Source organism: Procambarus clarkii, chromosome 4 (genome assembly GCF_040958095.1).
Source record: "Procambarus clarkii isolate CNS0578487 chromosome 4, FALCON_Pclarkii_2.0, whole genome shotgun sequence".
Classification (NCBI taxonomy): Eukaryota; Metazoa; Arthropoda; class Malacostraca; order Decapoda; family Cambaridae; genus Procambarus; species Procambarus clarkii.
In genome coordinates this window covers 57,635,796-57,760,942 of record NC_091153.1, presented here as the reverse complement: position 1 = coordinate 57,760,942, position 125,147 = coordinate 57,635,796, and the positions used below count along the sequence as shown (strand labels likewise).

The window sequence follows — 125,147 nt, the reverse complement described above, 5'->3', positions numbered from 1 at the left end:
GTCCAGGATGCCATTTGTGTCCCCTCAAATTGCCTCCCTTATCTCCACCTTGGGATCGTGTCAGTGTCCATGTGTGTCTTGATTCTGTGTGTGTCTTGAGTCCGTGTGTGTCTTGATTCTGTGTGTCTTGAGTCCGTGTGTGTCTTGATTCTGTGTGTGTCTTGAGTCCGTGTATTGATTCCGTGTGTCCGTGTCCGTTAGAGTCTATGAGTGTCCGTATCCGTGTCCGTGTCCGTGTCATTATCCCTGGGGTATTGAGTCCAGGATGCCATTTGTGTCCCCTCAAATTGCCTCCCTTATCTCCACCTTGTGATCGTGTCAGTGTCCATGTGTGTCTTGATTCCGTGTGTGTCTTGAGTCCGCGTGTGTCTTGAGTCCGTGTGTGTCTTGAGTCCGTGTGTGTCTTGAGTCCGTGTGTGTCTTGATTCCGCGTGTGTCCTGAGTCCGTGTGTGTCTTGAGTCCGTGTGTGTCTTGAGTCCGTGTGTCTTGAGTCCGCGTGTGTCTTGAGTCCGTGTGTGTGTCTTGATTCCGCGTGTCTTGAGTCCGTGTGTGTCTTGAGTCCGTGTGTGTCTTGAGTCCGTGTGTGTCTTGAGTCCGCGTGTGTCTTGAGTCCGTGTGTGTGTCTTGATTCCGCGTGTGTCTTGAGTCCGCGTGTGTCTTGATTCCGTGTGTGTCTTGAGTCCGCGTGTGTCTTGAGTCCTGTGTGTCCGGGTGTCTTTGGGGTTTTGGGTCCAGGAAGCTATTTGTGTCGACCCAAATTGCCTCCCTTCTCCCCACCTGAAATCCAGGTGAATTGAAAGACCTGCCCGAGGTCAGTGGATCCAGGTATCCGTCCGTGGGCCCCCGGATTTCAACCCTTTCCCACATTCCAAGGGGTCAGTCAATCAATCTTCAGCTACCAGAGAATCTATCGAAACTGATGCTCCTACAGGAGGGGACACACAGATAAATCTGTGCCCTGTACTTGCAACCGTTCCGACAGGCTCGAACGCAGGTCTATCCGGATTAAGAACATGTTCTATCCGACTAGGCCACGCTGGAGTTGCCTTCTGTATCAAATTTTGCACTTGTATTTATATCTCGTAGTAAGGTTAGTTAGTGTCTATTTATCAACATTTGCAATGATTGACATGTGAAGTTGTGAGTTTGTGTTGACAGATAGAAATTCATAACAGCTTATTCGATGAGGTTGCAGTCCAGTGAGGCAGTTTCATGAATGAATATTGGAGAATTTAGGCAAACTGACGTGTGTGTGTGTGTGTGTGTGTGTGTGTGTGTGTGTGTGTGTGTGTGTGTGTGTGTGTGTGTGTGTGTGTGTGTGTGTGTGTGTGTGTGTGTGTGTGTGTATATATATATGTGTGTGTGTGCGCGCGCGCACGAATGTCGCGCTCTGAAATATGTACCTATGATTATTAGAGTATACCATTCGAGAAAAAATGTCTAACTATTTATCGGTCCATTCTCTCTCTCTGTGCCGGCCTTCCTGCTAAAACTTGTCCACTCATTATGCTGTTGAATATCTATCTCCAATGGTCATTTACCGTTAATTAATATATTATTAAGCAGATAAAGTCCTTTACAAATCTCTTCACCTTTTAAAGCACCTATCTTTCTTCTAACATGAATCACTATAACTCATATACTTTCATCAGTTCCAAACACTTTTCTTATTCCTTCCTAAACATCTTTCCTTATATAACCTGTCTCCACAAATTAATATCTTAATGATTAACTGGCAACTCCATGCCTTTCCCTCCCCCCACACTCAGACCCCCCCTCTGCTGCTCCCTCGGCCCCCACCCCCCTCCCAACACCCTACCCCCCAATGAGGCCCCAAATATAACTAACCCTATATCCAATGACCAGAGACCACCCCCCCCTCCCACCGACACCCGCCCAACAGAGAAAATGGCCGCCACAACGTTATACTTACCCAGCCGAACCGTTCGTTCGCGTATGTACTATTTATTGTTGAAAAAACTTAGAATAAAACAAACCGGATTTTCATTCCCTAGTAAACACATATATATATGTATACAAAACGAGGCCTAGATTAGCACATATTAGGTATTGGATTGCTTGTTTACCATTCACAAACTCATTTGGACACACACACACACCACACTAAATATTAAATAATACATACCTTTAAACACACACACACACACACACACACACACACACACACACACACACACACACACACACACACACACACACACACACACACACACACACACACACACACACACACACACACACACACACACACACACACACACACACACACACACACATATATACAAACATACATACAGTCTCGACAGTCAAATTGCAGAAACTGTCACAATTATGACAAGGATCACTCATATTGGATATATACACACACAGATAAATTCACGTGGATAAGTCACTCCAATTACACGTATGTACACACACAGATAACATATTTCAGTGAGTGTGGCCCATAGTATACATTAATACTCACACATGCCATCCCATTCACTATTAATTGGTGTACATATTCATTCACACACATGTTTATGTGTCTCTTTCTTATAAAATACACACACACTGAAAGGAATCTTTGAGAACATTATATACCACATATGTCAGACCAATCCCCAAGTATGCAGCTCCAGCATGGAGTCCACATCTAGTCAAGCATAAGACTAAACTGGAAAAGGTTCAAAGGTTTGCCACCAGACTAGAACCCGAGCTAAGAGGTATGAGCTACGAGGAAAGACTACGGGAATTAAACCTCACTTCGTTGGAAGACAGAAGAGTTAAGGGGGACATGATCACCACATTCAAGATTCTCAAGGGAATCGATAGGGTAGATGAAGGTAGGCTATTTAACACAAGGGGCACACGTACTAGGGGACACACGTGGAAACTGAGTGCCCAAATGAGCCACAGAGATATTAGAAAGAACTTTTTTAGTGTCAGAGTAGTTGACAAATGGAATGCATTAGGAAGTGATGTGGTGGAGGCTGACTCCATACTCAATTTCAAGTGTAGATATGATAGAGCCCAATAGGCTCAGGAACCAGTACTCCTGTTGATTGACGGTTGAGAGGCGGGACCAAAGAGCCAGAGCTCAACCCCCGCAAGCACAATAAGGTGAGTACAATTAGGTGAGTACACACAAACTCATTGTTAATTTTCCCTGGAACACAACCCGACAAACCGTTTAACAACCAGGTACCCATTCACTGCTTCGTGAAGAGAATCGTTAAGTTAAGGATTGGTGCCTAGTCAATCCGCTCTTCCCCTGCCAGCCGGGATATGAACCCAGGCGAAATCGCTTGAGAAGCGCGAGGTGAGTGCCTTACCACTGATCCACAGGGACTGCCCAAATATGAATGCCATCAGCAGCACTAGCAGTTGGTGTTACCAGGCAGGTTACCCATCCAATTACTAACCAAATTGAAAGTTGCTTAACTTGGCTAATGGGACGAGAAGCAGTGTCCTTTAAGTGGTAGTATGGCCGTTGTTATTGTATACAAGTGGTAACCAATAACTTGTGAGTGAGTGAGTGAGTGATGATAATGGTAACTGCGGCGGAGGATACTCACACATACCAGCCAATTCTCCATTAATGATAGTTCTTATAGTCAAACAAACCAACCAAAAGTGGACTATAGCACCAACATGGAAATGTTTGGATGCCATTGATCTCGCACAAATCGCTTATAAATGCCACCCGCCGCTATTTATAAAACCTAAACATCCTCTTCAAAGCACGAATGACTACTCTTAGGCCTTGGATTATGTTCTCTTAGGCTTCATTGAGTCAATACATATAACTTCTTTGAGTCGGGGGACAGGCAGACAGGCAGTCTATATATACATGTTAGGCTTATAAAGTGGTCTCCAACACCCACCCCACAAGGTTAAACTAACCCTCACTCACCAGGATGCTAGTAGCTCACTAACTCCTGGATACCTATTTACTGCTAGGTGAACAGGTGCATTGGGTGATAGGAAACGCTACCAACAATTACAGCCCTGCCCAACCGCGATTCGAACCCTGGAATCCCTTATTGAGAGTCGAAAGGAACACATCATTCATGTTACATATATGTGTACTCACCTATTTGTGCCAGGAGGATCGAGCATTAATCTTAGAGTCTGCCTTTAAGCCGTCGGTTGTTTATAGTAATAACTCTTGGCCTATTTCCTAACTTAACCTAGCCTAACCTATTCCCTACCCTAACCTATAACCTACCACAATCTAAAACCAAACCTAATATAACCTAACCTAATCTAAACCTAACCTAGCCTACACCTAAACCCAATCTACCTAACTTACCTAACTAAGCTAACCTAACCAAACCTAACCTAACTAACCTAACCTAACTAACCTAACCTAACCTAACTAACCTAACCTAACTAATCTAACCTAACCTAACTAACGTAACCTAACCTAACCTAACCTAACCTATCCAAACCTAACCTAACCTAACTAACCTAACCTAAACCTAACTAACCTAACCTAAACCTAACCAAACCTAACCTAACTAACCTAACCTAACCTAACCTAACCTAACCAAACCTAACCTAACTAACCTAACCTAACCTAACTAACCTAACCTAAACCTAACCAAACCTAACCTAACTAACTTAACCAAACTTAACCTAACCTAACCAAACTTAACCTAATCTAACCAAACTTAACTTAACCTAACCTAACCAACACCCACCTCACAAGATCGAACACCTAAACTGACCCTGACTGACCCTCACTAGGATGCAACCCTACATGAAGCTCACAACTCCTGGATACGTGTTTACTGCTAGGAGAACAGAGCATTAGGTGATAGGAAACGCTACCAATAGTTTCAGTCCTGCCTGGCCGGGTTTCGATCCAGGAATCCCCGATCGTTAGTCTAGAAGGAACACATACATGTTTCATATTTCTGTGTACTCACCTATTTGTACTTGCAGGACTGAGCACCAGTTTTTGAACGCTGACAATATAGCCGCCGGTTGTTTAAAGCAATGACTCCTGGTCTATTTTCCTGTCATATCAACTTTTAAAATTATGAATGGAGTTTGCATCTACAACTGTGGGTTTTTGTAAGTTTGTTCTCACCTAGTTGTATTCACCTAGTTGTGTTTGCTAGGTTTGATATTCAGATCTTTGGTCCCACCTCTCAACCATCAATCTCAAGTAGTTTTCCAGAAGTTATGTAACTCATAACTCTCAGCTCTGTTGGAAAAAAGGCTGGGGCTGCATATTCAATTATTTGTCTCGCATAGGTTGAAAAAAAGGTTCATTCTTCTTTACACGTTAGAAATGTTACTTTGAAAATGTTCTATCCAAGTCGGATAGAACATGTTCTAAATCCGGATAGACCTGCGTTCGAGCCTGTCGAAACGGTTGCAATTACAGGACACATATTGTCCTCTCCTGTAGCAGCATCAGGTTCGATAGATTCTCTGGACAGCCGATGGCATGACCTTCTGGCAGTTCTCACGTTGACAAATTTAAAACTGTTTTTTTTTAAAAAAAAAAACGCCACATTCCTTAGATGTTTAAATTTTTTATCTCTGTCCGTGTATGTGTCTTGAGTTGAGTTTTGATTCCTTGTGTTTCTTGATTCCTTGTTTTCTTGATTCCGTGTGTGTCTTGATTCCGTTTGTCTTGATTCCTCGTGTTTCTTGATTCCGTGTGTGCCTTGATTCCTTGTGTGTCTTGATTCCTTGTGTTTCTTGATTCAGTGTGTGTCTTGATTCGTGTGTGTCTTGATTCCGTGTGTGTCTTGATTCCGTGTGTGTCTTGATTCCGTCTGTGCCTTGATTCCTTGTGTTTCTTGATTCCGTGTGTGTCTTGATTCCTTGTGTTTCTTGATTCCGTGTGTGTCTTGATTCCGTGTGTGTCTTGATTCCGTGTGTGTCTTGATTCCGTCTGTGCCTTGGTTCCTTGTGTTTCTTGATTCCGTGTGTGTCTTGATTCCTTGTGTTTCTTGATTCCGTGTGTGTCTTGATTCCGTTTGTGTCTTGATTCCTTGTGTTTCTTGATTCCGTGTGTGTCTTGATTCCGTTTGTGTCTTGATTCCTTGTGTTTCTTGATTCCGTGTGTGTCTTGATTCCGTCTGTGCCTTGATTCCTTGTGTTTCTTGATTCCGTGTGTGTCTTGATTCCGTTTGTGTCTTGGTTCCTTGTGTTTCTTGATTCCGTCTGTGCCTTGATTCCGTGTGTTTCTTGATTCCGTGTGTGTCTTGATTCCTTGTGTTTCTTGATTCCGTGTGTGTCTTGATTCCTTGTGTTTCTTGATTCCGTGTGTTTCTTGATTCCGTGTGTGTCTTGATTCCGTGTGTGTCTTGATTCCGTGTGTGTCTTGATTCCGTGTGTGTCCTGATTCCTTGTGTTTCTTGATTCCTTGTGTTTCTTGATTCCGTGTTTGTCTTGATTCCGTCTGTGCCTTGATTCCTTATGTGTCTTGATTTCGTGTGTGTCTCCTGAGTGTGTCTTGTTACCGCGTGTGTCTTGATTCCGTATGTTCCCGTGTCCGTCAGAGTCTTAGGTTAGGTTAGGTTAGTTAGGGTCCGTGTCAGTGTCTATGTCATTGTCCCTGGGGTTTTGAGTCCAGGATGCCATTTGTGTCCCCTCAAATTGCCTCCCTTATCTCCACCTTGGGATCGTGTCAGTGTCCATGTGTGTCTTGATTCTGTGTGTGTCTTGAGTCCGTGTGTGTCTTGATTCTGTGTGTGTCTTGAGTCCGTGTGTGTCTTGATTCTGTGTGTGTCTTGAGTCCGTGTATTGATTCCGTGTGTCCGTGTCCGTTAGAGTCTATGAGTGTCCGTATCCGTGTCCGTGTCCGTGTCATTATCCCTGGGGTATTGAGTCCAGGATGCCATTTGTGTCCCCTCAAATTGCCTCCCTTATCTCCACCTTGGGATCGTGTCAGTGTCCATGTGTGTCTTGATTCCGTGTGTGTCTTGAGTCCGCGTGTGTCTTGAGTCCGTGTGTGTCTTGAGTCCGTGTGTGTCTTGAGTCCGTGTGTGTCTTGATTCCGCGTGTGTCTTGAGTCCGTGTGTGTCTTGAGTCCGTGTGTGTCTTGAGTCCGTGTGTGTCTTGAGTCCGCGTGTGTCTTGAGTCCGTGTGTGTGTCTTGATTCCGCGTGTCTTGAGTCCGTGTGTGTCTTGAGTCCGTGTGTGTCTTGAGTCCGTGTGTGTCTTGATCCGTGTGTGTCTTGAGTCCGCGTGTGTCTTGAGTCCTGTGTGTCCGGGTGTCTTTGGGGTTTTGGGTCCAGGAAGCTATTTGTGTCGACCCAAATTGCCTCCCTTCTCCCCACCTGAAATCCAGGTGAATTGAAAGACCTGCCCGAGGTCAGTGGATCCAGGTATCCGTCCGTGGGCCCCCGGATTTCAACCCTTTCCCACATTCCAAGGGGTCAGTCAATCAATCTTCAGCTACCAGAGAATCTATCGAAACTGATGCTCCTACAGGAGGGGACACACAGATAAATCTGTGCCCTGTACTTGCAACCGTTCCGACAGGCTCGAACGCAGGTCTATCCGGATTAAGAACATGTTCTATCCGACTAGGCCACGCTGGAGTTGCCTTCTGTATCAAATTTTGCACTTGTATTTATATCTCGTAGTAAGGTTAGTTAGTGTCTATTTATCAACATTTGCAATGATTGACATGTGAAGTTGTGAGTTTGTGTTGACAGATAGAAATTCATAACAGCTTATTCGATGAGGTTGCAGTCCAGTGAGGCAGTTTCATGAATGAATATTGGAGAATTTAGGCAAACTGACGTGTGTGTGTGTGTGTGTGTGTGTGTGTGTGTGTGTGTGTGTGTGTGTGTGTGTGTGTGTGTGTGTGTGTGTGTGTGTGTGTGTGTGTGTGTGTGTGTGTGTGTGTATATATATGTGTGTGTGCGCGCGCGCACGAATGTCGCGCTCTGAAATATGTACCTATGATTATTAGAGTATACCATTCGAGAAAAAATGTCTAACTATTTATCGGTCCATTCTCTCTCTCTGTGCCGGCCTTCCTGCTAAAACTTGTCCACTCATTATGCTGTTGAATATCTATCTCCAATGGTCATTTACCGTTAATTAATATATTATTAAGCAGATAAAGTCCTTTACAAATCTCTTCACCTTTTAAAGCACCTATCTTTCTTCTAACATGAATCACTATAACTCATATACTTTCATCAGTTCCAAACACTTTTCTTATTCCTTCCTAAACATCTTTCCTTATATAACCTGTCTCCACAAATTAATATCTTAATGATTAACTGGCAACTCCATGCCTTTCCCTCCCCCCCACACTCAGACCCCCCCCTCTGCTGCTCCCTCGGCCCCCACCCCCCTCCCAACACCCTACCCCCCAATGAGGCCCCAAATATAACTAACCCTATATCACAATGACCAGAGACCACCCCCCCCCTCCCACCGACACCCGCCCAACAGAGAAAATGGCCGCCACAACGTTATACTTACCCAGCCGAACCGTTCGTTCGCGTATGTACTATTTATTGTTGAAAAAACTTAGAATAAAACAAACCGGATTTTCATTCCCTAGTAAACACATATATATATGTATACAAAACGAGGCCTAGATTAGCACATATTAGGTATTGGATTGCTTGTTTACCATTCACAAACTCATTTGGACACACACACACACCACACTAAATATTAAATAATACATACCTTTAAACACACACACACACACACACACACACACACACACACACACACACACACACACACACACACACACACACACACTAAATATTAAATAATACATACCTTTAAACACACACACACACACACATACACACACACACACACACACACACACACACACACACACACACACACACACACACACACACACACACACACACACACACATATATACAAACATACATACAGTCTCGACAGTCAAATTGCAGAAACTGTCACAATTATGACAAGGATCACTCATATTGGATATATACACACACAGATAAATTCACGTGGATAAGTCACTCCAATTACACGTATGAACACACACAGATAACATATTTCAGTGAGTGTGGCCCATAGTATACATTAATACTCACACATGCCAGCCCATTCACTATTAATTGGTGTACATATTCATTCACACACATGTTTATGTGTCTCTTTCTTATAAAATACACACACACTGAAAGGAATCTTTGAGAACATTATATACCACATATGTCAGACCAATCCCCAAGTATGCAGCTCCAGCATGGAGTCCACATCTAGTCAAGCATAAGACTAAACTGGAAAAGGTTCAAAGGTTTGCCACCAGACTAGAACCCGAGCTAAGAGGTATGAGCTACGAGGAAAGACTACGGGAATTAAACCTCACTTCGTTGGAAGACAGAAGAGTTAAGGGGGACATGATCACCACATTCAAGATTCTCAAGGGAATCGATAGGGTAGATGAAGGTAGGCTATTTAACACAAGGGGCACACGTACTAGGGGACACACGTGGAAACTGAGTGCCCAAATGAGCCACAGAGATATTAGAAAGAACTTTTTTAGTGTCAGAGTAGTTGACAAATGGAATGCATTAGGAAGTGATGTGGTGGAGGCTGACTCCATACTCAGTTTCAAGTGTAGATATGATAGAGCCCAATAGGCTCAGGAACCAGTACTCCTGTTGATTGACGGTTGAGAGGCGGGACCAAAGAGCCAGAGCTCAACCCCCGCAAGCACAATAAGGTGAGTACAATTAGGTGAGTACACACAAACTCATTGTTAATTTTCCCTGGAACACAACCCGACAAACCGTTTAACAACCAGGTACCCATTCACTGCTTCGTGAAGAGAATCGTTAAGTTAAGGATTGGTGCCTAGTCAATCCGCTCTTCCCCTGCCAGCCGGGATATGAACCCAGGCGAAATCGCTTGAGAAGCGCGAGGTGAGTGCCTTACCACTGATCCACAGGGACTGCCCAAATATGAATGCCATCAGCAGCACTAGCAGTTGGTGTTACCAGGCAGGTTACCCATCCAATTACTAACCAAATTGAAAGTTGCTTAACTTGGCTAATGGGACGAGAAGCAGTGTCCTTTAAGTGGTAGTATGGCCGTTGTTATTGTATACAAGTGGTAACCAATAACTTGTGAGTGAGTGAGTGAGTGATGATAATGGTAACTGCGGCGGAGGATACTCACACATACCAGCCAATTCTCCATTAATGATAGTTCTTATAGTCAAACAAACCAACCAAAAGTGGACTATAGCACCAACATGGAAATGTTTGGATGCCATTGATCTCGCACAAATCGCTTATAAATGCCACCCGCCGCTATTTATAAAACCTAAACAATCCTCTTCTAAGCACGAATGACTACTCTTAGGCCTTGGATTATGTTCTCTTAGGCTTCATTGAGTCAATACATATAACTTCTTTGAGTCGGGGGACAGGCAGACAGGCAGTCTATATATACATGTTAGGCTTATAAAGTGGTCTCCAACACCCATCCCACAAGGTTAAACTAACCCTCACTCACCAGGATGCTAGTAGCTCACTAACTCCTGGATACCTATTTACTGCTAGGTGAACAGGTGCATTGGGTGATAGGAAACGCTACCAACAATTACAGCCCTGCCCAACCGCGATTCGAACCCTGGAATCCCTTATTGAGAGTCGAGAAGGAACACATCATTCATGTTACATATATGTGTACTCACCTATTTGTGCCAGGAGGATCGAGCATTAATCTTAGAGTCTGCCTTTAAGCCGTCGGTTGTTTATAGTAATAACTCTTGGCCTATTTCCTAACTTAACCTAGCCTAACCTATTCCCTACCCTAACCTATAACCTACCACAATCTAAAACCAAACCTAATATAACCTAACCTAATCTAAACCTAACCTAGCCTACACCTAAACCCAATCTACCTAACTTACCTAACTAAGCTAACCTAACCAAACCTAACCTAACTAACCTAACCTAACTAACCTAACCTAACCTAACTAACCTAACCTAACTAATCTAACCTAACCTAACTAACGTAACCTAACCTAACCTAACCTAACCAACCTAACCTAACTAACCTAACCTAACCTAACCTAACCTAACCTAACTAACCTAACCTAAACCTAACCAAACCTAACCTAACTAACCTAACCTAACCTAACCTAACCTAACCTAACCAAACCTAACCTAACTAACTAACCTAACCTAACTAACCTAACTAAACCTAACCAAACCTAACCTAACTAACTTAACCAAACTTAACCTAACCTAACCAAACTTAACCTAATCTAACCAAACTTAACTTAACCTAACCTAACCAACACCCACCTCACAAGATCGAACACCTAAACTGACCCTGACTGACCCTCACTAGGATGCAACCCTACATGAAGCTCACAACTCCTGGATACGTGTTTACTGCTAGGAGAACAGAGCATTAGGTGATAGGAAACGCTACCAATAGTTTCAGTCCTGCCTGGCCGGGTTTCGATCCAGGAATCCCCGATCGTTAGTCTAGAAGGAACACATACATGTTTCATATTTCTGTGTACTCACCTATTTGTACTTGCAGGACTGAGCACCAGTTTTTGAACGCTGACAATATAGCCGCCGGTTGTTTAAAGCAATGACTCCTGGTCTATTTTCCTGTCATATCAACTTTTAAAATTATGAATGGAGTTTGCATCTACAACTGTGGGTTTTTGTAAGTTTGTTCTCACCTAGTTGTATTCACCTAGTTGTGTTTGCTAGGTTTGATATTCAGATCTTTGGTCCCACCTCTCAACCATCAATCTCAAGTAGTTTTCCAGAAGTTATGTAACTCATAACTCTCAGCTCTGTTGGAAAAAAGGCTGGGGCTGCATATTCAATTATTTGTCTCGCATAGGTTGAAAAAAAGGTTCATTCTTCTTTACACGTTAGAAATGTTACTTGAACATGTTCTATCCAAGTCGGATAGAACATGTTCTAAATCCGGATAGACCTGCGTTCGAGCCTGTCGAAACGGTTGCAATTACAGGACACATATTGTCCTCTCTTAGCAGCATCAGGTTCGATAGATTCTCTGGACAGCCGATGATTGACCTTCTGGCAGTTCTCACGTTGACAAATTTAAAACTGTTTTTTTGATTAAAAAAAAACGCCACATTCCTTAGATGTTTAAATTTTTTATCTCTGTCCGTGTATGTGTCTTGAGTTGAGTTTTGATTCCTTGTGTTTCTTGATTCCTGTGATTCTTGATTCCGTGTGTGCTTGATTCCTTGTGTGTCTTGATTCCTTGTGTTTCTTGATTCCTGTGTGTCTTGATTCCTTGTGTTTCTTGATTCAGTGTGTGTCTTGATTCCGTCTGTGCTTGATTCCTTGTGTTTCTTGATTCCGTGTGTGTCTTGATTCCGTGTGTTTCTTGATTCCGTGTGTGTCTTGATTCCGTGTGTTTCTTGATTCCGTGTGTGCTTGATTCCTTGTGTGTCTTGATTCCTTGTGTTTCTTGATTCAATGTGTGCCTTGATTCCTGTGTGTCTTGATTCCTTGTGTTTCTTGATTCAGTGTGTGTCTTGATTCCTTGTGTTTCTTGATTCCGTGTGTGCTTGATTCCTTGTGTGTCTTGATTCCTTGTGTTTCTTGATTCCGTGTGTGTCTTGATTCCTTGTGTTTCTTGATTCCGTGTGTGTCTTGATTCCGTGTGTGTCTTGATTCCGTCTGTGCCTTGATTCCTTGTGTTTCTTGATTCCGTGTGTGTCTTGATTCCTTGTGTTTCTTGATCCGTGTGTGTCTTGATTCCGTGTGTCTTGATTCCGTGTGTGTCTTGATTCCGTCTGTGCCTTGATTCCTTGTGTTTCTTGATTCCGTGTGTGTCTTGATTCCTTGTGTTTCTTGATTCCGTGTGTGTCTTGATTCCGTTTGTGTCTTGATTCCTTGTGTTTCTTGATTCCGTGTGTGTCTTGATTCCGTTTGTGTCTTGATTCCTTGTGTTTCTTGATTCCGTGTGTGTCTTGATTCCGTCTGTGCCTTGATTCCTTGTGTTTCTTGATTCCGTGTGTGTCTTGATTCCGTTTGTGTCTTGGTTCCTTGTGTTTCTTGATTCCGTCTGTGCCTTGATTCCGTGTGTTTCTTGATTCCGTGTGTGTCTTGATTCCTTGTGTTTCTTGATTCCGTGTGTGTCTTGATTCCTTGTGTTTCTTGATTCCGTGTGTTTCTTGATTCCGTGTGTGTCTTGATTCCGTGTGTGTCTTGATTCCGTGTGTGTCTTGATTCCGTGTGTGTCCTGATTCCTTGTGTTTCTTGATTCCTTGTGTTTCTTGATTCCGTGTTTGTCTTGATTCCGTCTGTGCCTTGATTCCTTATGTGTCTTGATTTCGTGTGTGTCTCCTGAGTGTGTCTTGTTACCGCGTGTGTCTTGATTCCGTATGTTCCCGTGTCCGTCAGAGTCTTAGGTTAGTCTTAGGTTAGGTTAGGTTAGGTTAGTTAGGGTCCGTGTCAGTGTCTATGTCATTGTCCCTGGGGTTTTGAGTCCAGGATGCCATTTGTGTCCCCTCAAATTGCCTCCCTTATCTCCACCTTGGGATCGTGTCAGTGTCCATGTGTGTCTTGATTCTGTGTGTGTCTTGAGTCCGTGTGTGTCTTGATTCTGTGTGTGTCTTGAGTCCGTGTGTGTCTTGATTCTGTGTGTGTCTTGAGTCCGTGTGTGTCTTGATTCTGTGTGTGTCTTGAGTCCGTGTATTGATTCCGTGTGTCCGTGTCCGTTAGAGTCTATGAGTGTCCGTATCCGTGTCCGTGTCCGTGTCATTATCCCTGGGGTATTGAGTCCAGGATGCCATTTGTGTCCCCTCAAATTGCCTCCCTTATCTCCACCTTGGGATCGTGTCAGTGTGTGTCTTGAGTCCGCGTGTGTCTTGAGTCCGCGTGTGTCTTGAGTCCGTGTGTGTCTTGAGTCCGTGTGTGTCTTGAGTCCGTGTGTGTCTTGATTCCGCGTGTGTCTTGAGTCCGTGTGTGTCTTGAGTCCGTGTGTGTCTTGAGTCCGTGTGTGTCTTGAGTCCGCGTGTGTCTTGAGTCCGTGTGTGTGTCTTGATTCCGCGTGTGTCTTGAGTCTGTGTGTGTGTCTTGAGTCCGTGTGTGTCTTGAGTCCGTGTGTGTCTTGAGTCCGCGTGTGTCTTGAGTCCGTGTGTGTGTCTTGATTCCGCGTGTGTCTTGAGTCCGCGTGTGTCTTGATTCCGTGTGTGTCTTGAGTCCGCGTGTGTCTTGAGTCCTGTGTGTCCGGGTGTCTTTGGGGTTTTGGGTCCAGGAAGCTATTTGTGTCGACCCAAATTGCCTCCCTTCTCCCCACCTGAAATCCAGGTGAATTGAAAGACCTGCCCGAGGTCAGTGGATCCAGGTATCCGTCCGTGGGCCCCCGGATTTCAACCCTTTCCCACATTCCAAGGGGTCAGTCAATCAATCTTCAGCTATCCAGAGAATCTATCGAAACTGATGCTCCTACAGGAGGGGACACACAGATAAATCTGTGCCCTGTACTTGCAACCGTTCCGACAGGCTCGAACGCAGGTCTATCCGGATTAAGAACATGTTCTATCCGACTAGGCCACGCTGGAGTTGCCTTCTGTATCAAATTTTGCACTTGTATTTATATCTCGTAGTAAGGTTAGTTAGTGTCTATTTATCAACATTTGCAATGATTGACATGTGAAGTTGTGAGTTTGTGTTGACAGATAGAAATTCATAACAGCTTATTCGATGAGGTTGCAGTCCAGTGAGGCAGTTTCATGAATGAATATTGGAGAATTTAGGCAAACTGACGTGTGTGTGTGTGTGTGTGTGTGTGTGTGTGTGTATATATGTGTGTGTGCGCGCGCGCGCACGAATGTCGCGCTCTGAAATATGTACCTATGATTATTAGAGTATACCATTCGAGAAAAAATGTCTAACTATTTATCGGTCCATTCTCTCTCTCTGTGCCGGCCTTCCTGCTAAAACTTGTCCACTCATTATGCTGTTGAATATCTATCTCCAATGGTCATTTACCGTTAATTAATATATTATTAAGCAGATAAAGTCCTGTACAAATCTCTTCACCTTTTAAAGCACCTATCTTTCTTCTAACATGAATCACTATAACTCATATACTTTCATCAGTTCCAAACACTTTTCTTATTCCTTCCTAAACATCTTCCCTTATATAACCTGTCTCCACAAATTAATATCTTAATGATTAACTGGCAACCACCCCCTCCCAACACCCTACCCCCCAACCGAGGCCCCAAATATAACTAACCCTATACCACAATGACCAGAGACCACCCCCCCCCTCCCCCCGACACCCGCCCAACAGAGAAAATGGCCGCCACAACGTTATACTTACCCAGCCGAACCGTTCGTTCGCGTATGTACTATTTATTGTTGAAAAAACTTAGAATAAAACAAACCGGATTTTCATTCCCTAGTAAACACATATATATGTATACAAAACGAGGCCTAGATTAGCACATATTAGGTATTGGATTGCTTGTTTACCATTCACAAACTCATTTGGACACACACACACACCACACTAAATATTAAATAATACATACCTTTAAACACACACACACACACACACATACACACACACACACACACACACATACACACACACACACACACCACACACACACACACACACACACACACACCACACACACACACAAACACACACACACACACACACACACACACCACACACACATATACAAACATACATACAGTCTCGACAGTCAAATTGCAGAAACTGTCACAATTATGACAAGGATCACTCATATTGGATATATACACACACAGATAAATTCACGTGGATAAGTCACTCCAATTACACGTATGTACACACACAGACAACATATTTCAGTGAGTGTGGCCCATAGTATACATTAATACTCACACATGCCAGCCCATTCACTATTAATTGGTGTACATATTCATTCACACACATGTTTATGTGTCTCTTTCTTATAAAATACACACACACTGAAAGGAATCTTTCAGAACATTATATACCACATATGTCAGACCAATCCTGGAGTATGCTGGCTCCAGCATGGAGTCCATATCTAGTCAAGCATAAGACTAAACTGGAAAAGGTTCAAAGGTTTGCCACCAGACTAGTACCCGAGCTGAGAGGTATGAGCTACGAGGAGAGACTACGGGAATTGAACCTCACTTCGTTGGAAGACAGAAGAGTTAGGGGGGACATGATCACCACATTCAAGATTCTCAAGGTAATCGACAGGGTTGATAAAGATAGGCTATTTAACACAAGGGGCACACGCACTAGGGGACACAGGTGGAAACTGAGTGCCCAAATGAGCCACAGAGATATTAGAAAGAACTTTTTTAGTGTGAGAGTGGTTGACAAATGGAATGCATTAGGAAGCAATGTGGTGGAGGCTGACTCCATACACAGTTTCAAGTGTAGATATGATAGAGCCCAATAGGCTCAGGAACCTGTACACCTGTTGATTGACGGTTGAGAGGCGGGACCAAAGAGCCAGAGCTCAACCCCCGCAAGCACAACTAGGTGAGTACAACTAGGTGAGTACACACAAACACACACACACACACACACACACACACACAGAACCCATGCTCCATTCTTCTCTCAGCCCTCTGCCCTCAATATCCCTCTCCCCCCCCAACCTCTCAACCTCTAGCTGACTCACAGTCTCACCCTATTTCTCAACCCCCCTATGCCATTCAGACTCTCCCTAACTTTCAGACCCATTATGCCCTTTCTACCCACCTAGATGCCCAGACCCCATACGCCTACCAGGCACTCCCAGGCACCCCCCTAGCATCCCCCCAGACACCCTCACGGCTTTCACTCGCCTCCCAGACACCCCCACAGCCTTCACTCGCCCCCCAGACACCCCCCAGTACCCCCCAGACCCCCGGCGAAAGGAGGAACTCTGGCACCAGAGATTCCAAGAAGAGTCTCAAGGTTTGGTACACCAATACTGATGAGGTATCCAATAAAGCAGAAGAGATAAAAGAAAGAGTAAGTGAGGCAGACCCAGACATAGTGGCAATAGTGGAAACTAAAATAAATGGCATGATCTCGGACGCAATCTTTCCAGAGGGGGTACCAGGTGATAAGAAAAGAAAGGACACAGAGACAGGGAGGAGGAGTTGCACTCCTAATAAAGCGGAAATGGAAGTTTGATGAGCTGGAAAATCCGGGTACCAATGAAACCACGAACTCCATATATGGAACTCTGGCAGTGGATGGGAAGAAGATTGTAATCTTGTTACTCTACAATCCCCCACCAAACAGTAGAAGGCCCAGGCAGGAGTACGAGGACAGCAACGAGGCGTGTATAGATGAACTGCAGAGGGCAGCAACTATAGCGCATAGAATGAGAGCGAAGCTGCTGGTCATGGGGGACCTAAATCATGGAGAGATAGATTGGGAAACGAAGAATCCCCATGGCGGGGAGGAGACCTGGAGAGCGAAGCTAGTAGACATTATTGACAGGAATTTCCTAACACAGCATGTGAAGGAAGACACTAGGGAAAGAGGAGGGGATACGCCCAGCCTATTAGACCTCGTTTTCACCCAGAATGTAGAAGACATTGAGCATTTAGAACATGAAATACCACTAGGAGCCAGTGACCATTGTGTCCTAGTCTTTGACTACATGATGGAGCTTAAAATTGTGACCAAAGGACAAGAGGTCCGAGTAAGGAGACTTGATTACAGAAGAGGGGACTACAGAAGGGTAAGGGACTACTTGGGAGAAGTGCAGTGGGAGGAAGAAATTAGAGGAAAAACAGTGCAAGATATGATGAACCAAGTCATATGAAAATGCAAGGAGGCTGAAAAGAGATTAATTCCAACAGTAAAGGAAAAAAGCAGAAGGGAATATTATAACCCATGGTTTATTAGACAGTGTCAGGAAGCAAAAGTGAGAAGCAGGAGGACTTGGAGGAAGTACAGAAGACAAAGGACAGAGGACAACAGGATTAGATGTAACAGAGCTAGGAACGATTACATTAACATAAGACGAGTGTCAGAAAGAAATTATGAGAATGATATTGCAATCAAAGCGAAAAAGCAACCTAAATTACTACATAGCCATATAAGAAGGAAGATGTCGGTAAATGACCAAGTGACAAGACTGAGGAAAACAGAAGGGGCATATACAGAAAGCGACATGGAAATCTGTGAGGTACTGAATGCAAGTTCCCATGGAGTGTTCACAACCGAGCCTGAGCAGCTCCCATTGTTAGAAGAGATTACCCTAGATGAAAGACTATCAGATATAGAGGTGACAGCAGAGGAGGTAATGAAACAGTTGAAAGCACTGGATGCAACTAAAGCGGTTGGACCAGACAAAGTATCACCGTGGATACTAAAAGAGGCAGCACAGACTCTCGGCGTGCCTCTGGCAATGATCTCTAATGAGTCACTTAGGTCGGGAGAATTGCCCAGTTGCTGGAAGGAGGCAAATGTCGTACTGATTTTCAAGAAAGGTGATAGAGAGGAGGCACTTAACTACAGACCAGTATCACTGACAAGCATCCCCTGCAAAATACTTGAAAGAATATTTAGGCTAAGACTTGTTGAGCACCTGGAGAGCATTGGGTTTGTAAACAAGCACCAACATGGGTTCTGGACAGGGAAATCATACCTAACAAAACTTTTAGAATTCTATGACAAAGTAACAAGGATAAGGCTGGGCAGGCTGCATATTTCTTGACTGCCAAAAGGCCTTTGATACAGTACCGCACATGAGACTGCTTTACAAACTTGAGAGGCAGGCAGGAGTAAGCGAAAAGGCCCTCGCATGGGTAAGGAACTACCTAACAGGAAGGAGCCAGAGGGTAATGGTAAGGGGGCGAGAAGTCGGACTGGCGAACAGTAACGAGTGGAGTACCTCAAGGATCGGTGCTGGGCCCAATCCTCTTTCTAATTTATGAAAATGATATGTTTACAGGAGTGGAATCATACATGTCAATGTTTGCGGATGACGCAAAATTAATGAGAAGAGTTGTGACAGATGAGCATTGTACGATCCTCCAAGAGGACTTAAACAGGTTGCAGAGATGGTCAGGGAAATGGCTACTGGAGTTCAACACCAGTAAATGTAAAGTTATGGAAATGGGATCAGGTGATAGACGACCAAAATGACAGTACACTATGAAGGGGAACTGCCTACCTGTAACAATTCGAGAAAGAGACCTGGGAGTGGATGTGACACCTAATCTAACTCCTGAGGCACATATAAATAGGATAACGACAGCAGCGTACTCTACACTGGCGAAAATTAGAACTTCATTCAGAAACCTAAGTGAGGAGGCTTTTAGGGTGTTTTACACTGCCTACGTGAGACCCGTCTTAGAGTATCCCGCGCCATCATGGAGTCCCCACCTGAAGAAACACATAAGGAAACTGGAGAAGGTTCAGAGGGTTGCGACGAGGCTTGTCCCAGAGTTACGAGGGATAGGATATGAAGAGCGTCTGCAGGAACTGAACCTTACGACACTAGAGAAAAGAAGGGAGAGAGGAGATATGATAGGAACATATAAAATACTCAGGGGAATTTACAAAGTGGAAATAGATGAAATGTTCACACGTAATAATAACAGAACGAGGGGACATGGGTGGAAACTGGAAACTCAGATGAGTCACAGAGATGTTAGGAAGTTTTCTTTTAGCGTGAGAGTAGTGGAAAAATGGAATGCATTTGGGGAACAGGTTGTGGAAGCAAACTCTATTCATAATTTTAAAATTAGGTATGATAGGGAAATGGAACAGGAGTCATTGCTGTAAACAACCGATGGCTAGAAAGGCGGGATCCGAGAGCCAAGCTCGATCCTGCAAACACAAATAGGTGAGTACACACACACACACACACATACTTTTTAAAGAAATTTTTAGTGTCAGAGTGGTTGACAAATGGAATGCATTAGGAAGCAATGTGGTGGAGGCTGACTCCATACACAGTTTCAAGTGTAGATATGATAGAGACCAATAGGCTCAGGAACCTGTACACCTGTTGATTGACGGTTGAGAGGCGGGACCAAAGAGCCAGAGCTCAACCCCGGCAAGCACAACTAGGTGAGTACACACACACACACACACACACACACACATACACATACACACACACACACACACACACACACACACACACACACACACACACACACACACACACACACACACACACACACACACACACACACACACACACACACACACACACACACACACACACAGAGGGGAATTCCACAACTTCTTTCAGTGACCATCTGTAGAGGGTGGACGTAGTACTCCCTTACATTTATGTGACTCATTTGCGCTGGCCATCTCCAGGCTAAGTCATCGCCTTACAATCAAGGATCGCGGGTTCGATCCCAGCGGCAGGACAACAAGTATCTCGGTAACGTTTCCTTTCACTTGATGCCTCTGTTCACCTAGCAGTAAAGAGGTACTAGATGATTGAGTGATAAAGATTAAGCCACCCAAGAGGTGGCACGGGCATGAATAGCCCGAAAAAGGTACTAAGGAGTTAGACAGCTTTTATGGATAACACGCTGGAGATAATCAGTAATCAGATGTCCTATGATAAAAATATATTGTTGGTCATTATATTAGACAGCCGGCCGTTGCAAAGCCGGGATTCAGGAGCTAAGAGTTCAATCCTGCAGGCACAAATAAGTGCATACAAATAGGTGAATACACAGATACAGAGACGCATATACTCACGTCCCAGAGTGTACTTTATGCACCTACAACTTACCCTAATTTATCGGAACCAGTCAATCCAGACGGATAAAATGTATCCATGAATTAAGGTCATAGATATGTGAAACAATTCCAGGTGGTCGGCTCAGGTGTGGGAGTCGACAAGGCGGAATTAACGGAGGCATTTATTAACCTTTTTTCTATTTTATTTCTATCACTCAGTTTCTAGGTGGAAACTGAGTGCCCAAATGAGACACTGAGATATTAGAAAGAACTTTTTTAGTGTCAGAGTGGTTGACAAATGGAATTCATTAGGAAGTAATGTGGTGGAGGCTGACTCCATACACAGTTTTAAGTGTAGATATGATAGAGCCCAATAGGCTCAGGAACCTGTACACCTGTTGATTGACGGTTGAGAGGCGGGACCAAAGAGCCAGAGCTTAACCCCCGCAAGCACAACTTGGTGAGTACACACACACACACACACACACAAATGGAGGGGACTATGTTAATTGACGGTTGAGAGGCGGGACCAAAGAGCCAGAGCTCAACCCCCGCAAACACAACTAGGTGAGTGCAACAAGGTGAGTACACAGACACACATAAACAGACACACGTGGTTTTCATTGAATCGATTCTCCGTTGAGGAGAGGTGTTAACACCTGTTTAGAGTTACCCCCATTGAGGGGACGTGTGAGGTAGCCCTTGAGTGGACGTGTTTGAGATAGCCCTTGAGTGGACGTGTTTGAGGTAGCCCTTGAGGGGCCGTGTTTGACATAGCACTTGAGGGGACGTAGTAAGAGGAATCGTGCTGAATGAAACAAAGACTTCGTGGAAAATACTTCATTATATACCTGCTACAAAAATAGCACTTTGTTGGAAAATATGTCACAGTTCCTACAGCAAGACACACTACACGTTGGCGCCACCACGCCTGTGTCATGGGGGAGCCAGTGCTCTAAACTCTCAGTATGTATATATATATATATATATATATATGTCGTACCTAGTAGCCAGAACTCACTTCTCAGCCTACTATTCATGGCCCGATTTGCCTAATAAGCCAAGTTTTCCTGAATTAATATATTTACTATAATTTTTTTCTTATGAAATGATAAAGCAACCCTTTTCTCTATGTATGAGGTCAATTTTTTTTTATTGGAGTTAAAATTAACGTAGATATATGACCGAACCTAACCAACCCTACCTAACCTAACCTAACCTATATTTATAGGTAAGGTTAGGTTAGGTAGCCAAAAAAAGCTAGGTTAGGTTAGGTTAGGTAGGTTAGGTAGACGAAAAAACATTAATTCATGAAAACTTGGCTTATTAGGCAAATCGGGCCTTGAATAGTAGGCTGAGAAGTGCGTTCTGGCTATTAGGTACGACATATATATATATATATATATATATATATATATATATATATATATATATATATATATATATATATATATATATATATATATATATATATATATATGTCGTACCTAGTAGCCAGAACGCACTTCTCGGCCTACTATGCAAGGCCCGATTTGCCTAATAGGCCGAGTAATTTTCTTTATTTACAATAAATTGTTTCCAATTAGCTCATTGGAATTATTATTATTATATTATATTGTGAACATAATTTATTGACTTAGTTTTGTTAGTTTGGGTTAGGTTAAGATAGGTTAGGTTAGGTTAGGTTAGGTTAGGTAAGGTTGGTTAGGTTCAGTCATATAACTATGTTAGTTTTACCTCAAATTTAAATAAATTAACTTATACATAATGAAATGGATAGATTTATCATTTCATAAGGAAAGAAATTAGAAAATTATATAAATTCAGGAAAACTTGGCCTATTAGGCAAATCGAGTCTGGCATAGTAGTCCGAGTACGACGTTCTGGCTACTAGGTACAACATATATATATATATATATATATATATATATATATATATATATATATATATATATATATATATATATATATATATATATATATATATATATATATGTGTAGTACCTAGTAGCCAGAACGCACTTCTCAGCCTACTATGCAAGGCCCGATTTGCCTAATAAGCCAAGTTTTCCTGAATTAATATATTTTCTCAAATTTTTTTCTTATGAAATGATAAAGCTACACATTTCCTTATGTATGAGGTAAATTTTTTTATTGGAGTTAAAATTAACGTAGATATAAGACCGAACCTAACCAACCCTACCTAACCTAACCTATCTTTATAGGTTAGGTTAGCTTAGGTAACCGAAAAAGTTAGGTTAGGTTAGGTTAGGTAGGTTAGATAGTAGAAAAACAATTAATTCATGAAATCTTGGCTTATTAGGCAAATCGGGCCTTGCATAGTAGGCTGAGAGGTGCGTTCTGGCTACTAGGTACGATATATATATATATATATATATATATATATATATATATATATATATATATATATATATATATATATATATATATATATATATATATATATACGAGCCCGGCGCCAGTACGGTGATCAAGGCTACAAACACACACACTAAAGTTAATGCGACATCATGGGTGGGAAATATGACAGTTTCTAGCATTGATTATACCTAAATATTTTACATATACACACATTTTCATATATATATATATATATATATATATATATATATATATATATATATATATATATATATATATATGTCGTACCTAGTAGCCAGAACTCACTTCTCAGCCTACTATTCAAGGCCCGATTTGCCTAATAAGCCAAGTTTTCCTGAATTAATATATTTACTATAATTTTTTTCTTATGAAATGATAAAGCAACCCTTTTCTCTATGTATGAGGTCAATTTTTTTTTATTGGAGTTAAAATTAACGTAGATATATGACCGAACCTAACCAACCCTACCTAACCTAACCTAACCTATATTTATAGGTAAGGTTAGGTTAGGTAGCCAAAAAAAGCTAGGTTAGGTTAGGTTAGGTAGGTTAGGTAGACGAAAAAACATTAATTCATGAAAACTTGGCTTATTAGGCAAATCGGGCCTTGAATAGTAGGCTGAGAAGTGCGTTCTGGCTATTAGGTACGACATATATATATATATATATATATATATATATATATATATATACATATTTATATATATATATATATATATGTGTGTGTGTGTGTGTGTGTGTGTGTGTGTGTGTGTGTGTGTGTGTGTGTGTGTGTGTGTGTGTGTGTGTGTGTGTGTGTGTGTGTGTGTGTGTGTGTATGTGTGTAAGTATTTATATATTGCAAATACAAATAAACATACACACATACCGTAAATACTCAGGAATAAGAGGCTCTCCTACTTAAGCTTTAGAACCCCAGCGTACTCGCTGACTGATTCAGTGTTGCAATACGCTGGTAACATCTCATATATTTCAGAATACTTGCAGGTAACTCCGTCTCGGAGGGAAGATAGTGTACACATCCTTGGCCAGCTGGGACATTAATATCGCTTGCATACAAACATAATCATTGATTATAGGACGAGCGGTATGTTTATGTTCAAAGGCTCCTGTATGATGTGATTATATCTGATTATATCTGTGATTAATGTGTGATTATATCTGAGTTACCCAAGCTCTCGCGTCTGTATATATTACTAATATGGTGATTGAGGCAATTTTGTGAATATTAAACACTACATATTAAGCACTATTCCATGCTGGGGGCGTTTAAATGTCGCAAAAAAATGTTACAGTAAAATGTTGAAATGTAATTTCTGAAACGTGACAACAAATAAAATCACATATATATATGTTTTGGTAATTTGAACAAATAAAAGGCTTCAGTACCTTATTTATATGGAATAATTAGGCATACAAGGAACATTTCCCTACAGTATTTCCGCTCTAAATCACATTATTTTTGTTGTTTTGCTTCGCAAGCTAATATTCTTGTAAATTGCAACCGCTAATGTTAACATCCTGCTCTACTGCTCATGAAAGTGCGATTTATATTTGTATATATATATATATATATATATATATATATGTCGTACCTAATAGCCAGAACGCACTTCTATGCCTACTATTCAAGGCCCGATTTGCCTAATAAGCCAAGTTTTCATGAATTAATATATTTTCTCTAATTTTTTTCTTATGAAATGATAAAGCTACCCATTTCATTATGTATGAGGTCAATTTTTTTTTATTGGAGTTAAAAATAACGTAGATATATGACCGAACCTAACCAACCCTACCTAACCTAACCTAACCTATCTTTATAGGTAAGGTTAGGTTAGGTAGCCGAAAAAGGTAGGTTAGGTTAGGTTAGGTAGGTTAGGTAGTCGAAAAACAATTAATTCATGAAAACTTGGCTTATTAGGCAAATCGGGCCTTGAATAGTAGGCATAGAAGTGCGTTCTGGCTATTAGGTACGACATATATATATATATATATATATATATATATATATATATATATATATATATATATATATATATATATATATATATATATATATATATTAGTATATTTTGGTAGCAGTCTTTCCTGTAGACATATATTATTAAATATGACCGAAAAAGTAAGATTTATAATTCTAACACGAATTTTCTCAATCTTTCGTTCATTTCTTTTCACTGTTGGAGGTAAATCAAAAATCAATTCTCCAAAATTCATTTTTATTTCTAGTCTGACGCGACACGAGCGCGTTTCGTAAAACTTTACATTTTCAAAGACTTTAGTTCACAAATACACAACTGAATAGAACTTACGCATCTCCGATTTTATATCTACATTTGAGTGAGGTGGAAGGGGTGATGTGGCATTAACACAAGACAGAACAAGAGGTGGCATTAATAGGGTATTAATTTCATCAACACAAGACAGAACAAGAGGTGGTATTAATAGGGTATTAATTTCATCAACACAAGACAGAACACGAAACAATGGGTATTGAATAGAAGTGTTTGTAGAAAGCCTATTGGTCCATATTTCTTGATGCTTCTATATTGGAGCGGAGTCTAGAGGTGGGTAGAATATAGTTGTGCAATAATTGGCTGTTGATTGCTGGTGTTGACTTCTTGATGTGTAGTGCCTCGCAAACGTCAAGCCGCCTGCTATCGCTATATCTATCGATGATTTCTGTGTTGTTTACTAGGATTTCTCTGGCTATGGTTTGGTTGTGGGAAGAGATTATATGTTCCTTAATGGAGCCCTGTTGCTTATGCATCGTTAAATGCCTAGAAAGAGATGTTGTTGTCTTGCCTATATACTGGGTTTTTTGGAGCTTACAGTCCCCAAGAGGGCGTTTAAAGGCATAGACGACGTTAGTCTCTTTTAAAGCGTTCTGTTTTGTGTCTGGAGAGTTTCTCATGAGTAGGCTGGCCGTTTTTCTGGTTTTATAGTAAATCGTCAGTTGTATCCTCTGATTTTTGTCTGTAGGGATAACGTTTCTATTAACAATATCTTTCAGGACCCTTTCCTCCGTTTTATGAGCTGTGGAAAAGAAGTTCCTGTAAAATAGTCTAATAGGGGGTATAGGTGTTGTGTTAGTTGTCTCTTCAGAGGTTGCATGGCTTTTCACTTTCCTTCTTATGATGTCTTCGACGAAACCATTGGAGAAGCCGTTATTGACTAGGACCTGCCTTACCCTGCAGAGTTCTTCGTCGACTTGCTTCCATTCTGAGCTGTGGCTGAGAGCACGGTCGACATATGCGTTAACAACACTCCTCTTGTACCTGTCTGGGCACTCTACACTAAGGAAACGAACATAGGAATGTACCTAAATGCCAACAGCGACTGCCCAGACAGGTACAAGAGGAGTGTTGTTAACGCATATGTCGACCGTGCTCTCAGCCACAGCTCAGAATGGAAGCAAGTCGACGAAGAACTCTGCAGGGTAAGGCAGGTCCTAGTCAATAACGGCTTCTCCAATGGTTTCGTCGAAGACATCATAAGACGGAAAGTGAAAAGCCATGCAACCTCTGAAGAGACAACTAACACAACACCTATACCCCCTATTAGACTATTTTACAGGAACTTCTTTTCCACAGCTCATAAAACGGAGGAAAGGGTCCTGAAAGATATTGTTAATAGAAACGTTATCCCTACAGACAAAAATCAGAGGATACAACTGACGATTTACTATAAAACCAGAAAAACGGCCAGCCTACTCATGAGAAACTCTCCAGACACAAAACAGAACGCTTTAAAAGAGACTAACATCGTCTATGCCTTTAAATGCCCTCTTGGGGACTGTAAGCTCCAAAAAACCCAGTATATAGGCAAGACAACAACATCTCTTTCTAGGCGTTTAACGATGCATAAGCAACAGGGCTCCATTAAGGAACATATAATCTCTTCCCATAACCAAACCATCGCCAGAGAAATCCTAGTAAACAAAACAGAAATCATCAATAGATACAGCGATAGCAGGCGGCTTGACGTTTGCGAGGCACTACACATCAAGAAGTCAACACCAGCAATCAACAGCCAATTATTGCACAACTATATTCTACCCACCTCTAGACTCCGCTCCAATATAGAAGCATCAAGAAATATGGACCAATAGGCTTTCTACAAACACTTCTATTCAATACCCATTGTTTCGTGTTCTGTCTTGTGTTGATGAAATTAATACCCTATTAATACCACCTCTTGTTCTGTCTTGTGTTGATGAAATTAATACCCTATTAATGCCACCTCTTGTTCTGTCTTGTGTTAATGCCACATCACCCCTTCCACCTCACTCAAATGTAGATATAAAATCGGAGATGCGTAAGTTCTATTCAGTTGTGTATTTGTGAATTAAAGTCTTTGAAAATGTAATAAGTTTTACGAAACGCGCTCGTGTCGCGTCAGACTAGAAATAAAAATGAATTTTGGAGAATTGATTTTTGATTTACCTCCAACAGTGAAAAGAAATGTACGAAAGATTGAGAAAATTCGTGTTAGAATTATTAATCTTACTTTTTCGGTCATATTTAATAATATATATATATATATATATATATATATATATATATATATATATATATATATATATATATATATATATATATATATATATATATATATATATATATATATATATATATATATATATATATATATATATATATATATATGTATATTATTCACAAATAACATAAAATGTTGTTACATGCGCCTGTGTTTGTGTTTGTTTGTTTTAACAATTATTTAACTGCATAATACAAAGTTAAGAAAGTCGAGAAATTATTAAATAATTCCACTCACACTGACGTATCTAAACATTTGGTGATGAGTGTATGCTGCCAGGAGCACTTCATCACAGGAGGAGCACTTCATCACAGGATGAGCACTTCACCACAGGATGAGCACTTCATCACAGGAGGAGCACTTCATCACAGGATGAGCACTTCATCACAGGGGGAGCACTTCATCACAGGATGAGCACTTCATCACAGGAGGAGCACTTCATCACAGGAGGAGCACTTCATCACAGGAGGAGCAATTCATCACAGGAAGAGCACTTCATCACAGGATGAGCACTTCATCACAGGAGGAGCACTTCATCACAGGATGAGCACTTCATCACAGGAGGAGCACTTCATCACAGGAGGAGCACTTCATCACAGGAGGAGCACTTCATCACAGGAGGAGCACTTCATCACAGGAGGAGCACTTCATCACAGGAGGAGCACTTCATCACAGGAGGAGCACTTCATCACAGGATGAGCACTTCATCACAGGATGAGCACTTCTTCACAGGATGAGCACTTCATCACAGGAGGAGCACTTCATCACAGGAGGAGCACTTCATCACAGGATGAGCACTTCTTCACAGGATGAGCACTTCATCACAGGAGGAGCACTTCATCACAGGAGGAGCACTTCATCACAGGACGAGCACTTCATCACAGGATGAGCACTTCATCACAGGAGGAGCACTTCATCACAGGAGGAGCACTTCATCACAGGATGAACACTTCATCACAGGAGGAGCACTTCAACACAGGATGAGCACTTCATCACAGGATGAGCACTTCATCACAGGAGGAGCACTTCATCAATGGATGAGCACTTCATCACAGGAGGAGCACTTCATCACAGGAGGAGCACTTCATCACAGGATGAACACTTCATCACAGGAGGAGCACTTCATCACAGGTGGATCACTTCATCACAGGATGAACACTTCATCACAGGAGGAGCACTTCATCACAGGATGAGCACTTCATCACAGGATGAGCACTTCATCACAGGAGGAGCACTTCATCAATGGATGAGCACTTCATCACAGGAGGAGCACTTCATCACAGGATGAGCACTTCATCACAGGATGAGCACTTCATCACAGGAGGAGCACTTCATCACAGGAGGAGCACTTCATCAATGGATGAGCACTTCATCACAGGAGGAGCACTTCATCACAGGAGGAGCACTTCATCAATGGATGAGCACTTCATCACAGGAGGAGCACTTCATCACAGGAGGAGCACTTCATCACAGGAGGAGCACTTCATCACAGGATGAGCACTTCATCACAGGATGAGCACTTCATCACAGGAGGAGCACTTCATCACAGGATGAGCACTTCATCACAGGATGAGCACTTCATCACAGGAGGAGCACTTCATCACAGGAGGAGCACTTCATCACAGGATGAGCACTTCATCACAGGATGAGCACTTCATCACAGGAGGAGCACTTCAACACAGGATGAGCACTTCATCACAGAAGGAGCACTTCATCACAGGAGGAGCACTTCATCACAGGAGGAGCACTTCATCACAGGAGGAGAGCCTATAGTAACCTTGCGCTGGTGGGCAAATATGAGCCAATACAGTATTGTCACTTTGTTTCTTACAACTAAATGCGCAATTGAAGTCCAATCAACGTAGTTTTCTATATTGTGTATAACGCGTGCATGGAACAATGTACAGCGCTACTTTATACACCGATAAGTCATGTATACACGTAATCAAAAGTATAAGTGCTGTAGTTAACCATTAACCTCGTGGATTGGTGTAACTCTTGATGACGATGCAGAGATGAGAGAGTTGTGATGGACTTAAAAAACAACAAAAAATCTGATTTAATTGGTGGTTGCGGGAAGATGGGTTTTCAGGGGTGGTGGTTGTGCACTGACCTCACGTGACCTCACCTGCCCTGACCTCACCTGTCCTGACCTCAACTGTCTAGACCTCATGTTACGGTGCCCTCTCCTATTTCTTTCGTTTGCCGGCTTAAAGAGTCATATCAGCTCTCCCTACTGATTCTCTGAGGTTCAGGGAGTCTATTGACATATGTGGCGACCAGACCGGCTGCTAGTTAAAGGAAGGAAGTTACATTATAAGTTGTAAATAAGGGGAAATTGGCGCCCTGATATAAAATGAAAGAGTATCCCCTAATGCAGATATGACCTTTTGGAAGGGACACTAGCCGATCGCGGATTGGCCGACTTAGGTCGCGGGCGACCAATCAGGGCCCGCCATGACGTCACCGAGTGCCCCGGGCGGCGCCAACGTGAGAGTTGATCCGACCATTGAAGCGACAGGACGCGCCTCGGTCTGCTCTCAAGGATTAGAGGCTCTACAAGCCTTTCTTAGTGGATTAGTGCTGGCTATTGCAGCCCATCGGATATATTGGAGACCCCGCGCTTCTGGGAAGCAAAAAGGAACCAAGTTTATTGAGCGAAAGAGTGCCAAACTTGGAAAATATTCGGCGACGACGCTGGGCGGCGACGCTGGACGTTGGGGTGCCTGGAAAGGTGTGGCGGGCAAGCCTAGCTGTGACCGGGTCACATCCACTGAGGGTTTTGGAAGGACGACACCGTGCCTAGGACAAGGAGCAACGCCTTATGGAAGGGGCGAGTGTGGGAAAGATAGTGATTAGCTCAGCGCCCATCGATGAACCAGGATTGGGGTAGCTGAATCTCAGGGATTGGAACGGCGACGACGCGAAGGCTCCACGACACCTGAGGACCTGTGGAACGTTCTTGGATCGTCGAGGATCGACTCAGGAAGCGTGGGAACCTCACACCATTGAGGGACAGGCGTCGTGAGCCAGGAATGTAAGGTAGATCATTTTCCCTCCCATTACCCCTTGTGTGAGTAGGCTAGTTAGGCCACAATATTTACTTATGTATGTGGCAACAGGACATTAATACTTTAGTAGTAGAATAGGCTGCAAGGCAGCTTGTGTCCAGGACTGTCAGAGGGGACAGTGTGTATGGATGGCAAGACAGTGAAGGAGAGGCGCCGACGTGGTGAAGAGGCCCTCCTGTGAGAGAGTGTGGGACTCCTGTCTTTCTGCCCAGTTGAAGGAGTGTTGGAGGTCGTGGAAGAAGAGGCTGACGATCTCCAGACTTATTATCCTTATTTCCATATTCATGTATTACTTGTGATTGTGTGTGTGTTCATGTAATTTGCATCAGTAAATTCACACATTTTATCACTGTGTTTAAGTGTGCCTCCATTTATAATATTTCTCTATGAGCATACACAAAGGTTATCATAGTACCAACTAGGGAACACTACGTTCTCTATAGACGTTCTTATTGCCTGGAGAGTGGTAAAGACAGCACAGACTTACCTAAAAGTGTACCCTTAGCCATCCGATCAGTATCAGTGCCTGAATGGTGGCAACTATAAACGTGGCGGCTAGAGAGAGGTAAAGCCACACAGACCTTCCTGGGAGAGTACCCTGGGCCAACAGTCTAGTAGCAGATCTATGGGAGTAGCAATCTTCTGGCTACAAACAATATATAATACACCCACTGAACTGTATTGCTGGGGTGCAGATATAATAACCCAGCTGGCGACCTTGTTAAGAAGAAGATAGAGAACAGGCGGGAAAAGAGTCTGTAACCTTTTTGTCTGGCAGGCAAGACTCAGGGAGGTTATTGTTATAAGGTCAGCCTGAGTCTTCCTTCACTCCTCCACGGGTCTAGGCCGGAACTGTTGACAACAGTTTCCCCGTGTTTGACTGAAGGGCTTCCAGGGTGAATCAGTGGCACCCCCTTTTGTGGTGGAAGCAAAGACCTGCGGAGGTGGGCATTGTTGGTCCTCTCCTGTGTGACCAAGGAGACTCCGGCGAATCCAGGGAGTCGGAGGGGCTGAGTATTTGGGCCTTTTGAGCCCCTAGCAGCCGAGTGCTAGCAGAGCCCCGGCCCACCCCCCACGTGACAGAGAACTGGCGACCTTGCCAGGATTCGAACCCCGGTAGCCAAGAACTGGGAAACTTCGCCAGGAAGCGTGGATCAAGCTACAGTGTGGCCCAAATTTCAAGACAAGTGTTGCCAGGGTGCTAATACAGTGTGGCCAGTGAATTCAGTGGTACTGTTACTCAACCAGCTAAGGGACTGAAACGGTGAAATTAGTGCCTACTAACTTGTCTGTTCTGTCGTGTATGCTCGTTGATATAGAGATGGAGGAGGACAAAGTAAAGAAATTTATTGACACAAGGGACGAGAGAATTTTGGAGGAGTGTACCAAGGCCCAGCTCCAACAAGTGGCAAACCACTTTGGGATCAGACTGAGGACGACTTAGGTAGCGGAGCGAAGGATAGAGATCATGGCACAGCTCACAGCTCGAGAGGAGGCGACGGGAGAGGAGCCATCTCAAGAGGGGCCGTCCCGAGGAGAGCCGTCGCAAGGTGAACCGTCCCGACTAGAGCCACCCCAAGCGCCTACCAGTGTGGAAAGAATTCACAGTGAACATGGGAGCAGTGGAAGGTCCAGCTGTAGTAAGAGGAGCCTGCAACTGGAAATAATGAAGATGCAACTGGAAGCCCAGCTGCGACGAGAGGAAAGAGAAGCGCAAATGCAGCGAGAGGAACGTGCAGCTGAGCTGCAGCGTGAGGAGCGAGAAGCTCGGCTGCAGCGGGAAGAAGGAGAGAGACAACTGCGACTGGAGGAGATAAAGGCAAAGAAAGAAGTCGAATTGCGTCGCGTTGAACGTGGTCTGCCCTTACTACCTGCACGGCGGGATGACCTCAAGGTAAGGGAACGTGACTTACCTACGTTCGAACCACAAGAAGCTGAGGCGTTCTTCGAACACTTTGAACAGATAGCAACTCTGAAGGAGTGGCCAGAAGATGATTGGGCTGCTCTGGTCCAGGGCAGGTTGACTGGTGAGGCCCAGGAAGCCTATAACATGCTGGACCTAGAGGAGTGTACTAGTTACGACGCAATTAAGAATGTGGTGCTCCACTCATTCTGGCTGACTCCGGAGATGTACCGGAAGTGGTTCAGAGAGTGTACAAGAGCGTTGGGAAAGACTTACGCCGAGACCGCCAGGGATATGGAAAGGAAATTCCTACGATGGTTGAAGGCGGAGGAAGCGGAGTCGGCAGATGATATCAAACGACTGGTAGTGATGGAGAAGTTTATGTCGGTGCTCCATCCTGAGTTGCAAGTAAGGGTGAGAGAAGCAGGTATTAAGGACCTGAAGGCTGCAGCGGACCGAGCCGACATGCTGGAGGAGGCACTACATCTCAGGAGGGAGGGGCCGCCCAGACACTCGCCTTACCCCAGGTCGGGAGGGAACTTTAGGAGTTCAGGAGGAGCGAGGACGGGTGGGGACTCTCCCAAGAGTAGTGTACCCAATGAGGTAACCCAGTTCAAGAGCTCAAGAGACGCGGGAAGGAAGCCCCAAGCTGTGAGCAGTGGACCTAGCTCGGGAGCAAGTGCTGCAGTCCCGGACACGACGACAGGGAGTCCAAGGAGGACCCAGGGAACGTCTGCAAGTGTTACTGCCAGGGGGACTAGCGAGTGGCCGCCCAGGGAAGGCAGCCGATGTTTCAACTGCGGTGTGAGAGGACATTATGCCCGCGAGTGTGAGGAGCACCAAAGGAATATAGGACTAATGTTGGAAGAGGAGAGAGTGTTTGTTCGCACCCCATATTATAGTGGACCCAACGTGAATGGTTGGGAAATGAAGTTGGGTGAACATCCCTTCGTTTTCAGGGCCAACGTGAAGTTTGGAAAGTCAGACCCAGTGGAGGTTGCCGTTCTTCGAGATACGGGTGCTGACATAAGTATGGTATCCAGGTGTATTCTCCCCAAGGAATTTAATGATTCACCTGTGGGAGTGGTGAGGATACGCAGTGTGGGGGAGGAATACAGGTTGCCACTTCACGAAGTACAGCTGATTGCCGACTGCGGAGTCGAGAAAGCTATAGTAGCTGTAGCCCCTAAGTTACCCCTAGAGCATGTACAGATGGTGCTGGGTAATGACCTCGGAGGAGGCAGGATACAACCCGATTGGGCCAGGAGTGCCTATGTTGCAAGCAGCGGTACAACCCTGCCAGGTGAGGTATCGGTCATTCCAGATGGTAGTGAGGAAGCCGACTTCGCCAGGGGAAACGTCGCCAGAGACGACGACAACGAGGGCGAGAGTGCAGAGAGGTCGTCGGAGGTTGTGGAAAACCCCGACGGGGACCTCCGACTAAGCCTGATGATGCGTGTGGAGGAGTGGCGAGGAGCAGCTGTACAAACGCCTGGGGTGGTGAAGAGGCTGCAGACCGCACTCCTTCCACACAGAAACGTGAATAAAGTAAGCTCAGTGGATGAGCGAACGGCAGTGAGGGGCAGAGTGGAGGAGCCACGACGCAGTGCACCCTATGCCGGCCAGATGAATAGTGGTAGATGCCAGATGAACCACCGTGGTGAGGTGAGCCACAGGGAGGTGGATGAGCCCAACCACGAACCGAATAAGACGTCTGCAGGGAAGAGAATCTCATGGAGGAGTGAAGATGTTCGTCGGGAACGAAGGAGCGAATGGTATAGGAAAGGCAATACGAAGAAAGCAGGGAATAGGTACACCCAGGGTAGGCGCCAGCCTAACCAGAGGGGCATTCGGCCATCGCAAAAGCCTAGTGTGGAAGAGGGGAAGCTGCTGGATGGAGTACAGGTGACAAGTGCCACTGTGAGAAGACAACGCACCTATGGGAGAAGAGGAACCGAGAAGAGAGAAGATTGGCGAAGAGGAGATCATGAGAGGAAACGTGGAGTACCTGTAGGACGCAGTGGAAGTGCAAGACTATCTCGGAGTGCACGACGCGGTGGAGGCGCTGCGGGCACTGAATCTTACAGTGGTAACGAGCAGTGGGAGTACACTCGTGGCCACGGAGAGAGGATTTCTAGTAGGTGTTCAGGGAACACCCATCACACCCGTTCCTTTGCGAGGTGGAGATATAATGAGGCAAGTGACAGGCAAGGTGGTACGAGCCACGTCACCAACTGGAGGAGTGACACTTCAGGAACGGAGGGAGCAAGAGTATAGGTTGCCCTCTTGAGTGCTGCTCTTCCGATATGACTCTTATTTTAAGGGGAGGGGTATGTTACGGTGCCCTCTCCTATTTCTTTCGTTTGCCGGCTTAAAGAGTCATATCAGCTCTCCCTACTGATTCTCTGAGGTTCAGGGAGTCTATTGACATATGTGGCGACCAGACCGGCTGCCAGTTAAAGGAAGGAAGTTACATTATAAGTTGTAAATAAGGGGAAATTGGCGCCCTGATATAAAATGAAAGAGTATCCCCTAATGCAGATATGACCTTTTTGGAAGGGACACTAGCCGATCCCGGATTGGCCGACTTAGGTCGCGGGCGACCAATCAGGGCCCGCTATGACGTCACCGAGTGCCCCGGGCGGCGCCAACGTGAGAGTTGATCCGACCTTGGAAGCGACAGGACGCGCCTTGGTCTGCTCTCAAGGATTAGAGGCTCTACAAGCCTTTCTTAGTGGATTAGTGCTGGCTATTGCAGCCCATCGGATATATTGGAGACCCCGCGCTTCTGGGAAGCAAAAAGGAACCAAGTTTATTGAGCGAAAGAGTGCCAAACTTGGAAAATATTCGGCGACGACGCTGGGCGGCGACGCTGGACGTTGGGGGGCCTGGAAAGGTGTGGCGGGCAAGCCTAGCTGTGACCGGGTCACATCCACTGAGGGTCTTGGAAGGACGACACCGTGCCTAGGACAAGGAGCAACGCCTCGTGGAAGGGGCGAGTGTGGGAAAGATAGTGATTAGCTCAGCGCCCATCAATGAACCATGATTGGGGTAGCTGAATCTCAGGGATTGGAACGGCGACGACGCGAAGGCTCCACGACACCTGAGGACCTGTGGAACGTTTTTGGATCGTCGAGGATCGACTCAGGAAGCGTGGGAACCTCACACCATCGAGGGACAGGCGTCGTGAGCCAGGAATGTAAGGTAGATCATTTTCCCTCCCATTACCCCTTGTGTGAGTAGGCTAGTTAGGCCACAATATTTACTTATGTATGTGGCAACAGGACATTAATACTTTAGTAGTAGAATAGGCTGCAAGGCAGCTTGTGTCCAGGACTGTCAGAGGGGACAGTGTGTATGGATGGCAAGACAGTGAAGGAGAGGCGCCGACGTGGTGAAGAGGCCCTCCTGTGAGAGAGTGTGGGACTTCTGTCTTTCTGCCCAGTTGAAGGAGTGTTGGAGGTCGTGGAAGAAGAGGCTGACAATCTCCAGACTTATTATCCTTTTTTCCATATTCATGTATTACTTGTGATTGTGTGTGTGTTCATGTAATTTGCATCAGTAAATTCACACATTTTATCACTGTGTTTAAGTGTGCCTTCATTTATAATATTTCTCTATGAGCATACACAAAGGTTATCATAGTACCAACTAGGGAACACTACATTCTCTATAGACGTTCTTATTGCCTGGAGAGTGGTAAAGACAGCACAGACTTACCTAAAAGTGTACCCTTAGCCATCCGATCAGTATCAATGCCTGAATGGTGGCAACTATAAACGTGGCGGCTAGAGAGAGGTAAAGCCACACAGACCTTCCTGGGAGAGTACCCTGGGCCAACAGTCTAGTAGCAGATCTATGGGAGTAGCAATCTTCTGGCTACAAACAATATATAATACACCCACTGAACTGCATTGCTGGGGTGCAGATATAATAACCCAGCTGGCGACCTTGTTAAGAAGAAGATAGAGAACAGGCGGGAAAAGAGTCTGTAACGTTTTTGTCTGGCAGGCAAGACTCAGGGAGGTTATTGTTATAAGGTCAGCCTGAGTCTTCCTTCACTCCTCCACGGGTCTAGGCTGGAACTGTTGATAACAGTTTCCCCGTGTTTGACTGAAGGGCTTCCAGGGTGAATCAGTGGCACCCCCTTTTGTGGTGGAAGCAAAGACCTGCGGAGGTGGGCATTGTTGGTCCTCTCTTGTGTGACCAAGGAGACTCCGGCGAATCCAGGGAGTCGGAGGGGCTGGGTATTTGGGCCTTTTGAGCCCCTAGCAGCCGAGTGCTAGCAGAGCCCCGGCCCACCCCCCACGTGACACTCACCTGTCCTGACCTCACCTGTCCTGACCTCACCTGTCCTGACCCTACCTGTCCTGACCTCACCTGTCCTGACCTCACCTGTCCTGACCTATCCTGTCCTGACCTCACCTGCCCTGACCTCACCTGCCCTGACCTCACCTGCCCTGACCTCACCTGTCCTGGCCTCACCTGTCCTGACCCCACCTGCCCTGACCTCACCTGTCCTGACCTCACCTGTCCTGACCCCACCTGTCCTGACCTCACCTGTCCTGACCTCACCTGTCCTGACCCCACCTGTCCTGACCTCACCTGTCCTGACCTCACCTGTCCTGACCTCACCTGTCCTGACCTCACCTGTCCTGACCTCACCAGTCCTGACCTCACCTGTCCTGACCTCACCTGCCTTGCCCTGCGGTCTGCTACCTTCCCGGTGTGCTTACAATGTCTCGTCTTACGAACCTATGCTGCGCCTCTCTCACATGCTTTGCATCGTAACCCAATTTCTACTTTGCCAATTATGAGAATTATTTAACCCATATCGCCCTATTTTCGCAAGGTACTGTTGTTTAAACTACGGAACTGTTTCGCTATCTTTCGTGTTTTTGATGTGGCTTTTCCATCGAGTTTCATCTTTACTATTTGTGACTTTCCTTGCTTTGTTAACTTCATATTTTGCCAAATCTATTTTTGCCACGTAATTTTTAGCCACGTCAATTTTTGTCATTTCAATTCATTGCCACGTGTATTTTTTCTGCCACATTAATTTTTTTGCCACGGTTGTTGTTCCATCCGTCCCATTTAGGCCTCTCCGGGGTTTTAATTTGACCCAATTTTATAACTTCCTATTTTTGCCTTATAAATATCTTTACATTAGTATTTCTGCCATGAGTGTCGACACCTATGATTATTAGTCTCCTTCAAGGATACATACCTCTAGTTCTCTGGGAATATATACATACCTATGCATATCGATCTCCTTCCTACAAACAGACATGCCTGTAGCTGTGAAGAAAACGTGACTGCAACTGAAGCTTGGATACAGGTGCAGTATGGGCACGTGTATAGTGATGGGGCATGCTAGTAGTAACTAGGAGCGCATATGCTAGTAGTAACTAGGAGCGCATATGCTAGTAGTAACTAGGAGCGCATATGCTAGTAGTAACTAGGAGCGCATATGCTAGTAGTAACTAGGAGCGCATATGCTAGTAACTGTATCTAGCAAAAGAATCTGTCGTTATCATAGATTATTTGTGCTTGTATCTAAGCCAGTGGACACAGCCTCCAGGAGTGGTGTGGGTTCGACGTCTTATCAACGTTTATGACTTTGATTCGGCTTTGAATTGGTGTTGTTCTTGGATATCGTGTCCACTGGGTAGCAAATATTCGCGTTAATGTAAGGCTACGTACTTCCACCCCCCCCCCCCCCTCGCCTCAATGGGCATGCAACGTTGATGTAACATTTAGTTAATGTCCACTACATCGGTTAAACATTGATCCAACGTCAATTAAACGTTGATCCGACCTTGATTAATCGTTAATCCGACATTGATTAACCGTTAAACGTTAATCCGACGTTGATTAGTCGTTAATCTGACATTGATTAATCGTTAATCCAACATTGATTAACCGTTAAACGTTAATCTGACGTTAATTAAACGTTTGTTAAACGTTAATCCGATGTCGATTAGACTTCGATTAGATGTTAATCTGTCGTTGATTAAATTAATCCAACCGTTGATCTCCAAACCACACATCAGAACATTTAGAAACGATGACGTTATTGTGACGCATAATCCGACGTAGATTGAACGTTAATCCAGCGTTTATACAACGCTGATTAGACGTTACTTGAGCATATGTTTAGCCGCTGCCGGATATAGCAAGTAAAGATATATACTCGTGTAATTGGCCAGACTCCAAACCCAGGACCAGCACGCATACCAACCATTACCAAGAACACATGTACCCGTATAACCAGCAATATTACTCCATTGTGGACCACAGGAGTTCATACGTTCAGATAATCACCGCTTGGTAATCCCCTGTAACTACTGAAGGTACGCGCGGGCATTCATGTAATTACCCAAGAAAGGTATCTGCGTTGAATCCCGGCCAGTGGGGTCAGTATCCAAAAGTACCGTTGATTGATTCAGCGTTTCTCTTGGATTTGGTGCCGACTCTGAAATCCTGGCTTCCACTGTGTAGGAAGTATACATACATACATATGTATCGTGGGGCGAATGCAGAGTGTTAACGGACTAGCTAACTGCTTACCTCTGACCAACATGGATATGTTTCTCTTACCAACGTGATCACATGCTCTGTTAACAAGGTCATGTGTTACAATGTGACAATGGACATGTGACAATGTACCTCTAACTGTACACACACACACACACACACACACACACACACACACACACACACACACACACACACACACACACACACACACACACACACACACACACAGGGGTCTGGGGGTCTCGTAGCCTGGTGGATAGCGCGCAGGACTCGTAATTCTGTGGCGCGGGTTCGATTCCCGCACGAGGCAGAAACAAATGGGCAAAGTTTCTTTCACCCTAAGTGCCCCTGTTACCTAGCAGTAAATAGGTACCTGGGAGTTAGTCAGCTGTCACGGGCTGCTTCCTGGGGTGTGTGTGTGGTGTGGAAAAAAAAAGAAAAAAAAAAGTAGTTAGTAAAAAAGTAGTTGATTGACAGTTGAGAGGCGGGCCGAAAGAGCAAAGCTCAACCCCCGCAAAAACACAACTAGTAAACACACACACACACACACACACACACACACACACACACACACACACACACACACACACACCTTTACGAACCTATGATGCGCCTCTCTCACATGCTTTGCATCGTAACCCAATTTCTACTTTGCCAATTATGAGATTTTTTTTTAACCCATATCGCCCTATTTTCGCAAGGTTCTTTTATTTAAACTACGGAACTGTTTCGCTATTTATCGTATTTTTGATGTGACTTTTCAAAAGTCGGAGCCGGTGGCCGAGCGGACAACATGCTGGGCACGTGATCCTGTGGTCCCGGGTTCGATCCCGGGCGCCGGCGATAAACGATGGGCAGAGTTTCTTTCACCCTATACCCCTGTTACCTAGCAGTAAATAGGTACCTGGGAGTTAGTCAGCTGTCACCGGCTCCTTCCTGGGGTGTGTGTGTGTGGTGTGGAAAAAAGTAGTAGTAGAAACAGTTGACTGACAGTTGCGAGGCGGGCCGTAAGAGCAGAGCTCAACCCCTGCAAGCACAACTAGGTGAACACACACACACACACTCGCTCTCTCTCTCGTTTGTTTTCCCATTGTTAGGCCTAGGATTGTTTACGTTGATTGTGTTTTGGGCCTTTTGGCAATTATTTGTGTTTGTGGTGTGTGAAACCCGTCCTCGCACTAGGCTAGTTAAAGCAGCGGCCGTCATCCCCAGACAAGCCGTCCACACATTAGACTGGTTAAAGCAGCGGCCGTCCTCCCCAGACAAGCCGTCCTCACACTAGGCTGGTTAAAGCAGCGGCCGTCATCCCCAGACAAGCCGTTCTCACACTAGGCTGGTTAAAGCAGCGGCCGTCATCCCCAGACAAGCCGTTCTCACACTAGGCTGTTTAAAGCAGCGGCCGTCATCCCCAGACAAGCCGTTCTCACACTAGGCTGGTTAAAGCAGCGGCCGTCATCCCCAGACAAGCCGTTCTCACACTAGGCTGTTTAAAGCAGCGGCCGTTATCCCCAGACAAGCCGTTCTCACACTAGGCTGTTTAAAGCAGCGGCCGTCATCCCCAGACAAGCCGTCCTCACACTAGGCTGTTTAAAGCAGCGGCCGTCATCCCCAGACAAGCCGTTCTCACACTAGGCTGTTTAAAGCAGCGGCCGTCCTCCCTAGACGCAGTCATCAATGTTAAGATACTGTGTATTAAAATTTGGTTTGTTCTCATATATAAATTAATAATATTATACATAAAACCTCAATGTATAGTTAGGAGTAGGTTAGGTATTTAGGTTATGTTGGCGATTATTTGTATTTGAAGTACGTGAGTGAAGCATTTATAGAATTGTGGTTCGAACAGAGGGCGTGAGCGAAGCACTTGTTCCAGAAGTGTTCGGTCGTCTCATCAGTTGTGAGTCGTGTGTAAACCATTTTTCATTCACATGCAGGCGATGAGTCACAATAACGTGGCCAGAGAATGTTGACCAGACCACACACTAGAAGGTGAAGAGACGACGACGTTTCGGTCCGTCCTGGACCATTCACAATCGACTTGAGAATGGTCCAGGACGGACCGAAAAGTCGTCGTCCCTTCACCTTCTAGTGTGTGGTCTGGTCAACAAAACACTTGTCATTCATAAGCGGGGGGGGGGGGGGGGGAGGAGTTGACTGCAAGATTAAAGAGCATTTGGCCTTTGTTGATAAGGACGCGATGCAACGCAGGCTAAAGCTTCGTTAATCCAGCCGCCAAACCCCACATGTTTATGAACAAATAAGACTTGACATACGACTCACAACTGACGGCGTATGTATTTGTCTCGAGCAGCGCCTAGTTCATGTCTTCTGCTCGACTCGTATCTCTCTAAACAGCCCGTCCTCCAAACAAAGATCCAAAAGTGATTCCATGCACCCGCCAAACCCCCTGCTTATGAATGAAAAGCGGTTTACACACGACTCACAACTGCTGACGTTCGAACATATCCGGAACAAGTGCTTCACTGACGAATTTTGTTCGAATCACAACGCTATAAATGCTTCACCCACGTACTACAAATACAAATATTCACCAACAGAACCTAAACACCTAACCTAACCTAACCTAACCTATACCAATATATACACAATATGCTAATATATTATAATATTAATTTATACATGCGAAAATTCCCGTTTTGAATGAACAGCATGTTAAAATTTATGAATGCGTCTGTGGGGTTGACCGCTGAATGTAATGGACTTGAGTCGAGGACGGGTTGCTCTAAATGCTTCATCCGCGTCCTGTAAATACCAATAATTGCCAACAGAACCTAACCGCATAAGTTAAATTAAGCTTAAATATTCAACATTTTCTAGTATATAATAATATTAACTTATATATGAGAAAGATCAGATTATGAATGCACAGTAAGTTATAATTTATGAATGCCTCTTTGGGGAGGATGACAGGCTGGCCGAGCCTAACTAGACGACACGTTGCGGGCATACTGTTGAAATAATTTTTCATTCCTAAACCTGCGGTTTAACGCCTGGTATAACGAGCATGGGAGTTGCGTGGTGACCACCGGCCAGGTCGGACACTCCTGAGGTCTCTCCGCACTGGCTAGTGTTTACGTTGGGTGATTGCTTGTTTGCCCTGCTGGTGGTGGTTTGCCACTGACAGGATGACGTTTGCCTTCGCCATGGGGTCATCTCGCCCTCCAGTGCAGAGGACATTGTCGGCTGGTCTAGCGTTTACGGTGCCGGTGGACCATCCATTGGTTGGTGTCGCCCTGGTGGACGTGCTTCATGTGCAGCTGTCGGACCTGGTGGGCGTCCAGCTGCTTCAGGGCAACCGTGCTGTGGTAAAGTTCCGCCTCCAGGCTGCCTTTCAGGTGTTTCTCGAGCGTTGTGAGGGGCGTGTTTACCCACTCCCTGATTCGGCTGGCTCAGTTAAGGTGGTGAATCTTAGTGTCACCTTGACGTCTGTGGCGGTGCATGGTGCCCCCTTCGAATTTCAGGACGACTTTTTAACCTCCTGTTTTGAGCGATTTGGGACCGTGTTAAGTGTTCGTTGGAACAAGGTCGTTGCCGGGCACTGTGTTGGTATGCTTGACGGCTCCCGCACCCTGACGATGTCGCTGAAGTGTAGTGTACCGTCGTCGATGTCCGTGTTGGGTTACACGCTCCGCTGCTTGTACCGGGGTCAACCGCGCACCTGTTATCGGTGTGGTCACGAGGGTCACCTGGCTGCGGCGTGCGACGTGGGTGCAACTGGTAGGGTGCATGTTTTTCGTGCAGAGGATTTCCCGCCCTTGTTACGTTCGGACGGTTCTGAGGATGGAGTAGGTGCTGTGCCTGAGGCGCCTGATTGCCTGTCTGCTGCTCCGCCTGTTGGGGCGAGTTCTACGGCGACACGTCAGGTGACTGCTATGGCCCCTGGGGTTGTTGAGCCGGTGTGTGTGGGTGTCGGGCCGTCGCCTGAGCTGCGTGTAGTGAAGGATGTCTCGGTGGAGGTCCATGTCCCGCCCCCGCCTGTGGATGTGATACCGGCTCCCGGGGACGCGGGTTCTGCTGTTTTAGAGGGGGTGCTTCGGCAGGGGGAGGTGCCTGCCGTGTCTGTGTGTGTTGGTGAGTGTAGTTCTGCTCTTTCCGTCCCTTTGCAGAAGCGTGCGCGTCGGTGTTCTGAGGCTGTTTCCCTGGATGATGTGGACAGTGTGGGTGATGTGGCCTCTGTGGACTCTTCGGACGGTGCGGGTGTGGCCTGTGTGGATGTAAAGATGGTGGCCGTGCCTGCGGCGGGGCCTGCTGGGCGTGGTGTGGTGAGGCCTGTCTCGAAGCGTTCACGGCGGGCTCGGAGTGTGTCTCCCCTTCGTGGTGTGCCTTGGGAGGAGGTGGGGGAGTATGGTAATCTGGCGCCCCCCGCCGAGAATGGTGGTGCTGTGAGGGGCTCCGACGTTGCTACCTGTGCCTCTCCTCCTCCGTCTCCTGCTGTTGGATCTCCGCAGTGGGGGGTTGTCCCTGCTGATCGGGACCTCGTCGTGATGTTGCGGAAAGATGTGCGCCAGAGGGCCTCGGCTCCTGTGCCCGGTGGTGGGGTCGGTGCCGCGCCTGCGTCCCCTGCTGTATCCCCTCCTTCCTTGCTCCAGTCTGGGGATTGCCTAGTCCCGTCTGCTGGGGTCGTGCCCTGTGAGGGTCCGGAGTTGGGCCCTTATCGGGATGCCCGGGTGCTTCCGATCCCGTGGTGCTCGTCCACTATCTGGGTGTCGCGGGTGAAGGAGTTTGTGTATAGGGTGCCGGATAGGATGTCTCAGCCGAGGGCGCCGCCTGGTGGCCGGCTGCCCGCTGACCTGCGGGTGATATGGGAAGCGTACTGCTTGCGCTTTCCGATACACAAGTTTCCGGAGAAGTATTAGTTCCCGTCTTGCGCACGCTGCTAAGCCGTGCATGGATCAGCTGCCACCGTGATCACGACGCCCCGCCCCCCGGTGCGGGGAGTCTCCCTCTAACGTTCGCCTCTGTTTTCGTCGCCACTCCTCTCTCTACGGCCCATCACATCTACCGCTTTTGACTTTCTTCTCCTCCTGACCGTCAACGCGTCTCCTTACATCTGTCCTGGTGCAGTCATCGGGAGGGTTACCCCTTCATGCAAACTGCGCCTATTCTCAAGAAGAAGATAACGAGCATTTGGCCATTGTTTATGAGGCCGGGCTGATGCTTGCTGATCCCACCACCAAACACCTGTTTATAACTTAAATTATCTGAGTACGCGCTTCACAGCTGATGACGTTGTTGTTGTTGTTGTTCTCGGACTTGTTCCGCCAGCCCATCCTCAGACTAAGTCCAGTCTAGCCCAGCCTGACCTCAGACCAAGTCCAGTCTAGCCCAGCCCGTCCTAAGACCAAGTCCAGTCTAGCCCAGCCCGTCCTCAGACCAATTCCAGTCAATCCCAGCCCGTCCTAAGACCAAGTCCAGTCTAGCCCAGCCCGTCCTAAAACCAAGTCCAGTCTAGCCCAGCCCGTCCTCAGACCAAGTCCAGTCTAGCCCAGCCCGTCCTCAGACCAAGTCCATTCCATCCAGCGGTCGACCCTAAAGACACATTCATCATTTTTTAACATTCTGTTCATTCACAAATGGAATTTTCTCAAATATAAATTAATATTATTATATATTAGAATATTGTGCATTTATAGGAATCGGTTTAATTAGGTGTTTAGGTTTTTTGGCGATTATTTGTGTGTGTAGTACGTGGGTGAAGTATTTACAGCGTTGTGGTTCGAACAAAAGTCGTCAGGGAAGAACTTGTTCCGGAAGTGTTCGGGTATCAACACTTGTGAGTCGTGTGTAAACTGTTTTTCATTCATAAACAGTGGGTTTGGCGGGATGCATGGAATGGACTTTGGGTCTTGGTTTATGAGGACGAGCTGTCTCCGCTCACGCCCTCTGTTGGAACTGTACTTCTCTAAATGCTTCACCCACGTCCAGCCCGTCCTGAACAACGAAGGTCAAATGCTCGTTAATCATGCCGCTAAACTCCGTGTTCATGAACGAAAAATGGTTTACACACGACTCACAACTGATGACGTTAAAACATTTTTCGAACAGTGCTGAGCCGAACACCTCTGTTCGAACCACAACGCTGTAAATGCTTCACCCACGTACTAAAAACGCAAATAATCGCCAACAAGAACCTAAACGCCTAACTTAACCAACGCCTAACTATACATAGAACTTTTATAAATAATAACATTATTTTATTGATTAAAACAAGCCTATTTTAATACACAGTAGTTTAAAGTTGATCGATGGGTCTTGGGGTACGGCTGCGGTTTTAACGAGCCTGGCCTGAGGACAGGTTGCAGTCAGTCAACGCTGTTTGCTTGATCGAGGTGAAGTGAAGTGGGCTCTCAGTGAGCTGTGTGTGTGTGTGTGTTATTAACTCCCATATTAATACCCAGTGGAATGTAAGAGCTTCCTTATGGGCTATTCATGCCCGTGCCACCTCCTGGCTTAATCTTCATCAATCAACAAGAGATTCCGTCCGAAAGACTACCGTAGATACGTGAGTGTGGTTACACTGTTTGCGTATATATTTCGTAATTACTAACAAGCCATTAATGGGGGCGTTGTGTGTGTGCCACGTTTTAAGGAAATCACCGCACATGTGCGTGTTAGGCCAGGGGCCAGATTCACGAAGCAGTTACGCAAGCACTTACGAACCTGTAAATCTTTTTTCAATCTTTGGCGGCTTTCTTTACAATTATTAAACAGTTAATGAGGTCCGAAGCACCAGGAGTCTGTTTATAACAATAACAACAGTTGACTGGCAAGTTTTCATGCTTGTAAACTGTTTAACAAATGTAACCAAAGATATACACGTTCGTAAGTACTTGCGTAACTGCTTCGTGAATCTGGCCGCAGGGGCCAGGACTGACGTAAGCTCGCTGGAAGCATTCTAACAAAGGTACTCCGTAACAGCTTGATGGAACCGTTGCTTGGACATCTCCGAAGTGAAAGGTTAGTGCTGAAGGTCATCTGGAAACACAAAACGAAACTGTCTTTATTTTCCGCTTGTTACAACTTGTAATAAAGATGTTACATCTTGGCTTAACGTGTTTATGACGTATTAGAACGTTGTTACAACTTGCTATATTGGTTGTTATAACTGGTTAGGAGGTGTTAAAGCTTGTTCGAACGTTGTACCAACGTCGTAATTTCGATGTGTGTTTGGCGGGATATATATATATATATATATATATATATATATATATATATATATATATATATATATATATATATATATATATATATATATATATATATATATATATATATTTTATATATATATTTTATATATATATTTTATATATATATTTTATATATATATTTTATATATATATTTTATATATATATATATATATATATATATATATATATATATATATATTATATATATATATTATATATATATATATATATATATATATATATATATATATTATATATATATATATATATATTATATATATATATATATATATTATATATATATATATATATATTATATATATATATATATATATATATATATATATATATATATATATATATATATATATATATATATATATATATATATAATATACTTTTTAACAACTTTAAACTATTGTGTATTTGATGGTTCAGCCTCATGGTCGATGTATGCGTTCAGTTTTGAGGCTTGGGCACTAGTTTGTTTTTATAGTGAGTCGTGGATACCTGATCAACCAGGCTGTGATTCATACGTTAGGTGGCGAGCAGCCGCGTCTAACAGCCTGGTTGACCAGTTCAGCAACGAGGAGGCCTGGTCGATGACCGGACCGCGGGGACGTTGAGCACTGAAATCATCGCAAGGTAACGGGAAGGTAACCACAAGGTAACCACAAGGTAACGGCAAGGTAACTACAAGGTAACCACAAGGTAACGGCAAGGTAACCACAAGGTAACCACAAGGTAACTGCAAGGTAACCACAAGGTAACGGCAAGGTAACCACAAGGTAACCACAAGGTAACCACAAGGTAACCACAAGTTAACCACAAGGTAACCACAAGGTAACCACAAGGTAACCACAAGGTAACCACAAGGTAAGGTGGAATCTCCGCCACATTGCTTCCTTCACAAGGTTCTACATCGTTTAAGTCGCATATTTTCTCTTCGGTTTCAGGAACTGTTCTGACACTCGTATTGGTGTTTTTATTTGTGTTTGTATATTCATACATTGTTTTTTCTTAATACAATTTTGTCATTGTTAGCGTCATACAATTCTGTGGCCAGATTCACAAAGTAGTTACGCAAGCACTTACGAACCTGTACATCTTTTTTCAATTTTTTGCAGCTTTGATTACAATTATTAAACAGTTAATGAGTTCCGAAGCACCAGGAGGCTGTTTATAACAATAACAACAGTTGATTGGGACGTTTTCATGCTTGTAAACTGTTTAATAAATGTAACCAAAGCCGTCAATGATTGAGGAAAGATGAACACGTTCGTAAGTACTTGCGTAAGTGCTTCGTGAATCTGACCTCTGGCTCTTAACTTCAATTTCATTTTTCCGGAAGTGAATAACAGCTGCTGGCAGGTGCGTTACAACGGTGTTTTGCCGCCACATTTTGTATTTTGCACGTCTCGCACACGGCCACTAGCAGGGATCACGCGGGGGTGTGATCAGATGGGAGGTGAACACACAACCCATCCTGAGACCAAGTCTATTCCATCCAGCGGTCGACCCCAGAGACGCATTCATCAATTTTAACATGCTGTTCATTCAAAATAGGAATTTTCTCAAACGTAAATTAATATTGATATATATTAGCATACTGTGCATATTTAAGCATTGGGTAGGTTAGGTGTTTAGGTTCTGTTGGCGATTATTTGTATTTGTAGTACGTGGGTGAAGCATTTACAGCGTTGTGGTTCGAACAAAAGTCGTCAGCGAAGCACTTGTTCCGGAAGTGTTTGAACGTCATCAGTTGTGAGTCGTGCAGCCCGTCCTCCAAACAAAGATCCAAAAGTGATTCCATGCACCCACCAAACCCCCTGTTTATGAATGAAAAGCGGTTTACACACGACTCACAACTGCTGACGTTCGAACATATCCGGAACAAGTGCTTCACTGACGAATTTTGTTCGAATCACAACGCTATAAATGCTTCATCCACGTACTACAAATACAAATAATCGCCAACAGAACCTAAACACCTAACCTAACCTATCTTATGCCTATATATACACAATATGCTAATATATTATAATATTAATTTATACATGAGAAAATTCCCGTTTTGAATGAACTGCATTTTAAAATTTATGAATGCGTCTGTGGGGTTGAGTGCTGAATGTAATGGACTTGAGTCGAGGACGGGATGGAGTCGTGTGTAAACCGTTTTTCATTCATAAACAGTGGGTTTGGCGGGTGCATGGAATGGACTTTAACGTTTGTTCGGAGGACGGGTTGGAGCACGAGGTGAGGACTCGCCTTGTGCTCCACCCAACTAGAGCAAGCGTCGCTCACACACCCGCTAAATAGTGTGTAGAAGTGTTAATATTGCCACCAAGCTCAAGATTGCTCAGCTTCTTATATTATGCTAAATGTATTTACCTAAATCTGTTTCACTTTCCATCGATTGATGGAGCCACAGCTCACATAGCTGTACCATTACTCCCGACCCTTGTGTGTGTGTGTGTGTGTGTGTGTGTGTGTGTGTGTGTGTGTGTGTGTGTGTGTGTGTGTGTGTGTGTGTGTGTGTGTGTGTGTGTGTGTGCGCGTGCGTGCGTGCGTGCGTGCGTGCTGAGGATTGATGCTATTATTCTCTCGCCATTGACACCGTCTTTCATTTTTATCCTCATGCAGCCAGTCAGTGCTATTGTATGTAATTTATCCAGTCACGAAATCTTTCCAGATATCCAATATCGCACATTATTCTCTGTCCTTACGCGCACGCTTCCAATCTAACCTTTACTAAACGTTAGTATACAAATATAAATTCATCACGTCAGGTGAGAATATTTTATAAAGGCCTCCATGTCTTGGCCTTGCAACATTTTTACACTTGAGAAGTCTTATGTAAAACTTATAAACTAGTCTGTGAAGCACAGTGTATAATATCTCACATCTTGCCTTCCTCATGTATAATAAACATAGACATGAGTTTAAACAATCCATGAGTTGATACAGTACTCTTTTTTTTAATTTGAGGTCTCTTAATGCCACCGTCGCCACTGAACGTATTATGAGGATAATTTAGGCCTCGGGTTTTGATTATTTGGATTAAAATTGTAAGGAATACAATTCTGTGGGGGATTTTGTCGGCTCCAACAAGTTTTTGTCTGATCCTTAATATTACAAGGCAAAATGTTTTGCACTTATCAGGTACTGGTGTTGGAAAAGGAATTTTAATTTAAAATTTCGACTGAATTTTAATTTTAAATTTCGACTGAATTTTAATTTTAAATTTCGACTGAATTTTAATTTTAAATTTCGACTGAATTTTAATTTTAAATTTCGACGGCAAATACTGACGCGAAAGCCAAATACTAATATATATGTTCTACGTCTGCTTCATCATAAACCAAGTCACTTTACTTTGCTAATATAAGAACAATACAGTCTGGGAATTGTTTTGTCTCTCTTGTGAGGCTGAAGCTCATTCTGGATTTGCTTTGCTGTTAACTTCCGCACGTTAAGAGCGGGATTGGTAATTATGTTCGTCGAGAGGAATGATTCTGGTTACTCTTGCCCGTAACGCAACAGCAGTCTGCACCATTATGGTGAGTACTGTTTTAAGCGACGATGTGCGAGCGAGCGTTTGCTTCTATCAACGCAAGGCAACATATTATTCAGCACAGCGGAATCACAACAGCGGAATATATCCATGATGAGATCTTTCGGGGCAATGTAATGGGCTTGAACTCGCGTTCCTGGGTGACCACGACGGGAGATGTGCCCGCAGCTCGCTTTTATATAAAAAGCGTCCAATATGTAGCGCTTATACCCTAATCAGACGCGTATGAACCTATAGGTATACAATGATTAAGATGCCTATTAGTCACAGTGTCTGTCACAGTGTGTTTTTATTTCACAAAAAACACGGAAATTCGAGACTCTGGTCGATTGTGTTTGAATGAATTGCGGTGCATTAAGTGTGAGGACAGGTTGATATCATTGGAGACTATGGGTATCGTAGGTACGATATTGCTGTTCTGGCTATCACTAGGTTATAATGGTCAGCGTGGTTATCAGTCACTGTTGACAACTGGCATCCCGCTGACATTGTTGTCATTGTTGTGACATGTCACGTTGCCTGGCACATTGTTCATTATCCCTGGCACTGTTGCTCTAGTGCCTGCTGGGTGTTGCCCACAGTACTCTCCTCATCCAGGTGCCATCAGTGAGATCAATTTTAATTGAAATCAATTGATTATGCTCCCCCCCCCCCCATATTCATTGTGTGGGCGGCCGTTGAGCATATGTGGTAAGACACTCGCTTGGCGTTACGCTAGCGCTTTGTCCTGGGTTCGTATCCTGGCCGGGGAGGATTTACTGGGCTTCAATCCTTAACTGTAGCCTCTGTTCACCCTACAGTAAAATGGGTACCTGGTTGTTAAACGATTTGGCGGGTCGTATTCCAGGGAACATGGGGTTAAGAACTTGCCCGAAACGCTATGCTTGCTAGTGGCTGTACAAGAATGATTACAGAGCCGCTGAAACTACTCAAGGCTACCCCATGAACAAAATGTAAAACCTGAAAGCCTATGACTAGCCCCCACAGGCCGCACTCATCACCTGGACTTTGCAACACCAGCTAAAATGCTACATTACTGTTGTTGTTAGTCAACTTGGCATAAAGTTTTCCGGACTGGATGGATCTGTTGAAAATTAAGGAGCTTTTCAGGATTTTGTCACAATACAATTTTTTTTAGTGGGCATTGTGTCTGTATTTGCCCTCATGGCTTTGGCTGTGTGGCTGTTTTTGTCCTCGTGGCTGTTTTTGTACTCGTGGCTGTTTTGGTTTTGTTAGGTTTAGTTAGGTTACGTCAGGTTTGGTTACCTTTGCTAAGGTTTGGCTATTTTAGATTTGGTTAAGTTTTGGTTACGTTATGGTTAGGTTTGGCTGAGTTAAGTTAGGTTTGGTTACGTTTGCTTGAGCGCTGCTGGCTGACATTTTCTTCATCATTCTATCCAATTTCTGTATCCAATACGGGAACGGATGTCGTATTCGCATCTTAAGAAAACCGACGCGGTAGATCGTACAGTCTGAATTGCATACAGCTGCGACGTCGCATATATACGACGTCGTAACTCTGCGCGTCTTTCATGCCTGCTACGGATACATTATTTTTCTTGTTGTGACCGCTGTATCAGGAGGTCGTTATATCCATAATAGTAGTAGCGGGCATATATCAGTTTCAGGAGACTGTGGACTTGCGCTTTGGAGTGGCCTCTCCAGGGCGCATAGCCTGGGCAGGTTGATATGGGGGAGAAGCTGTCACCCATGCAGCAGGTCCCCCTTTCTCCGTAATACTGCATAGTATTACTGAAGACGGCGCCGGCGCCTGCAGCACCAGTTAGTTGGGAAAGCTAAGCTGATGATGAGAAAATGTCAAGGCAGCTTAATGGGTTCGAACCCCGGACACGAGAAATGTGGCATTTCTCGTTAACATAAAGCATGTGTAATCTTATATATGATAAGTTGCATAATAATTATCAAACACCTGACGCGACAAATGCAACCTATTCTCCTGTTTATATAGTACATTTTGTAACTATCTGGACCATTGTACATATTGACGTGATAGACTATTAGATATTTGGTACTAAATTTCGTACTATTCACTTTATTATGGCCCGAAAAAAAAGCTAAAACCCGAACTTAAATATTCCTATGCATATATATATATATATATATATATATATATATATATATATATATATATATATATGCGAACAAGCCTGAATGGTCCCCAGGACTATATGCGAATGAAAACTCACACCCCAGAAGTGACTCGAACCCATACTCCCAGGAGCAACTCCTGAGTTTTCATTCGCATATAGTCCTGGGGACCATTCAGGCTTGTTCGCATTTGTGTTCCTCACGTGTGCCCCAAAGAATGAGGTGATTTGGTGAAATGCTATGCCCAAGATTACCATCCGAGTTGCCGTCGGGGAAGTGGCTCAAATAGCCTCGGCTATCACTTCCTTTTGACGGCCGTGATGGTCAAGTGGATTAAGGCGCCCTGTAGTTACCAGTTGCGTTGCTCCTGGGAGTATGGGTTCGAGTCACTTCTGGGGTGTGAGTTTTCATTCATATATATACATATATATATATATATATATATATATATATATATAGTGTGTGTGTACAATATTATAGGCTTTAGCGTATATTAGGCCTAGGATGGTTAAGTTAGGATTAGCAACCTAAATACAAAACCTTTTTCAGTTTGTCCAAATTCAATAGTACCAAATTCTACATTGTGATAGTTTATCACGTCAAAATATGTACGACGGTCCACAGCGTTACTATAAGTACTATCTAAGCAGGAGGACGGGCAGTGAGTCTAGGAACGATGCCACGAAAACCAACCTTTATCCTTCAATGGTACTTGGCTTGGTGTGGCTTCCAGGCTTGGTGTGGCTTACCAGGCTTGGTGGGGCTTAACAGGCTTGGTGTGGCTTACCAGGCTTGGTGGGGCTTAACAGGCTTGGTGTGGCTTACGAGGCTTGGTGGGGCTTAACAGGCTTGGTGTTGCTTACCAGGCTTGGTGGGGCTTAACAGGCTTGGTGTGGCTTACCAGGCTTGGTGGGGCTTAACAGGCTTGGTGTGGCTTACCAGGCTTGGTGTGGCTTACTAGGTTTAGTGGGGCTTAACAGGCTTGGTGTGGCTTACCAGGCTTGGTGGGGCTTAACAGGCTTGGTGTGGCTTACGAGGCTTGGTGGGGCTTAACAGGCTTGGTGTGGCTTACCAGGCTTGGTGGGGCTTAACAGGCTTGGTGTGGCTTACCAGGCTTGGTGGGGCTTAACAGGCTTGGTGTGGCTTACCAGGCTTGGTGTGGCTTACTAGGTTTAGTGGGGCTTAACAGGCTTGGTGTGGCTTACCAGGCTTGGTGTGGCTTACTAGGTTTAGTGGGACTTACCAGGCTTGGTGTGGCTTACTAGGTTTAGTGGGGCTTAACAGGCTTGGTGTGGCTTACCTGGCTTGGTGTGGCTTACCAGGCTTGGTGGGGCTTACCAGGCTTGGTGTGGCTTACCAGGCTTGGTGGGGCTTAACAGGCTTGGTGGGCTTACCAGGCTTGGTGTGGCTTACCAGGCTTGGTGTGGCTTACTAGGCTTGGTGTGGCTTACCAGGCTTGGTGAGGCTTACCAGGCTTGGTGTGGCTTACCAGGTTCGGTGTGGCTTATCAGGCTCGGTGACGCTTACCAGGCTTGGTGTGGCTTACCAGGTTCGGTGTGGCTTACCAGGCTTGGTGTGGCTTACCAGGCTTGGTGGGGCTTAACAGGCTTGGTGGGCTTACCAGGCTTGGTGTGGCTTACCAGGCTTGGTGTGGCTTACTAGGCTTGGTGTGGCTTACCAGGCTTGGTGTGGCTTACCAGGCTTGGTGTGGCTTACTAGGCTTGGTGTGGCTTACCAGGCTTGGTGTGGTTTACCAGGCTTGGTGTGGCTTACCAGGCTCGGTGGGGCTTACCAGGCTTGGTGGGGCTTCGCCTACATTTACTGGGATTCTGCTGGGTTAGTTTGGACTCACCAGGGTCCGCTTGTCTTCGCCTGTGTTCACTGCTACTCACCAAGATGGGTAGGGGGGGCAGGTAACTCTCTTGAGGCAACAAAGCCCTTCTGTGTTAACCTTAGAATACTTTGGACTGCCTGGATTACCTGCCATCTTTAACGATAATATGTTTCTTCGTCTTGAGAAGAACCAATGTTCCCGCCCTCCTGTTGGTCTCCTGGTGCGCGCTCTCGCCCAAATGTGCCGTTGTGATGGGTCGCATTTCTCACTACAACATTACATTATTTACCTTCATGTACCTACACCAAGTAAATACTTTACAGTATTATGTTCTCCAATTAAGAAAATGTCGGTTGGCTATGTTAGAACTAGAGCTTAGTTGGTCTCACACTCCCACACCTGTTGCCCGGATATAGCGGTAAAGAACAAAGGTGTAGCGAGTGTTGGGGAAATGATAAACAAATTCTGATCCGTTTCTATAAAAATCAATTAATCTAAAATAGTGCTCAGAAAGGATTCGAGTGCGACCTTTGGGTCTTGGAATGTATATCAGGACTTGTTGAGGCAGTGGGGGATGCTGGCGGGTGCCTGGAGATCTTGTGCCCGTCTCAGCTTCTCCATGTTCTCCAGCAGGAGGGTGTTGGAGGGCTCCTGCCCGTGCGCCGTCAGGTAGTGTCTCCAGGCGCGCGTGTAGTCGCCCTGGCGGGGGAAGAGAGAGAGGAGCAGCATTAGGATTTACGCTTGGGAATGCTAATGATTTTTGTTTTCCCTGTTTCTTATAAGTGATGGTAGAGACGATGCCTACAACCTCACTGTGCGACGGAGGAGACTAGTGAAGATAAGTTCTTTATTGGTCTAGGAACCACAAACACGAGAATGATCTAGCCAGGTGCAGTGTAAGTAGTATTTACTAGATACACAAATGTTTAGTGTTTGGTTATTTAATAGTTGTAAGACTGATAATAATTTGATATCTTCATAATATTTATACTTTCTCTAATGCTTCTCAAGACGTACATAATTTACTCTCTTACAGCCTATACATTCCAAAATTTTTAATTGAAATATAAGTTCATGACTGGAGCGTTGCCCAATAGCTTTGGAATTGATTAAATAGGGCGAGCCGTGACTAGTGTGTGCTAGTGATGGATGGGAGTGGCCTGGGGAGCCAGGCATACCTCTCGGTGCCTCAGTGGCTGAGAGCGTAAGGTGTTCCCCTTGGCGCCTTAACCCCTGTTACGTACTCCTAGCAGAATACGTATATAAATTTGAAATAGCATTTTTGTTTCCATTATATCATTGCCTGTATATGTACACACATTGTGTTTTAGTAAATTATCGTGTGGTGTGGCAGCGTCAGTGGACAGGAGCACGGTTGCCTTTGCACACGTCTATTACCTGATTGATACGGGAAAGCTGGACCTGTTCAGTTTGAGAGTTCCAGATGTCACTTTTATTTAGTTAGGAAATTGTTTATATACTGTAATTAAACAGGTGGCATTATACTTATATATTTTGTAAGCAACTATTATCTGTAATTTGCATTCTTGTGTGTTTTGAGAACAAGTGGTTGTTCAATTAGTTTTAAATATTAAAAAGTCCTTAGTTCCATCCCTCATCCTGGGATGAGGCAGACGGGAGGTGAGAATGTGGGTAGCGCCAGAGCGAGAGTCAGTAGCTTCGGGGAACCAGGAGGAGTAACATGTGGGAGATAAGTCTGTTACTTCTTGTTGTGCCATAGTTATTATATTATATTAAGAGTAATGACAATACTTTCGTTTGTTGTATAAGTTACTTTACCATCTGTGTTTTTATATTATACTGTCTTGAATATATATCTATATAATATTTTGTATCTATTCTTCAGTCCTAAAGGAAGAGTTTTATTTATGTGCTCATTACTTATCAAGGGGTTATACTGGTGACGCGCTTTAGAGAGCAGCAGTGGTATCCCTAGACGTAATTAAAGCTTGGCTGCTGTAGGGTCACGAGCCGTAACGAACGATAGGTAACAACCCCAGCGCAGGTGAATGTAAAGAACCCACAGTACAGTAAATGAACTCTAGAGAGAACCTTGAAGGTTCATCAGTTCGGCCATAAGTCATCATGTCATCATATCACAAACGACTCCTTATACGGTGGCATAAAAGTAATAACCTGAGAAGCGGGTTTAATGAGGCATAGCATTACTAAAGCTTACTTTGAGTCACGTTAAACAAACAGACTCTATACCACACCTTACTGCCAATATGGAGATATAAACAGTGTTAAGGGAGCCAGTGGTGGGAAGAAAGTTTGACATGAACATTATTACGAGTTGAAGAGGGAAGTGGAACAGACCTTAGCGTGGTAGAGGGCCCCCAGGTTGATGTGCGGGTGGGTGAGCGTCGGTTCCAACTCCACTGCTAGCAGGTAACTCTGCGAGAACATAATATAGTGTACATGTACCCTGGTGTAGTATTTCCTCTTCCAGTATGTGTCACTTCTTGACGTATTTCATTATTAACTTATTATTACCGTCGGATACCTTTATACAATTTTGGTAACTGTGAGAAACTGCTGCAGGGTCCTAATAATGCTCACGGTATGAAAGATCTCACCTGGGCGGCCTCATCTACGTTATGTCTGTCGTTGAGGAGGTCTCCATAGTGGGCGTGGAGACGGGCGCAGAGGTAGGGCAGCCTCGAGCAGTTGTGGGCGGCTTGTTGGGCGAGAGTGAAAGCGTCTTCAGTGCGGTTGGTGTGGGTGTAGAGGAGGGAGAGGTGGAAGAGCGCCTCCTGGTGGCCGGGGGACTGGTCGAGCACCTTCTGCAGCAGCTCTTCGCTCTCCAGGTAGCTCCTCTGCTGAAGCTTCACCCGCGCCTGCGTCAGGAGAGAGGAGGTAGCGAGAATCAGGGGCCAGATTCACGAAGCAGTTACGCAAGCACTTACGAACCTGTACATCTTTTCTCAATCTTCGGAGGCTTTGTTTACAATTATTAAGCAGTTAATGAGCTCCGAAGCACCAGGAGGCTGTTTATAACAATAACAACAGTTGATTGGGAAGTTTTCATGCTTGTAAACTGTTTAATAAATGTATCCAAAGATGTCAAAGATTGAGGAAAGATGTACACGTTCGTAAGTACTTGCGTATCTGCTTCGTGAATCTGGCCCCAGGATGACAAGCACTGGTCGCCATGCACCACCAAGGGGCTCACATCTACGTATAATCCGTCGGTAACTTTAGTTTAAAGTTTACGCGCCAGTATCCGCCTCCACGTTTTATTGTGTAACAACGCAAGACATTTATTTTGTCAGGAAACAGGCTCGGGGCCATAAAAGTTTGATGAGATTGACAGGTATGACGGCGAGTCAGGCCAAACGTGACCTCCTGTCAAGGCCACACGTGACCTGTCAAGGCCACACGTAGCTTTCTGTCATAACTCACAAGCGGAGATGACAGAATTATGCCTCTGACTGAAGAAAAAGACTTCGCGTAATATGACATATTTGTGTGACAGAATGTTTGTTTATATAGACGTGCTCACCTAGATGTGCTCACCTAGATGTGCTCACCTAGATGTGCTCACCTAGATGTGCTCACCTAGATGTGCTCACATTGCTGTGCTCACCTAGATGTGCTCACATTGCTGTGCTCACATGGATGTGAACATATCAAGGTGAACACAATCCTAACCCTCGTCCATTGAACATTGTTTTAGTTCAGTGCTTTGATTCAGTTGCACACGCATCCGTAGGTAATTGAGTTAAATAAATACAGAACTTTGTGGCTAAATACAGGTGGGTACAAGACCATGGCAGAGTGCCATGGTGGGAGTGGCTGGGAGCCAATAGGAAGGCGTGTAGGCGTGTAGGCACCTGTTCCTATATACTCGGGAAGCGCCTGATTTCACAATTCACAATCCGTGCGCGTTACCCGAGGCGCTCCGTGTTTACACAACATTTGCAAGATTTACAACCAATATTAAGCAAACGTTTAAGGTTTCCTTTGAAAATCTTTATTTTGGGAAGTTTAAATATTGTATGTTATTGGAGCTTGAAATACGATAGAGAAGTGTTCAGATTATTAACAAGAAAAACAAATTAAAGACCAGCCAGTTACGTGCTTAAAAATAGCATTTTTAATTATTAAACTTGCATTTAATGCATTCATAGCCTCTCGGTATCGAGTCTTCTTCAGAGAAAACCACGAACTAATTTTTATTTAAAAAGGTTAATACCGTATTTGCTGGCGAATACGACGCACGTTTTTCAACCATCTGACGAATCTATTGTATGTACACGATTGTATTTACAACGAATATATATATTGTATTTACATGATCAAAAAAATCACTCGTTCCCTCCAGCCAAACTCTCCACCTGAACATCACTTTTTAATAAATGTTTAAAACCTACTACATTTTATTTCCCATGAAACATTCTTGCAAAATGAGTTAATCTTACGCGCCGGCAGACACGGTACTTCCCAGCTGGTTTTGAAAGCTGAAATTCTAGCCACAATTCAGGGGTGATGGTGGAGAAGGTCAGAGGTGGGTCTTTATACTCGCGGCGGGGTCACGCTCGCGGCGGGGTCACGCTCGCGGCGGGGTCACGCTCGCGGCGGGCTGACGCTCGCGGCGGGCTGACGCTCGCGGCGGGGTCACGCTCGCGGCGGGCTGACGCTCGCGGCGGGGTCACGCTCGCGGCGGGCTGACGCTCGCGGCGGGCTGACGCTCGCGGCGGGCTGACGCTCGCGGCGGGCTGACGCTCGCGGCAGGGTCACGCTCGCTGGAATTACACGGTCGTTTTGCGTCATGCTTGGTGGGAATTGCTTTCATTTTGACCAAATATGACGTCTAAAGAATTCACTAAGGTTAAGCGTAACACGAATATGCTATCATGTGAGAGTGGACACGAAAATGAAAGAGAGAAGCAGAGACAAAGAGACACACACACACGCACGCGCGCACACACACACGCATGCGCGCACACACACACGCGCGCGCGCACACACACACACGCGCGCGCACACACGAGCGCACACGCACGCACATTTTTTCCCCCCGGTCTAGGCGTAAACAGATGGGCAGAGTTTCTTTCACCCTGGTGCCCCCGTTCCCTTAGCGGTAAATAGGTACCTGGCAATTAGACAGCTGCTACGGGCCGCTTCCTCTGTGTGTGTGTGTGTGCGTGTGTGTGTGTGTGTTTACTAGTTGTGTTTACTAGTTGTGTTTTTGCGGGGGTTGAGCTTTGCTCTTTTGGCCCGCCTCTCAACTGTCAATCAACTGTTTACTAACTACTTTTTTTTTTTTTTTTTTTTTTTTCTCTTCACACCACACACACACACACACACCAGGAAGCAGCCCGTGACAGCTGACTAACTCCCAGGTACCTATTTACTGCTAGGTAACAGGGGCACTTAGGGTGAAAGAAACTTTGCCCATTTGTTTCTGCCTCGTGCGGGAATCGAACCCGCGCCACAGAATTACGAGTCCTGCGCGCTATCCACCAGGCTACGAGGCCCCCAGGTGTGTGTGTGTGTGTGTGTGTGTGTGTGTGTGTGTGTGTGTGTGTGGATGTGTAAGAGAGAAATATATGTAATAGACATAATAGAGGAAAAATATATAGGTTAGAAAAGCGGGGTTCAAGACCTAATAGCTCGATTCTGCAGGCACAAATAGTAAATACAAATCAAAACTACCCACCAGTGGGTGAAGCAGAAGGCGGGATCACTCACCAGGTACACGGTGGAGGAGAGCATGTGGGGATGGCGGGTGAGGACGCTGGTGAAGGTAGATTCCGCCTCCTCCAGGCGACCAGTGTTGAGATACAGTTTTCCTAGACTCTCCTCGATCTCCGCCTCCCAGGCCACCGCTAGCGCCCTGTACAAGGCCCCACCACCATCATCATCCAGGGGTGAGAGAAAGGTAGAGACGTAGAGACTGGTAGAGTGGGAGGTGGTAGTAGTAGTGGTGGTATTGTGGAGATCAGCAGTCGCTGCTCTGCTAGTTATTCTTTGGCGATTATAGTTGTGAGATGAAGGTAATCAGTGCGGGTTTTGAACGTGTTGCCTGATTGACTGCGGGTTGGAGGTAAGTCTGTTTCTCTGTGAACACATTGAGAGAGATTGAGGGAGAAGCGGCGGAGACAGACTGTCTTTCCAGGACGGGCGAAAGACGCGAGAGGCAGGGTCATCTCCCTAACATTTAAATGGAACAGTGAATAGGAGAGAACTTCACCCTGTCCCAATAGTTTGTATCTCCCTTCCTCCCTTCCCTACAGTCTGTATCTCCCTTCCTCCCTTCCCTACAGTCTGTATCTCCCTTCCTCCCTTCCCTATAGTCTGTATCTCCCTTCCTCCCTTCCCTACAGTCTGTATCTCCCTACCTCTCTTCCCTATAGTCTGTATCTCCCTTCCTCCCTTCCCTACAGTCTGTATCTCCCTACCTCTCTTCCCTATAGTCTGTATCTCCCTACCACCCTTCCCTACAGTCTGTATCTCCCTTCCCTACAGTCTGTAACTCCCTACCACCCTTCCCTACAGTCTGTATCTCCCTTCCCTACAGTCTGTAACTCCCTACCACCCTTCCCTACAGTCTGTATCTCCCTTCCCTACAGTCTGTAACTCCCTACCACCCTTCCCTACAGTCTGTATCTCCCTTCCCTACAGTCTGTATCTCCCTTCCCTACAGTCTGTATCTCCCTACCACCCTTCCCTACAGTCTGTATCTCCCTACCACCCTTCCCTACAGTCTGTATCTCCCTACCACCCTTCCCTACAGTCTGTATCTCCCTACCACCCTTCCCTACAGTCTGTATCTCCCTCCCTTCCCTACAGTCTGTATCTCCCTACCTCCCTTCCCTACAGTCTGTATCTCCCTTCCTCCCTTCCCTACAGTCTGTATCTCCCTACCTCCTTTCCCTACAGTCTGTATCTCCCTTCCTCCCTTCCCTACAGTCTGTATCTCCCTTCCCTACAGTCTGTATCTCCCTACCTCCCTTCCCTACAGTCTGTATCTCCCTTCCTCCCTTCCCTACAGTCTGTATCTCCCTTCCTCCCTTCCCTACAGTCTGTATCTCCCTACCTCCCTTCCCTACAGTCTGTATCTCCCTTCCTCCCTTCCCTACAGTCTGTATCTTCCTAATTTTCTTCCCTACAGTCTGTATCTCCCTTCCTCCCTTCCCTACAGTCTGTATCTCCCTTCCTCCCTTCCCTACAGTCTGTATCTCCCTACCTCCCTTCCCTACAGTCTGTATCTCCCTTCCCTACAGTCTGTATCTCCCTTCCTCCCTTCCCTACAGTCTGTATCTCCCTACCACCCTTCCCTACAATCTGTATCTCCCTTCCTCCCTTCCCTACAGTCTGTATCTCCCTTCCCTACAGTCTGTATCTCCCTACCTCCCTTCCCTACAGTCTGTATCTCCCTTCCCTACAGTCTGTATCTCCCTTCCCTACAGTCTGTATCTCCCTACCTCCCTTCCCTACAGTCTGTATCTCCCTTCCTCCCTTCCCTACAGTCTGTGTCTCCCTACCTCCTTTCCCTACAGTCTGTATCTCCCTACCTCCTTTCCCTAGAGTCTGTATCTCCCTCCCTCCCTTCCCTACAGTCTGTATCTCCCTACCTCCTTTCCCAACAGTCTGTATCTCCCTACCTCCTTTCCCTACAGTCTGTATCTCCCTACCCCCCTTCCCTACCGTCTGTATTTCCCTACCTCCCTTCCCTACAGTCTGTATCTCCCTTCCACCCTTCCCCTACAGTCTGTATCCCTCTACTTCTCTTCCCTACAGTCTGTATCTCCCTACCTCCCTTCCCTACAGTCTGTATCTCCCTTCCTCCCTTCCCTACAGTCTGTATGTCCCTCCCTTACCTATAGCCTGCATTTCCTTCTCTTCCTGCTGATGGGATGTATCATTGTTTAAACATAATGTTCACTGTTCAAGAATGGCTTCCATGTAAGTTTGTGTTCAGTGTTACGTAAGGAACTGAGGTCCTTAATGTGGAGACATGTTTTCAGGCTAAGCCAGTTTCCCTGGCGTGGCCCCCATCATAAATTGGCTAGAGAAATGATTTAGAAACTGTTTGTAGATTGATAGATTGATAGATTGCTTGTAGAGAATTAGTCAAAATATTAACCCAACCGGCACGTATGAAGCGACAATGTTTTGAAGTGTCGTGGAGACGAATAGACAAATAAGTTACGACTTATCAAGTCGTAACTTGATAAGTCGTATTTACCTTCGTATCATATGTGTGGGTTGGGATTTTTTTGTCTCTCTCGTTTTAATATATTGATTCATATATATATGTCGTATCTAGTAGCCAGAACGCACTTCTCAGCCTACTATGCAAGGCCCGATTTGCCTAATAAGCCAAGTTTTCCTGAATTAATATATTTTCTCTAATTTTTTTCTTCTGAAATGATAAAGCTACCCATTTCATTATGTATGAGGTCAATTTTTTTTATTGGAGTTAAAATTAACGTAGATATATGACCGAACCTAACCAACCCTACCTAACCTAACCTAACCTATCTTTATAAGTTAGGTTAGGTTAGGTAGCCGAAAAAGTCAGGTTAGGTTAGGTTAGGTAGGTTAGGTAGTCGAAAAACAATTAATTCATGAAAACTTGGCTTATTAGGCAAATCAGGCCTTGCATAGTAGGCTGAGAAGTGCGTTCTGGCTACTAGGTACGACATATATATATATATATATATATATATATATATATATATATATATATATATATATATATATATATATATATATATATATATATATATATATATATATATATAATATATAATATATAATATATTTTAGACCTACTATAGCTCACTAAAAGTAATACTGAAATAAAGAAAGGGATGAGAAGGGCGTGCGGGCGTACCTCTTGTAAAGCATCTCGGCCTGATTGTTGTTGTGTAGAGTGAGCATGAGTGTGGCGGTGTTGACCAGCGCCACGGTGTGCTCCGGGTCCAGCCTCAGGGCCGCCTCGTAGTGCCGCAGTGTCGCTTCCCGACGACCTGAAACACGGACATGATGTGGCTCTCAGTGCCACCTTGTGCCACTCATCACACAAGTGTGGTATAATGTGTGTATTATGGGGCCTTCGACCTGTTACTCACTTGGGTCTGTTACTCACTTGGGTCTGTTACTCACTTGGGTCTGTTACTCACTTGGGTCTGTTACTCACCTGGGTCTGTTACTCGCCTGGGTCTGTAACTCGCCTGGGTCTGTTACTCACTTGGGTCTGTTACTCACTTGGGTCTGTTACTCACTTGGGTCTGTTGCTCACTTGGGTCTGTTACTCACCTGGGTCTGTTACTCGCCTGGGTCTGTTACTCGCCTGGGTCTGTTACTCACTTGGGTCTGTTACTCACCTGGAAAGTTATTTGTGAATAGGGGTATGGCTGGCGCAGGCGCACTTTGAACTATGCTCCTAAGCGATGTTCTCTTTTTGTTCTAGACACTTAAGAGAGAGAGATTGTACGCGCCTGAGAGGATCGCAGACGGCGAACGTCTTAGTAGGTCTAAGATGTTGATCATGAAGTCCTCGCCCGGCTGATGTGTCGATCCTGCCCCGTAGACATTCAATCCCGTAATCTGACAATTTGGCTGAGTCTCTCTCTCTCTCTCTCTCTCTCTCTCTCTCTCTCTCTCTCTCTCTCTCTCTCTCTCTCTCTCTCTCTCTCTCTCTCTCTCTCTCTCTCTCTCTCTCTCTCTCTCTCCCATGATAATCTTGCAGCAATTTTGGGAGAATGAGATTTACCCGAGACTCGTTTTTATTTAATTTCTGAAGCAAAATGAAGATTCCTATTTTGCGAGGCGTGTACGAGTCTTAAGTGGCTCGGATATTGCCCCAGCGTCTTTAAGAGTCCCTCCGTGAATGGCACGATGGTAGCATATATAATGGATACCTTACTGTATAAATATTGAAGAAAAAACTAACATTGTAAAGGTGGAAGTGGGTAAATATTTCGACCCCCTTTTACCCTTATCTTATTCTACTAATTTGTTCAAATTTATCATGCTGAAAGATGTGCATAACTTGATAGTTTCATGCATAAATAAGTAAGAAAATAATAGAACAACTCCGTTATTTTCAGTTATTATGTTATGGTACATTATTATGTGTTAATATGGTTCACTATTTTCGGTTAATATGGTTCGTGTTATAAAAGTGTATATACGCGAGCCTCGTATTGGAGGAGCTTGTAATAACCAGTTTATATCGGCGGGAGATAGTCATTATGTATCAGTCATAATAACGTAGTAGTTCTTAAGCAATCTTAAGAGAGAATGTGACTTCTGGAGGAGGTTGACGTCACACGCTCCTTCGTGTGACCTACACCACACAACTGGGGAGTGAACCGAACTCATATACGACGTCATTTTTAGCTAAATAATATTATATATATATATATATATATATATATATATATATATATATATATATATATATATATATATATATATAATATGTATTTGTTTCATGGTGACCTAGTCTATTTTTTGAAGCCAGATTAGATATGTAAGGGTTTAGCTAAATATTCAGCGTTAAAGAAGGGTTTAGTTCTTCCCCAAGCTTCTTGAGGTAAATCGGTGTACTATTTGCCTTTTTGCGAACATTTTTGCGGTGGTTTTTGGCCTTAAATCCTTGCTAATCATGAGATCTTTTTTCGCATTTGCAATGTTTCAATATCAACACTATCCAGCAGATATCTGGTAACTCTATCATCATTGCAGATGATGAGTCACAATAACGTTGCTGAAGATTAGATATCTTGATAATTCTCCAGGACGGACTTTATAAGTTCTTATTCTTTTCATATTTTTGGCTTGAGTGTGTGTGTCACTACCTAGTCTCGGACCCCTGCATTTATCAACATTTTTTTAACCTTCTAAAGTTATTTCTTTCCTAACTTTTGTATTGTCTGCAAATATTGCTGTTCACTCCTGAACTTTAATCGTTTATATGTACAGTAAAGAATAGGGGGTCTAGGATAAGGCCTTGTGGCATTCCACTTATAACTATTTCCCATTGTGACTGAACTCCATTTATACAAATCTTTTGTTTTGCTTTCAAATAATCGCGCCCTTATCCAGCTTAGCATAGTTCTTCAGTACCACGAGTTTCTTCCAGTCACTCGTGAGGCCCAGTATCAAAACCTTCGCTGAAGTCAAGGTACACAACGTGATAATTGGTACCACTGTAAACTGCCTCAAATATGCTGGAATATAATAAATGGAAATTCATGGAACATGAATTTCCCTTCACAGCCCTTTGTAAAGCCATGTTGAGACTCCCTTATCAATCTGTGTTTCACAAGTTGTACGTGAATATCTTTTCCGATTATGGATTCAAGCAGTTTTCCCACAATATACGTTTAGCTAATTGGTCGATAATCCGATGGAAGTGATACTTTCCCCCTTCCTGAAGACTGGTCCTACATTGACAACCCTCCGCGATTCCGTAGAGTTTAATGTCATTAAATATGAATGTCAAGGTCTCACTCAGCTCTTGTATGATCGTGGGACCCAGGCAAATTTTTCGTCTGAGCCTGGGGATTGGTTTGGCTTTCATTTGTCTATGTGAAATTACTTCCTCCTTATTAATGACAATACAGTTCATGTGACCTTCCTTACCTCCTACATAGATTGGCCCAGTTGTTATCAAGTTCCTCTCTAACAAGTACAGAAACATAGGACTTAGAGTGCTACTTATTTCAGTATCATTATCAGTTACATGACCTAACTTATTTTCCCCAAGGACCAGCCTTCTCTTTAGTCTTTGGCGTATCTGAAAGAAACCTTTGACATAGTTTAATTCCTTTTCCACTCAAAAATAGAAGAATTTTTCAGACGGACTCGTTTTAATTTTAAATAAAGACTAAATATTAGAAAACAAATATCAGTCTGGGAGCCAGTCGGCCGAGCGGACCGCACGCTGGACTTGTGATCCTGTGGTCCCGGGTTCGATCCCGGGCACCGGCGAGAAACAATAGGCAGAATTTCTTTCACCCTATGCCCCTGTTACCTAGCAGTAAATAGGTACCTGGGTGTTAGTCAGCTGTCACGGGCTGCTTCCTAGGGGTGGAGGCTTGGTCGCGGACCGGGCCGCGGGGACACTAAAAACCCGGAAATCATCTCAAGATAACCTCAAGATAACGGGCTCCCAGATTCCAGACAGCTTGAGCAGCTCGTTCATGATTCAGGATCACCTGTTTCCCGTGGACACCGAGGACACCGAGCATCTAACTTTCAGATTCAAACCAATGCCTCTTCCAGGAGAGGAAAATGGTTAATCTCATTCCAGTTTCCAGAGGAGCGTATCCGTCATGACGTGAGCCGCTCGTTCCAGCTTCATCAGTGTCTTTCACTGCGCAAATTTGATCGGAATATTTGGTCGTCTGGTCGCTGCATAGTGTGAATGTCGTCTGGTCGCTACACGGGGTGAATATCGTCTGGTCGCTACACGGGGTGAATGTCGTCTGGTCGCTACACGGTGTGAATGTCGTCTGGTCGCTACACGGGGTGAGTGTTGTCTGGTCGCTACACGGGGTGAATGTCGTCTGGTCGCTACACGGTGTGAATGTCGTCTGGTCGCTACACGGTGTGAATGTCGTCTGGTCGCTACACGGGGTGAATGTCGTCTGGTCGCTACACGGGGTGAATATCGTCTGGTCGCTACACGGGGTGAATGTCGTCTGGTCGCTACACGGTGTGAATGTCGTCTGGTCGCTACACGGGGTGAATATCGTCTGGTCGCTACACGGTGTGAATGTCGTCTGGTCGCTACACGGTGTGAATGTCGTCTGGTCGCTACACGGGGTGAATGTCGTCTGGTCGCTACACGGGGTGAATGTCGTCTGGTCGCTACACGGGGTGAATATCGTCTGGTCGCTACACGGTGTGAATGTTGTCTGGTCGCTACACGGGGTGAATGTCGTCTGGTCGCTACACGGGGTGAATGTCGTCTGGTCGCTACACGGTGTGAATGTCGTCTGGTCGCTACACGGGCTGAATGTCGTCTGGTCGCTGCACGGGGTGAGTGTCGTCTGGTCGCTACACGGGGTGAGTGTCGTCTGGTCACTACACGGGGTGAGTGTCGTCTGGTCGCTACACGGGGTGAGTGTCGTCTGGTCGCTACACGGGCTGAATGTCGTCTGGTCACTACACGGGGTGAGTGTCGTCTGGTCGCTTCACGGGGTGAGTGTCGTCTGGTCGCTACATGGGGTGAGTGTCGTCTGGTCGCTACACGGGGTGAGTGTCGTCTGGTCGCTACACGGGGTGAGTGTCGTCTGGTCGCTACACGGGGTGAATGTCGTCTGGTCGCTACACGGGGTGTATGTCGTCTGGTCGCTACACGGGGTGAGTGTCGTCTGGTCGCTACACGGGGTGAATGTCGTCTGGTCGCTACACGGGGTGTATGTCGTCTGGTCGCTACACGGGGTGAGTGTCGTCTGGTCGCTACACGGGGTGAATGCAGTTCCTTCTATCAATTTGCCGCTCCGGAACAAATGTAACTGTTCTTCTTAACAAGAATCATGCTAACCCAACCAACCCACCTACCCCTATCGCGGCCGCTGCAAGGACAACGTGAATATTAGGATGCTTTAATGTTCATTAACACGTTGTATTTTGAACGGATCGGTTGATTTCATAAGGCATAAGACGTATTGGGGGAGAGGAATGGTTGGTAAATGAACCTTTTACCCAAGATGAGCCACTAAATCCCTTCACTTTCCCCCCCCCCCTCTACCCCTCAACTTTACCTTTCCTTCCCGTTTACCCTCACCTTGCCCCTCTTCCCTTCACCTTCCCCCTTACCTTCCAAATGTGGGAATAATCATACGTCACCAGAGCTTTCATTAACGGTCCTTTGACTAGTTGATCCTCTCCTCCACAAGTGCCAGTCTCCGCCGCCTTGACGGTCTTCCCGTTGATGGGATTAAGCAGGCAGTGTGTAGCCTCCCTACCTCTTGACTCGCCATTACCAGGGAAACTGATATATGACTATTAGGATTGACTCTCAAAACAGAACGAGTGCACGTGGAGCAATTGGTGAGTAGGGGAAAATGCGACAAAACATGCTTCTTTCTCTCTCTCTTCCGCTCCTAACCATCCATTCTCCCCCCCCCCCACTCCTTTCCCACCGCACGTTCTAGCCAATACCCATCCTACTCAAAGCCCCTAATGAATGACCGTGAGACACAGGGCATCGGAAGGCTTCAGTGATACAGAGTCTGTTCCAGTCCTTGGACTCAGGATGGAAATCGGAGGAAACGTCAGTTAAATTTGTTATATATCACTGAGGAGTTAAAGACTGTAGATGTTAGTGGTTTGATACCTGGGAAACCTGCCATTACCAGTGTGTGTGTGTGTGTATCGCCTCGGGGCATGCGACTTGCAGGCTTAAGAATTTCATTCAGTTAAATGCAGACAGTGTGTTTTCTTTATAAATAAAATATATACAAATTTAAATAGATATATAAGAGTATGTAAACCAAAAAAGAGATGCATACTGTGTTCTGTGTCAGTTGTTGGTCTGAAGGTACTTCAGGCCATACGAATATAGGAAAACCAAAATTGAGAAAATAGAAGATTTTACAGTTATTGCCGAAAACTGTGATGGGTTTAAACCCGAAATGTATGAATATATTGAAAATATTTTTAATTTCTGTTATACTTATTCTGCAAGAACACTGGCTTAAACTTAGTGAATATGAAAACTTTATTAAATTTGTAGATGGACTAGTTACAGTGCCAGCCCTGAAATGTCGGATTTCAGGGCGAGGCACGTGGGTCTTCCATGTCAAGTCCAGGAAGACCCTACGGCGGTACTGCCATCCCGTGGCATAGCAACATGCTGGGTAAAGTATGTTGTTTATGCCATACCAGGGCGCGTTACTGCTGGACTTGTGTTCTACAAGTATCTCACCGGCATTATCAACGGTGGAGATGTGCACGATGCTAACCTCAAGGTGACAGGTGACCTGACCTCAAGGTGGCAGGTGACTTAACCTCAAGGTGACAGGTGACTTAACCTCAAGGTTGTAACACGGGGTAGGGTTTCTCTCTACATATCTTTCCTTCTTTGCCCTCTACCCGTATTCTTACTTTTTATTCTCTACCAAGGGACTCCAAAACTTTTACCAAAGCCAACTCCACGCCACGTGGTCCTAAGACGATTGACCGACTTAGGATTCTACAACCCGTATGACGTGACCTAGGCTATGAGCAAAACCCTAGAGTCGCCTCCGCCGCCACCACCAGACCAGTAACACAGAGCAATGATCGAGGTCTGGATCGATCACGCTAATTAATCAACCTTGGGGCTTGACCCCCACTATAACCGATGACCTTGAGAGTTCTTAAGTGTGGAATTAATTAGACGGGAATGATGAATTCCGATTCGATGTTAGAATCGGCGCCCAATACAACTCTGCCTCGTGTGGACCACGTGACCAGGACAAGTTCACATAACTTGAACCTACACATGGAAATAATAAAAATGCAAATTAATAACTAATTAATTTATTAAAAGAAACTAAGACAAAATCTAAATATGTTCACTCCCTGTCACTTTAACACTCCCTACTTGACCTGAATGCAATGAGTTGACTAGTCCTATACATAACAATAGCAACTATACCTCTATGTTTTACCAGCTAAAGATGTTGGGCTGGTCTTGGGGAGAGGTAAGATGGTTGGCCTCTCCCAGTTGATCTTGTCTCCACACTGATCTCTTCCTCGTCTGGTCTACCCCAGACTAGAGCATTGTATCCTTCCGCCTAGTCAAAGTTCTACCCAGTTACTAGCAAGGTTTAAGTTATAACAATTAACCTCTGTTGTACTTAATTGATCCAGACTGGTTGAATTATTTTACTGAAATTAAATTACACAAACATCTAACGGCAGAGCTGTTCCCGATCCCCAAAATGGTTAATTGAACTTTGAGAAATAGTAGACATGTCAACCCTGATGACCTATGACCGCCGGTCACTCCGCCTTACAAGTTAGATCTGATTCGTGACGTCACTGATGGTGACTTAAACTCAATAATTAGAATACTCTTGATATTGTACCCAGTACTATTATACAATACAATTTTAATACAAAATGAATAAAGGCTAATTTCTCTAAATTACTGAATAATATAGGATGATTCATTATACGCAGCTTATGAACAAAGCGTCGGTTATTTTCACCGCGAATTCCCCTGGGGTCAGGTCCCCAGGTCACCACGCGGGCTCAGGTTCCCGTTCTCTTTTGTCGATAAACCACTCTGGATAATTCTTACAACAGCCTAGTTTGTTACAACCCCCCCCCCGCACAAGCACTTAGTAAACCTTGTTAATTTGTTAAAAAATCAGGAGGTTTAGTATCCAAACCCAGAATTCAACTCATGCCACAAACAAAAGCTAACCTAACTAATAAAATTTGACAAATAATAGTCCAACATCATAATAAATATGTTCACATTTCATAAGTTTCTCAGCTGTCAACTGACAGCAATCCTCTAACATCAAGAAACATACATCCTATCCTTACTGACATAGCTGAATAACATGTCCCTACTCTACCATCAAAGACTAGCTATTAAACTCCCTTGGCTCTTCACTAGCCAAGTCCATGTGTCCTCTAGAGCCGGCCACACCGTGCTCAAACAAACATTAAAGTTATATCTTCAGACTGAACTTTCAGTCATCCGGGAGCGTACTACAGAACTATCAGGTACACATCCGTGTACTAACCACTCCCCATCAATGTCAACCTTGACATGTTAAGGAACACACCTAATGTTTATTACATGTATCTAAAAATATAAAAAAAAAATTCCTCTACTATATCACAGGTTTCAGCTGACTGTACAGCCAAGTGTTCTCACTCACTAGAAGTGTCAATGTTTATATTGGTCCGCCTCTCCTGTGTTCAAACATTCTGCAAAAAATAGCACAACATAATTTTCCATAACCGTTTGTTCTGGGCTGAGACAATTACACAGGGGCTTCGATTTTGATTACTGATCAATTTATAGAGTTAAATTTTCATATATTATACCAGAATTATTTTAAATCTGTTTTTCAACATTTAAAAAGGATTGTGATTCTAACTCTGTTTTTCAACATTTAAACAAAAGTGTCCAGATGTTCTTTACACAGATGTTCAGAGCCACTTTGTTGTTTGTATCAATTGTTCATATTGAGTAATCGAGAAAAAAAAAATCGATGCTGCTGGATGCTGAATGTAGTCGCTGACGATGACGGTGTCGATCTTGCTTCTCCCCATGTGTAGACATCAATACCTGGTCCTCTTGTACTCCCATCCAGTACTCCTGAATGACGACAGAGTGTAGTAGAGCTGAGTGCCAAGTGACAGCTGTAGAATACTGTTACTTCGGCCATTAATCTTGCTCTCGACAGTCCACACGCCTTCATATCAATCACAGTTCACACGGCAGTCTTGATGTTAAACTTGACGGCGCAGATGACCACAGCCGAGCAGGACTGGATGTACCAACGGTGTCTCTTAGCAGGAGTGGTGTCAGAAGGTCGTAGAGGCGGGTTGCTTGTTTGCAGAACAGGTGAATCTCGTCTTCCATCATTGCTCACGTCATCTCAGGCGTTTCTTGATGTCACCAGGTTACTAGGCCGTAAACACCAACTGTGTATACCCTCGTACCGCCGACTTTAGGCCAAAGGAAACAATTTTGCGACCTTCTATTGGCGAGTCCCGGTACTCTGTAGGGAAACCGTGCCTTCCACCTGTGACCGCCTTACTTCTGCTTTCTTGTTACTTCAGATGACGTAATCATTAATCTTCCGGCGAAATTCTTGAGTACTGCTACGTGCTTTCCATTTCTTGACCTCTCCTCCAACACTGCTCGAATGGCTGCAGTCTTGATGACGCAGCAGGTGGGTAGTGGTGATCTCGAGACAGCTACCCCGGCGTTGTATGGCACCTCCGGTGACTGCTATAATGTGGACAGCTCGCTGGCCCTGACAACCTCGTTAGTGACGTGAGGCGTCGGCCGGGTGACTCTTGGACAGTCACTTATCCCCAAAGTAACTGATGTATGGGTTACTGGGTCTGGTGGGGGGAGGGCTTTGTGTAACGTGCCTCCCCCCTCGGTCTTTACAGACAAGGGTTCACGTGTGGCTGGAACAACTGGGTCGGTGTACCAATCAGACCTGGGAACAGGCAGACACAACACAGCGGAAGCATAGATATACTCTGGGTTTGGTGGGGGTGGAACCCAAGAGCACGGTAAAAGTTGCTACCTGAGTCAAGTATAGACATAGTACACCTCATTGCCTTTACAGGAAAATCTAATGAATACTAAATTATACTAACCAAGGAAGTTACTTTACTGTACAGCGCGAGATCTCGTCACCATAGGGTGGCGAGACTGCACCTGACTACTAATGAGCGATGACGAGGATCATCCTCATCTTCTGACTCGTCGGTGAAGCCATGAGTCAGCACTGCTGAGTCAGGAACTAGACCCGCTGAAGGCAGTTCTAATTCCTCTCTAGCATGATAATGTTTCAATTTATTCACATGAATTGTCCTTTCCACCTGGTCCTCGAACACTCCTTTTATAACAAGATTAACCGGCCCCGCCCTTTTAATTACTCTATATGGTCCTCGCCACCTCGGAGCTAGTTTCCTGCTCTGATTGGCGGGCGCAGCCTCATTCACTCTCAATACGAGGCTTCCTTCCGTCAACTCAAGAGGGCGCACTTTCTTGTCATAAAAATGAGCATACCGAGTCCGTGCCTTCTTGGACGCTTCAGCTGCAATATTCCATGCATTTCTCATTTTACCAAGGACCTCTGAAGGATAGTCCTCCCCGTATGCAACATTATGTCTGTTAAGCAGACCTGAGGGGAAATTGCATGAATTACCAGTAAACAAATGAAGTGGTTGGGTGTTAATTGATTGGTGGATGGCAGTATTCAAGGCGAACTGAACATAGGGTAGGTGTTCATCCCAGGTGTTTGCATCATGTTCAGCAAGGATTGCAAGCATATCCTTGACTGAACGATTAGTCTGTTCCGTCATTCCGTTTGCTTGTGGGTGGTAGGCCGTTGTAAAAGCCGAAGTTGTCTCTAAAATCTTACAAACTTCTCTAAATATATTCCCATTGAACTCTTGACCCCGGTCAGAGACTAAAACTTTAGGAGGTCCGAATACAGTAACGAACCTATGCAAGAACGCATCTGCAACCGTACGAGAATCCTTCTGAGGTAATGCAACTAGTGTAGTGTATCTAGACAGATGGTCAACTAGCACCAACACATATCTGTTACCTGAATGACTGTGGTGTAAATCAATCAGATCGGCCCCGACACGATCTAACGGTTCGCGAATTTCAGGGAATTCCTGAAGTGGGGCTTGTACCTTAAGGGTAACTTTCCTCCTCTGGCAACGAGGGCACGACTTCACGAAATTGATTACCTCAGAAAGTAATCCTGGAAAATAAAATAGAGACTTTGCTTTTAAGTGCGTTTTAAAGATCCCCGGATGCCCTGCAATTTTTGAAGCATGCGCAAGCTTTAACGCTGATGACCGCAACGCGTCCGGAATAACTAGCTGAAATACTGCCCTATCATTCTGGCTATTAACATAATACAGGACGCCCTGTTTCATTTCAAAATCATGAATAGGTAAATTCTTTTTCTTTTTCGGGTATTTTCCTCCCTCTAAATACTCAATAATCTCTTTCCATCTCGGCTCGTTCATCTGGTATTCTCTCATTTTATCCGATGGAATGGTTTCAATATTTTCATTAATCTGAACTGCCGCTATATTTCTACTTAGCGTGTCTGGCACAACATGTGCTGGACCAGGCTTGTACAAGATCTGGAATGAGTGGGCCGAAAGTTCGTGAGACCAGCGTGACATTCGTGGGCATTTCGTTCGCTTTTTAAATATGTGTGTTAATGCTCGATGGTCTGTGTAGATTACAAAATGCCGCTGAAATAGGTAAGGCTCGAAATACCTAACTGATTCTACTACTGCCAGTGCCTCCCGATCCGTAGCTGAATAACGAACTTCAGGTCCTTTGACCTTCCTACTGAAATAGGCTACTGGATGGGGTAAATTATCTGCGTCTCGCTGAATTAAGCACCCGCCTATAGCAATACCGCTGGCGTCAGTGTGCACTTCCCACTCTTTCTCAAAATCAGGGATAGCCAATACCGGTGTCGTGATTAGTTGGTGTTTCAGTTTGCGATAGGCCTCGTCATGTTCAGATTTCCACACAAACTTCGCATTTTTCTTTGTCAGATCAGTCAGGGGTGCTGAAATGCCAGCGAAACCTTCAATATGACGACGAAAATATCCGGCCGCCCCCAAAAACCTACGCACGTCCTTTGCTGTCCTTGGAGTAGGCATGTCAGCAATGGCGCGGCAAGAATCTGGGTCAGGTCAGATACCGTCTGGGCACACCTGGAACCCCAGATATTTGAATTTCTGAGCCGCCAGGGTGCACTTCTGAACATTCAGCCTGAAACCTGCCTGATCTAACAACTTCAAAGTCTCAGTCAAGTCCTGTAGGTGTTCCTCAAACGTCCTGGAATATATCACAACATCATCCAGGTACACTAAGGAATGCCTACCCAGTACCGGACTAAGGATAAAGTTGATGGCCCTCTGAAACGACGAAGGCGCTGTCTTTAAACCAAACGGCATCCTACGGAATTGATAAGTGTGCCTATCATCCGAGAATGCTGTTTTTTCCCTATCCTGTTCTGTCACCGGAATCGCCCAATACGCCGATTTTGCGTCAAGAGTTGAGAAATACTTAGCAGCACCAAATTGATCTATTATCTCCTGTATTCGGGGCAACGGATACACATCACCCTTAGTTAGTTCGTTCACCTTCCGGTAGTCTACACAGAAACGATAACTACCGTCCGGTTTCCGAACTAGCACAACAGGAGAGAGCCACGGTGACGTACTAGGCTCTATCACGCCCTGTCTCAACATTTTCTGGCACTCCTCCCTGATAATGTTCTTTGCCTGTTCTGGCAACCTCCACTGTCTTGTGTACACAGGCAAATGGTCACCAATTGGAATGGTGTGCTCAATCTTATCAAGGAGACCAATCTGGTCATCCTCTGTCGCAAACAATTTCGGGAATTTTCGTAAAACTCCTCTCAGTGCCTTCCTATCCGCCTGTGTAACATGTTGCAAATCAAGTCCTGATATTAATTTTTCTACTTCCTCTACATTCTGTGCAACATTTCTCGTCTCGTATTGTACTTTGGATGGTGTTTTAGTGTTCAACATATTCAGTGCACTACATTGTGCAGTGACGGCTGGCGTCTCAGCTGACACATGGTGAAAGATTTCTGTGTCCTCCACCATGGTTCCCTGAGATACCCTATCACCTGCCCTGAAGCGAAAAGTCTTATGTGAAAGATTGACAACTGGAATGAGTGCACCTTTATCGAGCACTACAACTAAGTGATGAGGAATTAATAAACTATCACATCTCCCAGCCACCTGAAGGGTGGTACCTGGTTGTATGTGACGTCCCACGGCTACTTTAATAAATTTAACAGAATGTGGTGGGCAACTCTGTTTGGTCAATGCATGCAATGCGCATGACCTCTTAACTGTGTCTGGAAGAAACTTAAAAATCAATTTTGGATAGTGCGCATTATATTTCAGCTTCCTCTTAATTGAAGCTACAACTGGGGGATGGTCGATCATCTCCACTGGGTAGGAAGTCTGTCCCAACTGCAACCTGCAGTTCCTAGCCCCTTTTTGAGCAGACAAGGAATAATCAAATCGCGACAGAAAATCAGTTCCCATTAAGATGTGACCAGGAAAATCAAGGTTCTCTACGATCGTCCATGTGTGAGGCTGCAATTCCCCATCAATCTCAAAATTAACTGTACCTTGACCTACGATCTCAATCTTTTCCCCATTGACCGCTGTTAATGTCTTTGCGCAACGTTGAAGACGTGCATACTTAAAATTGCTGAAGGCTGACTTTTTAATTACCGTTGCCTGGCTTCCTGTATCAACAAAAGCTGTCAATCTCACACCTTCCACTTTCACCTCAAAAGTAGGCCTACCTTCACTAGGAGCCTGCTTTCATGCTTTCGTAGGAGTGACTTCGCAATCCCTCTGTATATGCCCGCACTTCCAGCAGGAGTAACACCTCCGCGGATCTCTGTTGGTACCCCGCACAGGGTGGCTCGAACTTGCAGCTGAGGGCTACTTCCCGCCTGATGAACCCGCGCCACAGTTCCTCGGCTTGGCTCCCTCGCCTTTAATTAACGCCTCTACGTATGGCGACAACTGAGTGCCCGGCGTCTCCGTGCGCATCTGCCTGTCCAAGGCTGTGGCGGCCTGGGGTTGGGGTTGAGGTATGGTGTGGGTGGCCTGGGGTTGGGGTGTGGATGGAGGTTGGGGTTGAGGTATGGTGCGGGTGGCCTGGGGTTGGGGTGTGGATGGAGGTTGGGGTTGAGGTATGGTGTGGGTGGCCTCGGGTTGGGGTGTGGATTGAGGTTGGGGTTGAGGTATGGTGTGGGTGGCCTCGGGTTGGGGTGTGGATTGAGGTTGGGGTTGAGGTATGGTGTGGGTGGCCTCGGGTTGGGATGGGTATGGGGTGGCCTGGGGTTGGAATGGGTATGGGTACAGGTATGGGGTGGCCTGGGGTTGGAATGGGTATGGGTATGGGGTGGCCTGGGGTTGGAATGGGTATGGGTATGGGGTGGCCTGGGGTTGGAATGGGTATGGGTATGGGGTGGCCTGGGGTTGGAATGGGTATGGAGTGGCCTGGGGTTGGGGGAAGGGTTGGTATGGGAACTGAGGATGGGGTTGGTATGGGAATTGAGGATGGGGTTGGTACGGGAATTGAGGATGGGGTTGGTACGGGAATTGAGGATGGGGTTGGGGTTGTTGTAGTGGTGGATGAGGTGTACCTGAGCGGTCCCCAGTGGTGTCGGAAGAGATGCTGTCCTCTACACTTCCACTCCCACTGGTCCCTACTGACTGGTCACTATCTGGGTTAAACATTTTCTGTGATTCCTGGTGTGCCACGTCTCTTCTAAACTACCCTTTAGTACACCCTCGACCCGGACTCACTACAACCGTGATCTTACACAAATAAAAAAAAATTCACAACTCTTTTCCAAGAGAAAACTACTAAATTCCCAAAGTAGGAAATACACCGATTTATCGAGAGAATCGCTGAAGTGAATCCAATGAATGAGTGTCTGCCCTGCACTCGTGTCTGACCGTGAAATATCCCGGAGTTCTATTGCTGAAACCTAAGTCCTTTACGTTAAAAAAATTAAAGAATCTAATTTATATAAAACAATTTAAATGATAACGCAACTAACGCGCAGCACTCGTGATGGATTAATAAAGAATATTTACTGTACTTGAATACTAAACGCACTTGAAGTGAGCAGCGTGGCTACTGATGACTAATGGAGCGGGACCAGCTGCGCTGAAAAAAAACTAAGTCCCGCGCTTTTTCGCTTAAACGCTGAAAAATCAAAATTTTTGTTCTGAAGGAAAATAACTAGTTTTACGTTAATAAACCGCTCTAGCGATTAATATAGACACCCAGGACATATATAGGCTTACCAAAAATTGAATTTTTATCAAAAACTGCGTTTTTACTTAATTGCTGGACTGCCAATTTTTCTGACTCCGAGGGAAAAATATTCTATCACCCCAAATATCACAAAACTCCTTTAATTCACAAAAATTTGGGTCTCTCGTTCCCAGATATAAATAAGTCATTATTTAATACTGACGCTGTAGGCCGAACAATACTGACACATCGGGCGGTTTCAACACTCACTAATTCGAATTTTCGTCAAAATCCGAGATTTTCACCTCAAATGGACTCTGACAAAATTACAACACGATTTTCTCGAAAAATAACTAAATTCGGCAAAAATGTAATTATCACTGTTTAATGCTTCAGAACAGAATTACGTCCCTTGCGCGCACTACAGGGTAATACTGGCCCCAGAATATACACAAAACATGAAAATTCGAATTTCGCCAAAAAGTCGATTCTAGCCCGAACTGGACTTAGAAAATTTTCCACCTACGTGTCTACTGAAAACAGAATTCTAAGTCTAAAAACACAATTCTACCATCTTACTGGTAAAAACTAGAAAATATCACTCGCATCGACTGGGGAATCCTAATGGCACCCAGATCATACACGTGACCCACGAATACAAATTAATTACAGTTAACGACTTTCCGACGTTGACTTAGCCGAAAACTTATCCTGAAATACTTTGAAATATTCCACGGACTCTATTAAACATTTACACGCAACTTACTATCCCTTAAACTCCTTCACTTACTATAGTGACCGACCTATAGCCCTAAGTCTAGAGGGTTAACTACGCTCTAGAACCAACACCTCTGACTTAGACTAATACAACAGGGAATAGCAAAACTTAATGTACGCACTTAGCCTAATATGCAAGAAAATGCTAAACACTTGGATAAAAATTCTTTAACCGGGGATTGAATGTAAGGGAAAAAAAAATTAATCTCTAGAACAACGAAAATAAATGGAAATTACTTTATAAATTTAAGTATACTTAATTCAAAAATGCACTCGACTTAATCTTATAATTGCTCCTACCGGCTCGCCGTACCACACCTAGCCTAGGGGCCTCGACCATCTAGGTTCCAACAGAGCGACACGCAGCTTTCAGCAACAATTATGACTAGGGATGACTCAACCTCCACTAAGTGTGCGATCACTTAGTTGTTGAATCGCTGCTAGGTAGGTTACTAGTCCGTCCCTCGGAGGCCGCAACGCCCTTCACGGATTTCCGTTTTTCCTAGCATTTTGGGTCGTCTAATAACGCCCTCGGACTATCTACTGGCGTCCCACAGATATATCCGCCCAGACAGCCCACAAGGAACTGCTGTTGAGAGTATGGCGGCTCCCAACACCTCTGAATTAATTGCAATGGGTCGAGTATGGTACCTAGTCCAATCAACTCGGAGCGGTCTCCTTTTACAATAAAACTGAACAGCCTAATCTTATTAACTAAACCTTAATCGTATCAGCCCGCATGAACCCAAGATTCGCCAATCCCCACTCAAACGCACTGTTGTGAGGCGCACTGCTAATCCTGGCCCGCGGCTGTCTCCTTAGCATCCGCGCACATGTTCGAATGGCTAGACGCGTGAGCCTTTCAACAATTTCAAACAAAATTGTTGAAACCACCGCTGTGCACCATTGTTACACGGGGTAGGGTTTCTCTCTACATATCTTTCCTTCTTTGCCCTCTACCCGTATTCTTACTTTTTATTCTCTACCAAGGGACTCCAAAACTTTTACCAAAGCCAACTCCACGCCACGTGGTCCTAAGACGATTGACCGACTTAGGATTCTACAACCCGTATGACGTGACCTAGGCTATGAGCAAAACCCTAGAGTCGCCTCTGCCGCCACCACCAGACCAGTAACACAGAGCAATGATCGAGGTCTGGATCGATCACGCTAATTAATCAACCTTGGGGCTTGACCCCCACTATAACCGATGACCTTGAGAGTTCTTAAGTGTGGAATTAATTAGACGGGAATGATGAATTCCGATTCGATGTTAGAATCGGCGCCCAATACAACTCTGCCTCGAGTGGACCACGTGACCAGGACAAGTTCACATAACTTGAACATACACATGGAAATAATAAAAATGCAAATTAATAACTAATTAATTTATTAAAAGAAACTAAGACAAAATCTAAATATGTTCACTCCCTGTCACTTTAACACTCCCTACTTGACCTGAATGCAATGAGTTGACTAGTCCTATACATAACAATAGCAACTATACCTCTATGTTTTACCAGCTAAAGATGTTGGGCTGGTCTTGGGGAGAGGTAAGATGGTTGGCCTCTCCCAGTTGATCTTGTCTCCACACTGATCTCTTCCTCGTCTGGTCTACCCCAGACTAGAGCATTGTATCCTTCCGCCTAGTCAAAGTTCTACCCAGTTACTAGCAAGGTTTAAGTTATAACAATTATCCTCTGTTGTACTTAATTGATCCAGACTGGTTGAATTATTTTACTGAAATTAAATTACACAAACATCTAACGGCAGAGCTGTTCCCGATCCCCAAAATGGTTAATTGAACTTTGAGAAATAGTAGACATGTCAACCCTGATGACCTATGACCGCCGGTCACTCCGCCTTACAAGTTAGATCTGATTCGTGACGTCACTGATGGTGACTTAAACTCAATAATTAGAATACTCTTGATATTGTACCCAGTACTATTATACAATATAATTTTAATACAAAATGAATAAAGGCTAATTTCTCTAAATTACTGAATACTATAGGATGATTCATTATACGCAGCTTATGAGCAAAGCGTCGGTTATTTTCACCGCGAATTCCCCTGGGGTCAGGTCCCCAGGTCACCACGCGGGCTCAGGTTCCCGTTCTCTTTTGTCGATAAACCACTCTGGATAATTCTTAAAACAGCCTAGTTTGTTACAAGGTGACAGGTGACCTAACCTCAAGGTGACAGGTGACCTAACCTCAAGGTGACAGGTGACCTAACCTCAAGGTGACAGGTGACCTAACCTCAAGGTGACAGGTGACCTAACCTCAAGGTGACAGGTGACCTAACCTCAAGGTGACAGGTAACCTAACCTCAAGGTGACAGGTGACCTAACCTCAAGGTGACAGGTGACCTAACCTCAAGGTGACAGGTGTCCTAACCTCAAGGTGACAGGTGACCTAACCTCAAGGTGACAGGTAACCTAACCTCAAGGTGACAGGTGACCTAACCTCAAGGTGACAGGTGACCTAACCTCAAGGTGACAGGTAACCTAACCTCAAGGTGACAGGTGACCTAACCTCAAAGTAACAGGTGACCTAACCTCAAGGTGACAGGTGACCTAACCTCAAGGTGACAGGTGTCCTAACCTCAAGGTGACAGGTGACCTAACCTCAAGGTGACAGGTGACCTAACCTCAAGGTGACAGGTGACCTAACCTCAAGGTGACAGGTGACTAAACTTCAAGGTGACAGGTGGCCTAACCACAAGGTGACAGGTGACCTAACCTCAAGGTGACAGGTGACCTAACCTCAAGGTGGCAGGTGACCTGGCCTCAAGGTGGCTAGTGACCTGACCTCAAGGTGGCAGGTGACCTGACCTCAAGGTGGCAGGTGACCTGACCTCAAGGTGGCAGGTGACCTGGCCTCAAGGTGGCTAGTGACCTGACCTCAAGGTGGCAGGTGACCTGACCTCAAGGTGGCAGGTGACCTGACCTCAAGGTGGCTAGTGACCTGACCTCAAGGTGACAGGTGACCTAACCTCAAGGTGGCAGGTGATCTAACCTCAAGGTGACAGGTGACCTAACCTCAAGGTGACAGGTGACCTAGCCTCAAGGTGGCAGGTGACCTAACCTCAAGGTGGCAGGTGACCTAACCTCAAGGTGGCTAGTGACCTAACCTCAAGGTGACAGGTGACCTGACCTCAAGGTGGCTAGTGACCTGACCTCAAGGTGACAGGTGACCTGACCTCAAGGTGGCAAGTGACCTAACCTCAAGGTGACAGGTGACCTAACCTCAAGGTGGCTAGTGACCTGACCTCAAGGTGACAGTTGACCTGACCTCAAGGTGGCAAGTGACCTAACCTCAAGGTGACAGGTGACCTAACCTCAAGGTGACAGGTGGCCTGACCTCAAGGTGACAGGTGACCTAACCTCAAGGTGACAGGTGACCTAACCTCAAGGTGACAGGTGACCTAACCTCAAGGTGACAACTGACCTAACACCAATTTTTCTCGAGAAGTCGCATATATAAATCTGGTTACTGCTTTCACAGATGCCGACAAGTGATATAATCCTGATTTCATTGATGAAATTAATATTAACTTTAGGGTTCTGTCATGGGATGGGAGAGGAGAGTCTCAGAGTGATCATGTTCTCATTGAAGACTGATCTAACCTGTCACATGTGTGTGTGAATGACAGGTTGTCACTGACAGTGACAACCTGTCATAGACACCCTCAGTACACCTCACTTGTAAGTTGCTGCTGCTGCCAGTGAGAACAGATACGTCACAAGAACTCGGATAAGACCTCTGTTGCAGACTTGGATAAGTTTAAATGCCTGCTTAACGGGAAACATGATGATATTCACATTCTAACTGATGGAGTTGCTCACATTAATCTTCAGTGTAATTTGCATCAGAACACATTCAATGACGCTTTTCATCGTGTCATGTCAGTGCCAGTTAGGACGGGAAAAGAGATTATCCTTTTTAACAAACAAAATTATGAAGAGGTATGACTGGTTCAAATGATCACGTTACGAATTTCAAAAAAAATCTTTCGACAGAACCCAGAGATGGTTGGTCACCCCAGATCAGAGGTAACAACAGGGGAGTAGTGTAATATGTGATTAGAGCGACGCGCGCCATCTGTCCAGGTGGCACTCTTGAGTGCCAGCTGGGCAGGTGTTGCGTGTCGCTCTAGTCGCAGCGCGTCGCTCTAGTCACAAAGGGTTTTGGGGAATTTCCCCTTGAGTGCCAGCTGGGCAGGTGTGGCGCGTCGCTCTAGTTGCAGCGCGTCGCTCTAGTCACAAAGGGTTTGGGGTGAATTTCCCAGAAGTTTGGCGCGTGTCGGACACGTGTGAGCGTCCGGTATTAGGGTATGTGGTCAGGAAAGATGGGAGGTCATGTTGTTGGGTGCCAGGTGGTGCGCGCGGTTCTAGTCACACAGGGTTTGGGGGGGATTTCCCTGGAAGTTTGGTGCGTGTCGGACGCGTGTGAGCGTGCGGTGTTAGGGTATGTGGTCAGGAAAGAGGGGAGGACATGTTGTTGGGGGTGTAGGAGAGTATGTGGTAGAGTAAGAAATCAAAGGATAGGAGTGGAATAAGAGGAAAGAGTAAATGAATATGTATGTGTGTTTGGCGTAGACTTAATCCTGAGTGTAGATAATAGTTTTGATAGCAAGTACGGTATGTAGAGGCTGAGTGTAGGTGAGAGGGGAGCCAACATAGTCTGTTATGTTGTTTGGGGTGGGGGGAGGGGTGGGGGAGGGAGGGAAGGGTGAGGGGGGCTTCCCCTCGTCGTGAGACTGCTCGGGGTCCATTTGCGGTTTTGACAAACCATTAGCTCCCCCTACAGGAAGCTGTAAGTGGGAGAGGAGGGTATGAGAGAGCAGAGTCCAGGAGGAGTGATGTGGGCCATTTGCCTTAATGGCTTTTCTATGTCTTAAGACAAGACTTGGAGATGTTCACCCCAGCATGGCTCTACCTCCACTGCGATTCCGTTAAGAAGGGGAGCGAGGATCATACTCCGCCAGCAGGGAGTCCACCTGTCATCGTCAATCACCCCCACCCCTCCCATACCATCAGGGGGGCCCCCTCTCCATTACCTTCTAGAGTGGGGCACCCCTCTTCCCCTTACCTTCTAGAGTGGTACGGACCAGGATCACATACCATCACATCGACCTGAGAAGTGCCACCACATGGCACATCACTTAGTAAACTCAGTCAAAGTCACTAGGTTAGCGTTTAGTAAAAGAGGGAAACATTTCACATCGTCACGGAGACGCAATCTCTACCTACAATTGTTCTTCTTAACTGTGATCATTGAAATGTATGCATGTTTACTCAATCTCCATCACCTCTTCTTCCTACAGCCATTACTGTTGTGCAGAGCTTGTATCACACAACGGCGTTATCATAGCAAGTCATTGTCATAGAATGTTCAAGACTCCTGAATGAATGAAACGGCATGCTATCTCGTTAAGGTCTAACCTTTGCGGCGGTTTGAGACGTTGTGAGATGGATGGACTAGGTAGTGGGATGGCCTTACCCTCTCCCCATCCACCCCCACCAAACCCCTACCCCCTCCCACCCCCCTCCATGCCCAAACCATCAAGTATCACTACACCCTTCCCAGACTGGATGTTCTGTGCAAAGCCTTAGTATTATTTCGGATCATATGTATAACCTTGTATCGCAATGTGACCAACATGCTATCGATTACATGTAGCGATTTTGCATTCAGTAAACACTTACTGAGTTGTAAACTGAATGCCGGAGCTGGCCAATACAAGGTTTGTGATAGTAATATTTTATTTTTTATTTACAATGGAGAAACTTTAAACTAAAAAATGAGGTCACATGGAGGGATATCTATGTTCAGTAAACTGTTACTGAATAGTAAACAGGATGGTTGACCCACCCAATACATGGTTTGTGATAGTAATATTTTAATTTTTACGATGGAGAAACTTTAAACTAAAAAATGAGCTCGCATGGAGGGATGTCTATGTTCAGTAAACAGTTACTGAGTTGTAAACTGAATGGTTGAGACACCCGATACATGGCTGGTGATAGTAATATTTTATTTTTTACGATGTAGAAACTTTAAACTGAAAAATGAGGTCGCATGGATGGATAACAATGTTCAGTAAACAGTTACTGAGATGTAAACTGAATGGTAGTGCCATCCAATACCTGGTTACTGATAATAGTATTTCATGATGGAAAAACCTTATCCTAAACTAAAAATGAGCTCACATGAAGAGATTTTCACTTACTGAGTTGTTAACTGAATGTCTGAGCTATCCAATAGTAGTATTAATTCAAGATGGAAAACTTTAAACTAAACTAAAATGAGCGCACATGAAGTGATTCTCACGTTCATTAAACACTTACTACGTTGTTAACTGAATGTCTGAGACATCCAATACATGGTTGATGATATCAGTATTAATGACATTGATAATAAGAGGTCTTGAACTAGATACGAGCAGGGGGACAACAAAGCTGCGATATTGAAAAGAAACTGAACTGAATTTGAAAATTGATTAATATATGTAATGTGAAGCCGATCTGCTGGAAAACAGTAAGCAAACTTTATTTGAAAAAGAATATGAGAAGACTGCAAAGCTGGGGGGCAAGAAAAATGATAAAAATAAGAAGTGATGATCTTCATAAACATAACATAAGATATCTATGACCGTAATTAATACAGTGTGAACTCTCTTAAACTATGCACACCGTGAAATCTCGTCACTATGCATAACTTGTCACTCTGCGAAACAAATTATTGACTATAGTGCGACAGTGAGAATAAAAATGACCACTTATGTTTTGGAGTGCTATTTTAGTCAAGAAATACTGTAAAGGATGATTATTGACTAAAGGGAATTTCGCGGACTGCTGGTGTTTGATGTGTTGAACTGCTTAAAGGAAGCATATTTGCTAGAAAAAATTCCTGTGAAATAATGCTTGTTATATGTTTTGACTATCTAGCTAATAGCATATTGCATGGCTAATAATGAAATGAAATGTCTCATTTTTGTCTGACTCACTTAGCACGAGTGAAGAGAAAACATTGAAAAACTGGCAAAGGTTGAAAACCCTGTGAAATCATATCTGTTATGATAAGTTTTGACTAGCTGCAAGCTATGTTTGCCTTCTCTCTCTCTAATCTACACACGCGATATGAAATGTGAATTTTGTTGACTGAAAGGAGTTTGATGATACGAATAGTAATTGTCGACATTGAGCATATTCTCAAAACATAGTTTCTGCAAAAAAAAAAATAACATTAAATTAGATGCGAGCTGCGATTTGAAAACAGAAGATGTGTGATGTGTGGCTTATTGTGTGGACTCTGGAGATATGATCTCCACATATAAGTTTCTCAAGAAAAGCGGTAATATTTTTCTTGTGTTTGGGTGTAATGGCTAAACATGAATGTCATTTTCAATAATGTTATTTGGTCATCCGACAAAGTTGATTTTCCACCTTACGTTACATTGTGTTACAGAGGGCTAAAACTGGTAGTCCGTAATATTCATATGGAAGGAGATGTAATAGAGATGGACTAAGTCGTACTTTTATTTAAAAATGTCATTTTGGACTGCAAAAGTCGATTTGCGTTACGTTACGTTACGTTACATTGTGTTAGAGGGCTAAAACTGGTTGAGGTCAATATTTATATGGTAAGAGATGTAATGGAGATGGGCTAAGTCATACTTTCATTTAAAAATGTCATTTTGGATTGTAAAAGTTGATTTGCGTTACGTTACGTTGTGTTACATTGTGTTACAGAGGGCTAAAACGGGTAGAGGCCAATATTTATATGGCAAGAGATGTAATGGAGATGTGCTAAGTCATATTTTCATTTAAAAATGTCATTTTGGACTGCAAAGTTGATTTGCGTTACGTTACGTTACGTTACATTGTGTTACAGAGGGCTAAAACGGGTAGAGGCCAATATTTATATGGTAAGAGATGTAATGGAGATGAGCTAAGTCGTACTTTCATTTAAAAAAAAAATGTCATTTTGGACTGCAAAAGTTGATTTGCGTTACATTACGTTACATTGTGTTACAGAGGGCTAAAACGGGTAGAGGCCAATATTTATATGGTAAAGAGATGTAATGGAGATGGACTAAGTCATACTTTCATTTAAAAATGACATTTTGGACTGCAAAAAGTTGATTTGCCTTACGTTACGTTACGTTACATTGTGTTACAGAGGGATAAAACGGGTGTAGAGGCCAATATTTATATGGTAAGAGATGTAATGAAGATGGAGTAAGTCATACTTTCATTTAAAAATGACATTTTGGACTGGAAAAAGATGATTTGCGTTACGTTACGTTACGTTACATTGTGTTACAGAGGGCTAAAACTGGTAGACGCCAAATATTTATATAGTAAGAGATGGACTAAGTCATACTTTCATTTAAAAATGACATTTTGGACTGCAAAAAGTTGATTTGCGTTACGTTACGTTACGTTACATTGTGTTACAGAGGGCTAAAACGGGTAGAGGCTAATATTTATATGGTAATAAGATGTAATGGAGATGGACTAAGTCATACTTTCATTTAAAAATTACATTTTGGACTGCAAAAAGTTGATTTGCCTTACGTTACGTTACGTTACATTGTGTTACAGAGGGCTAAAACTGGTAGAGGCCAATATTTATATAGTAAGAGATGTAATGAAGATGGAGTAAGTCATACTTTCATTTAAAAATGACATTTTGGACTGCAAAAAGATGATTTGCGTTACGTTACGTTACGTTACATTGTGTTACAGAGGGCTAAATCTGGTAGACGTTATATATTTATATGGTAAGAGATGGACTAAGTCATACTTTCATTTAAAAATGACATTTTGGACTGCAAAAAGTTGATTTGCGTTACGTTACGTTAAGTTACATTGTGTTACAGAGGGCTAAAACTGGTAGACGCCAATATTTGATATGGTAAGAGATGTAATGAAGATGGACTAAGTCATACTTTCATTTAAAATTGTCATTTTGGACTGCAAAAGTTGATATGCGTTACGTTACGTTACGTTACATTGTGTTACAGAGGGTTAAAACGGGTAGAGGCCAATATTTATATGGTAAGAGATGTAATGAAGATGGACTAAGTCATACTTTCATTTAAAAATGACATTTTGGACTGCAAAAAGTTGATTTGCGTTACGTTACGTTACGTTACATTGTGTTACAGAGGGCTAAAACGGGTAGAGGCCAATATTTTTATGGTAAAGAGATGTAATGGAGATGGACTAAGTCATACTTCATTTAAAAATTACATTTTGGACTGCAAAAAGTTGATTTGCCTTACGTTACGTTACGTTACGTTACATTGTGTTACAGAGGGCTAAAACTGGTAGAGGCCAATATTTATATGGTAAGAGATGTAATGAAGATGGAGTAAGTCATACTTTCATTTAAAAATGACATTTTGGACTGCAAAAAGATGATTTGCGTTACGTTACGTTACATTGTGTTACAGAGGGCTAAAACTGCTAGAGGCCAATATTTATATGGTAAGAGATGTAATGAAGATGGAGTAAGTCATACTTTCATTTAAAAATGACATTTTGGACTGCAAAAAGTTGATTTGCGTTACGTTACGTTAAGTTACATTGTGTTACAGAGGGCTAAAACTGGTAGACGCCAATATTTTATATGGTAAAAGATGTAATGAAGATGGACTAAGTCATACTTTCATTTAAAAATGTCATTTTGGACTGCAAAAGTTGATATGCGTTACGTTACGTTACATTGTGTTACAGAGGGTTAAAACGGGTAGAGGCCAATATTTATATGGTAAGAGATGTAATGGAGATGGACTAAGTCATACTTTCAATTAAAAATGACATTTCGGACTGCAAAAAGTTGATTTGCGTTACGTTACGTTACGTTACATTGTGTTACAGAGGGCTAAAACGGGTAGAGGCCAATATTTATATGGTGAGAGATGTAATGGAGATGGGCTAAGTCGTACTTTCATTTAAAAATGTCATTTTGGACTGCAAAAAGTTGATTTGCGTTACGTTACGTTGCGTTACATTGTGTTACAGAGGCTAAACTGGTATACCGTAATATTCATATGCTATGAGATGTAATGGAGATATTGTGTTTGGCTAAATGGGGTTCACATTTCAATAATGATATTCGGACAACAGCCAGAAAGTTGATCTCCACGTTACTTAACCCTTAAAGTGCGCATCACGTCATATGAAGTGTAAATCGTTTTACCAGTCAACTGCGCTTCAGATCATATGACGATTATGGGTACCGCGCACGATTTGAATGGCCCGCGGTGTAGCTGGGGGTCCCATACGCTGCCCAGGGGCTCTAGTAAACAGCGGCCATTTTGAAAAAAATTCCCGCTCACACACCGAAGGCATGGGAGGCCTCAGTTTAGCGAGAGTCACCATGGCGAGCACACGGTCAAACGCCTCACGGGCACGCACCACTCAGTCCCTCACCCCAGAGCAAATAGCCCACGAATTATTCTCTGAAGGTGAAGAAAGTGTGTTTGATGATTCAGACAACGATGAGGATTATACACAATTGTCGGGTGATAGTAGCAGCAGCAGTGAAAGTGAGAATGACCGCCATGCCATGGCGAGGCCTCTACGCTCACCCATGCCTCCTCAGCCAGTTTCTACCCCAATTCTACCACGACCTCACAGTTCCTGTGGATATTTTCTGTTTGAGGGTGACGAGTCAGAGGGAGGTGACTCCTTTTCTGGGTTTAGTGACTCATATCATAGTTTTATTGAGCCTGTGGCTGGTACCAGTGGTGTAACTGGGCGAGAAATTGTCGCGTCAGCAGCATCTCGCCCGGCCAAGCGCCACCGCATCGCACCACATGAGGGACCAAGACCCTCGTGTTCACGTGCATCCACCTCGCGTGCATCCACCTCACGTGCATCCACCTCACATGCACCCACCTCACGTGCACGTAGCCGCTGTGCTTCTCGCAGACGGTATTCAGCTCCTGGTCGCCGGTATGCATCGCTTCCTCGCCGTCTTTCCTCTGCATCTCGCAGGACGCCTGGTGTACTTGAGTGGAGTGATGGTGACGATTTTATTCCTAATATTCCTCACTTTGACGATAAAGATGTAGGGATTACAAACCTTTTCCCTAATCAAGGTGAGGACATGGCTGAGATGGAATATTTTACAGCATTCTATGATGAACCACTCATGGAATACATTGTACACCAAACGAACCTGCATGCTGCTTACCTGATTGAGAGGGAAATCACAGAATCTTCACGACTGCAGCTTTGGAAAAATACCACAGTTGCGGAAATGTATGTGTTTTTGGCACTCTGTTTGTTGATGAAGCACTGTCACAAACATGCAATAAGTGACTATTGGAGCAAGGACAAGACAATACCAACACCTTTATTCGGGAAATATATGTCACGAGACAGGTTTCAGATACTCCTCAGGTGTCTACATTTTGGAAGTGTTCAGGACCGAACACCTGATGATAGACTGTGGCGAGTGAGGCACTACATGAACGATGTTATTGGAAAATTCAGAGATTTTTACGTACCAGCACAGAAGCTGGTGGTTGATGAATCTCTCGTACTTTTCAAGGGACGTGTTCCATTCAAACAGTACATTCCCTCAAAACGAAACCGATTTGGCCTGAAATTTTTTGTTCTTTGTGATTGTGAGACAGGATACATGTTACACATGATTCTGTACTCGGCTAGTGATGTAGACATTCCCGGTAACGACGAACATGGATTCTCGGGGAGTGTAGTGAAGACCATCATGGCTCCGTGGATGAACAAGGGACACATTTTATACACGGATAATTACTATACTGTACAAGTCCCTTGCTAGCTCGGTTCTTGCTAGAAAATAGAACCGGATTGGTTGGTACAGTAAAGCCACAACGAAGGGAAATGCCTGTTTGACAACGACATTGCAGTTGGTGAGTGTCAGAGAAGGAAAAGTGATAACATTCTGTCAGTTCGGTGTAAAGACAAAAGAGGGGTGAACTTGTTGACAACAATTCATGATGGAACAATGGTGAACAGTGGGAAAGTGAGCCATAAAACAAACGCACCACTATATAAGCCAGACTGTGTTTTAGACTATAATATCAACATGCGGTTGATTGATAAATCAGACATGATGATTGGCACTGCAGAGTGTGTGCGGAAGACATGTAGGTGGACGAAAAAAGTGTTCTTCCATCTTGTGGACATGAGCATGCTGAACTGTTTCAACATGTACCTTGTGAGAACTGGACGTAAGCCCACTTTCCGTGACTTTGTATTTGATGCTGCAATACAGTTATTAGGAAAGTTTGCAAAAGATGTCCCAGGTATTCAGCGGCCCATCATAAACCCACTGTTGCAGCATGCTGGTACTCCACGCCTCGCTCACACTGAAGGCTTCCTAGCACACAGACTCAAGTATTTCCCACCAGCTGGGAAGCGTGCAATAGCCCAACGTGATTGCTTGGTGTGTAAAACAACGACACGTAGAGACAAGAAACGGAAGCTTGTGCAAACATGGTGTGAAACGTGTGGTACCCCAGTATGTGCTGTCGACTGCTTCAATGACTACCACAGTCTAGAAAACTTCTAAGTGTGCTTCAAAGTGTGTATAGCGTGTGCGAGTGTGTAAATATGTAAACATATAAGCAGATAGCGTGTGCGTGTGTGTAAATATATACAAATATAAGCAGAACATACAATATAATAGACTGTAATGACATATTATATTGCCGTAATTGAAAACATTTGTGTGCGCCTGTGTATACTCAAATATGCAACAATTATTGATACAAAATATGTTCAAACAGTATTTGAAACACAATTAGTGAAAAAAATTTGATAAAATGCGCCTAGACGTTGTAAATAAATAGCGCGAAAATATATTTGTGGCAACTCTGGCTGTTTGAAGACCGCGCGCAACGCCTCTGGGGCGCGTACTGCATGAGCGAACATGCAGATTGTGACGTCATCACTGAGCTTTCCGGCTCTATTGCAACAAAAGTAAGTACAATAGATTTTTTTTTTATTTTTCCCGTGATCAGTAAACAGAACTTAACAGATTAGCAAAAAAAATATAAAAATTTTTAAAATGACATGCGCCTGTGCGGATGGCAGGATATTAGACCCCGAGCATGTTAAGGGTTAATGATGATATAATGCGATGCAAGCGTGTGCTAATATTTTATTTGTGTTTAGAATGTAAGGGCTATAGGAGATTGTCTAGACTTGCATACATTTTCAAATGCTATTTATGTAGGCAGTAGAAAGACTGTTTTCCCATTACGCTACATTGACTGTGTTACAAGAACTGAAAATAGCCATAGTCCAGAGCTATTTCACTATCGACTCACCCGGTCTTATTCTCATCGATTGGTGTTTACATTTGGATGATGTAGGTCTTAAGAGAGACAGCCTTGAACTCGGGGATAATGAACAAGTCAATTTAATAATAGTATCAAGACTGTGTTTTTCCATATTGTCGTATATATGTTTACTTTGCTTGGAATTTGTATGTGTGGAACATTGCACACCTAAGGGAGAGAGAATGAACGGCGCGTTTGAGGTATAGTGAGGACTAACCGTGATGTGTATGTTTGTTTTACCACAGTGAATATGAAGCTATATTATGCTATGTCTATCAGTTGTTGAATAAACGCGACGTTACGTTATGTGATACAAGAACTAAACAAGCTTGTGGTAATATTTTTATTGTGTTTGGATGTAATGGCTAAACACGGTTTACATTTCATTATTCAGACATCGGACAGACAGTTGCTCGTTACTCTTAAAATGTTATTTGGGTAAAGAACGAAGTTACTATATTGATCACGTTGCATTAATGATATTTGAGCAAAGAACGATGTCATCATGTTGGTCATGTTACCTTACAAGGTTATAAGGGTGAGAGTGATGGGGGCTCGAAAATTGACATTAGTCGTCCATCCTCTGGTGCGCTGTCAGTCTAAGTGAAATGAAAAAAGATACGTGAACAGCGGCAGCTGGAGAAAGGAAATGATGATACTTTCCCCCAACTATTAAATGATCTGGAGAGAGAGAGAGAGAGAGAGAGAGAGAGAAACCACTGACTGCTATGTATATCCCATGCAGTTGTGTTTACAACAAATTATGATTTGGTATAATAATAAGATTGAAGACCAGCTTATGACTGGATATTCTTAAAAAATGCTATTTGAGCAAAGAATGATGATAGCATGTTGGTCACATTGTGATACAAGGTTATACATATGATCCGAAATAATACTAAGGCTTTGCACAGAACATCCGGTCTGGGAAGGGTGTAGTGATACTTGATGGTTTGGGCATGGAGGGGGGTGGGAGGGGGTAGGGGTTTGGTGGGGGTGGATGGGGAGAGGGTAAGGCCATCCCACTACCTAGTCCATCCATCTCACAACGTCTCAAACCGCCGTGAAGGTTAGACCTTAACGAGATAGCATGCCGTTTCATTCATTCAGGAGTCTTGAACATTCTATGACAATGACTTGCTATGATAACGCCATTGTGTGATACAAGCTCTGCACAACAGTAATGGCTGTAGGAAGAAGAGGTGATGGAGATTGAGTAAACATGCATACATTTCAATGATCACAGTTAAGAAGAACAATTGTAGGTAGAGATTGAGTCTCCGTGACGATGTAAAATGTTTCCCTCTTTTAGTAAACGCTAACCTAGTGACTTTGACTGAGTTTACTAAGTGATGTGCCATGTGGTGGCACTTCTCAGGTCGATGTGATGGTATGTGATCCTGGTCCGTACCACTCTAGAAGGTAAGGGGAAGAGGGGTGCCCCACTCTAGAAGGTAATGGAGAGGGGGCCCCCCTGATGGTATGGGAGGGGTGGGGGTGATTGACGATGACAGGTGGACCCCCTGCTGGCGGAGTATGATCCTCGCTCCCCTCCTTAACGGAATCGCAGTGGACGTAGAGCCATGCTGGGGTGAACATCTCCAAGTCTTGTCTTTAGACATGGAAAAGCCATTAAGGCAAATGGCCCACATCACTCCTCCTGGACTCTGCTCTCTCATACCCTCCTCTTCCACTTACAGCTTCCTGTAGGGGGAGCTAATGGTTTGTCAAAACCGCAAATGACCCCGAGCAGTCTCACGACGAGGGGAAGCCCCCCTCACCCTTCCCTCCCCCCCCCCACCCCTCCCCCCACCCCAAACAACATAACAGACTATGTTGGCTCCCCTCTCACCTACACTCAGCCTCTACATACCGTACTTGCTATCAAAACTATTATCTACACTCAGGATTAAGTCTACGCCAAACACACATACATATTCATTTACTCTTTCCTCTTATTCCACTCCTATCCTTTGATTTCTTACTCTACCACATACCCCCTACACCCCCAACAACATGTCCTCCCCTCTTTCCTGACCACATACCCTAACACCGCACGCTCACACGCGTCCGACACGTGCCAAACTTCCAGGGAAATCCCCCCCAAACCCTGTGTGACTAGAACCGCGCGCACCACCTGGCACCCAACAACATGACCTCCCATCTTTCCTGACCACATACCCTAACACTGGACGCTCACACGTGTCCGACACGCGCCAAACTTCCGGGAAATTCACCCCAAACCCTTTGTGACTAGAGCGACGCGCTGCAACTAGAGCGACGCGCCACACCTGCCCAGCTGGCACTCAAGGGGAAATTCCCCCAAACCCTTTGTGACTAGAGCGACGCGCAACACCTGCCCAGCTGGCACTCAAGAGTGCCACCTGGGCAGATGGCGCGCGTCGCTCTAGTCACATATTACACTACTCAGGGGTCACTCTTATCAGGTCATGAAGAGGACCAAGGAGGAGAAAGATATTATTGTGAGAACAAAAGTTTGCTGATAATCTTTCAAGGAAAACACTTTGATGAACTTTGTAGTAAAATTCGAAAAATAAAAATCACGCCAAGGGTTAATTAACGTCATGGACCATTCCTCACGCCTCATAATATATGTAATGTTCTCAGAGAAATATTCAACGTTGAATAAGAGTTCTTTATTCCCGGACAAATAAGAATATAATAGATCTGACTTCAGGTGTATATGACGCCTTTATACACCTTGCCTCCCCTAATCACCTGTACACTGTATATGTTGAGAAAACTGTAAGAAAGCTAAAGGAAATAATAAAAATAATAGGGAGTTATAATATTCCTTTTAACATATACATTTTTGGCGTTCCATCTTTAAGGTTGTTAGTGTCTATTTAGCAATGTGTATTCGAGGTTTTCTCTCCAATGGTACTCTGCCACCTGCCATAAAGCAAACTTTGTTTTTCCCTTCAAATTGTAAATTAAATGTTACCTTATGCCAAAAGTATGTAAGTTTGATTTAGAATGCTGTACACCTATGTTTAGTCCAGTCATTTTGGCCCCCACTAAACCAACTCCAACCACTTGGGGTGGACGGTAGAGCGACGGTCTCGCTTCCTACAGGTCGGCGTTCAATCCCCGACCGTCCAAGTGGATGGGCACCATTCCTTCCCCCCCTCCCCTGGTCCCATCCCAAATCCTTATCCTGACCCCTTTCACGTGCTATATAGTCGTAATGGCTTAGTGCTTTCTCCAGATAGTTCCCTTACCTTCCTGTTTCTTACCCCTATCATCCCCACTTACCTCCTTTCTTGCCTTCTATCCTTACCCCTGTTTCTAAAGCTGTTTCTAACCCCTATCCCCCCCCCCCCCCCCCCGCATCCACCTCGCCCAACGGGCATCCTTACCTATATTTGATTCGAGTCAGCCATTATTGTAAATTGTGTAAGTTGTTGGGAATAAAGTTTGTGAAGCCATGAGCCGGCGAGGCTTCACCCGTCGCCTCTGGAGGGGAGAGATGCAACACTGAGCTTGTTATGGTAACACCTCGGGCGCTCCACCACCCGGCATCGTGTCCGAATGAAAAAGTAACCGAACAGGGCTCATCACCGGACGTTGTTTCCGGGCGTTGGGGTAGGGATGGATGGACGGACGGTCGGATGGACGGAAGGAGGGAGGTGTAGAGGGACAGATTAAGGTAAGACTGGACAGTTGGTGAGACGGATGGACGGACGCATGCAGGGAGGTAGGTCTGAGACGTAAGACCAATGGACGGACGGACTGTATGGGAAGGGAAGGGAACTACGAGGGGAAAGCATCAAGAAATTACGACTATATAGCACTGAGAAGGGATCAGGATAAGGATTATGGACGGGACGGGGGGGGGGGGAAGGAATGGTGCCCGACCACTTATGGACGGTCGTGGAGGTGGAGTGTTAGTGTGTTACATTAGTTGAGGTAGAGTCAAGAGCTGTGTGACACTGCCTGTGTTCACAATGTTACCTTCACCCAGTGTCTACACACGATGGCCGCAACAATAACAAATATCTAAACAAATTCTGAAACATAAAATGTAAGTGGCCACTTTTGTGTCCGTCCTGGACCCCCCTTGTCATGTCCTGAACACCCCTCGTCAAGTCCTGGACCCCCCTCCCTAAGTCCTGGACACCCCCTCGCCAAGTCCTGGTCCCCCCTCGTCAAGTCCTGGTCCCCCCTCGTCAAGTCCTGGACCCCCCTCCCTAAGTCCTGGACACCCCCTCGCCAAGTCCTGGTCCTCCCCTCGTCAAGTCCTGGTCCCCCCTCGTCAAGTCCTGGACCCCCTCGTCAAGTTCTGGACCCCCTCGCCATGTCCTAGTCCCCCTCGTCATGTCCTGGATCCCTTCAAGTCCTGCACCCCCCTCGTCAAGTCCTGGATCCCCTCCCCCGTCAGGCCTTGGACACCCCCTCCTCAGGTCTCAGATCACTATTGTGTGGTGACAAATAACAAACAACTGAGCTTGGAAATGTAATATTCAAGTGCATGTTATTTGACCTCTTCCAGTGTCGGCTTTGAAGCAACTTCTTTACTTTCTTTTTTTTAAATGACTAAGAAAAATGTGGAAGTCTAAGGAATACTTTTATACCGGCTGTGACAGAATTGGGTCACTGTGTTAAAAAATGATTTAAATTAGTCAGGCGTAAAAGGCTTCTCTTATTTTTTTACTGTTTAAGTATTTTTAAGTTTTTGTTCTTCTCCGTAGGCCTAATGGGCCATTCACAAAGTTATTTAGATTCGACGAGTGCTTGAGTGTTAGAATGACGTACATATTACAGGTAGGACCATTGGATTTATTGCACAATTGAAGGAATTTGGGTTGGGGGAGTAGCCTCGTATGGGTCAATAGGCATTCTGATCTTTTCTTTATTTGTTTGGTCTAAACAGTTTAATTTTACTGTTGCATGATTGTTTTCTGCATGATTACAAATATTGCTTGAAGCACAGAACCATTGTCTCGCTACAACTGTGAGGGTCACCAGGCCAACAAGTACACATATTTTTAACACAAAATAAACGATAGATTAATAGATAAACTATTAACAAACTATATTATATTGACAAAGGTGTTGGTAGTTTTCATTCCATTGGCAATGATAAGGATAATAAATAGGAATAAAATGATTGTATAGCAATGATGAGAAAATAATTGAAGTGGGTAATGTGATTAATAAATACGATAATTAAATAATTATTGTGTGTACAACTAACAATGATCAAGCAATAATTGATTATTAATTTCCTGTCACCGCCTGTGTTGGACAGATGAATGGCAGCTCATCAATGTGGATCTTACTTGGGCACGTGACTGGTTGACGACACCAGGATCAGGGCGGCGTGGTAGTGTGTTTTCATCTCCTGCGGGTGCACGTCTCTCTCGCTCCTGACGGCGGAGACGAGACCTCTCGCTCCTGACGGAGGAGTCGAGACCTCTCGCTCCTGACGGCGGAGACGAGACCTCTCGCTCCTGCCGGAGGAGTCGAGACCTCTCGCTGCTGACGGAGCAGTGAAGATTCCCAGCACGACACACCGTAACGATCCTCTTGCTGACGGAATTTAATTTCGGAATTCCACCTTTAGGACAAAATTTCGGTAAAGGAATTCCGCTCTCGAACTATTACAATAGACATCAGTTCTTCCGTCTTGCCCAGGGACTTGTTGAGGGCGGGGCCAGGGGTCCTCCCCAGGGGTGTGGTGAGGTGAAGAGGGGCGCCCTGTGGGTGTGGTGGGGTGGAGAGGGGGCCCTTGTGGGTGTAGAGAGGGTGGAGAGAGGCGCCCTGTGGGTGTGGTGTGGTGGAGAGGGGCCCTTGTGGGTGGAGAGGGGGGGCCCTTGTGGGTGTGGTGGGGGTGGAGAGGGGGTCCCCCCTGTGGGGGTGGAGAGGGGGTCCCCTATGGGGGTGGAGAGGGGGTCCCCCTGTGGGGGTGGAGAGGGGGTCCCCTATGGGGGTGGAGAGGGGGCCCCTGTGGGTGTGATGGGGATGGAGAGGGGGGCCCTGTGGGGGTGGACAGGGGACCCTGTGGGTGTGGAGAGGGAGCCACTGTGAGTATAGCAGGGGTGGAGAAGGGCCCCCTGTGGGTGTGGTGGGGGTGGAGAGGGGGCCCCTGTGGGTGTGGTGGGGTGGACAGGGGCCCCTGTGAGTGTGGTGGGGGTGAACAGGGGCCCCTGTGGGTGTGGTGGGGGTGGAGAGGCGTCCCTGTGGGGGTGGAGAGCCGTCCCTGTGGAGGTGGTGGGGGTGGAGAGGCGTCCCTGTGGGGGTGGTGGGGGTGGAGAGGCGTCCCTGTGGGGGTGGTGGGTGTGGAGAGGGGACCCCTGTGGGTGTGGTGGGGGTGGAGAGGCGTCCCTGTGGGTGTGGAGAGGCGCCCCCTGTGGGTGTGGAGAGGGGCCCCCTGTAGGTGTGGAGAGGGGCCCCCTGGGGGTGTGGTGGGTGGAGAGGGGGCCGCTGTGGGTGTGGTGGGGGTGGAGAGGGTGGGCCCCTGTGGGTGTGGTGGGGTGAAGAGGGGGGCGCCCTGTGGGGTTGGAGAGGGGGCCCTGTGGGTGTGGTGTGGTGGAGAGGGGCCCCTGTGGGTGTGGTGTGGTGGAGAGGGGGCCCCTGTGGGTGTGGTGTGGTGGAGAGGGGCCCCTGTGGGTGTGGTGGGGTTGAGAGGGGGGGGGTCCCCCACATGGGTGTGGTGCAGGAAAGGATTGGTGTGACTATCACATCACAGAGCGGCGCGCACACACACACACACACACACACACACACACACACACACACACACTCGTGGCCAGGTTGCGGGAAAGACCGGCGGAGTCTTGACGGTCTCTAGGTCAAGCCAGAGCTTGACGAAATTCCTTTTTGTGGTCCTCGGCAGCTGACGACGCTGACATACTCTTGCCAGCTGACCGAACAAAGGTCGCCTCTCATCAGGTGAAAAAACATTGGCATCTGTGGGGAATTGACCTGTGAGATTTATATTTTGATCATGTCATGGCTTGGTTGTCTGGGGAGTGAGTGCCTGGAAATACTCATAGGCTCGAATCCTTAACACAGATGCCGAAGAAATATAAGAAAATTCACTTTCGCAAACAGAGTGGTAGATGGTTGGATCAAGTTAGGTGAGAAGGTGGTGGAGGTCAAGACCGTCAATAGTTTCAAAGCGTAATATGACAGAGAGTGTTGGGAAGACGGGACACCACGAGCGTAGTTTTAATCCCATAACTACACTTAGATAATTACACTTAGGTAATTACCCTTAGGTAATTACACACACACACGGAAAGCCTTTGGCACAGTACCCCATAAAAGGTTGATGCATAAGCTGGAGAAACAGGCAGGAGTAACTGGTTAGCGCTCAAGTGGATAAGAGAGTACCTAAGCAATAGGAAGCAGAGAGTTACGGTGAGGGGGTGAAACCTCAGATTGTCGTGAAGTCACCAGTGGAGTCCCACAGGGCTCTGTACTCGGACCTTTCCTATTTCTGATATACGTAAATGATCTCACAGAGGGTATAGACTCATTCCTCTCAATGTTTGCTGACAACGCCAAAATTATGAGAAGGATTAAGACAGAGAAGGACAGCTTAGGGCTTCAAGAAGACCTGGACAAGCTGCAGGAATGGTCGAACAAAAGGTTGTTAGAGTTTAACCGAACCAAATGTAATGTAATGAAGATTGGTGTAGGGAGTAGGAGACCAGTTACAAGGTATCATTTGGGAGATGAAATACTTCAAGAGTCTGAGAGAAAGACCTGGGGGTTGATATCACGCCAGACCTGTTCCCTGAAGCTCATATCAAGAGGATAACATCAGCGGTATACGCCAGGTTGGCTAACATAAGAACGGTCTTTAAAAACTTGTGTAAAGAATCTTTCAAAACTTTGTTTACCACATATATCACACCAATCCTGGAGTATGCGGCTCCAGCATGGAGTCCATATCTAGTCATGCATAAGACTAAACTGGAAAAGGTTCAAAGGTTTGCCTCCAGACTAGTACCTGAACTGCGGGGTATGAGCTACGAGAAGAGACTACGGGAATTTAACCTCAAGTCACTGGGAGTCAGAAGAGTTAGAGGGGACATGGTCACCACATAAATGTTTCTCAGAGGAATCGACAGGGATGATAAAGACAGGCTATTTACCACAAAGGGCACACGCACTAGGGGACACAGGTGAAAATTGAGTGCCCAAATGAGCCATAGAGACGTTAGAAAGAATTTTTTCAGTGTCAGAGTAGTAGACAAACGGAATGCATTAGGAAGTGATGTGGTGGAGGCTGAATCCATACACAGCTTCAAGTGTAGATATGATAGAGCCCAGTAGGCTCAGAAAACTGTACACCAGTCGATTGATAGTTGACAGGCGGGACCAAAGAGCCAGAGCTCAACCCCCGCAAGCACAAATAGGTGAGTACACACACACACACACACACACACACACACACACACACACACACACACACACACACACACACACACACAGGGTTGATAAAGAAAGGCTATTTAACACAAGGGGCACACGCACTAGGGGACACAGGTGGAAACTGAGTGCCCAAATGAGCCACAGAGATATTAGGAAGAACTTTTTTAGTGTCAGAGTGGTTGACAAATGGAATGCATTAGGAAGCAATGTGGTGGAGGCTGACTCCATACACAGTTTCAAGTGTAGATATGATTGAGCCCAATAGGCTCAGGAACCTGTACACCTGTTGATTGACGGTTGAGAGGCGGGACCAAAGAGCCAGAGCTCAACCCCCGCAAGCACAACTAGGTGAGTACAACTAGGTGAGTACACACACACACACACACATATACATGCAAGGATGTGTTTGAGATAGACTTTACTGGAAGGTATGTCAATTCCGCCCCCTGGATGTGATCGATCACATACAGGGGGGCTGAAGCAGTGTGTCTGTATGAGTGACATGGTAGACTTCACTGTGGGAGTGGGTGGGGGTCCTGAGGCTAAACTCCCAGTGGTTGAAGATGGTAACAAAGATGAGCAATGTATAGAGAGGCAACAGATGGAAATGGGTGGAGTGTGGTGGAGGCGTCTCACCACAAAAATAAAAAGTTTTGGTAATTGTTTGTAATGGAAGGGGTTCTTGGGAAGCTCGAGGGGAACTGAGATTGTGGTGGAGGAGGGTTGTGGTGGAGATGGTTGTGGTGGAGGGGGGGTTGTGGTGGAGGAGGGATTGTGGTGGAAATGGTTGTAGTGGAGGGGGGTTGAGGGGGTTGTTGTGTTAAGGGTTGGCCACATGTGTTAACCTTATGCACTCAGTGATATGACAACCGGTTATCGGGTTGCCACTCCGTAATACTACAACAGTTTTGCCTAACCAAAAACGTACACACCTAAACAACCCCCTTAACCCGTCGAGGGCTATGAATATAAAGCGTCAATATTACGGTGCTTAATGCTTTATAAATCGCATTTATTACGATTTGGTTGATTCCGTTGATAATGCGACGCAATAAGCGGAAGGACGGGTTGTAGAGATGTATATATAACTATCCCCAAGTATGAGGCAGTACGAGGGCCGTGTGCTAGTGCACGGCAGTTTATATAGTTTATATATAAGTAGTAGTAGTATACAAGCAGTATATAGGTAGTAAAGACATATATTGGTAGGTAATTTATATATATCAAGTCTTCCCCAACCGGACATTTGCACGTAGCCTTTAAATATATACGACATATATATGTCGTATATATTTAAGTTAGTTGCCTCTTCGGAGGTTGCATGGCGAAGAGACAACTAACACAACACCTATACCCCCTATTAGACTATTTTACAGGAACTTCTTTTCCACAGCTCATAAAACGGAGGAAAGGGTCCTGAAAGATATTGTTAATAGAAACGTTATCCCTACAGACAAAAATCAGAGGATACAACTGACGATTTACTATAAAACCAGAAAAACGGCCAGCCTACTCATGAGAAACTCTCCAGACACAAAACAGAACGCTTTAAAAGAGACTAACGTCGTCTATGCCTTCAAATGCCCACTTGGGGACTGTAAGCTCCAAAAAACCCAGTATATAGGCAAGACAGCAACATCTCTTTCTAGGCGTTTAACGATGCATAAGCAACAGGGCTCCATTAAGGAACATATAATCTCTTCCCATAACCAAACCATCGCCAGAGAAATCCTAGTAAACAACACAGAAATCATCGATAGATACAGCGATAGCAGGCGGCTTCACGTTTGCGAGGCACTACACATCAAGAAGTCAACACCAGCAATCAACAGCCAATTATTGCACAACTATATTCTACCCACCTCAAGACTCCGCTCCAATATAGAAGCATCAAGAAATATGGACCAATAGGCTTTCTACAAACACTTCTATTCAATACCCATTGTTTCTGTTCTGTCTTGTGTTGATACTTTTAATACCCTATTAATATCCCCTATTGTTCTGTCTTGTGTTAATGCCACATCACCCTTCCCACCTCACTCAAATGTAGATATAAAATCAGAGAAACGCAAGTTCTAATCAGTTGTGTATTTGTGAAGTCTTTGAAAATGTAATAAGTTTTACGAAACGCGCCCGTGTCGCGTCAGACTAGAAATAAAAAATGAATTTTGGAGAAGTGATTTTTGATTTACCTCCAACAGTGAAGCGTAATGTACGAAAGATTGAGAAAATTCGTGTTAGAATTATTAATCTTACTTTTTCGGTCATATTTAATAATATATGTCTACAGGAAAGACTGCTACCAAAATATACTAATATATATATATATATATATATATATATATATATATATATATATATATATATATATATATATATGTCGTACCTAGTAGCCAGAACACACTTATCAGCCTACTATGCAAGGCCCGATTTGCCTAATAAGCCAAGTTTTCATGAATTAATTATTTTTCGACTACCTAACCTACCTAACCTAACCTAACTTTTTCGGCTACCTAACCCAACCTAACCTATAAAGATAGGTTAGGTAGGGTTGATTAGGTTCGGTCATATATCTACGTTAATTTTAACTCAAATAAAAAAATTTGACCTCATACATAATGAAATGGGTAGCTTTATCATTTCAGAAGAAAAAAAATTGAAAAAATATATTAATTCAGGAAAACTTGGCTTATTAAGCAAATCGGGCCTTGAATAGTAGGCCAAAAAGTGAGTTCTGGCTACTAGGTACGACATATATATATATATATATATATATATATATATATATATATATATGTCGTACCTAGTAGCCAGAACGCACTTCTCGGCCTAATATGCAAGGCCCGATTTGCCTAATAAGCCAAGTTTTCCTGAATTAATATATTTTCTCTAATTTTTTTCTTATGAAATAATAAAGCTACCCATTTCATTACGTATGAGGTCAATTTTTTTTTATTGGAGTTAAAATTAATGTAGATATATGACCGAACCTAACCAACCCTACCTAACCTAACCTAACCTATCTTTATAGGTTAGGTTAGGTTAGGTAGCTGAAAAAGTTAGGTTAGGTTAGGTTAGGTACGTTAGGTAGACGAAAAGTAATTAATTCATGAAAACTTGGCTTATTAGGCAAATCGGGCCTTGCATAGTAGGCTGAGAAGTGCATTCTGGCTACTAGGTACGACATATATATATATATATATATATATATATATATATATATATATATATATATATATATATATATATATATATATATATATATATATATGTCGTACCTAGTAGCCAGAACGCACTTCTCAGCCTACTATGCAAGGCCCGATTTGCCTAATAAGCCAAGTTTTCCTGAATAAATATATTTTCTCTAATTTTTTTCTTATGAAATGATAAAGCTACCCATTTCATTATGTATGAGGTCATTTTTTTTTTTTGGAGTTAAAATTAACGTAGATATATGACCGAACCTAACCAACCCTACCTAACCTAACCTAACCTATCTTTATAGGTTAGGTTAGGTTAGGTAGCCGAAAAAGTTAGGTTAGGTTAGGTAGGTTAGGTAGTCGGAAAACAATTAATTCATGAAAACTTGGATTATTAGGCAAATCGGGCCTTGCATAGCAGGCCGAGTACGACGTTCTGGCTACTAAGTACAACATAAATATATATATATATATATATATATATATATATATATATATATATATATATATATATATACATATATACATATAAAAGTTTGTGAGGGTACCACCTCTGGTGCCAATGTGGGGACCCATAGCCTCGGAGAAGAAAATAAAAAGTATTCAGAGGAGACCTTGTGGTTTCTCACTGAACACTAATATTATCTTCTCAAACCACCCCCATTCTTTTGTATGTACACATATATATTTGCTTTATTTGAACTTTGTTACAAAAAAGGAGTTACATATAGGTTACAAAGATGGTTATCATAGGTTGTCGAGTTCCTCCAGCTCCTCAGATGGCGGGCAGGAACCTTGGATGCAGTGCGCGTTTCCCCTCTGTATCGCCACGCTGAGGCGCTGGAAAAGAAAGCTGGCAGCTCTAGGGTCCCTTGTTGTTTTAATGAGCCTAGAACCCAGTTCCTTCAAAAAACTGGTAGCACTTTTACCCCAGGCGCCGAGTGTCTCAGAAGCAATGGGGACAAAATTGTAGTGGTGATCCAGTTCTCTATACTTACGGGATTTGGCTGCTACCCTGTGGATGGCAGCGCCACCTGGTTGTGCAACACTGAGGTCAATGTAGGTATTAACCAGTGTTGATACGCACATGTAGTCCCATACCAACTGCTTGCCATTCTTCCAGGGGTTCACTGTGATACCATCCAGGCGACCAATAAGAGCATCAGAGTTACGGGGCGTTAGGTATCGGGGCTCTCTTTCAGCTGGGCATCCAGCTGTGGTGAGGCTCCTCTTGATGATGTCATTAACTTCACTGTGCCTCGAGTGCCATCCCCCTGTGCTTTGGCAGAGTAGGCCATGGTGGCCGTACCTGTCAGCCACTACCTCGCCGCAAATACACCTATATCTGGTGTGGATTGGGGCAGCAAGGCGGAGGGCCACAGCAATTCGGAGGGCGTGTGGTGTGAGACACGTGCCAGTTGCCGACATTGGGGTTGCTAACAGGAAATCCCCTGCATGTGGGGCTGCTACTGCTGTGAGGCGAGCAATGTCGTGTTGTGTTGTTGCAGCACCCAGGCACTCTGCAGCAACTTGGTCTACAATGGGGCCATCCCAGCTGGATTGCTTGTGGGCTTTTGGGGATGGTGGTTGAGGTGATGGGCCTGCACAAGAGGCCCACTCTGTGGCACAGCGTGTAAAATTGGGATCATGTACACCTGCCAGCTGATGTAAGTGGGCAGGTAGAATTTCCTTCACAAGGTCGTCGGATGCTGATAAGGAGGACAGGAAGGCTGGAACAGCGATTTGCGTTGCTGTTCGAACTCCAAGGCCCCCAAGTCTTACGGGAAGAGAGGCTTGTTTTCACTGTAGGTCATCAAGAGAGAGGTTAAGAGCTTTTTCTAGCATTGATTTCAGTAACCGGTCATATTCACTTAGTTTTTGGCTACTGTAAGATGGTGAACACCTCAGAAAGTAGGTTAACCTGGGGAGGGACAGACATCTGGTGATGAGGTAGAGTGCATCATGAGCATCAATATCCTCAATCCTCCCATCCATCCTCTTACGGTCGGCGATTTTCTTATCAAGGACCTCATCGATGGCTTTCAACCCCAGGGGAGCTCCTAGGAGTGTGCTGTCTTCAGGTTTAGTTTTATGGATATTTGGCAGAAGACCCTCTATTCTCTCTACGATGCCCTGGTTGGAACATATTATTTCACATTTAGAAGGGTTCAGGGTGAGGCCTAAAACTGCACCTTGCTCCTGGATTTTTCTGATGTCCTCCAGGAGGGAGTCTTGGGAACCAGCTAGGGTACCATCATCCAAGAACCAGATATTAAGCTCGCTGGACAGGACCTCTGTGACTTGTTTGATGACTAAACAGAAAAGGAGAGGAGCAAGGGGGTCACCCTGTTGGACGCCTTCTCGCGAGTCAATTTCATGTTCGCCAAAAAGTAGCTTAAGATCCACACTCTAGCATGAATGTACAAAAGGGTAGAGGGAAGGGAAATGACTATGAACCGCACGGAGTACAGCTTCCCTCCGCACCAAATTGAAGGCATTTTTTAAATCTAGCTTGATAAGGGCCGTTTCGTCTGTGATGATGGCGATGAAGGCTCGAGCTGCATGGGCTGCCACCTCATACCCTTTTGGAATGCCGAACCCGAGCTGTTTTGGCTTCAGCATGTTGGCCGCTGCATCAATAACTGTTCTTGCAGCTGCCTTTGCGACGAGACGCCGGAGAGAATTGCCCACAGCTATTGGCCTGATCCCTCCGTACTTTTTCTTTAGAGCACAGAGAGATGCTCCAAAAAAGATAGGTCTTATGGACGCTGGTATGTTGCCAGCTAGACATGTCTGGTGAATCTGGTTAGTTCCACCAAGAGGTTCTTTGCAATGTCACCCAGTGCAGGGTTGAGCATTTGCTTGAGGTGGTTGGGTTTTAGTCCTGTGAGCCCACCTGCTGATCCTGTAGGGAAGGACATGGCTGCTTTATGGACCACAGATTCAGCCACCCAGAGAGGTTCTGCTCCGGTAGCCCCCACTTGTACAATGTCGTCCTCACGCGGAGCCCTGGGTGGGTGTTTCTCCCTTAGGGCTTGAGCTGTTGCGGCATCTCTGTCGGCAATTGAGTCCTCACTGGTGATGACTCGTATTGCGCCAATAATGTTTCCTTCTTCTATTTTCTTGGTGACTGATGTTCTGATTTTTGATGTCTCGGATATGGCACTGTTGCTCTTCCTGCCGTGGGTGTTTCTCGCGCGAGTGGGAAGGCGTACCTGGCTGTCCTCCCTGGGAAAATCATTTATAGCTTTGATGACTGAGGCAGCTAAGGTCTTGTCTCTCCTTGCAGGGGTGGCTAGACATATGTTGCCAAACATTAGGAGGTTGTGCCATGCTTGGGTCGTTCCAGGAGAGTCGTTGACCTTTCTCAGGAGGGCAGATAATTTGGCTGCTGCATGGGGGCGGGCTGCTTTAGGGATGTGTTGCAAGGTTCTGGCTGTTGTTGCTTTGATAGCTTCTAAAAATTTTCTGTGGGAATGAAGGTCTGGGAGGTGTTTTGCCTTACGGGCGGTGTGGGCTGTTGACTGGTGTTCTCCCTGGGAGGGCGCCCAGAACCCAAACACCTGGCTCCGTTGTGGTAATGATTGCGCACATTATCGTCCCTCGACCGGATATAGCATACCCTGTCACACGTCTGACATCTACCTTGTCTACCCCTGCTTGATGGTTCATCTTGGCTTGGAGAAGCCTGGCTGTCTGTTGAGAGCTGCGACATGGGCGGGCGCTGGGCGGGCGCTGGGCGGGAGGGTGGACGGCGGGTGGAGACTGGAGGGTGGGCGGCGGTTGGAGGCTGGGGGGATAGTCAGCTGGCCGTAGCACTTACTACTCAGATGAGTGGTAATACATATACCACCTCTATACGAAGTGTGGGTATACACCCACTACACAATATGTGGGTATACATTGGGTGGGTGGGTGGCGTAGACACACATGGGAGCCTCCCGGGTTCTATGGGCGGGTGGCAAGGTGGCCTCGTGGGTGGGGAGGCGACGTGGTGGGGTGGGATTGGAGGGGAAAGAGCAGGTACTTCCCGGCCAGGGCGCTGGGTGGGGGCGGGGGTCAGGGCGACACTAACACTGGTATAATTCCCCCGTATATCACTGCACAATGATGAATGAATCACACACTTGTAATCTGACTCACTGCACGTGTGATGTACTAACAATATGATAGATATGTTGCGCCAATTATCGCTGACAACGTAACTTGTTCAACAAAACTTTCAAAAAAGAAAAATACAAGCACATATATAATATATATATATATATATATATATATATATATATATATATATATATATATATATATATATATATATATAATATATAATATTAGTATATACTTGTAAACATATGTGGATGAATATGACTGATAGGGTAAGATTAATAATCCTAACACGAATCTTCTCAATATTCATTACGTTTTTCTTCACTGTCGATGATAATTGAAAAATTAACTCTCCAAAATTCATTCTTTACATTTTTATTTTTGGTCTGACGCCGGAACGTGTTTTGTAAGCTTCTTACATTTTCAAAGACTAGTCTACACATAGCATACATCATACTTATACTAGTTTTGGGTGAAGTGATATGGCACAAAAGTTTTGGGTGAGGTGACAAAGATATGACAGAACATGAATCAATGGGTATGAAAGCATAAGATATGGAAGTAACCTGCAGAAGGCCTATTGGCCCATACTTTCTCTTGCTACTGCTATGTTGGTTCGGGGTCTTGAAGTGGGTAGAATATAGTTGTGCATTAATTGGCTGTTGATTGCTGATGTTGACTTTTTGATGTGTAGTGCCTCGCGGATGTCGAGTCTCCTGCTATCGCTGCATTTATTGATGATTTCTGTGTTGCTTGTTAAGATTTTTCTGGTGATGGTCTGGTTGTGAGAAGAAATTATATGTTCCTTGATGGAGCCCTGTTGTTTGTGGATTGTTAATCACCTAGACAGAGACGTTGTTGTCTTGCCTATATACTGAGCTCTTTTGGGGTTACAGTCCCCAAGCGGGCATGTGAAGGCATAGACGACGTTGGTTTCCTTCAAGGTGTTCTGTTTGGTGTCTGGGGAGTTTTTCATGAGTAGTTTGGCGTTTTTTTTTGTTTTTGTAGTAAATTGTCAATTGTATTTTCTGATTTTTGTCTGTAGGGATAACGTTCCTATTAATAATATCTTTCAGGACCCTTTCCTCCGTTTTATGAGCCGTCGAAAAGAAGTTCATGTAAAACAGTCTAATAGGGGGTACAAGAGTTGTGCTAGTTGACTCTTCAGACGTTGCATGGCGTTTCACCTTTCTTTTTATGACGTCTTCAACATAACCGTTAGAGAAGCCATTTTGACTAGGACCTGCCTTACCTTCCAGAGTTCTTCTTCGACTTGCTTCCATCCTGAGCTGTGACTGAGTACCCGGTCGATGTAAGCATTGACAACACTCCTCTTGTACCTGTCTGGGCAGTCACTATTGGCATTGAGGCACATAACTATGTTTGTTTCCTTAGTGTAGACTGCAGTGTGGAATTTTCCGTTCCTTCCATGACTGTTACATCTAGAAAGGGCAGCTTCCCATCTTTCTCCATCTCGTAAGTGAAACTTAACACAGAATTCTGCTCGAATGCCTTCTTCAGCTGCTGCAGACGTCTGACATCAGGTACCTGCATGAAAATGTCGTCAACATATTTGCATTATATAACGGGTTTCAAGTCCATGTCAACTAAGACCCTCTGCTCGATGGTACCCATGTAGAAGTTCACAAACAAGACACCTAGGGAAGAACCCATGACAACCCCATCTACTTGCTTATACATGTGCCCATCTGGATTCAAGAAGGGTGCCTCTTTAGTTCAGGCTTCAGGCTTCTTAACATGTTTTCTGATATGTCAAGAGGAGTACAAGCTTGATCACGACACACTCTGTCCACTCATCACGACTGTTTTATCCACAGGTACGTTGGTAAACAGCGACTCTACATCCAACGAGGCTCTTATCCCTGTGGCCCATGCTCGCCGCAGTAAGTCAACGAATTCCTTTGGCGACTTCAGGCTGAAAGCACAAGGTACATAAGGAGTCAGCAAGCAGTTGAGTCGCTTAGCCAGTCAGTATGTGGGTGTGGGTCTCTGGCTAATGATTGACCGAAGTGGGTTTCCAGGTTTGTGGATCTTGACATTCCCATTGTTACGAACCCGGATCCAGCGTCCGAGCCTGGAGCGGTGACAAACACGCCATCTGTGGGTCAGCTCCCGAAACCCCCGCCAAACGGACGACGACACCTGGTGAGGACAGCGTGTACTGGCCTCGAGGACCAGTTTCCAGTCTGGTTCCGCGCTCAACACCGCCGCTCCTGACCTCTGGTGAGGTGGTGCTCCGACGACAGCGCCATCTATGGGCTGGATACGTCAGGTGTTTGTGCCCGAGCCCGTGAGTGAAGTGTATTAGTGTCCCAGTTATTGATGACGTGTCTGCTTATAGAGCCGACCTGGGACCACTGTGATGGAAGTGGAGTCAGTCTACCCGAGGCAGCCAGTCTCCATACGGTGAAGTTTGCTGCAGCTGTTGTGACGTCGTCCCCCCGGAAGAACACTGTGGTGTGTTAGCCTGCCAGTAGAGTGGCAGTGAAAGGATTTACCCGGGACCGACTGTTGGAGACGATAATCCACTGGGGTATTGAGGACAGGAGGGTGATTGGTGATATCACACGAGACTCCTGTCTAGGGCGTACCCCTTATATCGTTCGTGGAGTGGCCGTACCAGCCTTGGCGGCTCAGTACCTGCCAGCAGACCAGCTGGACATGTGGTTGACGGCCTCCACGACGGTGCCCCCAGTGGACCTGCGTTTTGGCTGACCTGTGGCCCGGGTAGGCTCGGCATTCTCAGAGGACACGTCGTGAGGCCACGAAGAAGGCACCGAGAGTTATGGCACCAGCGTCTTCAGTAGAAGACATCGATTGAGGATTAATCCCCTTGTAAAGTGTTAATACCCCTCCCCCTTGTGTACTCTTTTATTATATATATTTAATCGGTGATGGTGAACATTATAATATTAAGTTCTTAACTTTCTTTCCCTACTCCCTTTTAGTTACTTGCGTCACGGATCTCATCCCTTGATAGCCACTACTGGCTCGGGAACGGATACATATATCTTCCTCTAACAACATCAGAGTAAGGACCCCGTTGCGTCCCGAGAGGGCTGTAACATAATTGGCATCCCCAGCGGGATCCGTCCCCCTTGTTAAGTATGTTTGACAGGGGTGGTGAAGTGGCGTTATCCCTGTAAATAATTCCCCCTGTGTGTGACGATTGTGACGTTATACGTCCTGTGCGGTGCTCAGAGTGACTAAGTGCGATATTGTGCAGTGCAGTGCTCGCTGTGATTAAGCGATTAAGTGCAATATTGACTAGTGCGGTGCTCAGTGATTCAGTGCAATATTGCAGAGCGAAGTGTTCGCTTGGACTCAGTGCAATATTGGGTAGTGCGGTGCCCGGAGTGATTACGTGCAATATTGGCAAGTGCAGAGTTTGGTGCGATAAAGTGCAATATTGACGTAGAACAGTGCTCGGTGCGTTAAGTGCTAACGTGTAAACGGTGTGTTAAGTGCTCGTTAAGTGTTCCATCTGTGACAATGGCAGACAAGGCTACCATCGATGATCTGGACGAGGTTCAGGCTTTTCTGAACAGAGAAGATTGTCTTGCCAGATTAAAATATCTGAGTAAACCAGAGCTTGTACTAGTGAGTGCCTACCTGGAGATCAAGATCCGTGCCAGTGATTCCCGTGTGGAAATCTTGTCCAAGGTACACCGGCACCTGAAGGCAGAAGAGAAACAGGAAGGCGAGACTCCTAGTACAAAGGAAAGTGCAGACATAGCTTCCACGGAAAAGGAAGATAAGGGCAGCGACGTTGACAGTGATGCAGGCGAGCTTAATATCAGCTTCCTAACAGTCAAGATGCGTGCCCTAGAGATCAATCGTGAAATAGAATGGAAGAAATTAGAAATGGAACGAGAGAGACAAGATAAAGAATTAGAGATGAGACGTTTAGAATTAGAAGAAAGGAAAGCAGAGAGAGAAAGAGAAGAGAAACGAGAAAGAGAAGAACGAGAAAGAGAAGAGAAACGAGAAAAAGAAGAGCGAGAAAGAGAAGAGAAACGAGAAAGAGAAGAACGAGAAAGAGAAGAGAGACGAGAAAGAGAAAGAGAAGAACGAGAAAGAGAAGAGAAACGAGAAAAAGAAGAGCGAGAAAGAGAAGAGAAACGAGAAAGAGAAGAGCGAGAAAGAGAAGAGAGACGAGAGAGGGAAGAACGAGAAAGAGAGAGAGAAGAACGAGACAGGCAAGAACGACAGGACAGAGAGGAAAAGGAGAGACAACATGAACTAGAAGTATTGCGGTTAGGTGGGCGGAGGCAAACGACGGACACCAGTGGTTTCGATCCGGTAAGAAACATCAAAATGGTCCCCAAATTCCATGAGAAGGAAGTGTCAAAATTCTTTGCAGCCTTCGAGAAAGTCGCTGCCTCTTTGGAGTGGCCAAGGGAGAATTGGGCCATCATGATACAGTCAGTCTTGACTGGGAAGGCCCAAATTGCCTACTCTACGTTATCCCTTGACGACTCCGGCGATTATGACAAGGTGAAGAAGGTCGTGCTCATGGCGTACCAATTGGTACCTGAGGCGTACAGGCAGAAGTTTAGAAACCTGAAGAAGACCTCAGAGCACACTTTCACCGAGTTCGCCACGATCAAGGAGCGACTTTTTCAAGAATGGTGTGCCTCTCGGAAGGTGGAGACCAAGGAAGACCTCGAACAGCTGATTCTGCTCGAGGACTTCAAGGATTGTTTGTCTGGAGACCTCAAGACATACTTAGAAGAGCAGCAGGTGGAGACCTTGAGTGCAGCAGCCACCATGGCTGAAGAGTATATCCTGACTCATAGGCCGTCTGCTAAGTACGTCCCGAGGAATTACCAGCGCCGGTTTGACAGACCTCAGGACGATGAAGAGACTCCCGTCCCACGAAGCGCTAAGAAGACGCCCCCAAGTAGCCCCCGAAGAACAAGTCCTAGTAGTCCGAAACACCGTAGTCCAAGGAGGAATATGGTGTGCTGGACTTGTGGGCAGAAAGGGCACATAGCTGCTAGGTGCCGAGGCAGAAGAGGTGGCAGCGCACGAAGGGAGGTGATGTTGATGAGCTGTGTTACATCACCAGTAGGAAACCAGTCTACGACGACGCAGGAAGGACCAAGTTTGTTGGCCCCTCACACTTCAACCGGGTATGTAACGAGTGATCATACTGGTAGATCTGTAGTAGTGCTCAGAGATAGTGGAGCAGCCCAGTCCCTGATCATGAAGAGCTCGGTACCCGAGGGAGTAAGTGTGGACGGGAGACAAGAGGTTGTCCTGGTTGGGTTTCCAAGGACGCAGTACATCGCCCCCTTAGTGCCAGTACATCTCGACTCGCCTTATTTCAGCGGCACATGTGCGTTGGCAGTAGTCGATACCCTCCCTGTGGCTGGGATTGACGTGGTACTAGCCAACGACTTGGTGACCGATTGGAGCACCAATCATCCCAAGGTTGCAGACGAGTCTACCGGAACAGCACGGTCTGAGGTAACAGGCAATGGTAATGTCCAGGTAAAGACAGACCAGGATGTAAACATATTTAATTTGTCCTCTCACCCGCAGATCGATGATATTCTAGCAGAGACTTCTAATTCTTCTCTCGACAAGGAACATGAGGTTAAGAAGGCAGAGGTACCTGAGCTAGAAGAGGGGCCTCGTGTGCAGGCACCCACGGATACCAACGAGTCTGGAGCGAAGGCGGATGTGTGCTTGCGGTATGGCAAGTTACGGCGTGTATTGAACCAGCCAGAGATTCCCCAGACGTCAGAGGTATGTGAGGTGTGTTCACAAGGTCTAGTGTCCTCTTCTGTCCAAGCCAGGCTAGTGGATGGTGCCGGCTATGGACATGACAAGTTCAGGAAGCTTATCCCTCAGATGACCAAATGTTTCCTAGCAGTATTTTGTTTGATTCTCGTATGTGTTCTCGTTTGTGCTCTCAGTAAGGACCGGTGGACGACCCGACGAATGATGGCTCCCATGAACATCGTTAAGAGGTCCCAGGGATTGGAGATTTGTACTGCAGGTGTTGCAGTTGACGAAGGGACCTGGAAGGTGATAGTTAATACAGGAGGTACGACATGTGATAATATGAGTGACTGTTTCCGACAGGTGGACACCCCCCGCGTGATTGCTGAGCCTCAACACAGCGTTATGCGGAACGTTGGTCGACCTGACGGTGGCAGAGCGAATGCCACCTGCGACGTACGAACAGCCCCGTTGGGACTAGGTGTGGACCTAGTAGAGTATGCTGTAAGTACTGTTTTACCCGCTGTCGCTATCACTCTGAATTATCAGACCCCTGTATTCCAGGTTCCTGTCTCCCTGGAGGACCATCGGACCGGCACCAGAAATGCCGTCTGTGGTCAGCCATCATCGGTGCCACGACATAGGGAAGTGTCGAGTCACCCCAGATCGAGTCTACACGGATCCTTACTCGAGAGGTGTGAGATGATGTCCCTGTTTGCCATCGCAGAGGAGGTGTGGAAGATTATGTCAGGCAGGTCATCGCCTGCCATTTTCAAGGTCCCTTTGTGCCAGGGATTTTCTTTAGTACAATTCAGTAGACGAGACAGCCTCGCCATCCCAGATTATAAAGCATGTGTGTCCATTTGGAGTTGTGTCGTCGTACTAATTTGGTTTGTGTTTCTTTTTATAGAACCCCAAACCAAATTCCTTTTGGTGGGGAGGTGTTACGAACCCGGATCCAGCGTCCGAGCCTGGAGCGGTGACAAACACGCCATCTGTGGGTCAGCTCCCGAAACCCCCGCCAAACGGACGACGACACCTGGTGAGGACAGCGTGTACTGGCCTCGAGGACCAGTTTCCAGTCTGGTTCCGCGCTCAACACCGCCGCTCCTGACCTCTGGTGAGGTGGTGCTCCGACGACAGCGCCATCTATGGGCTGGATACGTCAGGTGTTTGTGCCCGAGCCCGTGAGTGAAGTGTATTAGTGTCCCAGTTATTGATGACGTGTCTGCTTATAGAGCCGACCTGGGACCACTGTGATGGAAGTGGAGTCAGTCTACCCGAGGCAGCCAGTCTCCATACGGTGAAGTTTGCTGCAGCTGTTGTGACGTCGTCCCCCCGGAAGAACACTGTGGTGTGTTAGCCTGCCAGTAGAGTGGCAGTGAAAGGATTTACCCGGGACCGACTGTTGGAGACGATAATCCACTGGGGTATTGAGGACAGGAGGGTGATTGGTGATATCACACGAGACTCCTGTCTAGGGCGTACCCCTTATATCGTTCGTGGAGTGGCCGTACCAGCCTTGGCGGCTCAGTACCTGCCAGCAGACCAGCTGGACGTGTGGTTGACGGCCTCCACGACGGTGCCCCCAGTGGACCTGCGTTTTGGCTGACCTGTGGCCCGGGTAGGCTCGGCATTCTCAGAGGACACGTCGTGAGGCCACGAAGAAGGCACCGAGAGTTATGGCACCAGCGTCTTCAGTAGAAGACATCGATTGAGGATTAATCCCCTTGTAAAGTGTTAATACCCCTCCCCCTTGTGTACTCTTTTATTATATATATTTAATCGGTGATGGTGAACATTATAATATTAAGTTCTTAACTTTCTTTCCCTACTCCCTTTTAGTTACTTGCGTCACGGATCTCATCCCTTGATAGCCACTACTGGCTCGGGAACGGATACATATATCTTCCTCTAACAACATCAGAGTAAGGACCCCGTTGCGTCCCGAGAGGGCCGTAACACCCATACTCGTAACCAGGTTTGTATTCCCCAATAACCTTTGGCAGGTGGAGTCCAGATTTCTTGGCATTCACAGTTTTCATCAATCTGTTTATCTTCGTCTTCAATTCGGCTGTGGTGTCCTTCGTTACCCTTTGGAATTTAGTTTGGTCGGAGAGTTCGGTCATTGATGGTCAAGTGGTAAAAGGCACTGTGTACACGAGTTGCAAATGTGCTCCTGGCAGTCCTGGTTCGAGTCACTTCTGGGGTGTGGAGTTTTCATTCACATATATGCTTGGGGAGCATTCAAGCTTCTTCGCATTTGTGTTGCTCATGTGGCCCTACAAAAATGAGGTGATTTGATGAAATAGCTATGCCCAATATTACCATCAATGTGCCGTCGAGGTGGTGGTTCAAATAGCTTCGGCTGTCACCGCCTTTTGTATGGTCACTGATGGGCGAGTTGTTTAAGGCACCGTGTACACCAGTTGCAATGTGCCCCTGGCGGTCCAGGTTCGAGTCACTTCTCGGGTGTGGAGTTTTCATTCACATATATGCTTGGGGATTATTCAAGCTTGTTCTCATATATATATATATATATATATATATATATATATATATATATATATATATATATATATATATATATATATATATATGTCGTACCTAATAGCCAGAACGCACTTCTCAGCCTACTATTCAAGGCCCGATTTGCCTAATAAGCCAAGTTTTCATGAATTAATGTTTTTTCGTCTACCTAACCTACCTAACCTAACCTAACCTAGCTTTTTTTGGCTACCTAACCTAACCTTACCTATAAATATAGGTTAGGTTAGGTTAGGTAGGGTTGGTTAGGTTCGATCATATATCTACGTTAATTTTAACTCCAATAAAAAAAAATTGACCTCATACATAGAGAAAAGGGTTGCTTTATCATTTCATAAGAAAAAAATTATAGTAAATATATTAATTCAGGAAAACTTGGCTTATTAGGCAAATCGGGCCTTGAATAGTAGGCTGAGAAGTGAGTTCTGGCTATTAGGTACGACATATATATATATATATATATATATATATATATATATATGTCGTACCTAATAGCCAGAACGCACTTCTCAGCCTACTATTCAAGACCCAATTTGCCTAATAAGCCAAGTTTTCATGAATTAATGTTTTTTCGTCTACCTAACCTACCTAACCTAACCTAACCTATATTTTTTTGGCTACCTAACCTAACCTTACCTATAAATATAGGTTAGGTTAGGTTAGGTAGGGTTGGTTAGGTTCGGTCATATATCTACGTTAATTTTAACTCCAATAAAAAAAATTGACCTCATACATAGAGAAAAGGGTTGCTTTATCATTTCATAAGAAAAAAATTATAGTAAATATATTAATTCAGGAAAACTTGGCTTATTAGGCAAATCGGGCCTTGAATAGTAGGCTGAGAAGTGAGTTCTGGCTACTAGGTACGACATATATATATATATATATATATAATAAATATATATATATATATATATATATATATATAAATATATATATATATACATTTATATATGTCGTACCTAGTAGCCAGAACGCACTTCTCAGCCTACTATGCAAGGCCCGATTTGCCTAATAAGCCAAGTTTTCATGAATTAATATATTTTTCTATTATTTTTCTTTTGAAATGATAAAGCTACCCATTTCATTATGTATGAGGTCAATTTTTTTTATTGCAGGTAAAAATAACGTAGATATATGACCGAACCTAACCAACCCTACCTAACCTAACCTAACCTATCTCTATAGGTTAGGTTAGGTTAGGTAGCCGAAAAAGTTAGGTTAGGTTAGGTTAGGTAGGTTAGGTTGTCGAAAAAACATTAATTCATGAAAACTTGGCTTATTAGGCAAATCGAGCCTTGCATAGTAGGCGGAGAAGTGCGTTCTGGCTACTAGGTACGACATATATATATATATATATATATATATATATATATATATATATATATATATATATATATATATATATATATATATATATATATATATATATTAGTATATTTTGGTAGCAGTCTTTCCTGTAGACATATATTATTAAATATGACCGAAAAAGTAAGATTAATAATTCGAACAAGAATTTTCTCAATCTTTCGTACATTTCTTTTCACTGTTGGAGGTAATTCAAAAATCAATTCTCCAAAATTCATTTTTATTTCTAGTCTGACGCGACACGAGCGCGTTTCGTAAAACTTATTACATTTTCAAAGACTTTAGTTTACAAATACACAACTGAATAGAACTTACACATCTCCGATTTTGTTTATATCTACATTTGAGTGAGGTGGATGGGGTGAGGTGGCATTAATAGGGTATTAATTTTATCAACACAAGACAGAACAAGAGGTGGCATTAATAGGGTATAAATCTCTTCCCACAACCAAACCATCGCCAGAGAAATCCTAGTAAACAACTCAGAAATCATCGATAGATACAGCGATAGCAGGCGGCTTGACGTTTGCGAGGCACTACACATTAAGAAGTCAACACCAGCAATCAACAGCCAATTAATGCACAACTATATTCTACCCACCTCAAGACTCCGCTCCAATATAGAAGCATCAAGAAATATGGACCAATAGGCTTTCTACAATCACTTCCATTTCAATACCCATTGTTTCGTGTTCTGTCTTGTGTTGATGAAATTAATACCCTATTAATGCCACCTCTTGTTCTGTCTTGTGTTGATGAAATTAATACCCTAATAATGCCACCTCTTGTTCTGTCTTGTGTTGATGAAATTAATACCCTATTAATGCCACCTCACCCCATCCACCTCACTCAAATGTAGATATAAACAAAATCGGAGATGTGTAAGTTCTATTCAGTTGTGTATTTGTAAACTAAAGTCTTTGAAAATGTAATAAGTTTTACGAAACGCGCTCGTGTCGCGTCAGACTAGAAATAAAAATGAATTTTGGAGAATTGATTTTTGAATTACCTCCAACAGTGAAAAGAAATGTACGAAAGATTGAGAAAATTCTTGTTAGAATTATTAATCTTACTTTTTCGGTCATATTTAATAATATATATATATATATATATATATATATATATATATATATATATATATATATATATATATATATATATATATATACATAATCCTATTTTACTTTGGGTCTGGGAAGATCTTGCAAATATATGTATGGTGGCGGTAATGAACCCTAACCTCCTGCTTCACCTCGCCTCTCACCTCTCTTCCCCTCGGCCCCGCGGCTCCCCCCCCCCCCTCGGCCCCGCGGCTCCCACCCCCACCCCCCCTCGGCCCCGCGGCTCCCACCCCCCCCCCCCCCCCTCGGCCCCGCGGCTCTCCCAGGTGAGGTGAGGTGTGGGGGGAGTGGGGCGGGGCCTCTCCCACCACGAATATATTGTTATATCACACAATACATTGCCAAGGCGGCGGTGACCGGGGTGGTGTTCTCTGCCACTGACGGCTTGCTTCATCTTTCATCTCCCGACCAACTTGTCCCCAGCGGCCCCTGACTATCAAAGATGCAGCTGCACATCGCCAGACACGATCTTCAGCCGGCCAGATGATGATAGCGCTCACAGGCGCTAGTCGTGCATGGCGCGGAGGTCTGAACGCGTTCAGGCCCCAGGGCAGAGATTTGCAAAATAATAATCATTCAGACCACCAGGGAGGGAAGGAGAGGTGGAGGCCCCGCTGAGCAAGCCAGAGAGTGGACGATGGGGGAGCACGTCCAACGTGGGGCGGTTAGGGGCCCCACCTGTAGGGCAGGGAGTGGTGGGTAGGGGGGCTCCAGTGGGGGTTAATCTTGAGGTTATCTTGAGATAATTTCGGGGCTTAGCGTCCCCCGCGGCCCGGTCCTCGACCAGGCCTTCTTTTTGTTACACACCCCCAGGAAGCAGCCCGTAGCAGCTGTCTAACTAACAAGTACCTATTTACTGCTAGATGAACAGGGGGCATCAGGGTAAAAGAAACTGCCAATTTGTTTCCGCCTCCACCGGGGATCGAACCCGGATCCTCAGGACCACGAATCCCGAGTGCTGTCCACTCAGTTGTCAGGGGAGTTAGGGGCAGACCTATACGACAGGGAGGGGAGTGGGGGGTAAGGGGCCCCCACATGGAAGGGGGTACAGTAGGGAGGGCCCGGGGGGGGGGGAGGCACAGTAAAGCTCTTCAAATACTGTGTATCGCGACCATTAGCTGCCCCGTAATAACTTTATGTAATGGTGGAAATAAATGTGATTGAACCTCGAACAAAATTTTATACTTAACGATAAAATCAAGATTAATTAATGGCTCTCTGAACACAAAATATTTTAGCTTGAATCTAATCTAATCAGACGAGAATATTCTTGCGCTGCTGCTTGTTGGTCGCAAGTTCATTGTTTACGTAAAGTCTTGTATGCATGAACAAATCCACAAGGGCCGTGACGAGGGTTCGAACTTACGTCCGAGAGGATCCCAGACGCGCCTTGATCGACTAAGCTACGTCATGGTCAAAAGAATTGCAACCGACGTAATCTGCAAATGAACGTATGTTCCAACCCTCGTCACGACCCTTGTGGATTTGTTCATTTGATGCATCACACTATTGTGATTTGTGTGTGTTACTTGTATGCATGTTTGTTGTTTAAAGGCATAATTGTATATATGATGAATGGGTAATGTATTATGATCACCTGTATAGCGAGTCTTGAGTGACATTAAGGGTGTGTGTGTGTGTGTGTGTGTACTCACCTATTTGTGTCTGTAGGATCGAGCATTGACTCTTGGATCCCGTCTTTCGAGCATCGGGTGTTTACAGCAATGACCCCGGTCCTGTTTCCCTAACATACCTAATTTTACAATTATGAATAGTATTTGCTTCCACAACCTGTTCCTTAAGTGCATACCATTTTACCACTACTCTCACGCTAATAGAAAACTTCTTAACATCTCTGTGACTCATGAGTTTCCAGCTTCCACCCATGTCCCCTCGTTCTGTTACTATTCCATGTGAACATTTCGTCTCTGTCCACTCTGTCAATCCCCCTGAGTATTGTATACGTTCCTATCATGTCCCCCCTCTCTCCCTTCTTTATTCAAGTGTCGTAAGGCACAGTTCCTTCTGGCGCTCTTCATACCCCATCCCTCGTAACTCTGGGACGAGTCTCGTTACAAACCTCTGAACCTATTCCAGTTTTCTTATATGTTTCTTCAGATGTGGACTCCATGATGAGGCGGCATACTCTAAGACTGGCCTCACGTAGGCAGTGTAAAGCGCCCTAAATGCCTCCTTACTAAGGTTTCTTAATGATGTTCTAACTTTTGCCAATGTAGAGAACGCTGGTGTCATTATCCTATTTATATGTGGTTCAGGAGATAGATTAAGTGTTACGTCCACGCCTAGGTCTCTTTCTCGCGTCGTTACAGGTAGGCAGTTCCCATTCATTGTGTACTGTCCCTTTGGTCTCCTATCTCCTAGTCCCATTTCCATAATTTTACATTTGCTCGTGTTGAACTCCAGTAGCCATTTCTCTGATCATCTCTGCAACCTGTTCAGGTCCTCTTGGAGGATCCTGCAATCCTCATCTGTCACAACTCTTCTCATCAACTTTGCGTCATCCGCAAACATCGACATGTAGAACTCTACTCCTGTAAACTTGTCGTTAACATATATTAGAAATAGAATTGGTCCCAGCACCGATCCTTGTGGTACTCCACTTGTTACTGTTCGCCAGTCCGACTTCTCACCCCTTACCGTAACTCTTTGGCTGCTTCCTGTTAGGTAGTTCCTTATCCATGCTAGGGCCTTTCTTCCCACCCCCGCCTGCCTCTCGAGTTTGAACAGCAGTCTCATGTGCGGTACTGTATCAAAGGCTTTTTGGCAGTCCAGAAATATGCAGTCTGCCCAACCTTCTCTGTCCTGTCTTATCCTTGTAATTTTATCATAGAATTCGAAAAGGTTAGTTAGGCACGATTTCCCTTTCCAGAACCCGTGTTGCTGCCTGCAAACTGGGTTAAATACGTTCCTTGTACACATACGATTACTCGCACTCCACATCTATACATGTGTGTGTGTGTACTAACCTATTTGTACTCACCTATTTGTGCTTGCGGGGGTTGAGCTTTGGCTCTTTGGTCCCGCCTCTCAACTGTCGATCAACTGGTGTACAGATTCCTGAGCCTACTGGGCTCTATCATATCTACATTTTAAACTGTGTATGAGTCAGCCTACACCACATCACTGCCTAATGCATTCTATCCATTAACTACTCTGACACTGAAAAAGTTCTTTCTAATGTCCCAGTGGCTCATGCGGGTACTCAGTTTCCTCTTGTGTCCCCTTGTTCGCGTACCACCAGTGTTGAATAGTTTATCCTTGTCTACCCGGTCGATTCCCCTGAGGATTTTGTAGGTTGTGATCATGTCTCCCCTTACTCTTCTGTCTTCCAATGTCGTAAGGTGCTTTTCCCGTAGCCTTTCCTCGTAACTCATGCCTCTTAGTTCTTGGATTAGTCTAGTGACATACCTTTGAACTTGTTCCAGCTTCGTCTTGTGCTTGACCAGGTACGGGCTCCATGCTGGGGCCGCATACTCCAGGATTGGTCTTACATATGTGGTGTACAAGATTCTGAATGATTCTTACACAGGTTCCTGAACGCTGTTCTGATGTTAGCCAGCTTTGCATATGCTGCAGACGTTATTCTTTTCATGTGGGCATCAGGAGACAGGTTTGGTGTGATATCAACTCGTAGATATTTCTCTATGTCCGTTTCATTAAGTACTTCATCTCCTATTCTGTATCCTGTGTCTGGCCTCCTGTTTCCACCGCCTAGTTTCATTACTTTACATTTACTCGGGTTTAACTTGAACAACCATTTGTTGGACCATTCACTCAGTTTGTCTAGGTCATCTTGTAGCCTCGTACTATCATCCTCTGTTTCAATGGTGTGTGTGTGTGTGTGTGTGTGTGTGTGTGTGTGTGTGTGTGTGTGTGTGTGTGTGTGTGTGTGTGTGTGTGTGTGTGTGTGAGAGAGAGACTTCTTAGTAATATTAAGAAATTAAAAAAAAAATACGTGAGAAGCCTTTAATGTCTTGTGGGTGGAGTCGAGTCATATAATTCCTTTTTCCGGGGACTGGAAGCCTGTACTTTAAGTTAATTTATACTGAGATCTCCCATTGGTCGAATTACTGATCTTTGCAAGGATGCCACACACAACAGTTACCTAACTTACGGACACCTATTTACTGCTAGGGGATCTGACGCATCAGATGAAAGCAAACATGCCAAACCATCCCTGTTTCCCTGTTCTCTACCGTCCGGGTATCGAACTCTGTATCCCCGATTGTGAGCCGAAAACATAGACTCCAGTGGTGTGCAATTGTCCACTAGTTGGAAAAATTCTGGAGTTTTTTTCCATGTATCCTATCATATTTATTTTATATATATTGAAGAAAGATCAACATTTATACACGTGTATAGATGTGGAGTGCGAGTAATCGTATGTGTACAAGGAACGTATTTAACCCAGATTGCCAGCAGCACAGCAGGACGCCTTAAGCACACACACACGTCACTTGCCATCAGTAGTTATAACAACCAAAGCCAAGTGGGAGGTTTGCAGAAACATGGAGGCCTCATAATTTGATTATTCTCACTGATAATTGGTTGTTTCATTGCCCATTATATTGTAGTAGTAGGCGACCCTATTATACATCGATTCTAATAACAAGTGCACATACTTACCAATTCCTGGCAGTAAGGAAGTTACAGGCTCACTGGTCTGCTGAAATAAGCAGCCCTTCCTCCGAATAGACAGTACGTTTTAATACTAAATTTAATAAGTACAATCCTGACTATCGGCATAGTACATAAATACACTTTAACATGTAAAACAAGGACAAGCATGTAAATAACATTTATTGCTTCTTAACTACAATTAGTACTTAACCTATAGCTATATTGATATTACAGTTTTATAAAACAAAACAAAAGTCTCTCAATAAATTATAAAGTAACTCAGGATATATCTTGAGGTTATCTTATAATTTTAAGATGGATATTTTAATTTTTTTTATAAAATCTCTATTGTTTTATAAAACTGAAAAATAAATCTTTATATTTAAAACTTATATATATAGAATTGAATACGAAAACTTCATCCTATAAATTTTGAGTGTATTAACAGAAAATGAGAATATATGGGTAGGTAAATGTAACAGCACAATTAAGTATATATATGCTATGCAGACAGTCAGGAATGTACTTATTACGTTTAGTATTGAAACGTACCGTCCATTCGGAGTAAGGGTTGGAAATAAGGGAGTGGAGGCACTTACTATTCCTCTACAGGAGAGGTGGGGGTTGCGGCGGCAAGATGGACTCACCGATCTTCTGGAGGAAGGCGGCGTAGTTGTTGTGGACCACCGGGTCTGAGGGCCGGGCAGCTAACAGTGCCAGGTGGAGGCTCTCGGCCTCCGTGGAGCGTCCGGCCTCGCTGTAGAGCCCAGCCAGGGCCGACACGGCATCACTGTTGGTTGCATCGTGGCGTAGACTCTCCTCCAGCAGCGTCACCGCCTCCACCATGCGACCCTGCTGCCTGGTGGGGAGACAAGGGAAGAGAGGATTATCTTCCAGTAACACTTCCAGATCCTCCCAAAATGCTATAGTGTTCGTTGGGTTGAAAGGCAGGACGAGCTGGTGGGAGGAATTCCCTGCCACCAGCACCTCTTTTTCGGACGCTTAAATAATTCAGATATCTAACTGCCTGCAACGTGAAACAAAACAAACGGGGGCTGAATTTGGTGGGAGCGAAGCTGGGCAAATTCTCAAGGGTGTATATTTTTCTGTAACGATCGGCATGCCAGCAGGACGGCGCTCACGTTCACTCTCGCATTTGTTCCTTATCAGGAAAAACGCCGTGAGTGTGTGTGTGTGTGTACTCACCTAGTTGTACTCACCTAGTTGTGTTTGCAGGGGTTGAGCTCTGGCTCTTTGGTCCCGCCTCTCAACCGTCAATAAACAGGTGTACAGGTTCCTGAGCCTATTGGGCTCTATCATATCTACACTTGAAACTGTGTATGGAGTCAGCCTCCACCACATCACTTCCTAATGCATTCCATTTGTCATCCAATCTGACACTAAAAAAGTTCTTTCTAATATCTCTGTGGCTCATTTGGGAACTCAGTTTCCACCTGTGTCCCCTAGTGCGTGTGCCCCTTGTGTTAAATAGCCTGTCTTTATCTACCCTGTCGATTCCCGTGAGAATCTTGAATGTGGTGATCCTGTCCCCCCTAATTCTTCTGTCTTCAAACGAAGTGAGGTTTAATTCCTGAAGTCTGTCCTCGTAGCTCATACCTCTCACCTCGGGTACTAGTGTGGTGGCAAACCTTTGAACCTTTTCCAGTTTAGTCTTATGCTTGACTAGATATGGATTCCTTGTTGGAGCCGCATACTCCAGGATTGGTCTGACATATGTGGTATATAATGTTCTGAAAGATTCCTTACACAAGTTTCTAAAGGCCGTCCTTATGTTAGCCAACCTGACATATGCTGCTGATGTTATCCACTTGATATGAGCTTCAGGGGACAGGTCTGGCGTGATATCAACCCCCAGGTCTTTCTCTCTCTCTCTGACTCTTGAAGTATCTCATCTCCCAAATGATACCTTGTAACTGGTCTCCTGCTTCCTACCCCTATCTTCATTACATTACATTTGCTTGGGTTAAACTCTAACAGCCATTTGTTCGACCATTCCTGCAGCTTGTCTAGGTCTTCTTGAAGCCTCAAGCTGTCCTCCTCTGTCTTAATCCTTCTCATAATTTTGGCGTCGTCAGCAAACATTGAGAGGAATGAGTCTATACCCTCTGGGAGATCATTTACGTATATCAGAAACAGGATAGGTCAAAGCACAGAGCCCTGTGGGACTCCACTGGTGACTTCACGCCATTCTGAGGTCTCACCCCTCACTGTAACTGTCTGCTTCCTATTACTTAGGTACTCCCTTATCCACTGGAGCGCCCTACCAGTTACTCCTGCCTGTTTCTCCTGCTTATGCATCAACCTTTTATGGGGTACTGTGTCAAAGGCTTTCCGACACTCCAAAAAAATGCAGTCCGCCCATCCTTCTCTTTCTTACTTAATCTTTGTCACCTGATCGTAGAATTCTATCAAGCCT

The 125,147-nt window shown here is 44.8% G+C and overlaps 1 protein-coding gene across 1 annotated transcript; it reads right to left on the bottom strand.

The window, feature by feature from the left end:
- Positions 1-54,359: 54,359 nt before the first annotated feature.
- LOC123749874 (protein O-mannosyl-transferase TMTC1) lies at positions 54,360-123,561 on the bottom strand. Its single transcript, XM_069337297.1, has 6 exons — positions 123,358-123,561; positions 62,760-62,895; positions 59,609-59,753; positions 56,491-56,751; positions 56,231-56,308; positions 54,360-54,589 (listed from the first exon to the last, which is right to left on the bottom strand). The coding sequence occupies exons 1-6, from the start codon at positions 123,554-123,556 to the stop codon at positions 54,440-54,442; spliced, it is 969 nt and encodes a 322-aa protein (XP_069193398.1). The 5' UTR covers positions 123,557-123,561; the 3' UTR covers positions 54,360-54,439.
- Positions 123,562-125,147: the final 1,586 nt, after the last annotated feature.

Bases quoted from the DNA above. Each gene is read 5' to 3' on its own strand.
- LOC123749874 (XM_069337297.1), bottom strand. From the start codon at position 123,556: ATGGTGGAGGCGGTGACGCTGCTGGAGGAGAGTCTACGCCACGATGCA. The intron at 62,896-123,357 runs GTGAGTCCATCT...TCCGTGTTTCAG, and splicing joins CGCCTTCCTCCAGAAGATCG to GTCGTCGGGAAGCGACACTG. The intron at 54,590-56,230 runs GTCTGTTCCACT...TTCCCCCGCCAG, and splicing joins GGGCCCTCTACCACGCTAAG to GGCGACTACACGCGCGCCTG.